Source organism: Budorcas taxicolor, chromosome 17 (assembly GCF_023091745.1).
Source record: "Budorcas taxicolor isolate Tak-1 chromosome 17, Takin1.1, whole genome shotgun sequence".
Lineage (NCBI taxonomy): Eukaryota > Metazoa > Chordata > Mammalia > Artiodactyla > Bovidae > Budorcas > Budorcas taxicolor.
This window is the reverse complement of record NC_068926.1, coordinates 72,922,399-73,056,591: the sequence shown is the minus strand read 5'-3', so window position 1 is coordinate 73,056,591 and position 134,193 is coordinate 72,922,399. Positions and strand designations below refer to the sequence as shown.

The 134,193-nt window shown below is 65.6% G+C and overlaps 8 protein-coding genes and 1 non-coding gene across 13 annotated transcripts; 3 read left to right on the top strand and 6 right to left on the bottom strand.

Moving 5' to 3' along the window:
• The first annotated feature begins 6,064 nt into the window (after nucleotides 1-6,064).
• RTN4R (reticulon 4 receptor) lies at nucleotides 6,065-9,432 on the top strand. Its single transcript, XM_052655102.1, has 2 exons — nucleotides 6,065-6,086; nucleotides 8,033-9,432. The coding sequence occupies exons 1-2, from the start codon at nucleotides 6,065-6,067 to the stop codon at nucleotides 9,430-9,432; spliced, it is 1,422 nt and encodes a 473-aa protein (XP_052511062.1).
• A 41,012-nt stretch (nucleotides 9,433-50,444) lies between these two features.
• On the bottom strand, nucleotides 50,445-51,602 carry LOC128062011 (basic proline-rich protein-like; the record flags this gene model as incomplete). Its single annotated transcript, XM_052654317.1, has 1 exon — nucleotides 50,445-51,602. A coding segment is annotated over one exon (1,158 nt), but the record flags the coding sequence as incomplete, so codon positions are not given.
• Nucleotides 51,603-58,641: 7,039 nt separating this feature from the next.
• Nucleotides 58,642-61,444, top strand: CCDC188 (coiled-coil domain containing 188). The gene is made up of 9 exons (XM_052655186.1): nucleotides 58,642-59,181; nucleotides 59,396-59,503; nucleotides 59,658-59,762; nucleotides 60,387-60,443; nucleotides 60,562-60,621; nucleotides 60,713-60,777; nucleotides 60,959-61,016; nucleotides 61,121-61,170; nucleotides 61,258-61,444. The coding sequence occupies exons 1-9, from the start codon at nucleotides 58,642-58,644 to the stop codon at nucleotides 61,442-61,444; spliced, it is 1,230 nt and encodes a 409-aa protein (XP_052511146.1).
• Nucleotides 61,445-62,075: 631 nt separating this feature from the next.
• On the bottom strand, nucleotides 62,076-75,586 carry ZDHHC8 (zinc finger DHHC-type palmitoyltransferase 8). The gene is given in 14 exon segments (XM_052654599.1): nucleotides 62,076-62,972; nucleotides 65,367-66,331; nucleotides 67,192-67,301; nucleotides 67,375-67,495; nucleotides 67,668-67,809; nucleotides 67,914-68,005; nucleotides 68,475-68,554; nucleotides 68,557-68,576; nucleotides 68,778-68,794; nucleotides 68,796-68,884; nucleotides 68,887-68,950; nucleotides 69,289-69,446; nucleotides 69,595-69,716; nucleotides 75,428-75,586. Coding segments are annotated over 14 exon segments (2,310 nt in total). The 5' UTR covers nucleotides 75,532-75,586; the 3' UTR covers nucleotides 62,076-62,746.
• A 1,629-nt stretch (nucleotides 75,587-77,215) lies between these two features.
• Nucleotides 77,216-82,149, bottom strand: RANBP1 (RAN binding protein 1). Its single transcript, XM_052654366.1, has 6 exons — nucleotides 82,034-82,149; nucleotides 80,955-81,091; nucleotides 79,557-79,714; nucleotides 78,273-78,401; nucleotides 77,914-77,979; nucleotides 77,216-77,617 (listed from the first exon to the last, which is right to left on the bottom strand). Exons 1-6 carry the CDS (start codon nucleotides 82,046-82,048, stop codon nucleotides 77,502-77,504), a joined length of 621 nt encoding a protein of 206 aa, XP_052510326.1. The 5' UTR covers nucleotides 82,049-82,149; the 3' UTR covers nucleotides 77,216-77,501.
• LOC128062702 (small nucleolar RNA SNORA77) lies at nucleotides 77,756-77,876 on the bottom strand. Its single transcript, XR_008200852.1, has one exon. It is a non-coding gene; the product is annotated as a small nucleolar RNA SNORA77 (small nucleolar RNA).
• A 493-nt stretch (nucleotides 82,150-82,642) lies between the features above and the next one.
• TRMT2A (tRNA methyltransferase 2 homolog A) lies at nucleotides 82,643-86,398 on the top strand. Its single transcript, XM_052654365.1, has 12 exons — nucleotides 82,643-82,754; nucleotides 82,872-83,407; nucleotides 83,605-83,713; nucleotides 83,907-84,088; nucleotides 84,232-84,346; nucleotides 84,436-84,551; nucleotides 84,623-84,734; nucleotides 85,028-85,150; nucleotides 85,284-85,359; nucleotides 85,578-85,694; nucleotides 85,812-85,908; nucleotides 86,001-86,398. Exons 1-12 carry the CDS (start codon nucleotides 82,731-82,733, stop codon nucleotides 86,227-86,229), a joined length of 1,836 nt encoding a protein of 611 aa, XP_052510325.1. The 5' UTR covers nucleotides 82,643-82,730; the 3' UTR covers nucleotides 86,230-86,398.
• Nucleotides 86,399-86,931: 533 nt separating this feature from the next.
• Nucleotides 86,932-104,241, bottom strand: DGCR8 (DGCR8 microprocessor complex subunit). 4 transcript variants are annotated; one of them, XM_052654724.1, is made up of 16 exons: nucleotides 104,200-104,241; nucleotides 102,693-102,943; nucleotides 101,431-101,512; nucleotides 99,044-100,039; nucleotides 98,467-98,626; nucleotides 96,849-96,991; nucleotides 96,476-96,719; nucleotides 95,302-95,499; nucleotides 95,107-95,208; nucleotides 94,495-94,593; nucleotides 93,687-93,769; nucleotides 90,109-90,209; nucleotides 89,863-89,969; nucleotides 89,011-89,138; nucleotides 88,170-88,283; nucleotides 86,932-87,985 (listed from the first exon to the last, which is right to left on the bottom strand). In XM_052654724.1, the coding sequence occupies exons 4-16, from the start codon at nucleotides 99,761-99,763 to the stop codon at nucleotides 87,902-87,904; spliced, it is 2,283 nt and encodes a 760-aa protein (XP_052510684.1). In that variant the 5' UTR covers nucleotides 99,764-100,039; nucleotides 101,431-101,512; nucleotides 102,693-102,943; nucleotides 104,200-104,241; the 3' UTR covers nucleotides 86,932-87,901. The 4 variants fall into 4 exon arrangements, with proteins under 4 accessions (XP_052510684.1, XP_052510681.1, XP_052510682.1 ...); XM_052654721.1 differs by lacking the exon at nucleotides 101,431-101,512; XM_052654722.1 differs by lacking the exons at nucleotides 101,431-101,512; nucleotides 104,200-104,241 and adding an exon at nucleotides 103,653-103,687.
• A 3,650-nt stretch (nucleotides 104,242-107,891) lies between these two features.
• On the bottom strand, nucleotides 107,892-125,658 carry TANGO2 (transport and golgi organization 2 homolog). 2 transcript variants are annotated; one of them, XM_052654559.1, is made up of 9 exons: nucleotides 125,632-125,658; nucleotides 118,475-118,565; nucleotides 115,562-115,650; nucleotides 112,437-112,556; nucleotides 111,970-112,084; nucleotides 111,426-111,496; nucleotides 109,399-109,552; nucleotides 109,002-109,106; nucleotides 107,892-108,687 (listed from the first exon to the last, which is right to left on the bottom strand). In XM_052654559.1, exons 2-9 carry the CDS (start codon nucleotides 118,528-118,530, stop codon nucleotides 108,567-108,569), a joined length of 831 nt encoding a protein of 276 aa, XP_052510519.1. In that variant the 5' UTR covers nucleotides 118,531-118,565; nucleotides 125,632-125,658; the 3' UTR covers nucleotides 107,892-108,566. The 2 variants fall into 2 exon arrangements, with proteins under 2 accessions (XP_052510519.1, XP_052510520.1); XM_052654560.1 differs by lacking the exon at nucleotides 125,632-125,658 and adding an exon at nucleotides 124,875-124,978.
• Nucleotides 125,659-134,193: the final 8,535 nt, after the last annotated feature.

Here is a 134,193-nt window from a genome sequence, read left to right as displayed (position 1 = left end):
GCGCCCCGTTCTTCCAGGTGGTTACCCCCACGTGTCCATGGCTCCGCCCCCAGCCCCCGTTCTCTAGCACACTCGCCAGCGAGGCTGCCAGTTGAATTCATAGCCAGTGTTTCCTAACCCAGGCCACGCGGCTGCTCATCACCGCGTGGCCACAGGGGGGTGACCCCTCGCTCTGGCATGGCCGTTGGTTTTTCCTGGAGTTTACAGCTGACTTTGCCTTTTGCCCTTGTCCCAGGTGCCACGGCAGGCACTCTGCTGGCGGTCTGGTTTCTCCCCGGGGTGGAGGGAGTATCTCCCTCCAGGCCTTCACCTGCCATCCCCTCCTGGGCCGGGCACGCGGCCGTCCCTTCACAACTGCCCCTGACTGCCCTTCACCGCCCAGTCTTTCTTGGGGTTTGTGTTTCTCTCTTTCTGGGTTCACGTCCAGTTTTAGCTGAAGCACGTTCCACTGTCTAAAAAAGGCCCCGTGAAGAACCAGCCTGTGAGCCCTCGAACGTCAGCAGGTGTAAGCCGCGTGGCCCACTCCAGAGTGAGTGTGCAGCCGTGTCGCGGTTCCTCTCCTGACCCTGAGGCCTGAGGTCGCGCCACGAATGTCCCACGTTGTGCCAGGCACTCGCCCAAGGGGGTCTTCAGCTCTGGGCAGTTCTCAGCGCCATTCCTCAGCAGCTCCCCTCTCATCATCGTCATCATCTGCTTTTCTTCCTGAAGTTTCCTGAGGCAGGTGTTGGCTCCGTGCTCGTCTGTTTCTCTTCTGTTTTTGTCTTTGTTGTTGTTGTTCTTTCTGGAAGGTTTCCTTGACCTTGGTTTCCAGACTTCCCATCGATTTCTGTGACTTCAGCAGGCCTATCTTTAGCTCCCAGGGCTCTTCTTGTTTCCTGCCGGCTCCTTTTTCATAGCACCCTGTTCTTGTTGTATGGCCCCCTCTGTCCCTGTGAGGACACTAGTTGGATTTCCCGTTTTCATCTACTCACCGCAGTTTCTGCTTCCTCTAGAATCATTTCCACTTTGTCAGCATTGGCACCTCTTCCAGACACCTGGTTTTCTGGCAGTGTTTACCGGGGAGGCATGGAGGCTGGTGGGGTGCTCTGTTGAGAGAGGGGCCGTCGACTGGTGGGTGTGGGTGATCAGGCAGGAGCCACTCTGCACGTCCCAGAGGCCATGGCAGAGACCGGGGCCGTCGCTCCTTGGGGTCCGCCTCGGGCAGCCCACGGAGTGGGACGCTTGGGCTGAGGCTCGGCGCTCGGGGGGTCGGGGAGCCCAGAGCCTGCGCTGCGCAGGGGGCTCGGCGGCTCATCCGCCGCAGGGGCTGCTTCCCCAACAAGCTCTCTGGGTCTCTTGGGGCTCGGGGCCTGCCCTGGTCACTTGGTTTGGCAGGCGGCGGTCTTGCACGCTGTGCCTGGTCACCTGGTAAGCCCCTGAGCGTCCTGCTGGCTCCCCGGGGTCACTGCCCCTCCATCAGGCTCTGCGCCCACGTCTGAGGCGTGGAGTTGATGGCCATCTCCTCGCTGCACTGGGGACATGTAGCTTAGCCCCCAGGAGTGAGGGGTGTCGGTGCCTTGGGTGTTCCCAGGAGGCCCACTGGCGCTGGGCGCATGTAAAGCTGGGTGCCAGGGTGGACAGAAAGGGCCTCCCGCGACAGCCCTGCACGACCCACGGCCCTGATGCGGGAGTGCTAGGGGCTGCCTCGCGTCCGCCCTGCGCTGGGGCAGGAGGGTCCCTCCCCCTCCGGGGCTCGGGGCCGGGTCACACGGGCAGCAGGGCGCTCGCTGGCCCGCCAGCACCACGCACCCACTTGGTGGGAGGAGGGGACAGAGAGCCAGGTTTGACGTACTTCCCCCAACGTCAGGATCCAGGCCGTGGCTGACAGCTCTTCCCATTTAAGGACAAATAATGAAAGTGGGGCACCTTGGTCAGGAAAGGGGAGAGGCCGTGGCACGCAGGACCTCCTTGCCAGCAGGCCTCCCCGGAGCCTCCCGTGGACACACGGTCACCCGGAGGTGGTAGCCTGGGCCAGTGGCAGCGTCTCGGGCTGAGGGTCCGGGCCCCCCGCTTGCCTCTGGCCGGGGTGCTCCTTGGGCCTTGCCGCTGCTCCCCACCGCCTCCCTTGCCGGTTGCTGCCCCACCCAAGCGCTGCCGCTCAAAGCCCCCAAGCACCCCGCCTGGGGTCAGCCCGTCTCGGAGCGCAAACCACCCCGGTCAGGAGCGTTTGGGAAGACTTGGCCCTCCTGGGACAGCAGGAGCAGGCTCCCAGTCCAGCGGCCCCTCAGGTCAGCGGTGACCGCAGCAGTCAAGAGCCAGGACAGGCTGATCCCCAGGGTGAGCGGTCCAGAGCCTCCAGAGCCCAGTGTTGTCTTCTCAGAGCTGAGTAAGTCCTGCTCTGCAGAGGCTGCCGCTGGCTTCCTTGCCGATGCCGAAAGGGCCGAGGGCTCAGGAGCCGCAGAGGTGACAGCCCATCAGCTTCCACCACAAAGACCGGCCGACCCCTCGGCCCGGCCCCGGGGCTCCCACGTCTGCCGGCGTCACCTCATCACAGCAGCCCCGGGGCTGTCCAGCGGGCTCACCTCTCAGCCCAGATCACCCAGGCCCCAGCAGCACACGTCCAGAGAGGGTGTGTGTACGTGTGTGTGCATGCCCACAGTGCACGCCCGAAGTGTGGGCCCCAGGCGTGGGCTCCCACACTGCAGTGGCCCTGCCGGAGGCGGCCAACAAGAGCCTCGCAAGGTCCCAGGAGGACGGGGGAGGGCGGGAGCCAGCTGTCTGCCCTGCCAGGCTCGGCATCTGGTCCAGGACAGTAGCGGACAGTGGATGGCGGCGGGGTAGGCTGGTGGGCCTGGTGGTAGCTGTGTGGCAGCAGGGCCCAGGCCCTGGCGTGGGGCACGCCCCGCCTCTGGGCCTCCCGGGGCAGGGGCGTGTTGGCCAGCAGCCAGTTCCTCATTAGCGTCCACTGGGGATGCGAGCCGACCGTGGCCGCTGCCCCACATTAGCACAGGACCCTGACGAGCCGGGCCGTGTGGACAGAGGCCCCCAGGTAATTAGGCAGCCGGTGTTTGCTGGTGTGCGTGGTGGGAGAAGGAAGTGCCTGCTGAGTCCCTGCTGGGTGTCGGGCGTGGCCTGCACCACGGTCCTGGGGCTGGACCAGGCTTCCGGTGTGGTGTCATCAGCGCCACCCCTCCCCGCCGCCGCCGGCCCAGTGGGGCCCCAGGGAGGTGGGCGCCGTGGAAGAGCAGGTGCCTGGACAGGGCGGGGTCCCAAGCCCTGCGTGCCAGCAGCCCAGGCTCGGCTCCGAGGCCTGCCGCCCGTGCACCCCGCGTCCCGCCTGTCAGAGGGTGCTCCTGGGTCCTCGCCTGCCGCGGCTCCAGCGCACTCCGCTCTATGTCTGTCTGCGGCCAGCTGGGTTCCATGGCCCCGGCAGCCCCCCGACACCACGTGGTGGGGCCTAGCGTGCACCTGGACCACAGGGTCCCAGCAGGGCCACACCCAAGCCACCCTCAGAGCACGCGGGTGGGTGCGCTCTGCACCCAGGCCTCCCGCTTCTGTGTGGCCAGGCCCCCTCCACCCACCCCACCCCCATCACCCTCTGTGTAACTGCCTCCCAGGTGCATGTTGGCTGGAAATCGGGGGCTTGAGGCAGGGCTGCTGGCTGAGGCAGCGGTAGGAGCTTTGGCTCTCTGCGGCTCAGGCAGGCCTTTCAGTGCCCGGACCCCCCGAGACTGGCACGCCTGCCAGTTCCTGGGCTGTGAGCGGGTGCCCCACCTGCCACCCCGAAACCGCACCCCCTCACCTGTAAAACAGACAACGCGCTAGTCCCCCGGAGGCCGCCGGGCCCGCTCACCCCGGGTCTGCCCGTCACGGGCTCTGCCCACAGCGGGCCTGTCTCCACCACTGCTCAACCCCGTGTCCCGCACCCTCCTGCCACAGGGGGTCACCTTGCCCGCTAGGGATCGGGTCAGCCCATGCCCCCCCGCCACCCACCCCCAAGCTGGGCAAGGGGCCCAAAACGGCCTGGCCACGTGTGCCGCACTGAGCGTGTCTGTGCCTGCCGGCCGGACGGAAGGTGGGCGGTGAGGATGAGAAACAGCGATGACCGAGGGGGACAGATGGACGTCGGGGGCGGGCGGTGAGCCTGTCGCGGGTGGGGCTGGCAGGGATGGGGCACGGGCGCAGCCACACTGGGGAGCCGTGACCCTCTGCGGTGCATGGACACCTCCCCCACCCGAGCTATTTCTGGCCTGGTTAAGCTGGCTGTGGCCTCCTGTTCTGCCTTGTAACCATGGTTGGCGATGTGACCCTCCGTGGGACATTCTTGGTGCTCGAGAGGGTCCTGGGCGGATGCTGCCCAAGCCCGCCACAGACCACCAACCCCAGGCTTCAGGACCCGCGGCCAGCTGCCCACACCTCCGAGCCTGGGCCCTGCTCCAGGAGTGGCCACGCCGGCTGCCCTTTGGGCCGGGACTGCTGGTGCCTCCTGCCCCTCCTGGCCGTTCTGTGGCTCCTTGTTTTGCACATGTTTCCCCAGGACCTGCTCTGAGTGGCAGCAGGTCCCAGCTTAGCCTCTCACTGCCTCAGCTTCCTAATCTGAAGGTGGGCTCACACACCGAAAAGAAAACGGGTTCTCGTGCGACTCCAACTCGGGCCTTTTGTACCAGCTGATGGGCCCTCGCGGCAGCCTGCGGAGTGGGTGTCACAGCCTCTCCGTTGCCGCAGGGAAGCTCTGGGCCTCAAGGCTGGCAGCCCTGCACCATCTCTTCGGTGCAGATGGCCTTGGAGGCCACGCCAGGCCCAACACCTCCCAGCCTCCCAGCCTCCCAGCCTCGTCAGCCAGCCAGGAAGAGAGACCCTGAACAGCGTCTGGTCCCCAAGCCCCCGCCCCCAAGGCCCCAGGGGCTGGTCCTCCCCTGAGTGCAGCCCTGAGCCACGGACCATGGCTCCAGAGCAGGCCTGGCCTGAGCTGGAGGCGCCCCTCTGCGGGCAGAGCACCAGAGGAGACCCCAGCCATTCTGTGCGGAGGCCCCGGGACAGGAGGGCTTGGCTTTGGGGGAAGCTGAGGGGGCCTTGGCCTGGATGGGACCCAGGTCGTGAGGCTTGCAGGGGCCTGAGGGGGCCTGCTGGCCTGGCTGAGACCCGGGTCGTGAGGCTTGCAGGGCCTGAGGGGGTCTGCTGGCCTGGCAGGGACCCGGGTCGTGAGGCTTGCAGGGCCTGAGGGGGCCTTGGCCTGGATGGGACCCAGGTCGTGAGGCTTGCAGGGCCTGAGGGGGCCTTGGCCTGGCTGAGACCCGGGTCGTGAGGCTTGCAGGGCCTGAGGGGGCCTGGCGTGCCGTACCGTGATCTCTGTGAACGAGGCCCGCGCACGGGGCAGTTTTCTCACCTTGTGTGCAGGAGGTCAGCTCCCACTGGGGTCCAGTGGGGCCAGGGCAGTGGGCGGCCAGCCGGTGCCTGGGGGGGGGGGTGTTGAGGGGAAAGAAAGGAGAGGCAGGTGAGCAGGGCGCAGCCTGAGGGCATCTGATGAGGGCAGACCTGGAGGCCCGGGAGGCCAGGACAGCGGAAGCCAGCAGGGAGGGGCAGCGGGACAAGGGGATGGGCTGGGAGACAGTCTGGGGACAGCTGAGGGGCAGGGGGTGGGGACGCCTTCTAAGGTGGGAGGGACTAGGTGAGTGGTGGGGTCCAGGCCCTGGGGCGTGGCCAGGGGCAGCCTCCCGCTACCTGGTGGGGCCCCCACGTTCCAGGGTGCCCGCCGTGAGTATGAACACATTACCCAAAGTTGGGCTTGACTATCTCATCAAGAGATGCCCCCTCTGCTTGCTCAGCAGAGGGGTTGCCATGGAGACCAGCGGGCAGGCCCCAAGGGGGCCAGGCCAGAGCCAATTACCGCGGCTGAGGCGAGGAGCGGGCCCACCGCCGGCCGCTGTGCTGACAGCAGGGCCCGTGCAGAGGGACTGACCCTCAGAAGTTGGTTTCCAAAAAGCCGCCGGCTGGGCGAGGGGAGCCATGTCTGTGTGCCTGATGCCTGCCTCCTGGCAGGGCCCAGACACGTGGCCCATGGCCTGTGGTCCTCTGGAGGCCCCTCATGGGGATGGCCAGTTCTGGTGGTGAGCCGACCTCAACCCAGACAACTTCACAGACCGTGGCTGCCGGCCTGGGAGCCCCGGGTCAGGGGGCGAGGGTAACAAATCTCAGTCGGCAGGCATGCGGCGGGTTGGTCACGCCGGCGGCCCAGCCGTGGTGGTGAGGTCCAGAGTCCGGCCTGATGAGGAGGACCTGCCCCCCGCCTGGCCCCCACCCCAGAGAGTCCTCTGCCACAAGGTTTTAGGAACAGGAAGTACCGTTTTTATAGCACAGGCACATTCTGCGGTAACAGCAGTGAGAGGCCCCAGAGCTGGCTTCACCGGGCCCTGCCTCCCAAAGGGGGCCTGGAAGGAGACAGTAGGGAGGGGATGCCAGCTGAGGTGCCACCCGGTGACCTCCTGTGTGCTGCCAGCCAGGGAGGGGCATCCAGGGCTTGCAGGGGGTGGGCCTGGGGCTTCCGTGTCCCCAGCAGCCAACAAACGGACCAGCCCCAGTGGACACACCCAGCCTGCTGGGCCTCTGGGCTTGGGGCAGGCGTCGGCACCTGCCCAGGCAGAGAGGACCCAGGAAGGGGTGGGAGCCCAAGGTCACAGTCCTGGGTGGGAGAAGCTGGCCCGTGGTCCTCTCCTTTCTCCTTCCCAGCTTCAACCCCAGCACTTTGCTGGCCCTGGGTCTGCAGAATCCTGCTCTTAGCTAGCTGCCAAGGAAGGTGTTAGCTGTCAACGAAGGTGTTAGCTGATAACTCAAGTGTTAGCTGATAAGCCGTAACCCTCCCAGGGGGATTCACATTTTAATAGACTCACTCCCGAGGCAGAAAGAACCTTTGCATTCAAAGCAGAGGCTCTAACGGTGGGGTGACAGGCAGGGAGCCCAGTGCTGGGCATGTGACCCTACCGGTGAGCCCAGCCTGGGGACAGCACCCAGGAGCACTCTCCCACCCATTCCAGGTCTTGGGTGAGGCCCCGTGATGGGGGAGGGAAGAGGGGAGCTGCACCCCCTTGGCTAGGGCGGAACCCCTGGGAGAGTGTCTGGGCGGGAGGGTTGGGGGCAGCTGGACTGGAGTTAGCTCCTCGCCTGGGAAGGAGACGGAGCAGAAAATGAGGCGGAGGGGAGGAGGCGGCCGGAGGTTCACCTGGAAGCATGCCTGCCTGGAGGGGCTCTCGGGAGGGGCTCTCGGGTGGGGCTGCAGCACCCCCAGTCCTGGACCTGCCTGCCCCCTGCCCCTGCCCTCGGGGCTCCTGATCCAGGGGCTGGTGGAGCAGGTTCCTGGGTCCGGCTGTGGGACCAGACCCCAGCTGAGGGCCGAGGGGCTGCAGCTCCCAGCTCCCTCGGTGGTGAGGCCCCCTTGGAATCCAGACAGGCCTTGGCTCCAGGGGCTCTGGGTCACAGCCCCACCCTTCCTGCAGCCCGTGAGGACCTTGTTGGGGTGGGTGGTGCTGCTGCAGAAGCTGTCAGAAGACAGGCCTGGACATGAGCGGTAGCCCCGGGCTCGCGGCGAGTGGGGCCCACCTGGTGCACCAGTGTTTGCCAGGGGCTTCTCTCCCCACCTGGCCTGTGAGCTGCTGGTGCTGGGACTGTGCACAGGCCCACGGGCTGTCTGGCATCTGCAGGTGTGAGTGTCCCTCCCAGGAGGCCTTCCCGTGAACCCCAAGTGGTGGCTGCGGCGTGGCAGCTCGTGTATTTGAGTCCCAGGCGGCAGTCAAGATTTCCCGCGGAGCTTGAGACCCCTAGCGGGTTTGGGGGTGCAGCAGCTTCCTCATGGCGGGTGGGGCAAGGATCCCCACACTAGAGGTCCCGGGGCGGAGCCCCTCCTGCAAGCCCAGACCCAACAGGGCCCCGCCCACTCACAGGGACAGCAGCCCCTTCCGCACAGCCCCGCCCTCGCCGGCCCCACCCACTCACAGGGGCGGAATCCCTGCAAACGCTGGCCCCTCCCCGCCCCCCTCACCGCCCTCCCCTCTGCCCACAGGAAGCCAGCTGCTGGCCTGGGTGCTGTGGCTGCAGGCGTGGAGGGTGGCGGCGCCCTGCCCAGGCGCCTGCGTGTGCTACAGCGAACCCAAGGTGACCACCAGCTGCCCGCAGCAGGGTCTGCAGGCTGTGCCCCCCGACATCCCGGCCGCCAGCCAGCGAGTCTTCCTGCACGGCAACCGCATTGCGTACGTGCCCGCCGCCGGCTTCCGCGCCTGCCGCAACCTCACCATCCTGTGGTTGCATTCAAACGCGCTGGCCCACATCGACGCGGCCGCCTTCTCCGGCCTGGCGCTCCTGGAGCAGCTGGACCTCAGCGACAACGCGCAGCTGCGGGCCGTGGACCCCGCCACGTTCCGGGGCCTGGGCCGGCTACACACGCTGCACCTGGACCGCTGCGGCCTGCGGGAGCTGGGCCCCGGCCTGTTCCGCGGCCTGGCCGCCCTGCAGTACCTCTACCTGCAGGACAACGGGCTTCAGGCACTTCCCGACGACGCCTTCAGCGACCTGGGCAACCTCACGCACCTCTTCCTGCACGGCAACCGCATCCCCAGCGTGCCCGAGCGCGCCTTCCGCGGCCTGCACAGCCTCGACCGCCTTCTGCTGCACCAGAACCGCGTGGCGCGCGTGCACCCGCACGCCTTCCGGGACCTCGGCCGCCTCATGACGCTTTACCTGTTTGCCAACAACCTCTCCGCGTTGCCCGCGGAGGCCCTGGCGCCCCTGAGGTCCCTGCAGTACCTGCGGCTCAACGACAACCCCTGGGTGTGCGATTGCCGGGCGCGCCCGCTCTGGGCCTGGCTGCAGCAGTTCCGCGGCTCTTCGTCAGAGCTGCCCTGCAGCCTGCCCGCGCGCCTGGCCGGCCGTGACCTCAAGCGCTTGGCCGCCACCGATCTGGAGGGTTGCGCCGTGGCCTCGCGGCCGGCCCCTCCCATCTGGACCGGCGGGCCTGCCGACGAGGAGCCTCTGGGGTTGCCCAAGTGCTGCCAGCCGGACGCCGTGGACAAGGCCTCGGTGCTGGAGGCTGGGAGGCCCGCCTCGGCCGGCAACGCTCTCAAGGGACGAGTCCCACCTGGCGACAGCGCACCGGGCAACCGCTCTGGCCCCCGGCACATCAACGACTCGCCCTTCGGGACCCTGCCGGGCTCGGCGGAGCCCCCCCTGACCGCGGTGCAGCCTGAGGGTTCTCAGCCCCCGGGCTCCCCCACCACGGGCCCGCGAAGGCGGCCGGGCTGTTCCCGCAAGAACCGCACGCGCAGCCAGTGCCGTCTGGGCCAGGCGGGCGGTGGGGGCGGCGGGAGCGGCGGGGTGGAGGGCTCAGGCGCCCCACCCAGCCTCGCCTGCGGCCTCGTCCCCCTGGCTCTGGCGCTGGTGCTGTGGACGGTGCTCGGGCGCTGTTGACTGGCCCCCGAGCGCAAGGCCTCACTCAGCAGCTGGGTGTGTGTACATACGGGGTTCCCTCGCACCACCAGCCAGCCGGCCGCCCGCCCTCCCTAGCAGCGCTGCCCACCGTCCGCCTGCCTGCCCTCCCCATCTCCACCCGTCATGTTTACAGGGCACGGCGGGGCGTTTGTTCCAGAACGCCGCCTCCCGCCCGGAACGCAGTATATAGAGATGTGCATTTTATTTTACTTGTGTAAAAATACTGGACGATGTGGAATAAAGAGCTCTTTTCGTAAGCTGTGGCCTCTTAGGCTAGGGGGTGCTGTGAGCCAGGGGAGAGGGGTGAGCCGGGAAGTGCCGCCCCACCCCCTTCACGGCACCCGGAGGCCCAGGAAGGTGGGGGGGGACCTGCTGCAGGTGCTGTGGCCTGGGTGGGCAGCAAGACCCCTTTCAGCCCAGCACTTGTGCCAGCAGGGACCTGGAGCGCTCCGGCTGCCGCCCCTCCCAGCCCCGCTGGCCTTAAGGCCGACCCCCATGTGCCTTGGCCCCCTCCCTCCCGGCTGCCCTGACAGCAGTGTCTCCAGCGCAGACCACGCCCAGCAAGACGAGGCTGCCTCTGTGGGGCCATCTGCTCTGGGGTTGCACGGAGTCCCTAGCGGTCCCGGCCTCCCAGCACCACTTGGCTGCCCCCACCAGCTCCCGTGTGGGTTGGGGGGCCCCAGAGGACCCTGCAGGTAGGCTCGGGTGGCCCTGACGGAGCCCTAGGCCGAGAGAGGCCCGCAGGGGCTGTGTGCCGCCCTCACCCCTGGGTCTGGGGGCTGATGGCAGAGCCGGAGCCGGGCCTGCATTCCACATGCCCACACCATTCTGTACACGCGTGCACTCACAGGCCGGGCAGGGACCACACGTGTGCACACATATGCACACGCACGTGTGCTCACACGCAGCACAGGCAAAAATATCAACACGCACGTTTTTCCAAAACCTGGATGTAAGGACTGGAACTGGAGAAGCCATGTGGCCACCCCACCCTCCCCCAGGGGCGGGGCCTGGGGAGCCGAGGAGGGAAGAACACACAGTCCGCTGGGGTGGGGGTGGGGGGTGGCGGGTGGCGAGCATTGCCGTGGAGCCAGCTGGTTGCCTGTGGGCACTGCTGGGGCTCCAGAGCCCAGGGGAGGGGCACCGAACCGGGTGTGCTCAGCAGCCAGCCCCCACTCCCCCTCCCAGGCCCTCCGCGCCCCTCATGGGGGCTCAGACCCCCACCCCTGCCCAGGCCCAGAGCAGAACTGGGCTGCTGTGGGGAGGGGATCTCTGTCTGTCGGGTCCGGCCCCTTCCCCTCCACGGCTGGGTCTTCCCACCACCTTCCTGGTGGCTAGGAAACTGCAGGTACCCACCTGCACAGAGCTTGGAGGCACACCTGAGCTCCTCGCCTCACACACCTCCTGGGATGGGGTGGACACTGCTTCTCACTGAGAGGCACCTGTCTGCCCTTGGGGCACTCCTAAGGCTGACTATGTCTGTTCCCACCAGCTGACCCTCAGGTGGGGGCTCCTCCCAGCCCCCAGGACAGAGAAACCCAGGCCACAGCGAGCAGGGAACCGGGACAGGGCTAGCCAGGCCTCCGAGGGTGAAGCTGGTGGACTGGGGGCGGGGGTGTGGTCTCGCGGACTTTGTCCCCGTTCTGATTTCCCGAAAAAGCCCATCTGGCCGCTGCGAGCACAGTGGAGACTAGTGGGTAGGCACACAGGTCTGGCCAGGCCCAGGTCAGATGGGGCCCAAGAGGGATGGGCATGTTTGAGCCGGACCCAGCAGAAGGCAGCGGTGGGCAGGGCTCCTGGCCCTGGTGCTGAGCAGCCTGCACCCGAGGCGGGGGTGCCCGGAGGAGCGGCCTCCGTTGTCAAGGCCTAGGAGACATCTGGGCGGGGGTGTCGCGTGGGCTGTGCAGGCTGAGCTCAGGAGAGGGGCCCGGGCTGGAGGACAATTTGGGAGTTGTGAGTTTGGGTGATATTTACAGCCCAGGAAGCAATGACATCACCAGCTGGCGCTGGGCCCGGGGCAGCAGGCTCAGCTCCTGCGTGTCCCACCCAGCCTGGACCCCCGCCCGTCACCGGGTCCCCGGGGGTCAGGCCCACTGGGCACTGGGAGCCAGGTAGGGAGCCGACTCAGGCCGCGAGAACAGCACGAAGTGTCCACCGCCCCAGGCTGGCTGCTGGTTTGCCAGGGCGCTCCTGGCCCTCGTCCAAGGGTGGCAGGCCAGCCACAGGGCAATGGCGCACGGGCCCCTCATGGCTCACAGCCCTTCCCGTCCCCACCCAGAGTGGTCAGGGCAGGGCGACCCCCGGGGCCTGGGCTGGCAGGGGCGGTGGGAGATGAGCAGCCCTCTCGGGTGCTGGGTTCAGGCTGGGCCGCTCCCGGGGGTCACTTCTCTGCCGGCCACGAGCTCGGGACCTGGGAAGGACAGGGTGGCCTGCCTGCGGGCCTTTGGGGGCTGAGGGGCCCCGGGACCGCCCCACACTGCCGCCAACCTGCAGGGCTGGCCCAGGTCCCCAGACACAAGCACCCGCCCCCATCTGTCTGGTGCCCGGGGCTCCGCGCAGTAATTGGAAGAAACATCAGGATAATCCTTGAATTAGTTCTGAAATAATAGAAGTAGTAGAATGTTCAGCAGCTGATGGGGGACCGATGTCCACGGAGACGGAGAACATGTCAGGAGCACCTCGACGGGAAAGAAGCGTCTGTTGGCAGGTAAGCTGGGCCCCGGGGCTGTGGGGCGGCTGCCCTCTACAGGCAGGGTAACCTGGTCCTGCCTTGGCCCCACAGAGCCTCTCTGCCCCCACACGCTGCCCTGAGGCTACCCTGGAGCCCTGCACGCCCGGCCCACCCTGTGCTTGTCCTGGGGGGGTGGCGACAACAGCATCCCAGACGCAGCCCTCCCCGCGTGGCCAAGCTGGAACCCTGGGGGGTGTAGCTCCCCACTGCTGCCCACCCAGTGCCCAGACAGCAGCACCGGGGGGGTCCTCCTCCCTGCACCCTCTGTTCATGTCAACACTCAATTCTGACATTACCCCCTCCTCCAGGAAGCCCTCTGCTGGGGAGGCTTATCCCTCCCCAGCCAGGTGGTCGTGGAGGTCCTGGAAGGCACCACAGGGTCCAGACCCAAGGGTCCAGGAGGTCCAGACGTGGGGCCTTGGCTGGGGCAGGTCAGCACACCTCACTGGCCCTCGGTTTCCCTCCTGTCACCAGGAATGAGTAAACCCCCCACAGCAGGGTCCCTGTGACTCATGGAACCTCTGTGAGGGTGGCCCAGGCTGAGCCAGCACCAGAAGGACTGACTCCTGGGCCGCTGAGACGGCTGCAGCCCCCAACAGAGGGTGGGCAGCCCATTCCGGCCACACCATCTGCGAGCTGTCCCCCCAGCAGACACCCCCCCCCCAACCCCACAGGCCTGTCTTCTGGGCCTTCAGAGCTCTCATTTGGATTCCCGGGCTGTGCAGGCCACAGTGGGGCTGCTGGGGCCGCGGCTGGAGCACCCACCAAGCGTCCCTTTCTTCCTGCAGCCAACGGCACCCCAGGCCGGGCAACAGGAAGTACATGGACACCCAGCCTACAGCCCCCGTGGGAGGCCTGGGGTCCTTCATGCTGGCGTTTCCCAGGCTGAGAGCTGGGGGCCAGCAGGGGTGCGACTGGACTTCGGGCGTCTGCCCCTTTGGCTGCCTGGGATGGGCGAGGGGAGGCCAGCTGTGCAGTCTGGCCTGCGGAAGCCCCCCAGGGCGAGCCCCGTGGCCCCCCCAGGAGAGGCCTGGGGCCCTGGCCCCTGCTCTGTGGAGATCGCTAATTAAACCCACCGCTAACAACTCAGGGGGCAGGAGGCTCTGATCTGTTGTCACAAAGGGCTGTGCAGAGATTTGTGGGCCGTAACGGAGCATCCATCTCGGGCAGGGAGGATGGGGAGGCAGACCCTCCCCTCTGGCGTGGGCCCAGGCTGCGAGGGCGCTCACCGGGGACAGAGGAACGGTGATGGGAACCACGTGGGGTGACCAAGGCTGGGCAGGGGAAACAAGGCCAGCCCCCCAAGAGTGTCTGGGGATGGGAGCCAGCGACCCCAGGTCAGGGGCCGCACGGCGCACACAATTATTTGTGAAAAATGATGAAACAGAGACGAACAGTGGGGTGGACGCAGGTCTGCCAGGGGCTTCCAGAACGCAGCTGTTGTGCTGAGTCGGAGGGGTCTCTGGGCCTCGGGAGCTTGGTGCGGGGGGGTCCACCTCGGGACCACCAAGGCCTCTGAGAACCAAGGGGGGCTTCATGGCTGAGCCCCCCGAGGGGCCCCTCTGCCCCCCAGGAGCAGCTGCAGCTGCAGCTGGCCACCTCCAGGCTCTCACCCACCCCCGTTCCTGACTCCTATCCTCCCACCCCAGGGACCCTGTCCTGTCTCCCCTCTGCCGGCTCCCCGGGCAGGGCCAAGGGCCCCTTCACACACCTGTCCACCTGCTAGCCATCCCCACACACCCTCCATTCTTCCCTAAACAGGCCCCGCTGCTGGGGCCAGGGAGGGGGCCCAAGGCTCTCCTCTCACCAGGCCAGTGCCACCAGGACACACACGGCCTCCAGCCCTAGACCCTCCAGCCCTGGACCCCCAGGCCAGCGGAGGCACAAAGCAGCCCCGAGGCCACGTCCTGGGCCAAGCCTGACTCAGAGTGACCACCCAGGCTGGGGCGGGGGTGCTGCTTTGCCCACCCCCATGCCCCCTGCTAGGTCCAGGCTGTTTGAGGGACCTGGCTGGGCACCCACCTGTTCTGCTGGGGACAGACACACCCAAGGGGCAAGATGGCTCCCACCTTGCTCTCCCCACGCAGGTGAACTGGGTCCAGTGACATCTGCGGGTCTCCCACCCATTAGGCGCAGTCTGTGAAAACCAACCCCAGTTAGCACCACCACACAGAAGCGCCCAGTGCTGCGCTCCAGAAATAGGGCGTGTGCCCAGGTGAGAGCTACAGGAAGTGAGGGGGCGCCTGGCACCCGCCGTCCCCACAGCAGCATCCCCGGGAGCTGCTGTGTCCTCACCGCTGTGCTGGGCACCGGGCAGTCAGTGCAGCGTCCGGCTCCCAACGGTCTCCACCCCACGAGTCCTACCGATGCTCCAAGACCCAGATCAGAGGCCACCTCCTCCTGGAGGCCGGCCCTGACTGCACCCACCAGCCCCGGAGTCTGAGCCCTCATCTGCCTGCGGACAGAGCCCTAGCCGTGTTAGGTCTGGACTCAGCCCAACCCTCCATAGCCGGGGGGGATCCTAGCCTCCTGCCTGTGTTGAGCCAGCACTGGGCCTCAGCTGCCTCGAGCCTCCCTGAGAAGGCCTTTCTTGGTCTGGAGAGGGGGTGTGGGAGCAGTCATGCCTGAGCAGCACCGCCTTCCTGGGACCGCGGGGCAGCCTGAGGCGGAGCTCCCAGAACGGACAGTGCCGTGCGGGGGGCCTCGGCCTCCACCAGCCACGCAACCTGCCGCCCTCCTGGTCATGGAGAGTCTGTCTCCTGCAGCCTGGCTGGGGCCCAGGCTCACCTGTCACCTGTAGCCCATGAGGGTGGGGCAGGGTCTCCCTGGGGAGCCTGGTGAGGGGTGCTGGGCAGAGGGAGGTGACTGGGCGTCCCTGGAAGGATGCGTCTGGAGGGTCTGCCCATCCCACAGCCTCTGGGGTCTCCAGGCCCCACGACAGGCAGCTATCTTTCCCGAGCCATCCCCTTTCCCGAGCTCGGCCCAGAAGCTAAAGACGCTGCAATGAAGCATCCAACTCGCAAAGTCGGCCAGACAGCACTGATGAGAGGGCGGGCTCATGTGGGGGTGCGGGGACCTGAATTCGGGGCACCAGGTCTGCCTCAGCTGTGGGTGAGAGCACAGGAAGTGGGGCTCAGGGGAAGCCCCGTTAGCCCAGCCCCTGCCCGCTCAGAGCCGAGGCTGTGGGACGCTGTGAGCAGGGAGGCAGCCGGAGAGAAAGGTACAGTGCCCCCTGCTGCAGGCCCAGAGCCCAAAGAAGGCCCAGCCCTTCCCTGGGCCCCTGTGGGGGGCCTGGGTGGGGGTCTTATTCTGGGGGCCTCACAGACTCCCCCGCCCCAGCTGGGACACCCCTCAACCCCATCCAGGAGCCCCCACCCCAGCCAGGACCCAGCATCCGTGCTCTGTGTGTGGGCCCTCAGTCCTGAGAACAGCAGCTCGTCTCCCCTTCCAGGTCCCCACAGGGACTCGGAGCTGGCAGGGTGGGTCCAAGTGGTCAGAGAGCTGGCACCTCGTCACAGCCGGAGCTGGGCACACAGGGGGTGGCCCGTGGGCAGCGTGGGGGGCTTTGGAGTCAGACGTCTCCTTGGAACACGCTGCAGGCACGTGGTTGGGGGCGGGCTGAGGACGGGCCTTGCCAGAACTGCGCCCACAGACCTCCGGGAGCCCTGGGCCCCTCCTGCTGGATGGCGATGGAGGGAAGAAGGGTTGGGGCAGGACCCTGCTGAGGCCATTGCCTCCCCAGAGTGTCCCCATCACAGCACGGCCATGCCCTCCAAGGTCCTGCCCCTGGCACCAGGGAGGGCCCAGGCCAGTCTGGAAGCTGTGGCCAGCTGTTCATTAACCAGGAGACTCGCCAGTGATGGCTGTTTCTGGCCGGCTGCCAAGTGCGCCACCCAGAGGGAGCTGAATGAGGACACCGCACCCATGAGCCCACCAGTGCTTTCCCAGCGACACCACATGGGCAGAGGGGGTCCCTGGGCCCAGAAGGCCCCGGTGCCTCTGTGTCCTGGTTGGGGGCACTGTGCCCAGCCCTCACCCTCTGTGCCCCTGGCTGGAGGCTGGGCCCCCAAACGGCACGCAGGCTGGGCAGGCGGGGTGGCATGTGGGCTCCCGGGGGACAGCTCGCACACCCCGCCCCCCAGCACGGTCACAGTGTGTGCTTTCCACCTGCCAGCCCAGAGCCCGGCGGGCGCCCCTGCCTTGGGTGGGCCCACCTGCCCTGCCCCGCCCCGCCCCGCCCCACTCTCCCCTCTGTTTGGGCCTTCTCCCTGACACGTCCACACGGGCACCTCGGTGCCCACTTTGTCTACGTCAGCGTGATCTTTGCTCACTGGAGCCTGGCACCACAGAGGCCTGTGCAGCCCGAATAGCTCCTGGTCTCTGGGCACCGGAGGAGCACAGGCTCCAGGGCGGGGGGCAGCCTGGGGCTGGGGGAGCTGCCCCGACCTTCCCTGCTCAGGCCGCTGGGCCAAGCTGGCATGGACGGTTATCACTGCGAGGCGGCAGGACACAAGAGCCCAGGTGCTCCGTCCAGCAGGAGCACAGCGGCAGGGAGGTGGCTGGGGTGGGGAGGGGCCAGCAGACTGCAGACCCAGGGGCCGCCCCGCCAGACCGGGCCTCGCTTTTCCCTTCTGTGAAATGGGGTGATAAGGAGACCTCCTCAGGGAGTCCCCAAAGGGCCTCCAGGCCGGTTCCTCCGCTCAGCAGTGGGTGCTCTCCAGGGACCTCGCGACGCGGGCTGGGTCTGCGAGGAGCCCCTCGACGTGCAGGCGGACTCTCAAGCACCCACAGCGTGCACAGCACCCACACATCCCCTGCCCACCGGCGCGCCACATTCTTGCACAGTTGCGTGTCTGGGGCTCCTCTCTTCCGTCCTAAGGCCCTGCCTGTCGCCCCGCAGCCCTTGGCTGCCCCTGGCACATGGGCTTCCCGGGCCTGACAGTGTGACCCTCAGTCTGCCGGGCATCATGGGCTCTGGACCCTCACTCGTGCTCAGCCCTGGGCTGTGGTGATGGTCATGAGGGCCCCCCTGGTAGCCTGGCCCCCATTTGCCTGGCGTTAACACTATAAGCTGCTGCAGAACCCAGGCAGATCCCTGCCCCCAAGGGCAGGCGCTGCAGTGACTGTGGGGCATGGTGGAGGGGGACCTGGGCTGGGAGGCCCACCAGCCTCCAGCATCCACAGCTGGAGCCTCCATAGGTCTCGGGGCTTCTCTGGAGGAGGAGGAGGAGGCAGGAGGAGACCCCGAGTGTGTGCGCACAGTCCTGCTTTCAAAGGCCCATGGTCCGCCACGGCCACACTCCAGACCCAGGGAGTGTGCTCCACATGCCTGCCCTGTGTCCACGCAGCTGAGGGAGGGGGGCACAGGCCTGTGGAGCTGGGCGAGCTTGGGTGCGGCCCGCGCGGGCTCCAGGCCTTGAACCCCCACTGCATGCCCTCTGGACACAAGCTCCCCGCTCATCTGGCCTGTGCTCACAGCCCATGGCCTCGAGGGGCCTCCCCACCTCCCCAGGACGGGGCCCAGAGGCCTCCGCCTACGGGACCTGGACCTGGGGGCTGAGACGCCGCAGGGTCATGGGCACAGCCTCCATCCATCCTGAGCCTCACACAAAGAGCCGCAGGGAGGCTGGATCCGCAAAATGGCCACCCCAGGGAGCCGCTCAGACACGCTGACTGTAAACAGCTGTTAGTTTCTTGGAGAGCAAAATAAATTGTTTTAACAGCAGAGCCGTTATTCTCTGTGCAACTTGGGGCCAAGGGCCCTGGGAATTCCACACCCTGCTCCAGCTCGCACCCTGGTCCCGCCCCTGACAGTGAGGCGGCTCAGCCGGCCCAGATTCTGGGTGAGCCCATCCAGCCTGGGCTGCTTCCTGAGGCCCTCCAGGGCCCAAGCCCGGCCTGGAGCCCGATTCCCCACCTGCTGCAGGGACACGGTCACTACCAGGAGCGCCCCCTCCGCCCCTCCACCTGCACCCCACCCACCACCGCGGTGCTGGGGCCTCTGAGCAGGCCCTGCCTTGGGGACCACCCCACTAGGCCCACACCCCAGGATGCTGTGGGCTGGGACCGCACCAGGCAGGCGAGCAGCTGCTGGGAGCTGGTGATCCCTGCTGCAGCCCTGACACCCGCCCGCGGCTCCTGCAGCCCTTGCTCAAGGTTCACGGCCAGTTCTGTGTGTGTCAGTGAACACGCCGCATGAGGAACATGCCGCATGAGACACACCTGTGTGCCCGCGCGGTCACGGGGTTGGCCCGCCTAGGAGGGAACCCTGCCTTAGTCTCGACCGGAGCTCCCCTTCCCCCCAGACCCTACATGGCACCCTGGCCTTCAGGCACTAGGAGCACTCCGCCAGGGCCTGGCCGTGAAATGCTGGCCAGCCAATGACCCCTCTCCAGGCCAGCCACCAATGCACAGTCCCCCACGGGAGGCTTGTGCCCTCGTCACCCCGCTCTGGAAAGCGCCCTGGTGTGGTGCCCTGGGCTGGGCAGAGGGTGCTGGCCGGGGATGGGTCTGTGCAGGGTGAGGCAATCTCGGAGCCACGGACAGAACAGCAGCTCAGCCCACCCACCGGCCCTCTGCGACTGAAAAACATCGTCGGGCCAGCCATGCACTCCTCAGTAAAGACGGGAAATCCATACTGGGTTGAGCGATGCTTCCAACGAGGTCAGGCCTGCTGTGGGGCAGGGAGGCAGACAGAGGCCAGGCCAGGCTCCCACCCTCACCGCTCAGAGGCTGAGCCCACACCCTCATGCCTCATGAGGCTGACCTGGGCCGTCCCAGGGCCAGGCCCCACCAGGCTCCACTGGCCCTTGGGGAACCCTGGGGTCAGGCCCTCGCAAGTGGACAGCAGGTCCTTTCCCCCGCCCTGCCCCCGCCCACTCCAGCATGGCAGAGTTTCAAAGGCTGCTGCTGGGTGCCCCCCACTGCTGCCCGCCCGAGGGCACAGCTCATGCCCGCAGCGAGCTGTCACCGTGGACACCGCCTGCACCGCCCGAGGCTGCCAGGGCAGCTCAAAGTGCTCCTCTGGCCCCGCACCCCTCGGCCTGGAGGGGGCGCCGGCAGGACTGGCATCCTGTGTCCCCCAGGACCCACCTGCCAGGTGTGAGGTCAGGCTGCATGGTGTTGGGGCTCAGCGGTGTTTCTGCATGAATTGAATGAGTCAGTGAATGAATGATTGAGTGAGTGAATGAGTGAGTGAGTGAGTGAGTGAATGAGTGAGTGAATGAGTGAATGAGTGAATGAATGAGTGAGTGAATGAGTGAATGAGTGAGTGAGTGAATGAGTGAATGACTGAGTGAGTGAATGAGTGAATGAGTGAGTGAATGAGTGAGTGAATGAATGAATGAGTGAGTGAATGAGTGAATGAGTGAGTGAATGAGTGAATGAGTGAATGAATGAGTGAGTGAATGAATGAATGAGTGAGTGAGTGAGTGAATGAGTGAGTGAATGAATGAATGAGTGAGTGAATGAGTGAATGAGTGAGTGAATGAATGAATGAGTGACTGAATGAGTGAGTGAGTGAGTGAGTGAATGAATGAGTGAGTGAGTGAATGAATGAGTGAGTGAATGAGTGACTGAATGAGTGAGTGAGTGAATGAGTGAATGAGTGAGTGAGTGAGTGAGTGAATGAGTGAGTGAATGAATGAATGAGTGACTGAATGAGTGAGTGAGTGAGTGAGTGAATGAGTGAATGAATGAGTGAATGAGTGAGTGAATGAATGAGTGAGTGAGTGAGTGAGTGAATGAATGAATGAGTGAGTGAATGAGTGAATGAGTGACTGAATGAGTGAGCGAGTGAGTGAATGAGTGAGTGAGTGAATGAATGAGTGAATGAGTGAGTGAGTGAATGAGTGAATGAGTGAGTGAGTGAGTGAATGAATGAATGAGTGAGTGAATGAATGAATGAGTGACTGAATGAGTGAGTGAGTGAGTGAGTGAATGAATGAATGAGTGAGTGAATGAGTGAATGAGTGAGTGAGTGAGTGAGTGAATGAGTGAATGAATGAATGAGTGAGTGAGTGAGTGGGTGAATGAGTGAGTGAATGAATGAATGAGTGACTGAATGAGTGAGTGAGTGAGTGAATGAGTGAATGAATGAGTGAATGAGTGAGTGAATGAATGAGTGAGTGAGTGAATGAATGAGTGAGTGAATGAGTGACTGAATGAGTGAGTGAGTGAATGAGTGAATGAGTGAGTGAGTGAGTGAGTGAATGAGTGAGTGAATGAATGAATGAGTGACTGAATGAGTGAGTGAGTGAGTGAATGAGTGAATGAATGAGTGAGTGAGTGAATGAGTGAGTGAGTGAGTGAATGATTGAATGAGTGACTGAATGAGTGAGTGAGTGAGTGAATGAGTGAATGAATGAGTGAGTGAATGAGTGAATGAGTGAGTGAATGAATGAATGAGTGAGTGAGTGAATGAGTGAGTCAGTGAATGAGTGAATGCATGAGTGAGTGAATGAATGAGTGAACAGGATGAAAGGACAAATCCCCAGGGGTCCTCCAGCCCCAGGTGGTGGCCAGAACTTGCGCTCCAGGCCCCACGCCCAGGGGCCCCATGGAGGGCTCTGGCTTCAGCTCTGTTTGGGGCTCCTGTGGTGCCTGCTGCCCGCTGCAGGGTGCCCAGGGCCTCCTGGGTCCACCCACTGCCCTGGGGGGCAGGATGTGTGGTGCGGCCTCTGCAGGGCAAAATCACGCTAGCCAAGCATTCCCATCAGTACCTTCCCCGCAGAAGAGTCCAGCCCTTCTGACGCAGTGGCAGTGGGCAGTTCTGGCCAACGGCCTGCGAACAGCGCGGCAGGGCACGTGGGGCTGGGCGCCAGGCCAGGGGCTCCCTCTCACCCTCAGCCAGGGTCCAGCGAGGTCCCAGCTGTCGGCTGCCCGTCGGCCTGGGTGGGCAAATGGTTTCGGCCCGGCTCCCCCGGTAACAGCAGGGTTCGTGTGAGCGGAGCAGTGGGAGCTGCTTGCTCTGGTGCCATCAGCCTGACACAGGGTCAAGCCCTGGACACAGAGACAGGAGACAAGCAGGGTCTGAGGCTGCCTGGGGAGGCGCGAACGAAACGCCCCCTCCTGGGCGAACGTCTGCAGGCTTGAAGCCCATGTGGCGGTATCTGATGGGCCGGCCAGCAGCATAGGTGTGCAGCTGACGCCTCTGGGCCTTTCCCGGCAGGGACGGGCCTTGGGCCACGTGTCAGTGAGGTCGGCCTCTCCCTCAAGAGCCAAGGCCCCGTGGTCCAGCCTGGCTGGTACCGTGGGCCGTGCACCCAGCTGTCCTGAGGCCTGAGTCATCTGGCCTCCGTCCCCCTTCCCTCCCGCCCCAGGTCAGGCCTCACCCCACTCCCCTGGCCAGGCTGCGGAGGGGTGGGGGGTCCTGGCAACCAGCGCCTGCCGGTCACTCCTCCAGGCCAGGCCGTCCCTCATCCCCTGCTGGGTCCTCAGCGCTCGAGCGGCCTGCCTGACACACAGCAGGTGCTCACCTAGCAGCCTTGAGGGGGTACCTGGTCCCCCATTTTACTCAAGGGGACAGCAAGGCTCAGGCCCCGTGCCCCAGCCCTCGGGCCAGGCTTATCAGGGAGCCCCAAGACCCCATGGAGGGCATGTCGCCTGCAAACGCATGTTTTCATTAGCAAGAAATGAATAATTAATACCACGGCGCCTTTGAAAGTGTTTTGGTTTTTATTTTAAATCTTTTTTCTTCTATGTATAGAAACAACACTTCCATTAGATACCAAATTTATCCTTTCATAAGCACTATTTGATAGTTACTTACTCCTCCCTAGGCTCCCTGGGGTGGCCTGACAGGCCGGTCAGCCCCCACCCGCTGCCCAGCCTCCTGCGCACACAGTAGGGCTGAGTGCAGAGGGCACGGGCAATGGTGCACCCTTCTTGGAGCACGCCCCCCACCCCGGGTCCTCTCTCGTTGCCCCCCCAGGCCTGGGCTGGGGTAATGGGTGGGTGGAGCCCAGGGCCAGGTGGCCTCGCAGAGTTCCAGGCACAAGCAGGTGCCCCTGGCAGAACAGCACGTGGCGGGCGGGCCCAGCAAGCCTTGAGAACGTGCGCCCCTGCTCCCTCCACCATGGTGAAGCCGCCCTCCTCCACGCACTGAGCTCTCGACAAAGCTGGTGGCCTGGACCATCAGCTCAATGAGCGGGGAGTCAACGGGCAATGATTTCTCGGCTCTGGGAGCCCATCTTCGGATGCTGTTACGAGACGATTTCTTCAACTACAAGCCAGGGAGCGTGCAATCAGTAGCACAGCCTCCGAAAGCACCTCCGCCGACCTGAGGCTCCACTGGCCCAGGGCACGATGCCCCGTGTGCCCAATGAGGGGTCAGGGGCGGGCGTCACGGCCCCATACCTCCGTCCCGCCGTCTGTGGCTAGAGCGCAATGCTGAACAAAAGAATTGGGGCATAGACATTTTTCTTCTTGCAAAACATGGTCATTAATTTTTTAGAGTGTGCAATCTTGTCCTCAAGAAAACAGGAAAAATGAGTCGTCTGCTCCTAATAAACATTTTCTAGATTAAGTATCTGTAACCCTATCAATTATTTATCTCCATATATGGAGAATACATAATTTGTAATAAAACGCAGAAAGGGTTTAATTTTTCTGCACAATATATGAAATTGAGTTTTTGACTAATACACAAATAAATTGACTCTAATCCCTCCCTGTCACAGTGTACGGTATTGTTTCAGGTGTAAATCTCTTAACTTTATACATGTTTTCAAAAAATTAATCTCCGATATTTAAGGACCAGCATAAATCTCCATAATGGGGCATTTCAGCAGATTCCCATTTGTAAAGCCTGTCATTTCCCATGCCCCGCGGTCATCACCAGCACACGCCAAAGTCACACCAGGGCTCCCCAAACACTCGCAGAAGCTCACCATCTATGGAACACATGCCGAGCTGGCTGCAGAAGGCGCAGGCCAGCCCCACGCTGGCGGCCGAGGGCTCAGCGAGAGTCCAGGCACCGGCCCGGCCCCCGACGGGCAAGCGGGAGGCCGGGCCACCCCTGCAGGCCCTGCACACGTGAGCAGGCGGCAGACGGAGAAACAGGACCAACACCTGCGGCCCCGAGGAGACGTGGCCCCAGAGCGCCTGCGGGGGTCGGCGGCGGGGGAGGGGCTTGCCTGGCCACTTCACAGTGTCGGGGTGCAGGCGGGCCCTCTGACCCCTGCCGGGCTGGAGGGGGAGTACAGACTGGACCAAGGAGCAGAGCACAACCCCCCTTCGGACGCTTCCGTGGGGTTTCTCACCCTGAAGCAGAGTCGGGTCCACCCGGTCAGAGGGTACAAGCCCAACAGTACTGGGGCCTGGGGTCCGGCGTGGGGACCCCCCCGTCGGGAAGGTTCACCAAGGGGAGGCATGGTACCGGGGGCCCAGGCACTCAGTCCTGGGCCCACCTGGAGCCCGGCGGTTCTGGAAGGCGTCCCCGGGCCTGGGGGTTCACAGCAGAGCCTGTGCTCCCAGCCCGCGGGACTCAGCGTGGCGGTCCTGCTGGCCCCGGGAATGGGCTGCGGGCCCCCAGGGCTCAGGCTCCGTCCAGGCGCCGTCCACAGCCTGCTCCGCGGGAGGTCGCAGGAACCCCTTCCTCACAAGTGCCCAATCCTTGCAGAACCAGAGAGGCTGCCGCGTGTTTGAAGACTGAGACTCAGCCCTCGAAATCAAGAGCAGGACATCCGCCCACCCGTCGCTGCAGGACACAGAAAGCCCAGGTGCCAGGCGGCAAAAGGCATGCCGCAGACACAGGCCAGACACGGACGGAGCGAGGCTGCGTGGCTCCAGTCCCAGGAGGTCCCTGGGGCCGCCAGGGTCGCAGAAGCAGGAAGCAGGCTTGCCAGGCTGCAGCGGGGCTTCATATGTAACGGGCGCAGGGTTTGGAGGTGACTGCTGATGGCCGCAGGACAGCCTGAGCATCTGTGCTGCTGAGCCACATGCCTGAAAATGGTTCAAATGGCAAGCTTTGTGTTACATCTTACCACGTGAAGGGGCTCCCCTGCTGGCTCAGACAGTAAAGAATCTGCCTGCCGTGCAGGAGACCCAGGTTCGGTCCCGGGGCCGGAAAGATCCCCAGGAAGCGGTCAGAACTATCCACCCCAGCGTTCTCCCCTGGAGAGCTCCATGGACAGGAGAGCCTGGCGGGCTGCAGTCCACAGGGTCTCAGAGTGTCGGACGTGACTGAGTGGCTCACACACTTTACCACGCTAAAGATAAAAGAGCCGTCTTCCCTCCAGACACCGCCCTTCACCTTGGAAGTCTATGTGCCGCCAACGTGTTTAAAGTTCGTAAAAATAGTCCGGGCCTCCATCCTAGGTTGAGGGGCCGGGTCATCTGCTGAGAGGGCGTCCCGGTTACACAACCTCTGTCTTTGCATGCGGGTCATCGTGGCCACAGGACGGAGGCCCAGGTGGGCCGGCGCCAGCTCTCCCGCAGCTGCTGGAAGGCGGGCGCCCCTGTGGGAAGGGCCCCACGTGGTCCTGTCAGGGAGGGGTCGTGCCAGGGTCCCGGCTGGTTGGGGGTGGCGGTCAGCAGCCCCTGACCCAGGGCTCCCCACGCCTTCTATTTTCTATGTTCTGATGTTTTGTCACGCTCCTCACTGCCCCTGGAGCGACCGCCCCCCACCCCAGGCTAGCCAGCTCCCAACATTTCATCTACAGCCAGCCAGTCCAGAGCCCTGCCGTGGGGTTCCCACGCTGCGGGCCACGTCCCCACTCCCTGGTCGCCGGGGGAGGGGCCAGACAAGCAGGGATGCCCTGGCCTCCCGAGGCCGCTCTCCCAGCCTCCCTGCCCTTCCCGCAGGAACGACAGAGCCTCCCCACGTGGCCCCTCCTCTCGGGACCCGGGAGGAACAGCCCTCTTCCCGTCGATGGCAGTCTCCCGACCTGCTGGCTTTGCCCATCACTACTGTTCAGCCACACGGTCATGCCCGACCCCTGCGGACTGCAGCACGCCAGGCCTCTCTGTCCTTCACCATCTCCGGACTTTGCTCAGACTCATGTCCACTGAGTCGGTGAGTAATAATACCTGAGTAATATTAGTAACAAGACCTACATTTAAAACAGGCAACCCGCCGAGATGTGTGGGCCATGGAGGGGGTGTCATCTGCAGGGGTGAGCAGGGGTGCGGGGCCCTCATCCCTCTGGGCCAGCCCCCCTCAGGTGGGGGCCCCCCAGGGACCACTGGCTCCCCAGGACGGTGTGTACAGTGGGCACAGGGCCCTGGGCACTGGGGGTGGGAGGACAGCCCTGGGCACTGGGGGGCATGGGGCCCTGGGCGCTGGGGGCACGGGGCCCTGGGCGCTGGGGGGTGGGAGGACAGCCCAGGGACCAGTGGGAGCTGGGCTTTCTGTGGTCAGCCCCTGCCAGGGGAAGGGGCGGGGGAGGGGCGGGGGAGAGCGGGGGAGGGCGGGGGAGGGCGGGGGAGGGTGGGGAGGGGTCCCCCGCTGCACAGCGGGCACAGCTCAGGAAGGCCACCAGGAGGCTGGGCTGCCAGCTGGACCTCAGGGGCCTGGGCGTGTCCTCCGGCCTGGTGGCCTCTCACCTCAGGGGCAGCCCTTGAGTCTGTCCAGTGGCTCAGACCTCAGGGCCCTGGCCTCACTGGACACAGGCCAGGTCCACTTCCCGACGTCACCTCTCCCGGGCTCGGGATCCACCACCAGGCCTGAGGCGCCTCCGAGACTCCTGCATCTGGGTGTGGGGTCCAGCTGGGCAGGGGGACAGAGGCTGGGCCAGGCCCAGGCTTGAGGTGACAGGCGAGGGCAGACTCAGCTGGGCCCCCGGAAGGTGTCATGCTACGGACCAGTCACTCGGGGAAGGACAGGCACATCCAGCATGTGAGAGTGAGGTCCCACCTCGGAGGACAGCAGCCTCGCCCACCAGGGGTCCCCGACTCCTAGATGGGCGTCCGGACTGCCAGGTGTGGTGACGCGGGACAGGCAGCAGCTGGAAGCCTGCAGAGGACGGAGACGCCGCCCCATCCAGGGAGGGAAACTGAGGTTCCAGGGACACGGGTCTTGACCGAGGAAGAGCCAGGACCTGCTGTGGAGCCTCAGAGGGGACCCAGCTCTCAGAGCAGGCTCCCTCCACAGGGAGACGAGGTGGGCTGTGAGGGAACCCAGAAACGGCACAGTCACCCCAGCAGTGTCCCAGGGGCAGAGGGCTGCTGAGGCCAGGGAACTGAGAGCCCCAGAGGGCCCGGTTGCACGGGAGGTGGGGTTGGCGGGCAACTCCCCCCAGGCTCAGATCCACGCCACCGAGGACAGCCAGGTGACCCGGGTCACTGCAAGGCCTGCAAGAAGGTGGGCATCGCCAAGTCCAGGCTGAACACACCTCCCCGTGCCAGGCCACCCGCCCCAAGCCTCAAGCTACCCAGTCCTCCTTGTCTGGAACCTGGGGACGCATCCAGACGGCAGCCACGGGCAGGGTGGAGCGCAGCCCAGCACCCACCCTGCGTGCTGGGACCCAGCCTCCCCCACGGCCGCCTTGGCTGGACTCCCAGCCTGTGCCCGCCAATGCTGGCAGGACCCTGGGGCTGCAGGGTCAGCAGTGCCCTGGACAGCAGCCTAATGAGCCCAGCAGCGCCCTGAGTGCCCGGGCGCACAGCTCTGGGGAGGGTGAGGCTGAGGCTGAGTCGCCCTCCACCGCCTGAGGCGTCTCATCGCTTGACTTGGGAATCACAAAGAGCTCTGCTTCCAGCCTCTTCAGCTGCGCCTCAGGAACTGGGGAGCAGGCATGCTGGCCAGCGAGGGCCTTGGACGCCAGACTCCTGGGTCTTCCCAAGCACGCCCGTGCTCGCACAGTCTTGCATCCTGGGAGAGCAGCCCCAAGCAAGGTTGGAAGGTGACGGGGGACGGCCTGTGTCTCCCCACCCGGAGATGCAGCTAGAGGCTGCAGGCAACACCTGGCAACAAGGTGGAGTCTGGGAGTGGCGATGGCAGGGTGGCTGCAACCCGAGGACAGGGTACAGGGGCCTGAGCCAGGCCAGGCCAGGCCCATGCGGGGCCAGGGGTCCAGCCCAGCTCCCAGCCCAGCCACCAGGCACCCACCAGATACCCGCTGCGCAAGCAGAGCCCGGCCCCGTGTCCCCCGGCCCCGTCCGCCAGCCCGGCCATCCGTCACTTTGCGCCCCCCACCCCCCAGCTGGAGCCGGCTCCCTGAATGACAGCAATTAGGGCCGAGGCGGCAGAGCGGCCCGCGGCCCCCCAGCCTCTGATGCGGGCGGCAGCAGCTCCCCCGGGGGCCGCGCTTGGGTCTGCTGTGAAAATGGAGACATCCCCTACGTGAGACACAAGCTGCCGGCGAGGAGCCTCCACTGCGAAATCTCGCGCGCCGAGAAGGGCGGCGGTGGCCAGGGGTGTGCCAGGCAGGGAGGCAGCCTGGGAGCCGAGAGCCCCAGGAGGCGGGGTTCAGGGGCGAGGCTGGGACCCCCAGCCAGACAGGGGTGTGCCAGGCAGGGAGGCAGCCTGGGGAGCCGAGAGCCCCAGGAGGCGGGGTGCAGGGGCGAGGCTGAGACCCCCAGCCAGACAGCCCCGCCTCGAACAGCCGTTTCCCCAAAACGCCAATGGAGCCAGCTCCGGGCTTTCCACGCCTGCCTGGAGCTGCTGGAATAGTTGTGGTGGAGATAGGCGTGCTGGCACGGAGGGGTGGGGGGCATCCAAGCCTCAGAGGGGTGCTCCCCACCCCCCTAGCCCCAGAGGCACAGTGTCCCCAGTCCAGCCCTGCTTCCCAGTGGGGACAGAGCTCAGCCACAGCGTCTAGGGCCCAGGGTGGGCTGAAAGCTGGCCAGGCTGTCCAAGAGCCGGGGGACTCGGAGGAAATACACACAAGCCAAGCACACAGGACCTGGGCCTGAGGCCCCCGGCCACTGTCAGGTTGGCCCAGGGCGCCCTGGGGCCCCCGCCTGGTAGCACAGCCCTGGGGCAGAGTCAGCCCTCTCCCGGCCAGGGTCCTCTGTGTCGCACCCCCTCCTCCGAGCTCAGCCCCTGGCTCAGCGGCTCTGAGCTCCCTGACGGCTGAGTCGGTGCCAGTGAGCTCCCGCTGGCTGATGGAGCCGTGTTGTGTGTGCAAAACTCCCCCCAGCAGGCTGTTCTCACCCGCTCAGGATTCACAGCTCAGCCCAGCGCCTGCTTGCTCTATAGACGGTGGGCTGCAGGCCCTGGGTGGTGTCCCTGGGGGGCCGGCTGTGAAGGGCCTCCATCTGCCTTCCTTGGGGCATGGGCAGGGGCTCACAGCAGGCCTGCCCTTTAGGCACTTTCCACGTGAGACACCGGTTTTCACAAGACCCAGTGGAGGGGAGGGCTGTGTCCCCCGCACCCTGCGGCCCATGTCCAGCTCCAGGCTGGTGAGGACTGCTCGTCTGAAGGCCCCTGGCCTCTGGGCACATCCCCACCCACGGCCAGGAGCCGGGCATTCCAGCCTCAAGACAGACCAGGGGTTCGGCCGCCCGTCCCGTGGGCTCAGCCAGCTTCTGGAGCCCACTCCTAGAGGCAGAAGCCATGGGGATGCTGAGGATCAGAGGTCAGGAGGAGGCCGCAGACAGGATAGGGCCCCTCCCCCTCAGATCTCGGCCCCCAGACCCCCAAGGCCTGGAGACACCTGATCCGTGGGTGACTGGGGCTGGGAGGAGACAGGCAGGGATCACGACCCACCCGCAGGATCCAATGCTGGGGGCAGACGGAGGGGCGGGAGCTGTCCACAGGGCCCCTGCTAGGGGGGCACAGCCAGGGGCAGCAGGCCCCTCGCCAGCAGTCTGGGGACCAGGCGGGCCCTGCCCAGGGGTCCCCCTCGGGGCTCTGAAGGCTTCTGTGCCTTTCCAGCCAGTCTGACAAAACCCTGAGGGTGAGAGCACCTGGGAACCCCTCAGGGCTGGACACTGTGGTGGAGCGATGGACCTGGTGGGCCTCCCCTTGGGCAGGGGCCGCCAGCCCCTCCAGGCTCCAGGCAAGGCACCAGGCCGGGGGCAGCGGGGAGGCTGGGGGCCACGCTGGGCTTGGCTGTCTCTGGCAGGGCCCTCAGGGCAGCTGCGTCCACAGGGGACACTCGGGAGCCTGAACTTCAGGGGCCCATCCGGGAGCATGCAGCGGTGTCTGCTTGGGCCGGGGCTCGCTCCGCGCCCTCCCCTGGTCGCAGACGGTCGGCCAGCCACCTGGGGGCAGCCCCTGTCCAGGCCTGCGCTTCCGACCACCTCTCACCCCCGAGCCCTCGGTGCCGAACAAACAGGGTTGTTGATTTGCGCTGGGGCTGATCTGGGTCTGGGGCCCCCACAGCCGCCCACCTGCATGTGTGTCCATCTGTCTGTCCGTCCTGGACACCAGCTCAGGTAGGCAGTGGGCTGTTGCCCCTGGTGCCCCATCCCAGAGGGCCTGGCCTCAGGGTGCCCACTGCCCTCTCTGTGACCCATGGGGCCCACGGGGAACATTGGGGACCGCAGTCCTGTGGGCCCCCCTGAGGACAGCGGGGGGAAGGGGCTGCCAGAGACCACTGGGTGGGTTGGTGTTGTCTCACCCAGGGGGTTAGCAGCCTGGATGTTAATCAGGGGTCAGAGGGCTTCTGTGCTTCATCACTCCCCTACGTTTGCTCTGCTGGTCTGCTTGCCAAACGTGGGGGAACCAGGCCCGGGCACGCCCCACAGGCACCTGTCCCCAGGCCTCACCCCGGCCAGCTGGGTCACCGCAGCAGGGTTTTACTTGGGGGGCAGTGGTGGAGGGGTGTCTGTGATGAGTTCAAACCTCAGAAGCCCCAAGGTCAGTGCTGCTGACACCACCCAGCAGCCCCCCAGGCCACAGGGCCTTGGAGCGCCTGCCCCCCGGACGGCCCCTGCCAGGCTTCCTGGGCCCTTCACGGCCTCCTGAGCTCAGCCCAGTGAGGTCACGCCCAGCTCTGGCTCATGTGCCTGTCCTAAGCCCATCAGTGAGGCTGGGCACAGTGATGACAACACCCTGGCCACTCAGGGGCCGTCCTGAGCCCCAGCCTGGGTGCTGTGCCGCCCAGGGCTGCCTGAAGGGCCCACAGGGCCACTACCGCATGCTCAGGCCCAGAGACGGGTGCGAGGGGGGGGCCAGCCTGAGTGGATCCTTGCCGGGCCCCTGCCGCAGAGGGCGGCAGGCGGGAGCCATGGGCTCCGCGGAGAGGAAGACGTGGGTCCTGAGCCAGCCAAGGGCACGTGCTGGGCTCCACACACCCGGCCCAGACTGTCAGCGCCGGCCACGAGGACTGCCAGCCCCTGCCGCAGGGCCGGTCAAACGCGAGTCAGTGCGTGAGCAGACGCAGAGTCCCCCGCCACATAAGCACGGCCACCGCTCAAGGCTGGGGCCGGCCCAGGGTCCTCACCCAGCCAGAGGAGGGGGCCGTCACACGGCCGCAGGGCTGGAACCAGCCTCTCGGTCCCCAGGGCCGCCCGGCCCAGGAGACAATCAGCTGATGGAGAGCAGCGTTTAAGTGCCCAAGGGAAAAAAAATCAATTCTCCCGGTTCCACTTTAATCCATCAGTTCCATTCCTGATGAATTTCCTGGTGCCCAGCAGACACAGGGGCCCAGGCTGTGGAGGCCTCAGCCACCCCCTCACACGGGGGTCCAGGCTCACAGCCGCCCTCCAGCGGGGAACCCTCCAGCTGCCCACCCCAGCCTCAGCTGGGAGGGTGGGGGCCTGAGAAGCAGGAGGGTGCCCCTCCCTGACACCCTCCCTCCAGCCCAGGCCTGGACACCACACAGAGCATCCAGGTCCTGGACAGAAAGCCGGGCCCACCCTGCCTGGCCTGAGCCCCTGCCTCCCCAGGCACGGCTGTCGGGCTCCAACTCGGGGTGAGAGTCAGACCCCAGCTCCAGCCCCCCCGCCCGGCCGCGGGCCCCTCACTGTGACCCAGCAACACTGCGACCTCGACGGGGCCCGGATTAAGCGTGTTGATTCAGCCGTCACGCCCGGCACCTCAGAGGAGGACGCTGGCACCGGGGCAGGGGATTAGACAGCAGTCAATATTTGCGCAGTCAAACTGAGTCTCACCCGCGGGCTGTGTGTGCTCTGGTTAGCTTTGCGGTTTCTGCTGAGGGCGGACAGCCCAGCGAGGAAGCCCTTGAGGGGCCCACCTGGAGCCTGACCCAGGCAAGGGCAGCTGGGCTGGGCTGGGGGAGGGGAGCGGACCCCAGGGTGGGGTGTCAGGCTGAGGGGCCCGCCCCATCCACCCTGCGTCCTGCTGGTCCTTCAGGAGCGGGGTGCGCTGGTCTCCCAGCAGGGAAGGGGCTCCGGAAGACCCAGGCTGGCCTCCTCCCGGGTGGTATGCTGGCCAGCGCCGCCCACCTCCAATCCCCAAAACCCAAACGGGATTAGCTGTATTTGGACAGCAGCAAAGCTGCTCACATCTGAGCCAAGAGGGTGCCAGGCTGCGTGAGGGGGACCTGACAGGATGCAGCACGGAAACGGTGCTAAGTGGCAGCAACGTCGCCGGCACAGTCTGCCTGGCTCGGCTCGGCCCCAGAGACCCCAGCGAGCAGACACCATCTCTCCGGGCCGCCGGTGCCCAGGGCTACATGTGGGGCTGGGATGCCCGGGAGAGGGCAAGGTGGCTAGGGTGAGGTCCCCTACTGCACCCAGGACCCAGCAGGTGGGGGCGGGACGCGTGCTATCTTATGACGTCCCTCCAGCATCTGGGGAGGCGGAGGCCCTGCGGACCAGACCTGGTCCCTGGCCCTGAGCGCAGGCCTGGGCCTGGAGGGGACACTGGCAGGGCAGGGGGAGCGCAGCCTGTGGGCGAGGCTGACCCTGCAGTAGCGCTCGGGGGACCGTTCACCTCACCCTCCCGGCCCCCGTCCCGGGCGCCACAGAAACCCACCATGAAACGCTCCAGACACGTGGTCCCCAACAGCAGGCTCAGCAGGAAAGAGGGCGGGGCACGCAAGGACCTCGGTGCGGCCTGGGCTCCTAGAGGCCCCCATCCCCACCCGGTGGCTGCTTGGGGGTGCTCCGCCCTTAGGCAGGGGAGTGGCCCCCAGGCTGCAGGATACGGTGGGGGAGGGGCAGGAGAGCGTGGGGATGAGGGCAGGGGTGCCCGGGGGGGGGTCTCCTCGGGGTGGGGAGGCGGAGGCCAAGACTGCCACCAAGGGGAGCTGGGGGCCCCACAACCCATCCCCACGGCTCACGCGGCCTAGAGCAGAGCCCAGGGCGGGCAGAGACCACGTCCAGGCCCAGTGGTCAGGGTGGGGATCACCAGGCTGCCGGAGCTGCGAGGTTGCTGGGTGGTGGACGGGCGCCAGACGGAAGGGGCAGCCGGCTCCAGCGCTCTGGACTCTGCCCCAGGGGCCCCAAGTCGGTCCCCAGCCCTCTAGGGTCCTCTGAGCTCTGCCCGGGGCCCCAAGCCCGGTCCCAGCCCTCTGGCTGGCCTCCCCACTTTCCATGGCAGGCGCACGGCCACTCGCTCCCGCCCGGCCGGCCTCCCTTCAGATCCCAAGGCACCAGGTCGTCAATTATTCAGCTCCTGCCTCCCGGCCTCCCTCTGCCAGCGCCTCGTAAAGTCGGGAAGATAAATCTCCCCTCCGCTGCTGGGGAGGCTGGTGAGACCCAGGGCCCCCTCTGCTGTTAGACCCATCCTTCAGGGCGGGAAGCGCTGGGGGCCGAGGAGGGGTGTCCCTGCGGTCAGGACTGAGCCTGCCTCCCGCGAGGGTGACTTCTCCAAGCATCTAGGATCCGAGAGCGCAGGGTGAAGGCAGGCGCCTGGGCCATGCCCGGGCCACACCAGGCTGAGCGCAGGAACAGGCCATGCCCTTCCAAAGGCAGAACCACGGCCGCCACGGCCACGACCACCGCCCAGGGTCAGGGTGCGGCGGGACACTCACAGCCCCAGAGCCCCGGAGAGCCGTGTGTCCCAGGGAAAGCAGACAGACTATGCTGACAGGGGGCTTCCATCGGCCCCATCCCTGCAGAGCCAAGGCCCGCTCCCCACAAACATCACTCATAGGCCTTGGGGTAGCCCAGCGGGGCGCTCCCGGACCCCACGCCCTGGGCGGGGCGGGGTCTGTGCCTGGGGGCGGTGCCTGGTGGGGGTGAGGGGAGTGTCCCGGGGTGGGTGGGGGCGGTCCCAGTGTAGGTGGCCGGGGAGCAGCGGGGCCCACTCTCAGAGCCCCTCCCTGTGGACCGCCTACCTCTGGGGCTCAGGGCAAGACTGAGCTCCAAGTCATGGAGCTTCCTGGACAGCGGGCCCTGTGCCTGCCGAGCGGAGCTGCCTGGCCACCCAGAACAGGGGTAGCCCCCACAAGAGTCCCCCGACCCACCCAGAACAGGGGCCGGGGGGGCCGCCCCATCCCCACAGTTAGCAGCAGTGAGTGACGAGCCCCCACGACTGCCCAGCTTGCTCACTGGCCCCCACCCCGGAGACGGGGGACCCAGCCAGCCGTCCCAGGAACGTGTCACAGCCAGTCAGACATCGGACAGCCTGGCCCTCCCCCCAGGGCTGACCCCAGCCGCCGGCCACTGCCCAGGGCAGCTCCCTGCATCCCACGCTCAGGCGCACATCCAGCTTCGGGCGCCCACCCCTGAGTCCCTGCCTTTTCCTGGGCCTCGGACCCCATGCTCCCAGCAGACCGGCCCCCTGCCTCCCTCTGGGCCCTGGCCTGAACGCTGGGAGCATGCCCAGTGCTGGCATCCGAGTCAGCATTGTGCCACCCTGCAGACTCGTGGACTCGGTGGCCTCATTCTGGCCTCTGTCCTCATGACCTGCCAAGCCTGCTTCTCCTCCCGACCCTGAATCATCGGGATTTGGGGCAAAGATGGGCCAGTCCACCACGCTCAGCCCCATCTTGTCCAGACCACGCACCGGCCCGGCCTCGTGCCCGGCGCCACCCCCGGTCCCCTCCTCGTGGGCCGCAGCCACTCTGCACATCGCTGCCCTGAGGATGCCCCCAGCACTGCCACCTTCCCCACTCCTGGCTCCTAAACGCCTGACCCGGGGACAAAGCGGGCCTCCACAGAGCACCACCCACCCTCCACCACCCAACCGGATGAGGCCCAGCAGGGGCAGTCGTGGCTCTGAGAGTGTGCAGGGGTCCCCGGCCCGCTCCACGCCCCCCCACCCACTCCGACCGCAGCTGTCCCCTCAGTAGCCGCAACTCAGGCCGTGGGAGGCAGTTTCCTCTGAGACAAGGGGTCCCGAATCCTGGGGGCCCACAAACAAGGAGCCAGAGCCAACAGGCAACCCTGACCGTGGGCCGAAGGGGAGGGGCTTCCTGAGGACAAAAGCAGGGACGCTGGGCGCTGGATTCAGGGGCTCAACTGGAACCACGCGCTGGAAGGCCAGCGATGAACCCGGCAAAGTCCCAACACTAACACGACGGGAAGGGAACACCTTGACGGTAGGTGCGCCAGGCGTGAGCAGACCCGGGGGGCAGGGCCTGCAGCCGGCAAACACCCACTGCCCACCCGGGAGCCCCAGCTGCCCTCTCCCGCCGCCCGCCCTCCAGGGGGCCCCATCCACAGCCTCCAGGGCTCAGCAGGCCGGACATCTGCCTCCCAGGTGGTCAGGGGCTGAGGCTTCACCCGAGGTTGGGGGGCCTTTCCCCTGGAGGGGTGGCCAGGCCAGTGCCTGACTGGGGGGCACGGATGGAAGGATGGAGGGACAGACGGCATGTGGAGGGGCGGCTGGTGGATGAATGGGGGTCGGTGCAGCCACTGGCCCCTCCCCCAGCCTGTCCCGTGGCCCCTCCGGGAGCTCTGAGGGGCCCCTCTTTCTGGGAGGCACACACTCCCTTTGCCGCGGCCACATGCCCGGTGGCTCCGACAGTGAAGCGTCTGCCTGCAACGCAGGAGACCTGGGCTCGGTCCTGGGTCGGGAAGATCCCCTGGAGGAGATGGCTACCCTCTCCAGCTATTCTTGCTTGGAGAACCCCATGGATGGAGGAGCCTGGCGGGCTACAGTCCCTGAGCTGCACAGAGTCGGACACGACTGAGCGACTCCACTTTCCTGCTTGCCTCTCCTACCGCAGCGCCCTGCCCGGCCTCCGGTTCACTGTGTGGACGGACAGGGCCCAGCGCGGCCTCCACGAGTCTTACCCCTGCCCTGCCGCTGGTCAGTCCCCACCCGACTCCCCAGCCCCTGCACATCTCAGCCCCTGCCCGTGTCAGCACTCCACCGCCTGGTCTGGCTGGGGGCTACAGCCCCACTAGCTCAGGATGCCTCTGGCTACATATATTGAACCTAAAGCATCGGCTTACATGTCTGTTCAATAGCCATAAACTCCCAACGTTTTATGGGGTCGTAAAACCGCTGCCTCGCTCCCACTGTGGCAGAGGAAGTGTGGTGCACACAGGCTGGCTTCCCTGCTAATGGGGCTGTGCAAGTGATTTGGGCGTGTTGGCTGGAAATATCACGTTTGCATTTCCCAAACTGTCGTAAATAAAGCCACCCGTCAGAGCGCCCCAGACCTAGCCTCAAAGTTCTGGGAGAAGAGGGGAGGCCGAGAGCGCTGGAGGCCCCCCCCCAGAAGCCTGGAGGGGGGTGAGGAGGGTGGGAGACAGGCAGGGACACCATACCCCCATCAGGTGGCCTGGAGTGGTCCTGCCCACCTGCGTCCCACCCTCCAGGATCGACTCTGAGTGCACCCTCTGAGGTCTGGCTCCAGGAAGGTGTGAACTCAGAGGCCCAGCTCTCAGCTGGGGAACATGTGCACCACGGGGCCTGGGGCCAGCTGGGGGGTCAGACTCCTTGGGGGAGGAAGGGGCTGGGCTGGAGGGGCTAGGGCAGGCAGAGGCTGCCAGGAGGGTGCAGGCATTCGGGAGGGCGCCACATCCACGCCACATCCAGGGCTGGGCTGGGTGAGTGTGGAGGGGAGGAGATGGAAGCCCCCTGTCCTGGGGGTGCCCTGTCCCAGGGGTCCCTGTCTCAGGGGCTCACTGTCCCGGGGGGCTCACTGTCAGGGGTTCCCTGTCTCGGGGGCTCCCTGTCTCCGGGGGCTCCCTGTCTCGAGGGGCTCCCTGTCTCGAGGGGCTCCCTGTCACACGGGCTGCAGAGATGGCCCCAAGGAGGGGTCCTGCACTGTGGCCTAGACCCTCACCCACCAAGCCCACTGCCCACAGGAGACACCTAGACGCAGCTGGCCTGAGGCAGGTCACTCAGCCTCGGCCAGGAGAGGGCTGCAGGTTGCCCAGATCTCCCGCTCTGCAGGCAGATTCTCCACCGTCTGAGCCGCCGGGGAAGCCCCTGCCCCCGCTCACAGAGGCACGGCCCCCGCACTGGCCCCTGGGTGGGCACACAGCTCCGGCTCAGTGGGGGTGCCCAGCGAGTGGGTGACTTTGCCCTGATCCTTGTAACTCTGCTATCGAGCTGGTCCTCAGAAACACATCGATTTGCCCGAATCAATATTTATTGCAGCTTCAAAGGCTGGGGTAGGGGAGCTGCGGGCTGATGAATGGACAGCTAAGCAGCCCACCGGAGGCCACCCTGCCCTGCGGCCCTTGGGCCCTGCTCACCCCATCCAGGGATGGAGCAGGGTCGCTGTGCCTTAGACACCCCGGGGTCCCGGACCCTGGGGCCGTTTGCTTGCTTCTGAGAGCACCTGGGGAGCCAAGGCCTCTCTTGGCCTCGGCCCACGCGTGTGCGAGGCCCTAGAGGCTCGGGGCGGCATGCACTGGCCAGGCCCGCGCGGTCGGTGCCCTCCCTGTCCTCCCCAGGCTGCTGTGTGGGCGGAAAGGAAAGGCACAGCAGGTGCTGCCGCAAGAGCCACAGGGGAGGTGAGTGCGGGCGGGTGGAATCTGATGTCTTGAGCCCAGAATGCCTGCCAGAGACTCAAGGCGCTTTACTGGACACTCAGCCTAAAACAGCTCGCGACAGCCGCCCATGAAGACACGCGCTCCTTTCTCATGTCTAGCGCGAGAGGCTTCTGCCTTTACAAGCCCCTCTCTTCCCCAGAGAGCTCTGTTTCACCCCGATCTCTGTCCTCAGAGTAAACTCTAGTGTTTTGCGTCTTGGAAGCCCAGGTGTGGCGACATCTCTGGGAGGCTTCTTGGAGGAGGAGACCCATTCCTGGCCACTCCCGGGATCCGACAGGTCAATCTTCAAAGAAGGATGAAAGCTGGGAGAAGGCCAGGGCCTGGCAGACCGTGACCATGTCCTGGGGTTCAGTCTCAGTGGCTCCCACCTCCTTCCGGACCGTGCCAGTCCCCAGTCCTGTGCGGTCCTTAGGGCAGGTCTCCGGCTCCTGCCTGCTGACCCATCAGCGCTAACACTGCACCCCAGCATCTCGGTCTTCCGGATTAAATGAAGCTGTGCCCAGGGCCTCCTTCCAGGAAGCCGGGAATTCTGACTCCTCCTTGGCGGGGGCTGGGAGCAGGGCCTGAGAGGCGGTGGTCCTGGGCTTCAGGGCAGCGAGACCCCAAGAGCCCAGCGTAGCCTCAGGCAGAGCGCCTGCCCCGGGAGAGGGGTCAGGCAGGCCCTGGCCCTCGAGGGGCGCACGTGCGGCGGGATGCAAGTGACCCTCTGGTCCAAATACGCCGCAGGCCCTCATGCCAGCCCCTCCACCTGTGTGGGCCGTAGGCTCCGGGAGCAGCCGCCTTCCAGCTCAGGGCGCCCCAGACACCCCAAACACTCCTTTCCTAGACGCCCTCTGGATGAATATATGTGCGAAGGTTAGCAGGCACATAACCAGCACACCTGGACACGGCTGAGGGTATAAGCAGACGTGAAGCCTGGGGGAGCCCAGGGCTGGACAGGCAAGGCCACGGCCACTTTCTCGAGCAGGAGCCAACGGGCCTCCACCTCCCGACAGTGGCCACGGAGGCCCATGTGCCGGGGCAGCAGGGGGTTCCTCAGCCCGCTCCTCCCCTTCCCCGCCCCCTCCCACCCCTCCCGCCCCTGCCACCCCTCCCGCCCCTGCCACCCCTCCCCGCCCCTCCCACCCCTCCCGCCCCTCCCGCCCCTTCCCTCCTCGCCCCTCCCTGCCCCTCTCCACTCTCTCCCCGCCCTCTCCCCGCCCCTTCCCCGCCCCCTCCCCACCTCTCCTATCCATCTCCCCACACCACCCGCTGCCTCACCGTGCCCACCACCAAGGCTCACTCCACTCCATCCTGCATCCGCCCACCCGCTTCACTATTGTTTACTGGAGGGTTTTCTTCAAATGGACTTTTCTCACTTAAATGATTGTATTTTGAAAGGAGATCTCACAGCACCACTGGAGACGGAAAACAAGCCTTGCAGGCGGCGAGTAAAGGGTGTCCGTGCAAACAGAATGAAAACACGCTTGTCAGGAAACTCCACGAGGCACAGACCAGCAGGTCTGCAGCCCTGGTTGGAGCTGGGGGTGACAGTGGTCCCAGCACGGGGGTCCCCACCTGAGGTTCAGAGGGCCCTTCCTTCACCCAGTGGGCATTAATGGGGCACCTCCTGTGAACACTGTCTAGTGGGCCCCAGTTCAGAGGAGGCATCTGGGGATTGGAGACCTGCAGCCGGCTCTTTCCTGGGCAGCTCTGGCCTCACCCCGAGCCCACACACAAGGCCCAGGACAGAGCTGGAAGACAGCAGGCCGCACCTGGCAGCACCCGCCACAGACTGGGGCAGAGCCAGGAAGGGGGGTGGGCTCCAGGTTAGACACAGTTAGAAGTCCCCTGTGCTGGGGGGGATTGGGGGCAGGAGGAGAAGGGGACGACAGAGGGTGAGATGGCTGGATGGCATCACGGACTAGATGGACGTGAGTCTGGGTAAACTTCGGGAGTTGGTAATGGACAGGGAGGCCTGGCATGCTGCGATTCATGGGGTCGCAGATTCGGACACGACTGAGCGACCGAACTGAACTGAACTGAGTCTGCACCCAGAGGTGGCCCCACCCAGCTCCAGCCATTGGCCATGCGCTCCCTCCAGGCCTTAGCAGCACCTTGACAGAAGCCCCTCTCAGTTCAGTTCAGTTCAGTTCAGTCGCTCAGTCGTGTCCGAATCTGCGACCCCATGAATCGCAGCATGCCAGGCCTCCCTGTCCATCACCAACTCCTGGAGTTCACTCATACTCACATCCATCGAGTCAGCAATGCCATCCAGCCATCTCATCCTCTGTCGTCCCCTTCTCCTCCTGCCCCCAATTCCTCCCACCATCAGAGTCTTTTCCAATGAGCCAACTCTTCGCATGAGGTGGCCACAGTACTGGAGCTTCAGCTTTAGGATCATTCCTTCCAAAGAAATCCCACGGCTGATCTCCTTCAGAATGGACTGGTTGGATCTCCTTGCAGTCCAAGGGACTCTCAAGAGTCTTCTCCAACACCACAGTTCAAAAGCATCAATTCTTCGGTGCTCAGCTTCCTTCACAGTCCAACTCACATCCATACATGCCCTCTACCTGAACCCAAAAGAGGAGAGAGGAGATGTCCCCCTCCTACATGGAGTCACTTCCTGGGTGGCAGGCTCTGTCCTTGGTGTCAACAGCCAGAGGCACGATTAGGGGGGCAGCACCAGGGCCAACCCTCCCTGTTCCAGCCCTGAGCCCACAGAGGCCCCTTGCCTGAGGGGCTCACTGGCCTCACCCGCTGTGTGCCGCTCCAAACACTGGCAACCTGTCACTGTGCGTTGTGCAGTTTCCAAGGTGTTCCCTGGATTGGTGAGGTCGGAGGCGGACCCAGAGTGCAATAGAGCTGCCACACCGGGAGCCAGGTGGGCCTTTGCGGTGCCATTCTGCAACCACGCGAACTCTCACCCCTCGCGTCCAGCCCCAGACCCCTGGGTTCCCTGCTGAGTCTTTCCGCTTGTAACAGGCCCCACAGGGGACGCTCCAGGTGACGGCGAGGCCAGGCTGCCGACAGCCCCAGGCGCACCTGTGGGGGCCCCACCTTAGGGGAGACGGCACAGAGGCAGCGAAGCTCTCACTTCCCAGAGGCGGTGTTGGCAGGGTTGTGAGCGCGGCCAGGTCCACGAGACCTGTGACCTGCCGGGAACCAACCGCAGGAAGGAATGGGCGTGCTCGTGTGGCCCTTCACTCCTGGGCCCATGCCCCCCCGTGCTCCCCAAACCCCCAGTGCTCACCCCGAGTCTCCCGGGGACCCTGCCACCTCCGGATCTCCCCTCCGGGTTTGCTGGAAGCTGTGCTCCACGCCAGCTGGGAGCAGCCAGTCATGCTGAAAGCCATCTGTCCCCCTCTGCACCGGACGCCCCAGGCGGGATTCTGTGCCAGGCACTCAGAGCAGCCACCTGTCTCCGTGCCCAACCTGAGCCCCCGAGGCCCTGCACCCGGGGCTCGGAGGCGCGCACTGCCCTGGGGACCCTCGAGTCTGCTCAGGGGAGGGCAGGGCCAGACACGGGGGTGGAGCCCAGCGCCTCTCTGAATGGCTAAATCCAAGGGACACCGCCACCGGACCTCGGTGGGCTGCCTGACCGCCTCAGACAGGGCAGCTGTCCACAGCCATGGGACAGGCGGGCAGACCAGGGCAGGGACCGCCGGGTGCTCAGGAGGCGTCCTGGCCCAAGCCCAGCCAGGTCACGGGGGTGCAGCGTCCACGCGCCTGGATGAGCTCACGCGGCCCGAGGGCTGGGCGGACACAGACCCGCCTCTAGGGTGGACACGCGAGCTCAAGAAGGAAGGACTTTGTCACCCAGAGGAGCGAGAGGCGGAGGCTCGGAGCAGAGAGAAAGGGCTGGGGCAGCGCAGCAGTGGGGAGCAGCCTAGGGGACCAAGGCTCATGGCCCACCGCTCGGAAGAGGGGCCTGTGGGCACAGGCCGGCTGAGCCCCGCCTCTCCGGGGCACAGGCCGCGCAGAGGTCGTCTGGGAAGGTGCTTTACGCTGAGCCTCTGGGAAGCCCTGCCCTCGCCCCGCCCCGCAGCCCTCCCCCTCGCCCCGCCCCGCAGCCCTCCCCCTCGCCCCGCCCCACAGCCCTCCCCCTCGCCCCGCCTCTACTCCACCCCTCGCCTCATGATCCTCCCCTCGCCCCGCCCTCACTCTCCTCGCCCCGCCCACATCCCCGCCCCCTCATTCTCCCTCGCCCCTCCCCTCACTCCTCCCATCGCCCGCCCCCAGTCTCCCCTCGCCCCGCCCCTCGCCCCGACTCCTTGCCGCCCGCTCCAGGTCTAACTGGCCGGGGCATCTGCCCAGCCGGTCTCACGACCCCACCCTGGGCACCTCAACACACCGGAGCTCAGGGAGGGACGCCGAGGCCCAGAGACTCCGCAGGCCGCGCGCGTGAAGCTGAGCTGGGGCCCCGCCCGCTCCAGGGGCTCCGTCCAGGAGGCGGGCCCTCAGCGGGAGGATCCTCCTGCCTTTTGGACACCTCCCTTCCTGGGAGTGGGGTGAGCAGCGCCCAGGACACCCCCACATGCGCGAAGTCCCCGTGCAGAGTGCGGGCTCCTCCAGGCCTGCTCCCCCTGCTGCCTCCTGGGGGACTGTGCGCCTGCCCCTCTGGAGCGCGCTGCACCCGCCAGCCGGCGGGGCTGATTGATGGGCGACCTCTTCGTGCAGCCCGAGCCCGAGGACATAGCCCAGCCGCATAGATCTCAGCCCCGGGGCCTGGCTGGCAGGGGGCGACGCCGGAGTTAAACGGTGGCGTCACGACGAACAGCCTGTCAGAGGGTCCAGAGTGGAGCCCAGCCCAGCGGACACGGGGCTCTCTCCCCTCTGGGGGTCCTCGCCGGCCGCAGCAGGACCCCAGGTGCCCTGGGGGTGTCTCCCAGAAGGTGCGGGGTCTGCCTGCCCCCTCTCTGTCCCCCACCTGCCCCACCCTCCCGCGCTTCACCCCCCAAACCAGCCCCCACCAGCGTGGGGTCAGGGTCGCTCGGAGGACCTGCAGCGAGATGGGGGAGTGTGCGGCCTGCATCTGCAAGGGCTCATATGTCCCGGTGTCGCCCCTGAGGCCATGCTCCCCATGTTTCCACGTGCCCACCCCTTCCAGGCGACCTCAGTCACCCTGCCCCCCTCCCACCCCCCGGCCAGAGCATCCTCCACCCTTCAGGGCACCCAGACCCTGGGCTGATAGGATGAGGAGCAAAGCCCACCCAGTGCCCGCAGTGTGACTTGAGCTGACCGGTGGGGGGGGGGGGGCACCCATGAGCCCCAAACCTGGAGGCCAAGCTCCACAGCTTATGCTTTGAATGACAAGACCTTCTCCTGGGGGACACAGCTGAGCCTCCACCCCCGACATGGTCTGAAGATGAAGACCACAGGGCCCATGGGAGGCCTACTGGCCTGCAGACAGACACCTCCAGGGCCCCACAGAGGTTGCATGGGGACCCAGGCGCCTGGCCACGGGCTTAACACGCAAACCTCTTACTGGGGCAAAACAGAGCCCGGGTGGACTCCACTGGACCAAAAGCCCGGACCTTGCACCGGGAACAGTCAAACGGCTAGCCCCAGCGTTAGTCGCTCCGCCATGTCTGATTCTTAGCAGCCCATGGCCTGTAGCCCACCAGGCTCCTCTGTCCATGGAGTTTCCCCACCATTACTGGAGTGGGTAGCCATTTCCTTCTCCAGGGGATCTTCCCGACCCAGGGATCGAAGCTGGATCACCTCCATCGCAGGCAGATTCTTGACTGTGAGCCGCCAGGGAAGCCCAAATGGCTGCTGTCTCTTAATTGCCCTGGAGCTCCCTGTTTTGTAACTCAGTAATTGTGACTTTGCTTTCTTATTAATGTCATTGTTTTAAACCTCCTTCCACGCTCTCTGCTGGGCCTCAGGGTGCAGAGCGGAGGAGGCAGGGCTAAGGGCGGGGGGACACGGGAGCGGGGTCTCAGGGGCGGGAGAAGCCTGGGTGGATGAGGGCTGGGGTGCTCAAGGCATGGGGACCGCTTGGACGAGGGCGGGAGGTGTGGGCTGGGTCTTTCCTGAGAAAGGGTTTGGGTGCTGAGGGGTTGCGGGGCACAGAGTCAATGTTGCCAGTGGCAGGGACAGGGGGGTGTGGAGGAGCATGAACTTGACCTTGGATGTGTCACCGTGAGCTGAGGGGAGGAGTGCCCAGTGGCCCAGGGAGGGGGCAGGGGAAGAACTCAGCCAGAACAGGGGCGGCGGCTGCCTGTGGGGGTTGGCGAGCCTTGGGCCCGCAACGCTCCAGCGCCGCCCCCCACCCCCCACCCCCCGCCCCAGGCCCCAGGGAGCTGCCTGCATTGGGAATTCGGGGCAGGTCCGGCCTGCTGCTGTGTCGGAGAAATGCAACACGATTAATTAGCCCCTAAAAAAAGCGTTTGAAGTGTTTATTGCAGGACGGAGCTCCTGGTTTTATAAGCAGATGGGGAAATAAAGTGGTGGGGATGACAAGCCGGGAACAGCTGCACAGGGACCCGGAACCTAATTCATAATTCAGCGGACTAATCAGAGAACATCTTCTGCCAGCACCGTAAGGAAGGGACGTGAGGCTGCAACTCATGAGCCTCCCGCGCCCAGCCCGCGCCTGCCCTGCCCCGGCGCTGTCCCAGGTACCCACATCACTGGGCCAGAGTTTTCTCTGCAACCCAGTTACTCGTTCACTCTTTCCGGGAAGGGGAGCTGAGCCCCAGGGCGCCTGAGCCTGGGGACTGGGTCCTGGCAGGCATGCAGCCCCTCACCCAGGGCCAGGGTCCCCCAGCCCTGGCTGCAGCGACCACTGAGTTTGCCTGGCTAGCAGCTGGGGAGGGGATGGGAGTCGGGGTGGAGCGCTCAGAGCGCCCCAGGGCCCGGGTAGGGGGGCCCAGGGTGGGGAGAGGGCTGAGGCGGCGTCAGGGGTCTTGGGGTACAAGGGGCAGTTCCCGGGCCCCCACAGGGAACGGGACCATTGAGCATCAAAGGCCAGCTCACTCTGCATCTGCCCCTCCAGCAGAAGGCAGTGTTCGCGGCAGGCGAGGCTGTGAAGCACGCAGGGGGGAGTGTGCCAGCCTGTTCACTCCATGGCTGCTGTCGCAACAGCGTGAGGTGGGGGGTGGGAGCTGGGTGCCCCCGCCCCGCTGGCCCCGCCCCTTCCAGGGCTTTGCTGAGCACCGCCCCCTGGACCTTCACCAGCAGGCCCTGCATCATGGTCCATGTGCCCCTTGTGTGCCTGGCACGCGCCCTGAGCAGCTCATGGCCTCCCAGGAAGACAGACCGGCTCAAGCGAACGTTGCACGAGCCTTCTCCTGAACACAAAGCCACAAAGTGCCGATGCTGTAGCAGAGGAAGGCCCACTCGGGGGTCCTGGGGGCCTGTGGGCTGGGCTTGGCGGTGTCCGTAGGAGCTCACTGGTGAGAGGGGCCCCAGTCACCATCCTGTGTGCCAGCGGCCCTGGATCAGATCTGGATTCGGGTTAGAAAGTGAGCCGAGTCAGACCCGGGCCCCACCACTCGGGCCCTCCGGCCAGCCCAGCTGGGTCTCTCTCAGAAAGCCAGGCCCCTGGGCACCATCTCTCAGCCCATGGACCGGTCACCTCCCCTCATGCTTGAAGGGAGAGCAGGGGAAAGACAGGTACCCAGGTACCTGCCACAGGGACAGACAGGCCCAGAGACCACAGGCTCTAGGGCTATGTTTTAGCCCCAGGCTGGCCCTGCCCCTCCTTGCAGCCAGGCCCCCAAAGCCCACATCTGGGGTCCAAGCTGGCCACCTCCCATTCTTCCTGTGCCTGCCAGGGGGTTGGGCTCCCTCCCGCAGGGAAGGGGGTGACTCCTCCGGCCTCGAGCTCAGGGCTGGGACCGTCCCAGGGCAGCTCAGAGCCCTGGTGTCTGGGCGGAGGGTGGGCAGCGATGGCCACTGGCTGGACACCAGCTCTGGCCCCACAGTGGGGCCCACCCTGCCCCCACCCCGAACTCTGCCCTCTGCCCAGGGCTGCCCGGCCCCCACCTGGCCGTTGTGGGAGCCCAGCCCCAAGGCAGCCTGTGCCCACGAGGTGGCCTTCCCACTGGTTCACTCCTCTGCCACCCAATTCCTCCTGGAATGGAACCAAGACTCAGGGGTGACAGGCCCACCAGGCAGGGCCCCCTTGGCCCCTGGCAGAATGCCCGTGAGGACTGCCGTGGTCAGTGGGCCATCAGGGCAGGAATGCCTCGAGCTGGCTGCCAGCCCTGCCATCCCTGCCCGGGGTCCTGCTTGGAATAGCTGGGTCCTAGGGTTCAGCGCTCCCCACCATTGGCCTCCGTGCCTACTGCCTGCCCCCGGGACCCCCACTTCCAGGACCTTGTCCCAGTGATGGCTGCGGGAGTCCAAGACAGCGGAGGGGCACCTGTTTCTGTGATTTTGCTCTTCTAATTTTTTTGCATTTCCTGTTCTTCTTTCTTACAGAGGCACGAACTTCTCAGGCAATCAGAACAGGCAGTGTCAGCAGGGAGAAAACAACTCCCCTCAGGAGGGGGGAAGCTGGCAGGTGCCCTCCAGGGCCCAAGGGTGCCAGGCTCCCTTGTGCTGGGCCCTCCAGCACGTGGGCCTGTGAAGGGCCACTTCCTGGGCCCAGGTTGGGTGCCGTCCCTGGGCGCGGCCACCCACCCATTCATCCCGCCTCCTGGTGTGGTCCGGGCCTGTCCCCAGGGACACGCCAGCCTCATTTCACAGCCACTGCGACGATCGCATTAACTTGTATCTAACAGGACACAGACGTGGAACAATTCCAGTTCAATTAGGCATCAGGAAGCTGGGCATTAATTAAAGTAACAGAGTCAGCACAACACGGGCTGGACCAGCCGTGAAGGCTGCAGGCAGCGCGCAGGGTGGCGGGCTCAGCACAGAGAGCATGAGCCCCCGACCCCTCAGCCCTGCGTCCTCCACCCTTGGCCGCCAGCCAGCCTGCGCTGCGCACTGAAGGCCAGCAAGTCCTTGCGTCCCGCACGCCAGGCCCCGCAGCCCTGGGGCCCACCCTGGAGGAGCCTGACCCCCGCCCTGGGCACCGACCATGCTCAGCACTCCCGCCTCCCACTGCCAGTGGGCACAGGGGTACAGGCGCGGGGATGGGGGCCCAGGACTGCAGACAGAGATGGGGCCCAGGCAGCCAAGGCCCCCTCCCGCTCTGCCCAGCCCCTCACCTCCCGCCCCCTCACCCCTGCCCTAGTCGACAGTCTCAGCACGGCAAAGTGTTTGCTGCACGTATGGGGAGTGCGTTACTCGACTTTTTATTTTAAGGACAGGAGAAGTGAGGGCTGATACTTTTTTCTCTAAGAACAAACAGAAACCAGATCAGGTGGTTTCCTCCCTGGAACCTGGCTGTCTCCCAGGGTCCCTCTTCACCGTGGGCTTCCCTTGAACAGGCCCAGGGGTCGCTGACGGCTTCTCCCACCCAGCACAGGGCCACCTGCTCCCTCCTGGACGTCGTGGATCTGTGGAAGTGCCCTGATCTCCATCCTCACTCCCCAGGGGAGGCTGAACCTGGCGGTTTGACCCAAAGGGCCCAGAGGCCCGAGTGTCCCAGCAGGTCACTGGCCAGCGGCCGTCCAATGAGCTCCAGGCCCCCAAACCTGCTTGAGTGAGCACCACGGGGATGCCAGCCAGGGAGCGGCAGGGCCACCCATCCCAGGAGAGCTGGACAGGGCTTCCGAGCCGGCAATGGGTGGCCCTGGGCTAGAGCACAGGAGGGCCCCGGCCGGCTCTGTGCGGAGACGAACGGTGAATGCCCCCGTATCTACGTTTCCCATAATGATGACCGTATTTTCCCCATCGGTCGAGCCCCGAGTCGATGGCATTTGAGTAATCAGAGATTAATTTTAATTAAGTCTTAGAAGTTTTGTGACTGTGCCTGACAGAGGATGCCTGTCCATGGCTGCAGAGGGGACGGCAGGAGCCTGCCCGGGAAGGGGGCATCCGTGGGCCCTGGCCTCCCCGGGGCCTGCCGTATCCTCTGCCCTGGTCTGCAGAATGAGCCTGGGAAAGAGCCTGGAGGTGGGTCGTGGCCAGTGCTGGGGCCTCCCCTTCCAGCGCAAGTCCTCAACTGTGAAAGAAGGTGATAACGCCCCTGCTCCGTGTCCCAGGCCCACCCTGCAAGAACGGACGCCATTACTTCTCCACATAACCTTGTGGGATCGCCCTGAAAATGAGCTCCAAGCCTCCTTCTCCCCAGACCTCCTCTTCTGGGTTTGCCACGGTCCACAGGGTGGGCCAGCCTGGCCGCAGACCACGCCCACAGCTGCTGACCACAGGACACAGACCCCTCACCTGGGTCCCCTGCCGGGTCCCGCCCACCCTCCAGAGCATCTCACGTCAAGGTCAGGAGCCGGGGACCCTGCACAGGGCTCCACACCAGCCCCTCAGGGCAGCGCCCCCCAACCCCGGGGACTCCCGATGCCTCCCACCACCCACCAGCCTACTGACAGTTTCAATGCCTCAGAGGCGGGAAGGTCATTAGTAGGAATGAATTATGAATGAGGAGGCCTCGTTAGAGAGACCAGTGAATCAGCTCTCTCACCCTGAGTCCCTAAGCACGAACAGGGAAGCTCTCAGGGGGAGGATCTGCCAGGCTGCAAGGTGGGGGGGGCCCTGGGCACTGAGGACCCCACGGGTGTCTGAGCCCTGGGGCAGAGCCCCAGGACTGTCCACTTCAGGGCCCTGGGGACCCCAGTGCCACTGACTGGCTGACACAGGTCCTACCTGCTGAGACTGTGCAGCTGGCCGTGGGCCACAACTCCCCACCCCAGACCCTGACCCCAGCCTGGGAGCAATCCCCCCGCAAGACTGACCCCCAGCCAGGGAGCCAAACGAGTCTCAGAGTTGCCGACACCTCCGGACAGAACCACGACAGGCTAACGGTGGGGCGCTGGCCAGGGGTCGTTCAGAGCAGTGACCCTGGGCCAGAGGTCAGGAGAGTCTGGACCTGAGAGCTTGGGCTGTGGACAGGACATGGGTGGGGCAGCGGCCAGGGGCCAAGCTCCTGCCTTTGGGCCTTGGGCAGCCCCAACCCTCTCAGGGCCTCAGTTTGCCAGTCCAGGGAGCCCTTGGGGCAAGGCTGACAGACCAACAGGCTAGATAGACCGAGAGCCTTCAGAGCCTGCAGCAAGCATGATTGGCTTAATTCCTGATGAGGGTTTTCTCAAGACTCTTTCTTACACCAATTGAATGCAAACCAGCCACTTTAATTAAACTAGATCCTCCCTAGATTGGTGGAGGGAGGTGGAGCCCCCCACGGCGGGAGACCAGCATCGGGGCCGGGGGTGGGGGGTGGGGGGGTGGCCAGGCCATGGCGCACCTGCTCACCCCGCCTGTGGCCAACTGTCCGTGCTGAGCAACAGGGGTCCCCGCCCAGCCCTGCCTGTGGGCTGCAGTCTTCTCTCTGTCTCTCTACCTGCTCTTAGCTTGTGCTTTGAAAACTGCGAACTCTCAGCAGGGCCTTAGGAGAAGGCCTGAGCGGCCATCCGCCCGCCCGGAGCAGGGCCAGGGGCCTCCCTCTCCCACCACTGCCTTGGGGCTGGCTAAGTGGGAACCACTGGCTCTGGATGGGGGACTGGGTGCCTCTGAGGGCTCGGAAGAGGGGAGTGGCTCAGGTGAGCCTGCCTTGAGGCCAGGGTGACAGGGCCACATGGCAGCATCAGCTGGGAGTCTCACCAGGTGGGGCCAGAAACCAAGGTCGGGAAACACCGCCAGTGTGAAGGGCAGCAGGCCCCCCAGGGCTGTGGGCTTCCTGGCTCTCCAGGGCTGGCAGGGTCCAGAGACGCAGGCGACCAGTGCCAGGGCTCTGTCGCCTGGAGCTGCCCTCCTCCTCACCCTCAGGTGAAGGCTTCCGGAGACTGCAGGCCTGTTGTGTTACGGCAGCACTGAGCAACCACTCACACTTTAGTGAGAATCGGTGGGCTGATCCAGGAGACTGAGCATCAGCCTAACGGCAGAGGGGTGCTCACAGGGCCCAGAGTGGGAAGAGGCCCAGAGGCCGCTCCCACGGGGGCAGAGAGCGCCCCTGTCTACCGGCCCTGAGACCCGGGACACCCACAGGTACTGGGCGGAGATTCCTGGGCTCACTGAACAGACCCGACAGCCCCTCCAAAAGCCCCAAAGGGAGGGAGACAGGCTCCAGTCACCTGGCCTAGTGACTGGGCAAGACCCCCCCCCCAACTTTCTGCAGGCAAGCATGGGACCCTCACCCTATGTATGTGGGCAGCACACATACCTGGGGCGCAGGCCAGGAAGCGGGCAGCAGAGGGTCCAGGGAGCCACGCCCGTGTGTCGTTCCAGGATGACTCGCCCACCCCCCACCAGCACCGAGGTTCCTGCAGTGTGCAGGCAACTCTGATGGGCTTTCGTTTAACTTTTTCTTTACCACAGTCACTTCGGAAACTATTAAGTGCAGCTGTTCATCACTGGGTAATTATTATCTGCTCCTATATTAAGCTTCTGGCCACCAAGAGTGTCACAAAGATTTAAGATCTTTATTTGTTAATAGTGTTTCCCAAACACAAGCGAGGTTTAATACCCCTCATGACCCAACCCTCCCCAGGTCCACTCAGCGCCCCAGAACCCTGAGCCGGGAGTGGGGCCCCCTCCCAGGCTCCACACCCACCACACCTGCCGACATCTCGGAGGCCTGCCACCAAGGTCGACTGCATAGTGGCTGCGCGAGGGCCCGGCTCTCCCCAGGTCAACTTCAGCCCTGTGACCAGCAGACCAGGAGGAGCCGTGATGGTGGAGGTGGTGATGGTGAAGGTGATGGTGGTGATGGTGATCGTGGTGATGGTGATGGTGGAGGTGGAGGTGATGGTGATGGTGTTGGTAGAGCTGGTGATGGTGGAGGTGATGGTGGTGATGGTGGTAATGGTGATGGAGCTGGTGATGGTGGTGATGGTGATGGTGGTGGTGGTGGTGGAGCTGGTGATAGTGGAGGTGATGGTGGTGATGGTGGAGGTGGTGACGGAGGAGGGTACAATGGGGGATGAGGTGGTGAAGGTGGTGACAGTGATGGTGATGGTGATGGTGGTGATGGTGGAGCTGGTGATGGTGGAGGTGATGGTGATGGTGGTGGTGGTGATGGTGGTGGTGATGGTGGAGGTGATGGTGATGGAGGTGATGGAGGTGGAGGTGATGGTGGTGGTAATGGTGATGGAGGTGATGGTGATGGTGGAGGTGATGGTGATGGAGGTGATGGAGGTGGAGGTGATGGTGGTGACGGTGGTCGTGGTGGTGATGGTGGAGGTGATGGTGATGGTGGTGATGGTGATGGAGGTGATGGTGATGGTGGTGGTGAAGCTGGTGATGGTGGTGATGGTGATGGTGATGATGGTGATGGTGGTGGTGGAGCTGGTGATGGTGGAGGTGATGGTGGTGATGGTGATGGTGGAGGTGATGGTGATGGAGGTGATGGAGGTGGAGGTGATGGTGGTGACGGTGGTGGTGGTGGTGATGGTGGAGGTGATGGTGATGGAGGTGATGGAGGTGGAGGTGATGGTGGTGGTAATGGTGATGGAGGTGATGGTGATGGTGGAGGTGATGGTGATGGAGGTGATGGAGGTGGAGGTGATGGTGGTGACGGTGGTGGTGGTGGTGATGGTGGAGGTGATGGTGATGGTGGTGATGGTGATGGAGGTGATGGTGATGGTGGTGGTGAAGCTGGTGATGGTGGTGATGGTGATGGTGATGATGGTGATGGTGGTGGTGGAGCTGGTGATGGTGGAGGTGATGGTGGTGATGGTGATGGTGGAGGTGGAAGTGATGGAGGTGATGGTGATGGTGGAGGTGATGGTGGAGGTGGTGACAGTGATGGTGGAGGTGATGGTGGTGGAGGTGATGGTGGTGATGGTGGAGGTGATGATGGTGATGGTGGTGGTGGAGCTGGTGATGGTGGAGGTGATGGTGGTGATGGTGATGGTGGAGGTGGAAGTGATGGAGGTGATGGTGATGGTGGAGGTGATGGTGGTGGAGGTGATGGTGGTGATGGTGGAGGTGGTGACGGAGGAGGGTACAATGGGGGATGAGGTGGTGAAGGTGGTGACAGTGATGGTGGTGGTGATGGTGATGGTGATGGTGGTGATGGTGGAGCTGGTGATGGTGGAGGTGATGGTGATGGTGGTGGTGGTGATGGTGGAGGTGATGGTGATGGAGGTGATGCAGGTGGAGGTGATGGTGGTGGTAATGGTGATGGAGGTGATGGTGATGGTGGAGGTGATGGTGATGGAGGTGATGGAGGTGGAGGTGATGGTGGTGGTAATGGTGATGGAGGTGATGGTGATGGAGGTGGAGGTGATGGTGGTGATGGTGGAGGTGATGGTGATGGAGGTGATGGAGGTGGAGGTGATGGTGGTGGTAATGGTGATGGAGGTGATGGTGATGGTGGAGGTGATGGTGATGGAGGTGATGCAGGTGGAGGTGATGGTGGTGGTAATGGTGATGGAGGTGATGGTGATGGTGGAGGTGATGGTGATGGAGATGATGGAGGTGGAGGTGATGGTGGTGATGGTGATGGTGGTGATGGTGATGGTGGTGGTGATGGTGATGGTGGTGGTGGTGGTGGTGGAGCTGGTGATGGTGGACGTGATGGTGGTGATGGTGATGGTGGAGGTGATGGTGGAGGTGGTGACAGTGAAGGTGGAGGTGATGGTGGTGGAGGTGATGGTGGTGGTGGTGATGGTGATGGTGGTGGAGCTGGTGATGGTGGTGGTGGAGGTGATGTAGGTGATGGTGGAGGGGATGGTGGAGGTGGTGACAGGGATGGTGGAGGTGATGGTGGTGATGGAGGAGGGTACAATGGGGGATGAGGTGGTGAAGGTGGTGACAGTGATGGTGGTGGTGATGGTGATGGTGATGGTGGTGGTGGAGGTGATGGTGGAGGTGGTGACAGTGATGGTGGAGGTGATGGTGGTGGAGGTGATGGTGGTGGAGGTGATGGTGGAGGTGGAGGTGATGGTGGTGGTGGTGGTGATGGTGGTGGAGGTGATGGTGATGGCGGTGGTGATGGTGGAGGTGATGGTGATGAAGGCGATGGTGATGGTTGTGGTAGTGGTGATGGTGGTGGTGATGGTGGAGCTGGTGATGGTGGAGGTGATGGTGGTGATGGTGATGGTGGAGGTGGAGGTGATGGAGGTGATGGTGATAGTGGAGGTGATGGTGGAGGTGGTGACAGTGATGGTGGACGTGGTGACAGTGATGGTGGAGGTGATGGTGGTGGTGGTGATGGTGATGGTGGTGGAGCTGGTGATGGTGGTGGTGGAGGTGATGTAGGTGATGGTGGAGGGGATGGTGGAGGTGGTGACAGGGATGGTGGAGGTGATGGTGGTGGAGGTGATGGTGGTGATGGAGGAGGGTACAATGGGGGATGAGATGGTGAAGGTGGTGGCAATGATGGTCACGCCCATGGTGTCAGCAGTGATCATGGAAACGGACCCTCCGGGACTCAAGTTTCCCAGACAAATGAGGTTTGGCCGCTGTCCTTGCCCCAGCCACTGGCCGGGTGCCTGCCTGAGAGCTGCCCTCGGAGGCAGCAGGAGAGAGAGCCTTGACAAGCCCTGACAGGGCAGTGGGCTATCCTGAGCTGACAGAGAACATTTAATCTTAGTTAAAAATAAATAAGTTCAACTATTGGAAAGGGACGTACAGCCTAGTGTTTCCTGCAAGTGAAAGGAAGGTGATCACTCTGGGAGAAGTCCACTGGGCACCAGCCCCTGCTGTCAGGGGCCCTGTGGGCCGGTGGGGCCACCTCACCTCACGGGCCTGGCGGGAGGGGGCCAGGCCCCCCGCCTCTGACCTAGGGCCTCCCTCCACCCCTCCCACCCCTGGCTGGTGAGGTCACCTCCCCAAAACCAGCACCAGGGAGTGCCAAGACCCCGGGCAGCATGGCTGATGAGCAGCAGAGAGCCCCTGCTCATGGTAATTAAGTGAAACGTGACGCCTTCGCCAGGGAGGAAAATCTCATCTTGGAAACACAAGTCCAGAGCAGGTTCAATTTCACCCGAGGGGCCATAAAACCCTTTTCCAATCACCTGGAGCCGTGGGCTGCCAGCGCCGTTAATCCTGGGGATGTTATTTAAAGCCGAGACGTCACTCGGGGAGAATCAGGCCCAAGCCCCACAAGGAGCCCCTTCGGTTTCCACAGGGGCCCTGGGAGCCAGACACAGCTGCCCGGGGGCATCCTCAGCTGCTCCGGGTTCCCCCAGCAGCCACCAGGCTGGCAGGGCCCCACATGGGCCCACCGTGGGTGCAGCTCCGCCCCGCCCGCCCCCCCAGACTTCCATCATCCCAGACTCTCTTTAAAAGTCGTTTCCTTGATTACCAAGGGTAACAATGAAAACATGTAATTGAATCTCCAAGAAATTACCATTTCTATAACTTGTGCCCAGTTCCTGGGGTAAATGAATGGCTCCCTGTACACAGCAGGGGCCCCACGGAGCCTCTGCCAGGGGTGAGCCTGCCCCCTGTCACTGACGCGGGCCCCGTGCTATCTCCGGGTTGGAAAGCCCTCGGTGGTTGGAGGGAGCAGGGTCAGGGTGGGTCAGGGAGGGCCGCAGAGAGCCGGCCTGGCCAGGGGGAATGGGGGCTCCCTACCTGCCCCCTCCTGCTGACCACCTGCCCCCAGGAGCCAACTGCCCAGCAGGCCAGGTTGGGCACCCAAGGGTCCTGGGGCATCTCAGGTTGGTGTCAGCAGGGAGGCTGGAGAGGTGACCAGTGCTGGAATGGTCATAAGCTGCTGGCTGGTGGGTTTGGTGGGTAAGGTAAGGGCCTCTTGTGGCTGCATGGCTGCTAAGTGGGTGACTGGGTGGGTGGGTGGCTGGCTGGCTGGCTGAGTGTTGGTCCCTGCTCCCTGGGGAGGGAGACACCCCCAAATCAGCACGGAGCCTTAGCCATCCCCAGCCTGCCCACTTCTCTGACTTATGAGGCCCGCCCCAGAGCCACGATGGCCCACATCACCCCCCACCAGCGGTCGGTGCTGCGCCTCAAAACCCCGCCTCATCAGGACACAGCCTGGCTCCACGGAGCAAGGGCTGGGCCCCCAGGGCTGAGAGGTGCAGGCCTTGGGGCCTGGTCCCACATCCAGAGAGCCTGCCCTGAGCAGCCCCAGGCTCCGTGTCCAGCACACACGCCAACACCGGATGTGTCTGCCTGACCGGCTCTGAGAAGGATGAGGCTCTGAGAAGGATGAGCCCGCGTGTGGGCTACAGGTGGTTCCAGGCTTGTTTCTGTGGCAGCACCGCAAGGTCACCCAAAAGCGGTGGCTCTGCCCGCGGCCCGGCCGGCCCCCGCCCCAGGCCCAGGGCGGTGGGCACTCAGCGCAGAGCACCCCCCACACGCACCCCACGGCCGCCTCAGGGGCTCCTGGCCGCCTGGCCAGCTTCCCAGGCACCATGGAGACGCTGCAGGCGACTACCTCCTGCCCACCCTGGCCCCCGGGAAGTCCTGGACACCGGCCTGCCCTGCCCCGAGACAGGCTCTCGCATCCCCGTGCCTGGGCCTCACAGGCTGGAACTGGGCCCCCCGCCAGCTGAGTGCCCACTGACAAACACGCAGCCCGGGGCCACCAGAGGGTCCACACCCCGCGGAGTGGGGCGCGGAGCCCCACCCCAGGCACCCACACCCCGGGCAGGGAGCAGGCAAGGGGCTGAAGGAGGGGGTGAGCCCCAGGGCGAAGCCCGGGGAGGTGCTGGCAGGACGCGGTCAGACCCCCACGGGAGCGCAGGTCCAGCTGCGGAGGGCTTTGTCCCCTGCACTGGCAGACGCGAGCAGGGGTCGCCCGCCGGGCCTCAGGGTCCCCGAGCCTGCAGCCCTTCTGTCGGCCTGTGCGGCCATCTGGTGGTGGATTCCGGGACCTGCACCTGGCCGCCCTAGAGAGGGTGGACCGGCCTCCAGAGCCAAGGAGCCTTGGCCACGCGGTCTCCGCCCCCCACCTGACTCCGGGCCTCACTCACCCCTCCACGTCCACTCCCCAGGGGCAGGGGTGGAGAGCATGGTGCCCATGCGTCCTGGAATCTGGCCCCAGGAAGGGTTTCGGGAGGTGACCCCAGCTTCAGCTGGCTGGGCTGGCTTTCCGGGTTCACTGTGGGCTAGCTCACCATGGGCACGGGTGAGCCCAGCTGTCAGGGACCCTGGCAGCTCGGGGGTCTCTGGGCAGGTTCTGCCCACCCTCCTGGGTGGGGCCTCAGCATGGCTGCCCCCAGCCTGCAGCCCTCAGCACCCTGCTGACAGTGCCCTGCGGCGAGGGTTTCCCTTGACACTTGTATTCTCTCTCTGATTCTAAAATAAAAAATGTGCAGTGGCTGTCCAGAGGGCTCCAAGGGAGGGAAGAGGAGTGGGCTGCCCACTGCACGCCCGGGGAGCCGCTCGGTCACCCGGGGTGGGCAGGCACGCCCGACCCCCAGCCACGGCCTCTGAGACGGACCAGCTGCAGGAGGACCCCACGGGCACCTGCTCGCCCTTCAGCTGCGCCCCACTCCCAGGGCCCGGCCCAGCCTGCTCCCTCCCTCAGGCTGGGGCGGGACGGGGCAGGGCCCCCCAGCAGGCAGTGGCCGGTGTCCACTCCCCTGCCACGCGCTGGCCCTGGTTTGGGCCGGTCAGTCCACAGGCCGCCCCCCTCACTCAGCCACTCCTTGTGGACCCGTCTTCCTGCGGGTCTGGCCACTCCCTTGCGCCCCAGGAGGGCACCAGACCAGCCTTGGAGCCCACGAGGCCCAGCGTTGGGCCAGCGGTGTCCATCACAGACTCGGACCCCCAGGCCCTGGGAGTGGCCTGAAGGGCCAGAGATGGGGGGTCCGCAGCCTGGGGCTGCCCCAGGAAGCCTGCAGGCCCAAGGGTCTGATGAGGGGGCGGGTCTGTGTCAAGGGCCTGCCCTGGGGGTGCGAAGAGGGGGTTGCCCCTGAAGGCTGTGGCTGGCCCAGGGGCCCCGAGCCCCACGTGCCCCAGGCCTGTTGACCCACTTGGGAAGCAAGCCTGGGGCCCTGGACATTGGGGCCACAGAGAGGCCAGGCCAGGCAGGAGGTGTGCAGCCTCTAGGCCTCTCCCTCGCGGCCCAGCTCTGTTCACAGCACCAGGCTCCCCGAGGCCCCCGAGCATCACAGCACCTTGGGCAGGGAGCAGCCGCCATGGCAACTGGCGTCCAGGGAGGCGCGCTGCCTGGTAACGAGGGCCGCGGCTCCCCGTGACGCTCGAGCCAGCCCAGCTTCCCGCTGCGGCACGGAACTCGGCCACAGGGACTCACCCCGAGCCCCTAGTGAGCCCCCTGGGGCATGGACTCGATCCGGGTGTGTGGGGGCATCCACACACTAGTGAGATCTGCAGGGCGCTCTGCCGTGGGCATGTGTGTGTGTGCACACACGTGCTCAGCCATGTCCAAACTCTGCGACCCCGTGGCCTGTCTGTGGAAATGCCATCATAGCTGGGGTTCTCTCTGAGAGCCCCCTGCCCCCTGGGCCACACCCAAGCTCAGGGCCGCACTGCAAGGACCACAGGGACGGGGCGAGCAAGGTTTCAGGGTGTGGGGTCTTCGGGGCTGGGTTCCGAGGCACTAGCAAGCTTCCCAGGCAGGGCACAGAGAGGCACAGGCTGCGTCCAGGAGCAGGTTCCAGGCGGCTGGGGGAGGCTCTGGTGCCATTGGGCGTCCCAGGCACCCCCTCCTGCAGACCAGCCTGGTGGCCCAGGTGAGACGCGAGGCCGCTGCCAACAGTTCCCGGGGTGTCTTTGCTGTCAGTACAGGGGCCCCCGTCTCCACGAGGAGCTCCTCTCCCCCACGTTGAACATTCCCCAGCACCTGCTGGCTCCTGACGGGACGGTGCCCCCACCTCACCCCGGGGGTGCCATCTTCTCCAGTGGGGTGTGGGCTCAGGAGGCCATGGGGGCCTGAGTCGGGGTCCGGGCCCGTCTTTCCCGGGCCCGTCTTTCCTGGCCCCTCCCAGCAGAGCCTGTTGCTAGTGCCCAGATGCACCCCCAGAAACACAGAGCAGCCTGCTGGGCCCAGGCCACGTGCGTCCAGCTGGGCACAGCCTGTGGACGGTGCGTGCCCCTCCTCTGCGGGTGTTCCGCACTCAGCGGGGGCGCCAGACCACCAGCAGACGAGGGGTATTGATGGACTTCTTCAGACAGGAAGCGGGGGCTGACCACACCTGGGTGTGGACGAGGCAGGGCTGCTGACCCGGGCTGGCCCCCTGAGCCGCCCAGCTCGTGCGAGAGTCAGCAGGTGGCACGGGACCCACAGGCAACTCCCCAGGCTGCCCCCTCCAGACGTCTGCCCTGAGGACTCCCTGGCTGCTAATGGGGAGTAGCAAAGCCGTTAACCATTCCTAGCAGGAAGGCCCTCCAAACAGAAGACCCTCAAGGAGAAGCAGCAGGAAGTGAAAGCTCCCCTCCTCCCCCAAAATCCACTTTGTCCCTAAAGGAGGACAGGAAGCTCTAAGAAAAGAATGGGAAGAGGCAGAGAACAATGGAGGCGTCCTGGAACGTTACAGCAGGGTCTCCCACGGGGAAGGGCCTGAGTCTGACCGGCCCAGCCTCACAGGCCAACAGCCTGAGGTCAGAGTGAGCTGCCGGCTGATCCCCAGGGCTCTCCCAATCTAGCTCCCCACACCAGAGGCTAAAGCAAACACCCGTCAGCCGGGCCTGGTCCACTTGACTGGCCCCACCGGGTGGGTCTCTGGTCTCACTGGGCTTGTCAATCCCCTCCCGGGAGCTGGGGACCCACCGGACGACCAGAGACCCCCCTTCCCCGCGACCTGGAATCCGAGAGCAAGGTCACAGAGGATCCAGAGAGCAGCAAGAAAGTCATCGCCCGACACACAAGCGTTGTTCAGACCTCCTGGTAAGAGCCCACAGGCCCAAGCAGGCCCCCTGGGTTCAAGCTAGCCCGGAGCCCAGGGTCACGTTGCTGAGGGTCAAGGACGCAGGGACAGCCGGGGTCTGCAGCTGTGTCCCCCGCATGGGCACTCAGGCTTCCACCAGCCCTCCTTTCTGAGGAAGCTGCTTGCGGACGCACTTCTGTGAAGCGAGGGAGGAAACCGAAAGTGCGGGCTGTGAGCTGGGGGCACCAGGAGTGGGGGCACCATGGAGGGCGGGGGTGCATCCATGAGGCTGTTAGGAGGGGAGGGGAATCCGGGGGGAGGGTGGGGTGCCGGATCTGGCCGGCGCTCTGCAGTCCCTGAAAAGACCCCTGAAGTGGCGAAAAGCTGGACCAGAGTCCAGCCACTGAACAGGCCGTGGCTGCGAGTGGGTGACTCAGCTTTGGATAACAGTCCTTGTGGGACCACGGAATGTTCAATAAATGACTTAAAAACAGAACGAAACAAAACAAACCTTGGAGATTCACAGGTGAAAAGGTCAGGCTGCGGGATGATCTCTTCTGGGTGGAGAGAGGCATGGGCACTGCCTGCAGGAAGGCCTCGGCCTGGGGCTCTCGGGTGGGGCAGGGCCACACTGGCCTCCTGCTGCTGTCTGACTTTGCTTTTAGCTCCTGTCTGCAGGACCTGCCGTGCAGCCTAGGACAGTAGCTGATGGGATGTGGCGGGAGGGGCCTGGTCAGCCCCGCTCCAGCCACCGCCCCGGCCCATTATGACCTCCCTGGTCCTGCCCAGGCCTTTGTGACAGCTGCCCCTGAGGTGCCTGGGAGCCGTGACACCCAGAGCTCCCTTAGTAAGCGGGTGGCAGGACCGGCCAGGCCACAGCCTGGACCTGGGGTCAGGAAGGGGTCACAGGGAGGAATGGAGGGGCCGAAAACCCTGGGGCCCTGGGGCCACACCCGCCCCCAGTGCCTCCAGCCCCCAGCTCCGGGCAGTCGTGGGGGGTGCCTAGACCCACCCTGCCCGGGGTTCGCCAGGTGGCCCTGCGTGGCGCCTCTCAGCCCCACCCACTCAATGGAGACTGCCAGGCCTTTCTCAGCCCTGGGGACAGGGGGTGGGGGACCCAGGGTCGGGGGCGAGGTACCCGGGAACTTCATCACGAGCGAGGACGGCGAGCTGCAGGGACAGAGGCCGCCAGACCCGGCGAGGATGAGACAAGGACAGACGGACACCAGGCTGGGGTGGGGCTGGGCCCTGCACTCCAGCCACGAGCAAGAGCAGAGGGCTCCCCGGCAGGCGGCAGGGCCCACCTCAGGGCCCCGGCCCTGCCCGTGCCCACCCCTGATCCCGGGCACAGGGGCCTCAGCCTCACCCAGGGCAGACCCCCCCCAGCTCCAGGGCATTCCCCTGGGGCCCGCAGAGCCGTCCTTCCTTCAGCTGGAGCAGGAGAACCAGAGTCTGGTGAGCACTGGGCCCCAGCCCTGCCAGACCCCACGCCCCGGATCCAATGCCCCAGCCCTGCCAGACCCCTCTCTCCAGCCCTGCCAGACCCCGAGCCCCACACCCGGGCCCCACCAGACCCTGTGCCCCGGCCCCGTCAGGCCCACACCCCTCTGCCCAGGCCCCTCCCCAGACATGGCCGTCTCCATCTCCCCATCTCTGTGCCCCACCCCAGAAGAGGCAGAACCAGGATCTGCGGCAGCAGCTGGGGGCCCTCCTGGGGCCGGGGCAGCAGTTCCTGCCCTTGTGCCCCGAGCACTCGAGCTGCACGGCCCTGGCCTGGGTGAGTGCAGGGCGGGGCACGGCCCCGGCAGGACCGTGGGTGGCACTGTGGAGCGCCCTGTGGCTCCATGCGCTCCCCCCACCCCACTCCCAAGCAGTCCATGACCACGGACGCTGCCGATAGCCTTGGGGCTGAGCCGGGGGCTCCTCCGCAGCCCCCTGAGCAGGCCTGCGCCCGGCCCCTGGAGGACAGGGCCCCTCTGCAACTGCTGCGGCAGGAGCTGTGCAGGGGCGAAGAGTCCTTCGTGCAGCAGTCCCAGGTGGGCCGGGGGGGCCGGGGAGGGGAGGGGACAGGATAAGGCGGGGCCAGGGCTGGAAGGGGAGGGGACGGGGCGGTGGGGGGAGCGAGGAGTCCGTGATGCAGCCCCGGGTGGGCCCGGAGGCGGGGCCTGAGTGGGGCCGATGTGCGGAGGGGCGGGGCCGGGGTGAGGGGAGGAGTCGGTGCCTCAGTCCCTGGTGGGGCCGGGGGCGGGGCCGGGGCAGGGCCTAGATGGGGCGGGGCCAGGGAGTAGTTTCTGCAGAAGTCCCACGAGGGCCCGGGGGCGGGGCCTTGGAGGGGCGGGGCCGGGAAGGGGGCGGAGTTTGTGCTGCAGTCCGCGGTGGGCCGTGGGCCCAGGGGGCAGCGGCGGGGCGGGGCCCGCATGGGGCGGGGCCGGGATGGGGCGGGGCCAGGCACTCGTTCCTGTGGCAGTCCCGGGTGGTCCAGGGGGCGTGTCCAGGAGCGGCGGGGCCGGGGCGGGGCGGGGGGGCGGCACCGGGGCCGGGGAGGGGGAGGAGTCCGTGCCGCAGTCCCCGGTGGGCCCAGGGGGTGGGGCGGGGCGCGGTGGAGCGGGAGCCGACCACCCTCCAGCCCTACCTCGGCCCACACTGCGCCCCCTCCCCAGAACGAGCTGCAGAGGATCCGACTGTCCTTTGAGAGGAAGAAAATGGCTATCACCGAGGTGCCACCTGCAGGGGTGGGTGGGGGCGCCGGGCGGGGGCTCCACCTGTGGAGAGAGGCGTCCAGCACGGGTCCTGCTCCATCCTGAGGGCGTGACCCAGCCTCGCCCCTCCCACCAGGTGTGGGACGGCGTGGCTGAAGTGCACATGGCCCTGAACAACCAGGCCACTGGGCTCCTGGTAGGTCCCCGGAGGCTCGAGGCCCAGAGGATGAGCGGGCGGGGAAGGCGCGGGCGAGCAGGACCCCCACTTTACCCTCTCTGGCCCCCAGAACCTCAAGAAGGACATCAGGGGCGTGCTGGACCAGATGGAGGACATCCAGCTGGAGATCCTGGGGTGATGTGGGGCGGGAGGCCCGGGGGCGGGGGCTGGCTGAGCTGCGATGGTGTCTGGGTCAGGGTGCGGTGGACCCGTCCCTGGCCGGTCCTCAGTTCCCCAGCGCCAGGGCAGTGGTGCGGGCTGAGGAGGGGGTATATCTATGGTGCTGACTGCAGCACCCCCGCCCCCCCCCCCCTAGGGAACGGGCCCAGTGTCGGACCCAGGCCAGGAAGGACCAGAAGATGGCATGCAGAGGGGTAAGCCCCCACCCCCACCCCTACCCTCCCAGAAGCCGCGCTTGGGGGAGGAGCCGGGTGAGCAGGCCTGCCCTGACCTCACCGGCTCGGCCCCTCCTCCGCAGAAGGCACGGCTGCAGCTGGGATGCTCCGAGGGCCTCAGAGGCCAGTTCTGGTAGGTGGCGCAGCCGGCATAGGGACCGAGCCCAGTGCCCAGGGCCCATCCCCGGGCGCCCCGCCCCCTGACCACCGCCGCCCGCAGGCTGCTGGCCCTGAGGCTGCTGCTGGGCGCCCTGCTGGCCTGCACCGCCGCCTACGTGTACGTGGTCGACCCCGCGCCCTTCGAGGGGCTGGTGCCACCCCTGCTGAGCCGCGCCGCCGTCTGGAAGCTGCGGGCCCTGCTGGGCCCGTTCCTGCGCCTCGAGGTGGACGGCTTCCTGCCCTTCTAGGCCGGAGGCCCAGCGGCCCCAGCGAGGAGGAAGCCAGCAGGCCGGCGCGGCCCCCAGCGCCCAGAGGCCGCGCCGGCCCCCGCCCACGGCACTGCGGCGCACCGTCCCCGCCCGGAGGCTTGGAGAAGGGAGGGGGCGGGGGCTGTCCTGAGGGCCAGGCCTGCGGCCGAACATATAGACGTGACTCTGGGCCTGTGTGCTTGTTTCCATGGACACCGGGGCTGGCGCCGGTGGCTGTGAGGCCTTCCCGGGCTGATCTTGCTGCGAGGGTCCCTGGGGAGGCACCCCTCTCTGGCACCCCTCGCCCACCTGCGGCGGGGGCAGCCTCTCTGCAGCCCCCTTTCCACCAGGAGAGGGGAGGGAGCCCCAGTGAAAGTGAGCTCCCCAGGCCTCATCCCCAGGTGGGTGGACCTCGGGGAGCAGGTTCTCTGCCCCACAGGTGCTGCTGAACTCAAGCACAACCCGTGTCCCTGTCTGACCTACCACCCACTTCCCACACCTGCCCAGCCACCACCCAGCGCCCTCCCCCCCATTCCCGTTTACTTCCCCAACCCAGGGCCCCTGTCCAGTCCAGGCTTGAAGGACAGGGGACCACGGTGGTGGACAGAGCCACGGGGGTAAAACACAAAGGTTTTATTTTCTGCATTAAACTGGGGCGAGGGGATCCTTTCAGAACAAGAGACCAGATTTGTGGCTGCTCGTCCCCACGTGGGAGAAACAGCTCTGCTGGCGAGAGATGGGGGCTGGCCAAGGCCCTGCCCCGCCCCTGGGGGCATCAGGGGGGCCCAGCTGGCTGGGGGCTGCAGGGCTGGGGATGGCGGGGCCCTCTGAGTACCCCAGGTGTGCAGAGAAGGAAGGAAGACCGTCGGGGCAGGGCTGGCGGGCTGGGGTCTCCTCTGGCTGGCTGCTGCAGGAGCTTAAGGCATCCGCTCATGTGCAGGGTGCAAGGGGAGGGGGCAGTGCAGAGGCCTGCAGGGGCTGCTTGAGACCCCCACCCGGCCTGGCCCAGCCCACAGAGGCCGGGCTCCCTGGGAAGGAAGGGACGCGTAAAGTGCTTGGTCAGGCAGGGGGTCAGGTGCGGGGGCAGAGACAGCCCAGAAGGCTGTGGTGGCCCCAGCAGCTCTGGGGCCCCCGCCTGGGGGGTCTGACCCTCTGCGGCGGGCGGGGGCCTCCTGAGCCGGGAGGGCGCAGGGTCATGGGCCCTGGCAGGCTGGGGGTCAAGTCTAGCTGTGGCTGGTGGAACGGAGGCCCCAGGGCCCCTAGGGTCCACAGCAGCCCAGCCCTCCGGGGCCCCAAAGTGGCCTACTTGGTGTCCCGCTCGGGCCCCGAGAGGCTGGGGAAGAGGCTAGAGGCAGCCAAGTGCAGCCGGCACACAGCCCCCCGGGGAGGCGCCCCTGGGGCTGGGCTCCAGGGGGCCCGCAGCGGCGGGTGGTCCTCTGGGAGGCCGAAGTGGCACAGGTGCAGGCCGGGGGGCGCCCAGGGCTGGCCGCGCCGCCCCCATCCACGGCTGCAGGTGCCGATCCAGCCCCTGCGGGTCGCAGCGTCCAGTGAGAGAGAAGCAGAAAGGCGGAGGTCAGCAGACCAGGCTCTACCCCAGGCCTCCCTAAAGTCCCCTAAAGGCTGTGGATTCCCCCCACCCTGCCCAACGCGTGTCTGAGGAGGGGTGTAGGGACCAGTCCAGCTGCCCAACATCCCAGCCCACGGGCACTCCCTGCTCAGGGGCCCCGGGGCGGCTCAGCCCAGCTGCCCCAACACCCTGTTACTTCCGGGGTGACACAGACACGGGAGGCCACACACCCCTGCCCGGCCTCCAGCCTGGCATCAGTTCAGGAGCGCCCACACAGAGCATCCAGGCCCAGACAGGCTGCCACCCCTTCTCCCGCGGCCTGACCCCTATGCCCTGCCAGAAGCCTTGGTCTTGCTCAAGGAAAGGACCCAAGTGACTCTTTTTCTTTTTTTAATAAAATTATAGATATATAGATGTTGATACAAAAACATAGAACAGACACAACGCAAGCGGGCGCTGCCGTGTGCTCACTCTCGGGTCCCTGGCACCAGGTGAAACTCCGAACCCTCCCGATGTGCTTCCCACGTGGGCCCCAGGCTCCAGCGGGGCCTGGGCTTTGCGTGCCTTGGGTGGGGGTCTCCAGTTTGCAGGGAGGGGGCTCGGGGTGGCCTGGGCCCCCAGGGGCAGCATCAGGCCTCCTGTCTGCTCCCCCAGCCCCCATCGCCTCCCACAAGAGCATAAAGCAGAGGTTAAGGCTTCAGTTAAAGCGCGTTTCCAGGCGGGGCGGGGGAGGGGGACGGCAGGGGCCTGAGCGTTGACACATGGGACGCAGCATGGCAGCTCAGAGCACAGACGTGGGGATGCGCCCACCAGCAGGGGCGAGACGAGACACACGGAGCCAGGACCCCACCCACAGCTGGCTGGCTGTCCGTCTGTCCACCTGTCTGTCAGAATAGCTGGGTGCCTGCGGGCTGGGCCCATGCTCCCTGTGGGAGAGCTGGCCATGCCAAGCTACAAGCTTGCAGCAGGTCCCTGAAAGGCAAGGGGTCAGGGCAGCCGGGCGGCGGGGCCCTCGGCCAGGGGCTCAGGCCTCTCTGTCCGTCTCTGGGCCACGGGAACCCACACAGAAGGGAAGCGGGTGGGGCCGGCTGGGTGACAACCTCAGGGGCACAGGCGCGCTCTGTGCTCCTCGCCGCCCCAGCTCACAGGAACAGGACCACCAACACGCAGGCCCTGCAGCCCCTCGGCCCGCGGCCCCACGGCGCCTGGTGAGCAGGTGCGGACGGGCAGCTGAGGACGAGGGACGGGCCGCGGAGGCGTGGCTTTCCTCACGAGGCATCCGCGCCAGGCCTGGGCCTCCTCTCCAGGGGCAGAGAAGCTGGGAGGGGTGGCCGCGGGGGGTCGTGGTTCCCATGGTGCTCGGCGACGGGGGCAGTCGGTCCTCACACCGAGATCTCGTATGTGGTCCCACCCACGCCGGACACCTTCTTAACCAGCGTGTGCCGGGCGGGGCTGGCGGAGGGCCCCGGGGGGCCGGGGGCCGGCCCCAAGCGGGTCAGACCCGGGGACTGCCCATTAAGCTTACTTGGGGGGGTCTTCAGCTGAGGGTGGTCCCTGCATCGAAACAAGCAGACACACACACACGGTGAGCACGGAAACGCGGCAGAACACAGCCAGCGGAGGCAGTGGACAGAGGACACGGACAGACGGAGCCCTGGGCAGCCCTGCCTCAGCCTGGACAGTCCCACACAGAAATGGGGGGCGGGGGGCGGAGGGCAGACATCTGTCGGAACAGCCACCATCCCTTCCCAGGCCGCTCAGCACAGACCAAGAGCGCAGGGAGGCCAGGTGGACCCCGGCCAGTGCATCCATGTCCTGGCACCCTGAGCTGGGGAACCCAGTCACCCTCTGACCTCCTCCTTGCTCCCTCTGAGGAAAGCAAGGGGCTGCCCTTCGGCCCTGCAGCTGCTGGGCACTAACCAATAGCGTGGACCTTGCTGCCCACTGGGCCTGTCACCCAGCCTGTCTCCGCCCCCTGCCCGAGCCTCCCTTTGCCCGTCTCTGAGCAGGGAAGGCCCTGGGGGGCCAGGACCGTGGTGCCCGCTGCAGGATGACATCACCCTGACTTGGCCTTCTGAACATGGGCAGTTGACCGTCTCTAGGAGCCGGGATGCCCCACGCACTGGGTCTGTCAGCCCGGGAAGAGTGCGGGTTGTTGGCAAAATCACCTGCCCCCACCCCAGGGTGTCCAGGGCATCCTTGGAGCCGGCAACCCTCACGCTGGCCAGCAGGAGCCTGCAGGCTGGGTGAGGCCCACGCCCCAGGGTAGCCTCAGGCCTCCTGGGCAGCCTCCCAGCCAAGAGCCCCACAGACCCCTACCCCGTGCCCAGTGGCCAGCCACACCCCAGCACCCACCTCTGCACAGCCAGCGAGGGCGGCGGTTCCGGGAGGTCCGCGTGGATGAAGGCGACGGCCTTGGGGCCGGCATAGGAGGGTGAGCAGGGGGTGCCAGGTGGAGACGGGGGCACCTGGTGCGCCGGCGACCTGTGCGGGCCGCTGGTGGGCCGGGCCCCTGGGCCGCCGCTACTGGCCAGGTCTGTCTGCAGGGAGGAGGAGGAGGTCCGTGGCGCCCGGCTCACCGCGCTGGACAGCGAGGACAGCGAGGTCTGCAGCGCGGGGTTGCGGGCACCCCCGAAGCCAGGCCCAGCCACCAGGTCATCCCGGGAGCCGCAGCGCAGCCCGGGGCCACGTGGGCCCTCGGACAGCACGCCGGCCTGCTGCAGGCTGTAGGAGCTGGGCGTGTCGTAGACGCCCGAGTCGCCGAGGAGAGAGTCGGCCTGAGAGCGCAGCAGCCGCTCCCGCTCCTCTCTGTCCTTGCGCTCCTGGATGGAGGCCATGATGGTCCGGGAGAGGTTGTCGTAGCGCACGGGCGAGGGCTCCCGCGGCCGCGGGCCCAGCGCCGGGCTGAAGCTGCGGGGCGGCGGCCGCGGCGGGTCGCCTGGTGCCCCCGCGTGCAGGTAGGGTGAGCGGTAGCCGGGGGCGCCGGCTGCGGGGTGGGCCGGGCAGGCGTGGCCCCCCGGGGAGCTGGGGTTCAGCAGGCTATCGTAGGACAGGCTGCCGTTGCGGTTGGGCAGCACGTGGGGGGCAAAGAGGCTGCGGTGGGGCGTGGGGGGCCCACCCTCAGAGCGCAGGGGCTGCAGGGCCACGTGGTCCCCGCCCCGCCGACTGGCCGCCTTGAGGCTAAGGGAGCGCAGGGCGCCTGAGAAGGTGTCGGCCGCGCTGAGGGGTGGGTAGTCAGGCAGGTCCAAGCTGGGCTCGGATGCAAAGTCCAGGCTGTGGATGCTGTCCTCCCCCAGCGTCAGGGAGTCGGTGCCTGTGACCTGCAGGGAGAGAAGGCCCGTCCACGTCTGCCCACCCCAGGCCGCCAGATGCCCTGTGCCCTCTGGGAAGCTGCCATCAAGTGGCGGCAGGTGCAGCGACGAGCTGTTTCCAGAAGCCCGCAGTTCCCTTGCACCCAGAGGGAAGAGGCCCAGGGTGGGCACGGCAGTGTGGGTGGCCTCAGGGCACATGGACAACCAGCCAGACCCTCCATGGGATCCAGGACAACCCCAGGGAGGAGGTGACCATTCTAAGGGCCACCAGACCCTGGCCAGGTATGCCATCAGTCCTGGGGGAGCTCCCTGGGGAGCCAGGCGTGCTGGCCTATCACAGGCCCGCCCCCCAGTGGCCATGAAGGAAGCATGCAGCCCGGGGACCTCAGGGCTCTGGTCCTCTGGCTCAGGCCGCCCACTGCCCCACGTGAACGCAGAGAATAAATGTGCTTCCTCAAGCAATTTCAAATTCCTCTGAAGTCTTCGCGGGGGGCCCTGAAGGCCTCAGGCAGTGACTAACGTGGAATTCCAGGCGCCCGCACACAGTGCTGCCGGGGGCAGCGCCCACAGTGGCCCGGGGAACAGCGCCGAGCCAGCAGGCAGGCAAGGCCAAGGGCCAGAAGGACCAGGACACCCTGCCCCAGCTGGCACGCTCACCCTCGGTGACTCAGAAGGGGTCTTCAGGAGTGCCTCATGGGGGCGGGGCCTCCAGGGGCGGGCCTCCTCGGGTAGGAGCTCCTGGGGCGGGGCTTTCTCAGGCAGGAACTCCTTGGGCGGGGTCTCCTGGGGGCGGGGCCCCTGGGCGGGGTCTCCTGGGGGCGGGGCCACCTCGGGTAGGAACTCCTGGGGGCGGGGCCAGGCTTCCTCACCTGCCCTGCCGGCCCGCAGAATGGCGCCTTGGGACCCGTGGGAAAGGCGGGCCGGAACTTGTACATGGCGGGTGTCGGGGGGCTGGTCCTCTGTGCCGACAGGGCGCTCTCTGGAGGAGACGGGCCGCGGTCAGGCTGGGATCGCTCGGCGCCCCTCCCTCCGCTCGGGCGCTCCCACCTCACCAGCACTGCCCGGGCGTGGGGTCTGCAGGTCGCTGCCAAACGTGCCGGCCTCCACCTTTGGGGGCAGTGGCGGGCCCAGGTCCAGGGGCTTCTCATCCAGCCGGTCCAGGCTGCCCTTGGACTGGAAGGGGACATGGTACAGGCCAGGGGCGGGGCTTTACTGGGGAACCCATCCTGGTGCCCAGGACCCTGACCCTTCCTTTGTTCCGCTTGGTCCTCTTCCTTCTACGTGGTCCCGCCAACCTGGCGGCTTCCCGCCGCTCCCCATCCCCCGCCCTCCCCTGGGCGCCCACCTTGCTGCGGCCCAGGCCAGCCTTCAGCCCATTGTCACTAAGCTTGACCTTGAGCGGAGGCGCTCGCTCCAGGAGCTCCGGCCGAAGGAAGGGCGGCTTCAGGCGAGCAGCCAGCGGCAGCCGGGGCGGCTCCACCACATACCTGCGCCAGGGCAGAGGGTCAGTGGCCAGGGCGGCCCCGCTTGAATGCGCGCCGAGGGGAGGGCCCGCCAGGCGAGAGCAGATTGGACGGGCTGAGAGCCTCACCGGGGCGCCAGAGGGCTGCACAGCACGTGCTCCACGTTCCCGTAGCAGCCGCGGGTGAAGGGGTTCACGCCCCCACGGAACTTCCCCGTCACCTGTGGATATGGAACCCCTCAGCCAGCCTGGCCACCCAGGGTCCAGCCAAGGAGGGAAGACAAGCAGGGATAGCAGGGTTCCTCATAGGTCAGTTGAGCAGGGTCAGCCCAGGGGTGTTCAGGACCTGCCCATGTATGCAGTGGGACTTCTAAGTTGATTCACTGGTGGCCACAGTGGCCACCGATGGGGGTGTGGAGGGGTACAGGGCAGGCGCGACCCTATGTGCCAAACCCCACTGGGGCTCCAGGGCCGGAGCCCTAACGTGCCAAACCCCACTGGGGGCTCCAGAGCCGGGCTCCAGGGCTGGAGCCTCCCCCAGCACTGCTGCGCATCAGCCAAGGGCCTCCAGGCCCCTGCTCCGACCACGCTCCTGCACGTCATCGTGTGGCCCGGGCTCCTCGCTCAGCCGGTTAAGGACCCGCCCACACCCCATCCCCGTCAAGAACGCGCGGCCCCCCAGGTCTGCACCTGCTCGTTGGTGGTGCGGCCCCGAGTGACCAGCACCACATGGAAGCCCGTGAGGCCGACGACGGGGATGAAGAAGAGGCGGCCACACACATGACGGCCATGCTGGCCCGTTAAGGCCAACGGCCAAGGACGAGGACGGAGCAGCTGCCTGTGGATAGAGGCTCAGGCCCTCCCCACCACCCACTCAGGGAAGGGGACCCACTCCCCGGGGGCTTCCGGGCTCCGCCCCAGCCCTCCGGGCCTCGACTTCCCCGCGAGATGTGTCCCCGGCCCACACCGCCTTTGTGGTCAGGCCAAGGATACGTAATGGTGGTGTGGGCGGGCGCCCAGCCCCTCCGCATGGTTCAGCACGTAGACCAGCCCGAAGGCGACGACGCCCACCATGTGCGCGCTGAGCGACAGCAGGAACAGAAGAAATAGCGGTAGTTGCGGCGCCCGATGCAGTTGTTGACCCAGGGGCAGTGGTGGTCGAAGTCCTGGGTGGGAACAGCAGGTCAGCACGCGGGGGGGGGGGGGGGGGGGGGGCGGGACGGGGGGGGGGGGCGGGGCGGGGGGGGCGGGGCGGGGGGGCGGGGCGGAGGCCGGACCGCAGGCGGAGCAGAGGCGGGGCGGAGTCAGGGGTAGGGCGGGGCCGGAGGCGGGGCGGAACTGCAGGCAGAGCAGAGGAGGGGCGGGGCCAGGGGTGGAGCAGAGCTGAGGGCGGGGTCATGGGCGGGGCCGGGCCAGAAAGGGCGGGGTGATGCGCGGGGGCGGGGCCAGGGAAGGGCGGGGCCGGGGCGGGGCCGGGGCGGGGCCGGGGCGGGGCGGGCGTCACCTCCACGCAGTTGTCGCAGACGCTGCAGTGAGAGCACCGCGGCGGGCGGTAGAAGTGGCAGGTGGCGCACCACTTCATGCGGACCTGGATGCCCCGCACATCCACGTTCTTGTACAGCGGGGCCCGGAAGTCGTCCTCCTTGTCCTCGTCCTCATCCGCTGTGGGCCGGGGGCGGCAGGAAATTGACCGCCCTGGCAGGAGAGGCCAGCCCTTCCCCAGCCAGTCCGCTCCCGGCCCGGCTTGCCCCCGTCAGCCACCCACACTCGAGCGAGAGCGAGTGGGGAGCCGCCCCACACAGGGCCCTACCTCGGGGGAAGACGCCAGGGTCCATGAAGGTGGCCATGCTGAAGTTGGCCAGGACGAAGAGGAAGAGGACGCCATTGTAGACGGGGACGGCTGGGGACACGGCGCGCGTCAGCCACGGGCACCTGTGTGGGGCAGCAGGGGGCGCTCGGTCTGGGGTGTGGCAGGTGTGTGGGGAGGGGGCGTGGGGCAGCGGCTTTAGGCCACACACATGCGGCGCTGAGGGTGGCCACCGGAGCCAGCTCCGACCCAGCCACCCCCAAGCGCCTGCCAGCAACTCAACTCCCAGCTGAGAAAACTGAGGCTCAGAGGAAGGGCAGGAGGGGTTGCCCAGAGGCAAGCCTTGTCCTCCCACCCACGTTGGGCATCCTTCCTGGCTGGGTCCCTTTCCCCAGGAGGGGTGGACACAGACGGGGTGAGAGCCCGTCTCTGCCCATGCACTCTGATGGGCAGAGGCCAGTGACCCGCTGGGCAGCTCAGGCCAGCCCTGGGCCTCACCCAGACCTGTCCCCAGCCTGGCAGGCCCCTGCTTCCAGGGAGGTTCTCGGGTGTGATGTGGGGAGCTGCCTTCCTCGGTCTGTGAATGCATGGTGCAGAGGGCGCGTGCCGTCCCCTGTGGGGTGCGGGCTCAGCGCCTGGGCCTAGGTGCATCTGCAGCCAGATAGCCTTGCCTCATTGTTTCATGTATTTGTCTGTGGCCGTCAGGCCTCAGTTGCGGCACGCAGGATCCAGGCGTACCGGCTTCTCCCTTGTCGAGGCGCACAGGCTCAGTAGCTGCGACCCACAGGCTGAGCTGCTCCGCGGCAGGTGGGACTCAGCTCCCCAAGCAGGCGTCCAACCTGCATCGGATTGGCAGGCAGATCCTCAGCCACTGGACCCCCAGGGGCCCCAGCCCCTTCTTAGCTTGTCACCTTTCTCTCCGCAGGGCAGTACAGAATCCCTGTGGACTCTCTCATCACCCCTCTGCACTGGGCTCCAGGGCTGTCCCCTCCTCCAGTAAGCCTTCCCAGACTGCTGGCTCGCTGTGCGGGTCTCGAACATGTCCCCGGTGGACACCCTGGCACCAGAGTGTCTCCCCAGCTCTCACAGGACCCACCCGCAGCCCTCTCTGAGGATGTGCCTGGCCTCAGGCAGTGGCTCAGGGCCCCCTGCCCCCACCCTTGGGGGTTCCTTGAGTTTGCCCACCAGGCTACCCCGAAGCGCCTCTGGCTCCAGGCTCCCTGTCCCTCCTGTGCTGAGCAGGGGCCGCCCAGTGGGTCCGCTCCACACACCCAGGCCCTGCATGGAGGCCAGGAGCCCCTGGGATCCCCGACACCGGCCTCGGGGACAGGCCCTACGGCCACGCGTGAGCGAGTCGTGCGGGTGGCCCTGGCCAGCCCACACTGGGCACACTGGCACCCAAGCCTGCCTTGGCCAGCCGCCAGCCCCACCACCCCAGCAACCACCTCCGTGCGGGTGGAACTTCTCTATTTTTAGTGGAAAGCGAGAGGCTATTTAAAGACTCCGCTCCCACGGCAGCACGCTGGGCGGGCTGGGAGCCGCGCGTCACCCCTTCCTCTTCTCCGGGACCTGCCGTGGAGGCGACACTCAGCCCGAGGACACAGCGTCTGCGTGCTGGGCGGGCGGCCCGCCTCCACCGTGCCTGCCCATGGACAGGAGCAGACGCCTTCCCCACGCCCGTCCCTGCGCGCTGGCCGGGCACGCAGGCAGCACTCGGTGCACACTCGTGGCCTCTGGTCCAGCGCCACTTGGAGGGTCGGTGGTGGGCCCCGGAGGCGTGCTCCGCCCAGCGGGGTGGGAGGAACTAACAGCCCAGATGCCAGTGGAGACAGGTGGGTGCAACAGAGCCGGGACCGGCCGGGACCGGGGACAGGTGGATGCGGCAGACCCGCGCTGGTGCGGAGAGCTGGCTCCCCACGCGCCTTCTGGAGACGGCTGGCCGCAGCCTCCACGTGGAAGGATGTGCTCTCCTGCACTGGTGCCGGACGCAAGCTGCAGCGGGGCAGCGCGCCTGTCAGCCCCGCCTCACTGTCGGGGCGGGTATCAGGGCCGTTGCCCCGCCCCCCGCAGCCGTGTCCTCCCTGAGGCTCTGTGGCCCTGAGCGGCAGCGGGCCCGGCAGCGGGCCCGGAGCAAGAGCTGCAAGGCGGCGGAGCCACCCTTGCCGGATGGCCTCTGCCCCGGATGGGCACCACCTGCCCCCCAGTGCCCCTGGGCAGCACGTCCCAGGGAGGGCAGGGTGCGGCTTCAGCGAGGGCAGGGCAAGCCTGGGGGCACACGGGTTTTCTGACAGGGGCCTGAGCCCCCTCCATTCACTATCTCTAGCCCCCTAGGCTTGACTTGAACACGGGGTCAGGGGCTGCCCTGCACCCTGGCCCCTGTCCTTCCGCTCACAACCTCCACCCCAGGCGTGCTAAAAGGGGTCTCAGGCCTGGGTCCCCCACGGAGACCGGCTCAGTCACCAGTGCTGCCAGGGCCCAAGGACAGCTAAGCAGGGGAGAGAACAAAAGAGCACACGTCCCTGTGAGCACGCACACACGCACACGTGTGGACACTGCATAAGCGTGCCCACATACAGGGCAAGTGCAACGGAACGGCCGGGTGTGCGCTGACGTGTGTATGGACAAGCACACTTGTGCCCACAGTGACGCATCCATACCCACAGACACGGACGCAGACACGTCCCCTTCTGGACTCTCACCCCCGGCCCTCTGTGGACCCCTGTCTGTTCCATGTGGGCAGGGCAAGCGTGAGGAGGGAGTGAGGAAGCATGCGCTCAGTGGGCAAGGCCTGGTGGGCACTGCCCGGGCATCTGAGCCTGAGCCGGGCTCCAGGGGACCTCTTGGTCCTCGGGACAACCCCCCAACCCCCCAGGGAACAGCGTGCTCCAGGCCCCCCCTGCCAGCTGGGGGTTGGACACTGATCACCAGGGCAGCCGTGCTGTGGGCCCCGGCAGGCCCCCTCCCCCCAAGCCTCCCATGACCCCACCTGGGCCTACAGGAGGCCCCACCCAGCAGGATGGGGGTTCCACAGAGTAGCAAGCAGCCACAGCTAAATGCGGAATGGAAAATTTTTTTAGCTCAGACGTTTTCATTTAAATCGGATTCTTCATTAACAGTGGCTAATGAAGCTCAGGCACAGGGCAGCCGGGACCAGAAGTTGGGCGGCCACTCTGCCCTGGTCCAGCCAGGAGGGCCGCTGGCTTCCTGCACCCACCCCACGGACCCCCGAGCAGAGGAGGAAGGTGCCTCAGGGCACCAGGGCTCCTAAGGCTACAGGTGGCAGGTCGTGGCAGGGGGCTCACCTCTCCCTGTAGCCCCTGCCAGCAGGCTTGTCCATGTCGGCCCACTGCAAGCTGGCTTGGTCCTAGGCCGGGCCTCATGGTCCAACTGGGCATAGGGACCACTCAGGTCCATTGTGCCTACCCCTCTGTGCGACATCCAGAGGGGAACCCAGTGGGTCCAGAGAGACAAGACAGCCCAGCCCCCACGTGGGTCCCGGCCCCACAGCCCTGGCCCTCTGATGCTCACAGGGTCCCCGTCACCCTGCAGGGTGGCTCCAGGAGTTGGAAGGGGCGGGTCAGGGACCTGGCCTGGGGCTCTCAGACCCCCCAACCCAGCCGGGGGGCACTGAGCCTTCTGGTGCCCAGGGGGACAGGACTGTTCTGAGAACCCAGGAAAGCTTCCTGGAGGAGGAGGGCTGCCAGGCAGCTCCCCTGTGGCATGCTACCCTTCCTCAGTGGGGGGACCCCACCTCTGGGCATGCTCGCCACGCCCCAGCCTCTCCTGGTGACAGGTCTGAATGTCCTCCCAGCCAAGCCGCTCAGCAAGCTGGCCCAAGGCAGGGGTCCCTGGTCCCCTCAGCCTGGGCTCCCACTCCGAGCCTGCCTCAAACAGTCAGCTCATATTTCCTGAGCACAGAGAGGGCCAAGGGCCCCAGTCAGTGTCCAGCAAAGCCCAAAAAGCAGAGAAGACAGAGTCCCATTCCTGCGGGGGCCCAAGGCGGGGTGGGGAGCGCCCCGGAGGGTGGTCTGGCTCCGCGCAGGGCCTGGGACCAGAGCTAGGGGGACACAAGGCCTGTCCAAGGAGGGCACTGCCCGGCCCCCTGCCCACCTGGAACGGCACACTGCAGGCAGCATCACTGGGCCTGGGTGGCCTGGCAAAACCCCCGCAGAACCACACGGCCTTGGTGGAGCCCAGCAGGACTGGGCTGAGAGCAGGCCGGGGTCCCTGATGGTCACTCAGCCAAGGAGCATGGCCCGGGGGCACAGGGAGGGTCCCCGGGCAAGAGGACTGCTGCGCCTGGGCACGGCCCGTGCCCCCGTGCCCCTATCTTCCCCACCGAGCTGCCCTGGGGTGCTGAGCACAGAGGCAGGCCAGGGACCCTGCATGCTCGCCCCCGGGGGTGGGGCCATCGGGACCCTCTGAAATCAAGGGAAGCCACAGGACAAGAACCCTTCCTTGAGGGGGTCAGGGTGCTCTGAGCAGGAGAGGGGATGATGCTGAGCTCAGCTTCTTATTAAACTTTTCCCTTGCATCTCACAAGTTCTCACCAAGAACACGAATTCCTTTTAAAGTTAACGAAGGACTAACGCTGAATTGCACTTGGGGGTGAGGAACCAGGACCGGCGAGCGGCTCCCCCGGGGACCCCCACCAGGGCCCAGAGGCCAGAGCAGGGAGCCCGCCCCCCAGAAGCCCCCGCGGGACGCGTCCTCCCTCGGCCCGCACCCGCTGCCCACAGCCAGCAGCATCTCAGCGACAAGAACACGTCTGCTCGCCAAAGCCAGAAATAAGCCCGTCCACACAGCCTTTTTTAAACACGCTCCTGGCAGCCTGTGGTGCCCACCCAGCCCAGCAGGGCCCACTCGCCTGCGGGCGTCCAGTGCAGCCTGGTCAGCCTCGGGCCGCTGCCCACGTCCCTGCCAAGGGGAAAGGGTGCCCAGCTGGCCACAGTCACCCCAAGCCTCAGGTCCCCAGGAAGGCCGGAGCAGTAGTTACTCTGGTCACCTGGCCGTGTCCCAGTCTGGAAACCACGGCAGGAGGTGGCTGCAGACCTGCATGGCTGAAGCCGGGGTCCCCAACCGCTCCCTGTGCCTGGGGTTGGGGGCAGGGGGCAGGGTCACGACAACGCAGAGGGAACCTTGTCATCAGCACCCGCCTGGTCTGCACCAGCCCAGGACCGGCCGGACCGGCTGGCCCCCTGCCTCAAAGGTTCCAGTGCCCCCTGGAGCCAGAGTCCCTGGGTGTGGCCTGGTTGGGCCCTTTGGCTGTGACCACTGGGCCTTCCTGAGGAGGTCAAGGGAAAGAGGAGGGCACTGCCAGACCAGCGTCGGCAGTGGCCGTGGGGCAGGCACGTGGCAGCCAGGCCAGGCCACACCTACACGGGAACAACTTGGCTGTGGCCTGGGGCCGGACGGCCGGGAAGGCACCCGGGAGCCACCGTCCACTGCTTGCAAGGGGGGCTGGTGGCCCTGGGAGGCCGGCGTCCCCTCCTGGGCCCACAGGGAGGGCAGGGCTGCAGCCTCAGCCTGTGCAGACCCACACGCACTCCGCTGCCCCGGGGCGGGCGCCTCACACCCCGGGGGACCTGCCTGGGCACTCCGGGGGGGGCCTGCCAGATACCAGGGTCCTCACACCCAGGACTCACCTGGCTCTGCCTGGCTCCCGGCATCAGCCTTGGCCCAGGGTGGGGGCTCGCGGCGCCCACAGCCTTGTGCCCCCCACCCAGCCCAGCCCACTGTCCAGTCCCCGGTGGGGTCCAGTCCCACCGGGCCGCGTCCAGCGCCCTGCGCGCAGCCCTGCCCCTTCTGGCCCCGGCGCCCGCCGCGGCCGACTCACGTGAACACGAAGAACAGGGTGCTGGAGCCGACCAGCAGCGCGGCCGCCGTGGCCACCGGGATGTACTTGGCGGGTTTGAGGCGCGTCCCGGGGCTGCGGGGCATCCTGGGTGCCGCGCCGCCGCATCCCTCCCCGGGGCCGGGCGGGCGGGGCCGGCAGGACGGGCAGGACCCGGCGGCGGCGGCGGCCCGGGAGGAAATCCCACCCCGCGGGCGCGGCGGCGCGGCGGCGTGCTGATGTCAGCGCGCCCCTTAAGGTGGACCGGCGCGGGGCCGGGGGCCAGGCGGGGCCCCTCGCGACCACCGCCCCGCGCGCCCTCCCCGCCCTGCGCTGGGGGCGGGGCCGGGCTCCGACCCTCCCGCCGGGGGGCCCCTCCCGGCCCCTCCAGCCAGGAACCGCGACCCTGGGGGGCTGCTGCGGGCCCGCGCGCCTGGGGTCTGGTTCACTAGGGTTCGCGCTGCCGCCAGGCCCCACGTCCGGCCCACAGGCCCTGCGCGGGGCCTTTCTGGGGCAGACCTTTCCCTCAACACCTCTGAGCTCCTGCAGGGCAGGGCCAGGCCCCTCCCGCCCCAGGACATGTCCAAGGGTGGCGGATGGTGACAAGGTAGGGCGCCTTGATGGTTTATCCCCTGCCCACTTCACAGCCCCTGAGCTGGACGAGAGGGCAGCAGCCGGCAGGGTAAGGAGGGCGGGGCGCTGGCCCTCTCCTGTCCCAGGCTGCAGACCTCGCGGGACAGAGTGGGGTGCCCTGCCCCTGCCAGGACAGGCTGCCTGGGCAGGCTCACCCTCTGCAGGAAACCCCACCTCCGGACCCCGCAGCTGCCACTTAAGGTGGAGCTGACTACAGTGAGGTCGGGCCAGCCCAGGGCCCCTGCTCTGAAGCCAAGACCTTCAGCCCCTCCCCAGGTGGGAATCTCCCCAGACAGCGGGGCTGGACCCCGGCAGGAATCCATGGGCGTTGTCTGCTGCTCTGTGTCCAGAACCCTGTGCAGCCGTGTGCCTGAGCCCCTCAGGCTGGGAGACCCCGCCTGACCCCAGGGCCCCAGGCAGCTGCCAGACCGAAGAGATTGTGTGGGTGTCCTCCCACCACCCGTGGCCACCACCTCTGCCTGGCGGGGAGCAGCCCCCAGGCCGCAGGCAGGCAGGAAGCGGACACCTCCTGGCTCTACCCAGCTGCCTCTGCCTCCGGTGGCCCGAGGTCCTGCGGGCACACTGCGGTCCTAGCCCTGCCCCTCAGGGTCTCTGGGTCTGTAGCGGGTGGGTGCAGGGCCTGGGCAGAGGGTCCCAGGGAGCTGTGGCCCAGGGATCACCTCCCAAGGGCAGCAGGGAGCAGGCCTGACCTGCAGGCCAGGGGCCGACATGGACGCGGCAGCCACTTCCCTTCCCCACCCCACCCTCTCGCCCTGCCCCACGCAGCCTGGCTCAGGGCCAAGCACAGGCATCCTCTGGCCGGGTCCTGCCGTGTTCCCCAAACCCCCACCCCCACAGGACTCCCTCGGAGGCAGTGGTCTGCAGAAGACACAGGGCCTCACCGGACTCGCCCCCCGAGGACGCCCCACCTCCACCCAGACAAGACGGCCCGGAGCCGCGCAGGACAGTCTTCTCTGAGGACGGTCACAGGGCTGCGCCCGGCTCCAGGTCCGACAGGCAGCTCCGCCAGGGCAGAGGGCCACCCAAAGATGCCCGGTCAAAGCCCGGGGGACACCGAGGACTCCTGGTGGGCGTCCTCACCCCAAGGCAGGGGCAGAGCGAGGGGGCGGCGCACACACGTCCTGCCTCCATGCAGGTTTCAAACGTGTTGTTTATTCGCTATTTTGATGACTATAAATAAGTGTTTCCACTATGGAAAAGAAAGTTAGCACGGTACATTCTCGTGACCAGGGAATGGATTTTCTGAAGTTGTCTTCATGAGGGCAAAAACTTGGAAAAAAAAAAACAACCTGGATGTTGGAAGTCAGTTCTTTATATAAAGTCCCTTGTAAAAACAAAACAGAATAAAAACAAACCGAAAAGAAGGCGCAGGGCAAAATTAAAAAAGAAACGGGGGAGACAGGGGCAAGCTGCCCGGGGCGCCTCACTGCTCCTCCTCGGCAGGCGCCAGGGCCGCGTCCTGGGGCTGCTCGCCCTCCTGCACCGATAGCGCCTCGAGCTTCTCCACCACCTTCTCGGCGCTGTCATTCTTGCCAGACCCTGGGGGACACGGGCGCGCGGTCAGAGGGAGGCGCAGCGGCCGGCCGTGTCCCAGCATCTCCAGGTGAGCGTGTGCCCGGGACTCCAGCGGCGGCACAAGCCCCTCCCCAAGCCCCGGCGGCCCCACCCCCAGAAAGCACCCCTGTCCGGGGTAGCTGTGCTGCCCTTCACAGGGCAGAGGTCACAGCCCCCGCAAGTTCCTGTGGCAGACGGAAAAAGCACCCGCCCGGGGCTGCGGCTGGGTGCAGAGTGAGTCTGCAGAGCCCCCCCCCCCGCCCCGCCCCACCCCCCAGCACCTTTTTTTTCTTTCTCTTCAATCTCTTTCCGGCACTCTTCAAACTTTGTCTTGAATTTCTGTGCGTCTGCAAAGAGAGAGACGGCGCCCCAAAGAGCCCTGAGCAGCAAGGAGGACGCGGTCCCGGAGGGTCCCACAGACACCCCACTCCCATCTGGGCAGCCCATCCTGCCAGGCACTGCACTGGAGCGGGCCCCACAGAGAGAGGCGAGGCCTCCTTGGCACCAGACGGCCGGCGACGGGGTGCCGCTCTCCACAACGCCAGCGGAAGGACACCGCCGCCCGGGGGGCAGGCGGGGCACAGCCCTGTGAGCGCAGGCCTCCCCGGAGGGCCCCCCGTACACATCCAGGCCTGCTTACTCTCGGCATTGAGGAAGCGGATGGCCAGCAGCTCCTGCTTGGGGCACTCATCAGCGAAGTCGGCATGGGTGTTCCAGACCCAGGCGCGGTCGCTGCCTGCGTTCGGCTTCAGCTCCATCATCGGCGTGACTGGAGGGAGAAGCCCCATGAGGACCGCACGGCTGCCAGGCCGGCCCCCACCCCAACCCCTAAAGCCCTGACTGGAGCAAAAGCCTGGTTGGGGGTTCGCCAAGCCAGGCCCAGACAAAGGCTTGTGGGTCTGGATCTTACCCAAACCCCTGCAAACTCCCCGTGCCCACTTAAAAGCAGGACTGTCCTGAATCTGGGAAGAAAGCAGCCATTCCCCGACCATGAGGACACCTCAGCAGGAGTCTCCAATGCCACCAGACCCATTCACCACCAGCCGCCCCAGCCCTGGCCCTGTCCGAGCAGACCCAGGGCAGATGTGGGCCGCAGCTGGGCAGGCCCAGCCTTTCTGAACAGGGTGCCCACCACGTGGCAGAGTCCATACCTGGCCACACATCAGGACCCAGCCCACAGCAGGCAGGGCTATAGCCGAGACGCATAAGCCACAAGTGGGGTGAAGGAGACCCACCACTCTCGGCCTTGCACTGCCCAAGCACATCCCAGGGAAAGAGGCCACTGGAAGTGGACACCGAAGGCCCGTGACCAGCTTGTACGCCACGGAGATCGAGCCGCACCCAGGAATCTGCATGGCCACCCATCCCTCAGGCCACGCAGGGACTCAAGGAGGCCAGCTTCCCAAGAAACGAGTGCCCCACGGCCACACTCGTCCCACGTGCCTGACAGAAATCTCCCAGGACCAGTCCCAGGAACACATCACACTCAGCACCGAGACCACTCATCCCAGCCCAGAACCCCGCTGAGCCCACGTGCCTCCTGGGCACTCAAGGCCCCTCTCTGCCACCGCCCACCCACCTGCACACCAGGCCGGAAACCCGGTGACCAGCCAGGCTCTGAGAGAAGCAAGGTCAGGGAAAACCTCTGGGAAACACCTCAAACGGGGCTGGAGAACAAGGACCAGGCCAGAAGCGACAGGGTGGGCTGAGCGGGGCGTGGTGGGAGGACCTCGGAGCGGGGGCACAGGAGCTGGCCCAAGAGTGTCGACGGGACCGTGGTACTGGGAGGCCGGTCCCTGCCTGTCCAGCCACATCAGCCTCCCGGGCCCTCTGGTTCTTGCCGGGTCACCTGTGCGCCCCCTCGCCCCGCCCACTGCAGTGATTGGTGCAGATCTTGCGCGTCCCCGCCCCTCGCCCCGCCTACTGTAGTGGTTGGCGCAGATCTTGAGGGTCTTGTCCCTGCGCATGAGCAGGCGAATGGTCCCCTTCTCCTTGTGCTTCAGCAGCTTGACGTCCCCCGTGCCCCGCTCCTTCCACTCCGGAAGGTCGTTCTCTGAAGCAAACCGGAACAGCTTGGCCCGCCTGCAAGGAAAGCCGTGGGGAAAGGCGTTAGGCAGGCGTAGGAGGGACGAGGCCGGGTCTACACCCGAGGCCTTGCCAGACATCCCTGCCTTTTACTCCAGAACTGCAGATCAGGACATCACCAGAAAAGCGAGGAGGCCCAACAAACCCCAAGTCTTACAGGAAAGCCTGACCTTTCAGAGGGCGCACTGCACTGCCGGCCAAGGCGGCCGTCACGGTGCGGGGGCTCCCTGGCGCCACGGATGAAGGCAAGGGACGAGGAGCCTTTCCTCCGCTGGGAAGACAGGCTGCAGGCCTCCACTCGGGCCACAGGTTCTGGGCCGAGTCGGCCTTCCCACCCACAGCAGCTCGGCCGTCTGCCTCGCCAACAATCCCAGCTCTGCCGGCCCCTTTCCTGCGGAGACTGCTCTCTGCGCCACACGCAACCATCAAGGGAGCAGTGGACCCACGAGGAGGCCCCTCCCGCTGGCCCGGCCTCCCTGGGGAGGCTGGGAGGCGCCCAGGACTGGTCTCCAGCCTCCCGGTCTTAGAGGAGTGATCCCCTCTGCTTCCCTCCTCTGACCCACAGTGGAGCACTCAAACCGTACTCTGGTGTTTCCGAGGGAACTTGAAGCAGTGGAGAGTCGGCCCCTCCTTCCCTCGCGCCTCCCAGCGATTCCCACTAACTTGCAGCTGTGTCTCCCCGGCCCCCGTGCCGCGTGGTGCCGGCACTGGCACACTCGTGACCTGGCCACACGGCTTCTGCGAGCGCTGCTTCAAGGTGACCTGGCCACCGCAACCTCTTGTTGACGGCACCAAGATCACAATGATTTTTTTTTTAATATAACTTCGATGACTAACCACCCACCTTTTATCTGTAATTCCAAGCATCATTTCGTACGTTAAAACTAAATCTGAAATTCAGGAGCTTCAAAGGATGCCAGTGTTGAAGAAAAAAAGACAGTGCTGGTAAAGACCCAATGCTCAACCAGACACGGGGCTGTGGGAGTCTTAAAGCGAGGAGGCAAAGACAGGGGTCTGTGCAGATGTCACTTGTGGGCACAGTGGGACAGGCCTCAGGGCAGTGTGCGTCCCAGGGGCCAGGAAGGAGTGTATTCGAGAGCAGCTTAGTTTCAACATGGGAGGAACCATCACAAAATCCTGTGGTTAAAGGTCAAGCCAAGATCTTAACACCTGTATAAAAAAACACACTTTGGACCTCAAAGTGAACATGCCTACTTCTGAAAAGATGCCAACTTACATTTTAAAAAGTTCCTCTTCATCTTCTTCCAGCGTTTTAATTTCTTGCTCGGGAAGAGAAACTATTGGCTCAAACTGGGGGTCGTGGTTGGACTCATCAGCATTCTCGGTGGAGGTGTCATGGTCCTCGTGGGTGTCCTGCAGTGGTGGGTGGAGACGTGAGTGACCCTTCCGGCTGCGCCAGACTCCACCAGTGCCCAGAGCGAGGCATTCCCACTAGTGAAGGGCCTATCACCCCCAAAGCCTTTCTCCAACCTGCAGTGAGACACTAGACTCCGATATCCTCTTTCAGATGCAAGACACCATCTCACAGACTCCCCGAACTCCCCCGTGCCCCCGCACTTCATTTGTAAGATGGGAACGCAGATACTGCCACGTGCAGATTAAGGGTGGAGGGTGGGAGGGAAGGGCCTCGAGTCGAGCACTCCTCTTACAAAGCCTTTTGAGTTTTTACTGGGTGAGAAAAATCTGTGCTCTTGCTTAAAAGTTGCGGCGGCGTGCTACTATGTATGCAGAATTCAGTTCTGCCAACAACTTGATCTCGGTGGGGGAAATGACGCGTGTAAATCAAGAGGATTCACGCAAATAAATGCCACAGCGTTCGATCCAGCGCGGAGGACTAAATACAGGGCACGAAAAGGCAGGTTTTGGGTTGCCTCAGGGAGCACGTGGCTTGGAGATCCATAGCCCCGGAGGTAAGACGCCAGGACTGAGCTCCCCGGCTCGGCCCAGGAACGCAGGCCTCCGCCGGCCACTCGGCCGGACGGCACCTCCCTCCCCCAGCCCAGGTGGCCACGGGCCGCCCGCCAGGCCGCGCGGGCGCGGAGGCGGGTAGCGGCTCGCGGACCGGCACCGGATGAATGGGGAGCCGAGTGGACCGGCCGCGTCCGCGCGCGGGGGGCCGGCGGCGGCCAGGGGCGGGCGCGAGGCCCGGCCGCCCCAAGGTCACGCGGCGCGGCGCCCGGGCCCGCGGGCCGGCGGGGGTTGGAGACGGCGCGGCCCGCCCACGTGGCCGGCGGCGGCGGCGGCCGCGGCGCCCCTCGGCGCCCGCCCCTGGCCCGCTCGCCCGGCCCGGCCCACCTTGGCGGCCGCCATGGGCGCGGCGGCGGCGGCGGCTCGGCGGGCTCGGTCGTCGCGGGCTCCGCGGCCTCTCGGCGGCTGCTCGCAGCTCCTTCCTCCGCGTCTGGCGCCGGCGCCTCCCGCCCGCCCGCTCGCTCTCTCTTCCCTCCGCCCCGCGACCCGAACCCCGACCCCTGACCCCGGCGGCGGGAAACGCGCCGCGATTCAAAACCGGCGCAGCTTTATTGGGCTCGTGCGGCGGACACTCGCATTGTCCGGCCCGCCCCGCGCTTCCCGCCAAAACGCCCGCGGCGCATGCCCGGCCAGCCAGGCCGACTGGGAGAGGGACGGGGTGGGGGGGGCGGGGAGCACGCACTCCCGGCGGCCCTCGCGCGCACTTCCGCCCCGCGGCCGCGCGCGCGCGCCCCTGGAGCTAGAGGACTGGGCTGCGGGAGAGGGGCTCGAACGGCGCGTGGTGATGACGTCACAGGAAGCGGGGACGATAGAGACGCCCCTCTTGCGCTGCGCACGCCGGCGGCCTGGCGGGAGAGCGGCGGGCCGGAGCAGTAGGCGGGCGCGGGCCCCTGGCGGGCGGGCGGCGCCGCGCGTGGCCGAGGCCCGGCCCGGAGCACCGCGGGTTCGAGTCCCGGCCCCTCCCAGGCCGCAGCTGGACGGTGTGCGCTCCAGGCTCCAGGCGAGGCGACGGACGCTGCAGACGATGGGAGACGAGCTGGACAGCGAAGTATGGTGCGGGGGAGCCGGCGGATTGGGGGCTGGGGCGGCAATGGGCTGGGGAGGCCGGGGCGGGGCTCCGGGCGCGCGGGCCGTCGCCAGCTCCGCGCCTGCCGTCTGCACGCAGGGCCGGGCGCATGTCGGGGACCCGGGTCAGGACGGTACCGAGGTGCCGGGCCCGCGGCGGGAGGAGGAGCCGGCAGCGGCGGCCGGGCCCGCGGGGCCGGGGCCCTACGGCTACATCCGAGCCGGCCTGTTCACCTCGGAGGTCTTCAAGTTGGAGCTGCAGAACGTGCCGCGCCACGCCAGCTTCAGCGATGTGCGGCGTTTCCTGGGCCGCTTCGGGCTGCAGCCCCACAAGACGAAGCTCTTCGGGCAGCCGCCCTGCGCCTTCGTGACTTTCCGCAGCGCCGCCGAGCGCGACAAGGCTCTGTGCGTGCTGCACGGGGCGGTTTGGAAGGGCCGCCCGCTCAGCGCGCGCCTGGCCAGGCCCAAGGCTGACCCCTTGGCCAGGAAGAGGCGGCAGGAGGACCGTGGGGAGCTCCCCGCTGGTCCGGCGGCTTGCGTCGCCGACGTGGTGACCCCTCTCTGGGCCGTACCCTACGAGGAGCAGCTGGAGCGGAAGCGGCAGGAGTGTGAGCAAGTGCTGCAGAAGCTGGCCAGGTGAGGTTGGGCGCGGGCATCCCGGGCTGGGCGCTGCGTTCGCTCAGCCCGTTCCCTGCACCTCGCACACAGGCTCTTAGGGGGCTAACCCGGTAAGAGCCATGTGTTCCTGGCTCGAGACAGCAGGGTCCTGGGCGCCCCCAGGGCTGGGGGGTGGGGTGTTGGGAGCCCCACCACCGCCCTCCCTCTGCCCACAGGGAGATCGGGAGCACCAACCGCGCCCTGCTGCCCTGGCTGTTGTCACAGAGACACAAGCACAACAAGGCCTGCTGCCCACTGGAGGGCGTCCGGCCCTCCCCCCAGCAGGTTAGGCCTCGGGGTCCCCCTTGGTCCTCCTGCGCTCTTAGAGCTGCTCCTGGTTCTCACCAAGCACCCATCAGCGTGGTGCCCTTGGCTGCCAGGCCCGTGGGGGAGCCTGGGCCTCGCGTCACCTCTACGCTGCCAGTGTTGGACGGTCAGAGAGAGAGCCGGCGTCTGTCCCTGTTGGCCCCTCCCACAGACCGAGTACCGGAACAAGTGCGAGTTCCTGGTCGGCGTCGGCGTGGACGGGGAGGACAACACGGTGGGCTGCCGGCTCAGCAAGTACAGGAGCGGGACGTGCGCCGTGGCAGCCCCCTTCGACACCGTGCACATCCCTGGGGCCACCAAGCAGGTGGTGAAGGCGTTCCAGGAGTTCATCCGGTGAGGTTGCTGGCAGCCTGGGACGTCCGAGGCCGAGAGCAGAGGATGGGGTCCCGCCCAGGAGGGGGCTCTGGTGAGGGGGCTGGAGGACGCAGACTTGGGGGCCGACGCAGGCACTCAGGGCCCCCCTGTGGCTCCCTCAGGTCCACTCCCTACTCGGCATACGATCCGGAGACGTACTCGGGCCACTGGAAGCAGCTGACTGTGCGCACCAGCCGCCGCGGCCAAGCCATGGCTATCGCCTACTTCCACCCACAGGTCTCCGGCGGGCAGGGTGTGGAAGGGGCGTCTGGGCCAGAGTGAGCCTGGACGCAGTCTCACCGGCCCTTTTCTACCATCTGCTCCAGAACCTGAGCCCGGAGGAGCTGGCGGGGCTGAAGGCATCTCTGGCCCAGTACTTCATGGAGGGGCCGGGCAAGGCCAGTGGGGTGACCTGCCTCTACTTCGTGGAGGAGGGACAGCGGTCAGTAGTCGGGATAGCTGGGGCGGGGGTCCACATGAGGGCTGTGACTGAGCGCTCTCTCGCGCCCACAGAAAGACCCCCAGCCAGGAGGGCCTGCCTCTGGAGCACGTGGCCGGGGACCGGTGCATCCGTGAGGACGTGCTGGGGCTAACCTTCCGCATCTCCCCCCACGCCTTCTTCCAGGTGTCTGGAGCCCGGGCTCAGGAGGGCACTTGGGGTGGCGGCCCAGGGCGGCCGTGGGGCGGAGTATCTGGGGGGAGCCCAGGGCCACAGGTGGGGTCTGTGGTGCTTGCTGCTTCGGGGCCCGCAGGGCCGGTGCTCGGGAGGAAGCAGGTTGCCGCGGCACGGACTGTTCGAGCCGGGAGGCTGGGAGTGGTCGGAGGGGCCCTGGGGCGCCCAGGGAGTCAAAGGCGAGGAAGCAGTTAGGGAGCCAGGCGCAGGGTGGGGGCTGCTCTGACGGCCCAGCCCGCACGCAGGTGAACACCGCTGCGGCCGAGGTGCTCTACACGCTCATCCAGGACTGGGCCCAGCTGGACGCAGGCAGCACGGTGCTCGACGTGTGCTGCGGCACGGGCACCATCGGCCTGGCTCTGGCCCGGGTGAGCCCCCCACCCTGCTCCTGTCGTCCCCCTTTCTATCTGTTGTGAGACCCCCACCCCGTACCAGCCCCTCCTGTGCTGCCCCAGGAGGCCCGGGCTGGGCAGTCATCAGCCCCTCCTGTCCCCGCTCCAGAAGGTGAAGAGAGTTGTTGGGGTTGAGCTGTCCCAGGAGGCCGTGGAAGATGCTCGGGTGAACGCCCTGGACAACGGTGAGGGCCCGCGGTGGAGGGGGTGGCCCTGAGCCGATCATGCCCGCAGGGCGTGGGCCCCACTGCAGACCCACGGTGCACCACGCCGCCTGGGGCTGCCCCGCAGGGAAGGGCTTTCCTGAGGCATCTTGGTCTTGGGGCTCTGGGACACAGGGTGGCCCAGCAGGCCTGTAGGAGGGGTCACAGGCCCCCTGACACAGCTGACCTGCCCCTTGCAGAGCTGAGCAACGTGGAGTTCCACTGTGGCAGGGCTGAGGAGCTGGTGCCCGCCCTGGTGAGCAGACTGGCCTCCCAGCAGCTCGTGGCCATTCTGGACCCACCCCGCGCCGGCCTGCGTGAGTGGCCGCCTCCCCAGGGGCTGCTGGGAGGCAGAAGGCTGCCCAGGGGCTGGCTGGGCCTTTCCCTCGGGGGGGCGCCTTGGGGACCCCCTGTGAGGCTCTGTGTCTCCCCAGACTCCAAGGCGGTCCTGGCCGTGCGCCGGGCGGAAAATGTCCGGAGACTGCTGTACGTCTCCTGCAACCCGCGGGCAGCCATGGGCAACTTCGTGGAGTAAGTGTGGGGTTGGGTGGGCGGCTGGAAGCCAGGTTTACCCCTGCAGGGTGAACTGACCCCCCACACTGACCGTGCTCCGTCCTGTACAGCCTCTGCAGGGCCCCATCCAACCGCGTCAAGGGTACTCCCTTCCGGCCAGTCAAGGCTGTGGCCGTGGACCTGTTCCCTCAGACCCCGCACTGTGAGATGCTCATTCTGTTTGAGAGGGTGGAGTACCCCAATGGTGCGGGGGCCCTGGAGCCCAAGTCTCTGGTCCAGACCCCACCAGCACCCCCAGGTGACACCCCACTGGAAGCCAGGGTCTCCCCTCCTTCTTAAGGGCAACGGAAACCAACCCTTTCTGGAACAACGCCTGGATGGCCACAGGCGGAGCCTGGGGTCCTCAGGCCTGCCCGGGGACAGCCAGGCAGCAGCCAGAGGCCACCGAGCCCATCCCTCACGCCCAAACAGGCCACAAGGGCCAGAATAAACAAGTGCTGAACTGCCAGTGTTTGTGATGTGAACCTGGGGGGCAGGCCCTGGAAGGCACCTCAGAACTGGAAGTGGCCCTCCCAGCGCCCCAGGAGTCCCAACAGAGCCTGCGCTGCTCAGAGGGGCAGGGCCTGGGGGCCCGCCACACCTTGTGGAGCACACAGGGCACAGTGCCAACCCCCCACCCATCTGCCTCTGCCCCAGGGGAGGCCCCTCCTAGTGGAGGGGAGCGGGGGACCCCCGCCCTCTGGGAGGCTGCAGCCCGTGGAGGACCCGCAGCCGCAGGACCAAAAGCAGGCCATTCCCTTGGGACAGCTCTGCTTCCTGCCCGTCGAGGCTCACGCCTGTGGCCGTGACCCAGCTGCCCCCACAGGCCCTCCCTGCCCTCTGCCCCTGCAGCAGAGCCGTGCCCACACCCGGGGAGGGGGACAGAGGGAGGCTGGACCACGGCAAGGGCACCAGCTCCAGTCTGCGTGAGGCACTGCTTTAAGGGCAAGAACAGTCCAGTTATGATTCACCACCATAGACGGGACAGGACAGAAGCAAGCGTATAATTACAGCGACTTGATTCGTGGATCGTTTTACAAAGGTCTGTAGGGGCTGACCTCAGTCACGTGGAGGGGCGTTCTGAAGGCTCCACGGCTGAGGCTGGGACAGACCCGCCCCATTCCCGGGACCACCCAGACACCGCATGGCCGCAGGTAAAGGCGAGGGCCACCCGTGCCAGCATGAGCATCTTCAGTTCCTTTTTTTTAAGTCCACGAGCTAAAATGCATCAACCGGTCACATCCGCTACGTGATTCCACACCTATCTTCTACCCTCACTGTAAAAGCTTCTTTCCAAACGCTAAAATATCATAAAAGCTTTAAAAATTGATGGACTGACAGACTGGACTGTGCAAAAACTTAGTAAAAAATTACCAGAGGCCAGCAAAGGTGAGGGGCCTCTATCTACGAAGGCGTGTTCAGGGCACTAAGAACGGACGCCAGGCTGGCAGGCAGGCAGGGCAGCGCCTCTCTGGGTGAAGAAAGATCACCGTGGTGGTTTGCCTGCAACCTCTGAGAAACAGCTGTGACACTAAGTCCTGTTCATTCTAAATAGTCCTTCCTACTGTTAACTCTCAGAAAAAAGAAGGAAAGCCCAGGAGGCTGGGAGGTGAGGGTACCGGCCTGCGCCTTCTGGCTGGGTCCCTACATGCCTGTGGGGGCCAGGGGTGCGTGGCCTTCGCATTTCACGTCATCAACTATCACTTCCAGTCAGTGCACGTTACATAGAGAGTTCATGAAAACCTTCAGAGCCCGTCCACACGACCAGAGCCTCACGGCGATCTCCCAGCTGTCTGTGGTCGCCTGTGAGGCAGGTGGGCAGAGGCCAGGACACAGCCGCCCGGACTGTAGGTGGCCTCCGGGGGAGCTGCATGGCCTGCCGTCAGGCGTGCGGCGGGGGCGTGGGCCAGAGGCCTGGGCAGCAGGGTTCGTGGGGAGGTCCCCAGTGCGCTGGCAGCCCTGCCGGCCGCCCTCACACGTCCACGGTGCAGAGGGGCTCGCCACCAGGCTGCGCAGATGCCACGATGGACATCTTGGGCTTCCTGCGTGTCTCCTCCTGGAAGGACACTGACGTCAGGTGGGGCCACAGGGACCGCAGCTTGAGGTCAGGGGTGGGGCCACGGGCACTGCGACCTGGGCACGGCGGGGCCCCGGGGAAGGGGTGAGCCCAGCACGCACACCCAGCAGAGGAGGGTCGAGGTCGCAGCCCCCGGGGCCCCGGGCCCGGGGCCGCCGCCTACCCGCTCCTCCGCCAGCCGCCGCATCTCCTCTTGCAGCTTGCTTAGGATGTGCAGGTTGGGCTTGTTCTTGCGAGCGAACTGCTGGAGCTCAATCACGCTCTTGTCCGAGGTCTCCTGGGGAGCAGAGCCTGCTGGCAGCACCAGCCGGGGCCTCCCCTCCCACAGCCCAGCTGCCATCTGCCCGCTCCCGCCGCCTTAGGCGCAGGGGGTCTGCTGGCCCCCACAGCTGCCAGCCGCCAGCCAGGCACGCACCGTGCCCAGAGGCATCCAGCAAGGGTGGCCGGGACCCAACGTGGTCAGGGGGATGGCATGCCGGCGCAGGCTCGCCCTGCCCCGCGGCCGCCGGAGGGCCCACACCTCGCTCCCCACACGTCCGTGGGGTGAGCACCACGTGAGGCGGCCTGCAGGCTGCACCCCACCCGATGGCTCTGGGGCCTCCGGGCAGGGCCGAGCAAGCTTCTCCCCAGCTCCCGGCCCAGCAGGACGCTCTCCACGCACAGACAGGAAGGCAGTGGCTCAGCCACACAAGGCCCAGCGCCTCAGGGACCCCCACACCCCCCAGCCCAGAGCCAGGAACTCTCCAGGAACAGCTGGGGTGTCCTCCACAGTCCTCACCCTCCACACCCACCACTCACTGGGGACTGTTCCTGAAGTCGGGGAAAAAAATCAAAAACCAGATGTCACTTCCCTTCAGTTTCCCCTAAATGCACAAAAATTTAACGGTTGCGAAATCTCAACATCTTGGCCAAAACAGAGGACACACACGGGCTGTTGTGAGGCGCGTGGTGCTGGTGCCCGGGGCAGCGCCCACCTGCCCGCTGCGCCCCTCCAACCCCGCTACCTGCTTGACCATCTTGCTGCTCTCGCGGCCGTACATGCGCAGCAAGGACCCCCAGTTCTTGACGTGCGGGTGCAGCAGCTGCAGGATCTTCTGAGACGCTAACTGCTTCCCGACGCGCTTGTTCTTGCCTAGGCGGAGACGTGGACACAGAGTCAAGACACCCATGTCCACAGGGCACCGTATCCAGACGGGCACACTCCACACAGCCCCGCCCGCCAGGGGCTCAGGGAGGGCAGGAAGCCCCCCAGGCTGCGGCTCTCAAGGGCCCCTGCCCACAGCTGCAGACACACAGATGATGCGTTCTGCAAGGCAGGCTGGGGCCCGGGGGGAGTCCTGTGCGGCGGATGTCCCTAGATGGAGAAAGGAGAGGCTGGGGTGCAGAGCAGGCTGGAGGGGCGCAGGGCCTCTACCCTGGGTGGGTCTGTTCCCACCCTGCCCCCTGCTCAGGGCTGGACTTGGCAAGCACTGGCGTCCGTGGGGGACGGCCTGGTCTGCACGGGCATGACCTCCCTTACCCGGTGCTGGGCTGTGCTTAGACAGTCCCACAGTCTCTGTGTGAGGCCACCTCCAGCCCTGGGCGAGGCGACGAGCAGCGGGCCTGCTCCCCTCCCAGGGACCCAGGGCTGAGCAGGCCGTGCTGGCAGCAGGGCCACGGCCCAGCCAGCTGAGCAGCTCAAGCCTGGGACGCTGGCCGCCACAGCGGCATGCAGGCTGGCTGGGTCTCAGGGTGACGTGCGGTGCGGCAGGCACACCTGGGAGCCATCAGCATGTGGCTGAGGCCCAGGTGAGCCCAGGCAGCGGACCCCATGGTCACGGAAAGCAGGTGTGCGGGGGCCAGGGTGGGAGGCTTACACCAGCCTCGCACTGTGTGCTTGCCGCACGCCATGACGTATTCGCTCTTCTGGTTTTTACCAGGAACCACTTCAAACTTGATGGAGGTGTCTCCCATCCCGTGGTTTCTGGGGGACAAAGCAGACAGTAGGCAACATCGCCCTGAGATGGCCCTCACCGTCCTCCCCAGACCGCGGCTCCCAGCCCAGAAGGGTTCTCCCAGGCCCTGCGGGTCCCCTGGGGAGGCCCCAGGAAGGGACACCCCACCTTTTAAGGCACTCGTGGAGGATCTGGTAGGGGGAGAGCAGCCCGGCCTTGCTGGTCAGCTCGTAGACCCGCGAGTCCTCGATACTGATGTGGTTGAAATACTACAAAGGGAAGTGGCCAGTGAGTGCCAGCCACGCCCAGGGCCCATCCAGCCGCCCCCGCCCTTGTCACAGCCTCTCAGCGACACTAACCACACCTCAGGCCGGGCCACCCGAGACACGCCTGCCTGCTGGCCTCGGAGCCTGTCCTGAACCAGAGTCTGATCGGACGACTGGGCCAGAAAGCTAAAGACACACGACCTTTGGAAAAACCTTGAAAACCATCGTAAGTGAGTTCAGGATAAAGTGATCGGACACAACAGAACAGAAGCTCAGCCATGGTGACGGAGAGGCGCCCGGCCAGTTCACAGAGAAGGAGGCTGGCAACAGAGGCCTCGCCAGCCCGGAGCCGGCTGGGACCCTCGGGAGCACAGCCCCTCCCTGGCTGTGACCCAGAACCACACGCTCTGTCAGAGCTTCTCAGGGAGGCCCCTTCCCCTACTGCCCAGCCCCTGGGGGCCCCAGCCCCACCGTCTTCATATGGAACTCCAGGAACCTGCTCCTCCAGGAGCGAGGGAGCTCCCTGCCCCACAGCGTCAGGAGCTGGCCCTGATCTCAGCAAGCGGAAAAGCACCCTGAGTGTGCCTCCCTCCCAGCACCTCTGGGTGTTGGCCAGCCAGGGCACCCTGAGCCCCGCAGTCAGGGTGCTGCTCAGACTGCCGGCCACAAGGGAAGAACCCACCCCCGGGCACAGGGGGCGGAAGATGGGGCTGCAGGTCCCGTCCGCCTGACTGCACAGGGGTGCTCCCGGCAACCAGCCCCCTGCCTCGAGCCACCTCGACGTGAACTCAGGCGGAGGGAAGGGGTCAGAATAAAGGGTTCCCTTCACTTAACCTGTCTGTACTTTCTGGTTGCACCTCCTGGCACGCAGGATCCCAATTCCCCAGCATCAGAAGTATGGAGTCCCAACCACAGGCCTGCCAGGGAAGTCCCAAACATCCCCTTCACTCTTCTCGAAGGGAGCTGCTTCAGGGACTGGGGGGGGCAAGAGCCAAGTGGCAGTTTCCCTACCTCAGTAGCTCTGTGCAGGGACCAAGGACAGAGGGCAAACGTCTGTGTGTCTCTTTATCACACGATCACAAAGACACATGCGCCTAACAGCCCCAAATGCAGGGAGAAAACCTGAGGGCTGTGAAGGGGCAGCTCGGCAGCAACTGGGGACTCAGGCCACTCGCTCCAGGACAGACCCCCGGCAGGGGAGCACGCCCCTCACCAGCTCGGGCTGTTCACTCCGCCGGCAAGCACACACGCCTAGCCTCTCAGGCAGGCAGAGCACAGCCTCGACATACGGTAAACGACCGACTGGAATCACACAAGCTGTGGTTCTGAATCACAATAGAATTAGGTTAGGAATCAGTAACTGGAGACCTCCCTGGTGGTCCAGTGGCTTAGACTCCATGCTCCTAACGCTGAGGAGCAGGGTTCGGTTCCTGGTCAGGGAACTAGATCCCACATGCTGCAACTAAGACCTGGGTCAGCCAAATAAAGATTTTTAAAAAAATCAATAACTGAAGGAAACTGGGGAGACACACAAATATATGAAAAGTAAACGGTCCTAAAATAACCACTGGCTCAAAGGAAAAAATCACAAGGGAAACCAGGAAAACACCGAGCCGCAGGTCAGACCACAACACACCTATATCAGAGTAGGAGTGCGGGTGTAAGGGAGTACAGAGGGAAGGGGCAAGAAGGTGGGTGCAGGGCAGCTCAGAGGAAGCTGACAGCTGTAAGCGCCACACCTAAGGAGACCTCAAGCCAACACCCTAACCCCTAGGAAACTAGAAAAAAGGACAAGCCAAACACAAGCCTGGCAGAAAGGAAAAATAAGGCTGGAGCTGAAACAGAGAAGAAGGACGAGAACTCCCAGACAAGCAGCAGCTCGTGTGTGAGAGGACCAGCAACACGGGTCGCACACTGAGATCGGCCGAGAGCAAACAAAGGCTCAACCTGCTAAAACGCAGGCACAGAAGCAAGGACGCACAGCCCCGCTGAAGCACACAGGGCCACAAGAGGGCGCTGCGAGCTGCCAGGCCCCTGGAGGGCCTGGCCACCTGGGAAAACTCCTGCAGACCCAGAATCCCACAGCCAGCTCGAGCAGCGGCAGAAAACCGGAAAACGCCTAATGAGTAAACACTTCGAGAGCAAGGGGAAGCCCAGGCCCAGATGGTCTCACTGGTGAATTCCACCAAGCATGAAAAAAATTAGCACCAATCTTTTGCAAACTATTCCACACGATGAAACAGGAAGGAACACTTTCCCACTCATTCTATGAGGCAAGTACTGCCCTGGTTCCAACACCAAAGACATCATACGGAAAAAAATGCAGACCAGCACCCCTTGAAAACACAGCTGCCGAAATCCTTAACAAAACAGCAGCGAGCCAAGCCCGTCCACACAAAGGAGGCTGCAGCACGGCCGAGGGGGACTCACCTCAGGAAGGCGAGGTTCGTTTTACATCCAAAAGCAAAGCAGCACAACCCCACACCAGTAAAACCAAAGATAAAAACCATGTGATCATCTCAAAGAAGCAGAAAGTTCAAAACCCAACACCCACTGCAGACAGTCAGCAAACCAGGAGTGGAAGGAAACGTCCTCACACCGATAAAGCCCCAGCTCAGCAGCAAGAGCACGTGGGTCTGGCCCCACCGACTGCAGAGGTCAGAGGCGGTGGGCCCAGCACAGAAAGCAGCCAGCGCTGCAGGGCCGGCGGGCGGGTCGAGCCTGGGCTCAGATGGCGGGCCAGGGCTTCCTTCCGGAGTGATGCACACAAGCTGCGCACACAGAACCCACTGTGCTGCGTAGCTTCAAAGGGAAAAACCATGGTGTATCTAAGGTAAACTTCAATAAAGGTGTTATAAAGAAAGAGCGCAGGGGCCTCCCTGGTGGGCCAGTGGTCGACAGCATGCTTCCAACGCGAGGGGCCTGGGTTCTGTCCCTGGCCAGGGAACTAGAGCCCGTGTGACGGAACTAAGCCCGGCACGGAGGGAACAAAGACAGCCTGGTGTTTTAAAAAAAGGGCAGGGAACTTCCCTGGTGTTCCACTGGTTAAGAACTTTGCCTTCCAGTGCACGGGGTAAGGGTTTGATGCCTGGTCCAGGAGCAGAGATCCCACATGCCTTGCGGCCAAAAACACCAAATTAATACAGAAGCAATATTGTAACAAATTCAATAAAGACTTTAAAAAATAAATAAATAAATAAAAAATTAAAAAAAGGGCACATCCTTCAGTGTGAGCAGCCCTTGCTGCAAAAACCCACGGAAGCAATCTACCCAAAGCAGCTCACCAACAGTTCCAAGCGGTTCTCAACACAAAGAACAGTCCAGCTTTCGCAGCCTCTGCCTCAAAGGCTCGTCCACCGCACGCCTGTCAGTGCAGAGCGACTTCCTCGCAATACGGCAAACGCAGCCTCTCACACCCACAGCAAGACGGGGACAGAGACCCAGCAGGAGACAGCCCCCGCCCGGCGGGCCCGTGCTCACCTCCAGCTCCTCACTGTCTCTGGGCTTCTCCTCCGATGTCTGCTTGACGAAGTCGGGGATGAGGATCTCCAGCGTGGCGCGGGCTGTGGGGAGGAGCACCAGGTGAGGGGCCAAACTCAGACAGGAGGCGGGCCCCAGGGGCGGAGCGGCACTCGAGGCTCTGCAGGCCAAGCATGGGTGCCCTGGGCACAGCCCCGGGCATAGGAGCGCGCCTGCAGGGGCCGGCCTCACCGGGGTGGGCTGGGGGTGTCGAGGACGGCTGCACCTCGCAGCTTTCTGCCCTGAGAGCCCGCGAACAGCCCACTGGTGGGTGGAGCCGAAGACCCTCTGGAGCCTCTCTAAAGTGGAGGGGCCTCCTGGAGGGGGGAGAGATCACGTGACGCCGGCAGAGGCTGGCTCAGTGCCTCCCCAGGAGAGGGGCTAGCCGGCTCCCAGAAGCACGCTGACGCGCCAGCGGGGGTGCAGCCAGCAGCAGGAGCCCCCCTAGAGCCTGCCCGGCTGTGCTCCAGACCGGCAGCCCCAAGCCTCACTGGAAGCACACGTCAGGACCCCCGAGGAGCACGCCCGCTGTGCGGGGTCTACACAGATGGCGCCCAGGCTCAGGCAGCGCAGAGCACTGTGCGTGTGGCGGTAGGGGGGTGCATGGAGGGCCGGGGCAGGAGGCGCAGGCCCACCCGACCGAGCGGACGAAGGTCCTCTACGTTCGCTTCTCCCATTCTGCCTCTTGGTGAGCCCTTCCCAGTGAGTGCATAAGTGGCCCACCCCACCTCCGGCCGGGGCGGCCGCATGCCCCCAGCAGGCGCCTTACCGGCTCTATTCTTGGCCAGCTTCTTGCTGCTCGCCGTCCCAGAGCCATAGGTCACACCGTCAATGGTCACCGAGGCCCCGAAAGGCTCGCTCGGGTTCTCTTAAATCAGAACGACCCCTTTAAAACACACGTGGCCAGGACGCTCACAGCACACACATACACTCCGCTCACTGAGGAGAGTGGGGCAGGGCTGCTGCAGGAAGGCAGGGTGGGGGTCCCCGGGGCACTGGGCAGCCACTGAGGGAGACAGGCCAGAGGCAGAGCCTCCAGGAACGGAGAGCGAGGTCTGAGAGAGGAGGGCGGGCGCGGGGTGCACACAGAACGCGAGGGGCAGGAACACAGACACGGAAAGCCGAGAGAAAAGGGAGGCCACGGCGGACCTGAGCTTCCAGCCTTCACTCAGGAGGCTGAGGGCGGCCCAGAGGGAGCCGGCAGCCCTGCGGCTCCTCCACCCCGAGGCCTGGTGGGCTGTGGGGAGAGGACGGCAGGCGAGGATGACCCCCTCCGTTTCCTGTCTCATCCAAGGCGGAGAAGGCAGGCCGGGACAGGGAGGCCTGGCCGGGACGGGAGTTGGGGACGGGGGACGGGCGGGCGGGGCGGGGGGGCGCTCACCGCACTCGAAGAAGCCGTAGACGGGCCGGACCTTGAGCACGCGCTGCATGTACTCGTGCAGGATGCACACCTCGGACTTGCCGTTGGGGTTGATGACGAACTCTGCGCGGGGCGACAGGGCCCGTCTCAGAGCAGCCGGCACCCCCGCCTGCGGGGGCAGACTCGGAGCCGCAGGGCGGGTGGGGCCCGGCTCACCTTTCTTCGTGGGCGCGTCCTGCACAGACAGCGTGATGAGCTTCTGGTTGGCGGGCAGGATGGGCCTCTCGGACTCGGCCTGTTTTCGCTTCATTTCTCGATTGAACTGCCGACGCTCAGCCCACGTCCTGAACTTCTTCACGGTCACTTGCTCAAAGTCGAAGCGCTTCTCCAGGTAATTCCGAAACTCCTCAAGGTCTGCACAGATTGACCAGACACCCGAGTGACGGACCCCCAACCAGAGTCACTCCCTCGGTGGCAGGACGGGTCCAGCCACACAACGCCCCTCCCGCTTCCCCTCAAGGATGAGGGGCCAAGCAATCAGGCTCCTTAGCTCTGCCAGGTCCCCCAGGGAGAAACTTCTGGGCTATCCTTTTAGTTTATTTAGAACAGAAAAACAAAAAATTAAGAAAAAGGAATGTTTAAAAAACACACCACCATCAGCCTCCAGGACCTTCTCCCCATCCGGAACCAGGTGCCAATGGCCCGCATCGGAGGCATCGAGCCCAGCACAGCCTCCTGCCCCCGCCTCTCCCCCAGGACCCCAGGCCTCCCGTCAGCCCCACCCTGCTGTGTCCCCCAGAGGCCTGGACGCCACGCACACGCTTGCACACTTAGGGACGGAGCAAAACCACAGAGCTCCCCACACAGGAGTGTATACCAGTGGGCACACGCTGAGGATGGCGCCATGGGGACACCATCAGGCAGACGGGGGGCCCTCCAGCTGTGTCTCGAGAATACCCCCGTGCCCGCAGAGCACCAGTGCACTCCCCGGAGGCTTCCCCGCCAGCCCCAGACACGGCCCCTTCTTGGGAGCAGCCCCCAGCCCCTCACGGGCAGGAGCATGCAGACAGCTGGGGATCAAACACGCACCGCCCTCTAACAGGGACTGGGCAGGGGCTAAGAGAGCCGCCCCCACAGAACAGATGCGGGCGGGCCAGGGAGAGGTTACCCAGGACCAAGGGCGCCCGCGGGGCTGAGGCAGTGGCTGCGCCCACCCCAGCAGGGGGACCCAGGACCAACAGGCACACACCCCGCGCCAAGAGGCCCCATGGTCGTGAGCAAAGGCCGTCTGGACAGCGGCGCCGGCCAGCAGGCGGGTCTCCCGAGCGCAGGGGCGGGGAGGCGCAGACGGGGCCCTCCTCCTTAGGGGCCAAGTTCACCCGAAGCTTACCGACCGACTCGTCCTTGCACACCTCCACCTTGGCCTTCACCTGCCCCAGGGCCCCGGGCGCCGCCTCGGCCCCCAGGGGGTCCTTCTCGTCTGGGGGCCCCGCGTCGGCACCCAGGGGGTCGGGCTCATCCGGGGGCAGCTCCGGCTCCGGGGGCGCAAGCCCCGCGCCCCGCTCCCGCTCCTCGCTGTCCTTCATCTTCCGGTAGTGCAGGCAGGGGATGCTGGTCAGGGGAGGGCCGTGTTTCTGCAGGTGGGGAGACCACAGAGGTCACCAGGCCGGACGCACGGGCCTCTGATACCCGCACCGGCCTGCCTGGCGACCACCTCCCTCTGCAGCCTGCGAGACCACACGCGGGACGGACGCGGCCCCTACCCGGATGCTCCCCGTGCCCAGGAAGTAGGGCCTGGACCAGGTGACCACCCGTGACTCCCGGTGCAGGTACACGGGCACTCCGGAGTTGTGGAACGTCATGATCCAGCCGTCGGGCAGCGGCTCCGTCGGCGGGCGGCCCCGGCCTGCGCGGGGCAAGAACAGCTACGGTCACGGCCGCGCGGGTGCCATCAGGACAGTCACAGTCTGCCCCCGGGCGGAAACAGCAGCACGCTGGAGCCCACCTTACAGAAAAGCTCTGAGCAGGGTGAGGATGGCCCACCCCCACCAGGAGAGCCCAGCCCCGCCTGCAAGCCCGCTCCTCTGAGTGCTGGGCCCGAGCCTCTGGGGCCCAAGGGCGCCAACACCCTCCTCACCTGCTCTAGTCCCCGGACACACCGCAGAGCCCCGAGCAGCGCTCCGCAAGACACGGGGCCTCGCTGCAGCTCTGCCGCCCTGACACTGCCTCTCTGCCCGCCTCCCGCGGGCACAGCCACAGGGGCTGGGCAGGCTCCGCTAGGAACCGCAGACTGTGGGTCACTGCTCCCTGTGACCAGGTGGCAAGCCCGCACTGTCCCGAGCTGCCACAGACAGGCCTGGCTGCTGGGAGACGCACAGGACAAAGACTCAAGGACAGCTTGCTTTTCTTACCAGTATTGGGAGCAAGTGAAAAGCTCAGAAACAAAAGTGAAATGCCACGTGGAATCTAAAAAAACACACGGACGAGATGAAAACAACCCCACCAGCTCTTGTGGAAACGGAACGACTCCCTCGTGCCAGGCCTGACACCCGCACGCAGCTGACGCCAAGCGACCACCAGCGTCAGGACAGCCCTGGGACGGCAGGCAAGGCTGGGCACGCACAGGCCCCCTCGGGCACCCCTGCCCCGCAGGCTGGGCCAGGAGCTGCCTGCAACCAGCCCCGGGTAACCGAGGAGGAGGAGGCGAGTTGTGACCCTGAGCAGACCAGCGCGCATGCAGCAGACACGCGCCCGGCCCTGCCGACGGGCCCGCTCTGTGGCCGGGAAATGGCGCACCGGCCACGCCTCGGTTCCTCCTGTCATGTGGGCCACCTGCATGGTGCTCAGCAGAAGGCATCACCTGTGTGCCCGAGTCCCTCCAGCCCCTTCCCGCCGCCCACCCGACACCAAGAGGCACCCCCAGGCCAAGACAGAAAAAGGGGGCCCGAGACGTCCCCGTGTCAGCAGGTGGCTGCACGGGGCGGCTCTGGGCACCCCAACCACTCTTCCCAGTATGCCCGTGACCCCTCCGTCTCTGTCCACACGCGGCCACGGGTCGTGCTTTCACAGCAGACTGTGGACTGAGTCCTGCCTGCTTCCAGTGGTTTCCCCAGCACTCGGCACAGAACCCAGAACTCAGACGGGGGCCACGAGCAGCCCCTGCGCTCAGCACCGCCCCGTCCGTGGCCTCCACACCCCGGCGCCCCCTCCCCACACCCCGGCAGTGCACAGGCTGTGTCCTCACGCTCCAAGCTGCCGGCCCTGATGGGACCCTCCTGCCTGCAGACGCACACAGCCGCCCAGACCGCCTCCCGGCAGCCTGAGCGCTCTCCCAGCGTGCGCGCGCGCCCAGGCGCCTCGCTGCTTCCCGGCCCGACTCACTTTTGAGAACGGTCTTAATCTTGGTCATCATCGGCTGCACACTTGTCTCCCCGTCCGACGGGTGGTCGCTGTCTCCTCCGTATCTCTCCTCCGTGCGCCTCTTCTTGGGGGCACAGAGGCCCTCTTCCAGAAGAGCGTCGACATCGTTGTCAAAATCATCCTGCAAGACACGCCGTTCAGAGGCCGCGGCCCCTGGCACCGCACTCCCGCCCGTGGGCAGGTACCAGCGGCAACGCAGAGAGGAGGCGGTCTCAGGGGCCTAGGTGCGCCTCTGGGTGCGCTAGCACCTGAAAAGCAAAGAGGGTGAAACGGCCAGCCGAAGCACACGCTCGTGACCAGCAGATCCTTCCAAGTCGGCTGAGACAAGGGTACAAGGCAGACCTGTCACCCAAACTGTGTTAGCAGAGCTGGGACCCCGGGACGCCTAACGGCTCTCTCTCCGCGTGGACCTTTCCGCCTCCTGTGGGTTTTTTCCTCGGCTACGTTGCAGCACGGGCTTCCCAGAGATGCTGCAGCTCCCAAACACCTCTCTCTGGGTTTTGCTAAGAGTGCTCCAAAGGAGGGGACGCCGACATACCTCGTAGGAGAAATTCAAGGCCTCTTCGTCCACTCTGTCTCTCTGCACGATCGCTTTAGCCGTGAACCCGCCTGCGCCTTCTTCATCTAGCTCCGCATTGTCAGTAAAGTCTTCTAACTCATCGAGCACTGCGTACTCCACTCTCCTTTCCTGATCCAGCTCATGCTCCTCGTCCCTCTTACCCGCGCTCTCACCCCCTGCGCCTACCCCGTTCCCCACGCTCCCGCCAAAGGGGCCAGCATGCACGTCCCCACTGACAGGGCTGAGGGCCAGGCCACACTCTGCCCGCACGTCGCGCTCCGCTCCCGTGTACAGCACCTTCCTGTCCTCACTCCTGCAGCTCTCCGTAAAGCTCACGCTAATCTTTACATCCTTAAGCAACTTAAGGTCAGGGGAGAACTTCCGGACCGCAGGTGCGTGCCGCGCTGTGCGCGGGCTGTGGCCACTACAGTTCGGGTCTACGAGGAGGCGGGCCTTAGAGGAGGATCCTTTGGAGAGAAGAGAAGCTCCGTAGAAGTTGAGCGGGTCCTCGGCAGGGGGTTCGGCCTGTCCATCACCACCAGAGCCAACGTCCATTACGTCTGCATCACTGGACGTTTGCAGGGGAGGTGGTGGAGACTGTCCATGGGGCAGCGCACGGAGGGGGCGAGCTCGGTCCTCCATCGCCACTCCTCCTGCGGGCTCGCGCGGGAGAGGAGAGGGGCTCCCACATGTCTCCATAGTACAGTGGTTAGGACTACTTTAAAAGACCAGCGCTTTTAAGAACCTGACATAACTCTAGACAGCTAGCATGCACAAGTCCGCCGAGACCCGGGTGCGTCTGCCCGCGCTGCGCGCGCTGGCGGCTTAGCCCAGCTGGCCACATTGCTCTTTTCATTAATGTAGACAGCTTTCAGAACCACTGCCTCAATTATTGGAAATCACAATGCACTCAGCTTAGTGACCGGCGGCCGCGCGCGTCTGTCCTCGAGCCGAGGGGCACCCGTCCTCCTCCACCTGCAAGAGACGCAAAGGCGCCGTCACACAGCGGCCGAGGCCCCCGCCTCCCGGCACCCAGAGTCCAGTGACACTGCCTGAGGAGGGCGCCTTCCACGCTTCAGAACAGGCAAACTTGACTCCCTTCTTCAGAGCCTAAATTATAACTTAAGTCCTGAGTCAAGTATTTTACTAGCTGTCCACTGTATTTCCAACTTCAGAAACACAAAAACCATATTATACTTAGGTTCAAAAAGGATTAAAAAAACCGAAACTCCTGCACTACGCTGCACCGCGGCGCTCCCCTGGCTCGGCTCACGCGGCCAACCTCCCACAGCACACGGGGGCGTGTGGCTTCCATCTAGCACCAGTGACGGGGGTCCACTCACCTGCTCGGGCCGGTCAGTCAGAGGGCAAGCAGGCGGCCCTCCGCTCAGCTCTGCGGCACTACGGCCTCAGAGGTGCGCCCGGGGCTCCGCCCCCTGGGACCCCAGGGCACGGGGGCAGGGGCAATGATGCGGCAGGCTGAGCATGGCTCTGCTCCCAGGAGGAGCGCTGGGAGCCACGGGGACGAAGCCCGGCCGGGCGGGCAGGGAGGGGCCACGGGGGCCAGCTGAGCCCAGGCACGGGGGTCCTGGCAGCCGCTTGGAGCCTGGCTCCATGCTGGGGCAGCAGGGAGGCCCAGGAGGAAGGGACCCTCAGGCCACAGTTCAGTCCCTACGCAGAAGGGAGGCCCACACCCACGAGAAGAGCGGACACAGAACTGACCACACTGCCGAGCGGATGGAGGCGGAGAGCGGGACGAGGCAGCCCCGAAGACCCGCGGGGCCTCTCCCCGGGGGACGCTCAGGCAGGGCCCACAGAGAAGGGTGCCCGGAGCCTCTGGGCAGGCCCGGCCAACAGGGCCAAGGCCACCAGGACGCATCGGCCAGGCAGTCACCCAATCCACAGGAGAGGCCACCCAGAGAGCGAGGGCAGAGCAAGAAAAGGGCTGGGGACGCAACCCTGGGGAGTTCACGCCAGAGGGAAGACACCAGGCTGAGAAGGCAGGGCGGGACGTCCAAACACAGGGCCGCGGCAGGGAGGTCCCAGCACAGCAGAACACGTGCACACACACACACACACACACACACACACACATGCACACACACACCCCACACCGTGCAGACACACACACGAACATGCCATGCACATGGATGCAGACACACATGCGTGCCCACACCCCTCGGGGCGGCTTGCGGGCTGCAGACAGACAGGAGACAGCAGACACCATGTGTTTGAGAGGCTGCAGTGGGGGGACAGGACACAAAAGACAGAGGCTTGTCCAGGGGCGACCGACCCACCGACAACTGTTCACTGACCACCTACTCTGACGGGGCGTCGGCATGAGCGAGAGGGCAGCAGCCACTGACCTGTCTTCTACTTCCCGGGTCCCAAGGTGTCCTCATGTTTCTGAACACAATACCTCCCCCGCAGGCACGTCTGCCAAAAGTGCTAAGGACCAAGGAAACAGGGCACACAGGTGGTGACGGACGCGGAGCCGGGAGGCCACTGAGGCGGCACCGGACGCGCACGAGGACCGCCGAGCGGGGCGAGGCCAGTCTCCTGGCTCCAAGAAAGCTCATTTCAGACAGGCAGGCCGGCACACCCAGCACTACAGGACACAGACACGACCAGGACCGAAGCCCTGGGCGCCAGGCAGGTTTGCAGAGACCCCAGCAAGAGCCCACCCGCGATCCTGGAGGCCGCAAAGGCTAAAACGAAGAGACGTGCAGAGACGGGGACACCTCCGGCCACGTTCAGAGCCTGAGAAGCTCAGTGTAGAAGCACAGAACTAAGATGATAACAATGAAACCTGAAGGGAGGCCTTGAAGAGGTGCCCAGAGTGCAGACTGGGAGCCGCAGCGAGGGATCCTTGGAGCTTGGGGAGCCGCCGGGCCCCGGGGGCGGCAGTGCGCTGAGGGCTCCGCTGCAGGCTGTCCCGAGCACGCTCCTGACCTTCCCCGTTTGCTATCTGCACCCGTCAACGCCTTCCACGTGGCGCACACAGAACACTGCAGATGCCGAGGACCGGAGGCAGACGAAATCCCCGGCCCCAGAGCTCACACATTAGCAGAGAGACGGACAAGTAACCACTAAGAAAAACTGAGACGCGCTCAAGAGAAAGCAAAGCAAGGAGCTGAGGAAAGGGTGGGCAGCAAAGGCCTCACAGCCAACACCCCCGAAGGTGGAGGAGGGGATATTCCAGGCAACACCGAGAAGAGCAAAGGCCCCGGGGTGGGAGCACGGGGTGGCAGATGGCAGCAGTGTGCCCGCGGGAAGAGGCCAGGGCACTGAAGGCAAGCGGAGACAGACCCCTGGATGGGAGGGTCTGAGCGGCGAGGCCACACGGCCCAAGGTCAGCGGTCGCCCCAGCCCTCGGGCAGGCCCTGCTCTAAGCACCTCACACACTGTCACACCAGTGCCCACACAGCACCGTGGGAAACAGGTTAGGGACAGAGACGGCAAGCAACTTGGTCAAGGCCACACAGCGAGAAGGCGGTGGAGCGCTTTACCACCCAGGCAAGGTAGCTCCAGTCTGTACTGCCTACAGCTCTGGGTCCTGAAAATCCCTAAGTGAGTAGATAATAGGAGGCACGAGGGTGAGAGCAAAGAAACAGATAAAGAGGCTCACCAGGCAGCCTGGACCAGCATGTCAAGGTGGAGGCGGCGAGAAACTGCCCTGAGGAGTGCATGGAGGCCGAGGAGACTCCACACTCAGGGACAGAGGTGTCGCGCGCAGAGGTGGTGAAGGCAGCGTGGGGAGTGTTCGGGCGGGTGAAGATCATAGCCTAGGTTTAGACACGGCTACTTGGCACCAAAGTAACACGTGGAGGTGTGGAAGAGGCAGCCGGAAGCGTGCAGCTGTCAGAAGGGAGGCCGGGGCTGGAGACGGACATGCAGGCGTCAGGAGAGACAGAGTTAAAATCAGGGACTGGACGAGATCGCCAAGGAAGGGAGTGCAGATCCTACAAGAAGCCAAGACTCACTTCCCTACCCTGAGGTCACAGTCAGATTATAAAAGCCCGGAGACATGCCCCACATGGTGGCCGGGGCCACAGCAGGCTCAGAGGCTGGCCCTCCTGCCATCGCTACTGCTCCAGCTGACGGCACACACGGATGCAGACCCGGCTCGCCAAGTGGACAGTGAGCCAGCAGCGGACTTGCAGCAGGCAGCCCAGGGTCCCGGCACAGTGTAAAACCAAGACACTCCGACAGCGCCCTTCGCTTGGGTCCACTTGCTGGGCTGGCGTGGAGGCGCTGTCTCCAACGGTCCAGTGCTGTGGCTGCAGCCTCCCGCCCAACCCAGCGGCAGAATGACCTCACCCCGTCCTTTTGTCATCTTCCGTCCGCCTCGCATCCCACATTCACAGGCGCCACTGCTGACTGGCCATTCCCCCGCTCCGCTGGGTGACCACCTGCGGCAGGGTTTCTGGCCCACTCTACCCGCCGCCCAGGACTGGAGTCCAGTCTGCGGCCAGAACACAGGACACCCGCCTAGCATTCGGGGCCTGGCAGTCCCCGGCCCTAGGCAGGAAGGCTGGGCGCCGGGGAACCGAGGCACATGCAGCAGGCAAGCCAGTCAAGTTCCTACCCTGAGCAACCCAGGTCCATCGGAGGGCACCTGGCGAGGACCACTGTCAACAGGTGGTCCCCTTCCACTTGTTTCTACCCCCGGGTCATTGTTACGACAAAACCACATCCCGATCGTCTACGCGACCCTGGGTCCGCGAGCGTGTGGTGGAAAACACGGGAGGCTTCTCACGTTTCCCAGGCTCTCGCGCCCGGCAGGGTCCCGGGCCGGCACCGCCGCGGTCGGGACCTTGCCCGCCCGAAAGCCCTTTACGGCTCTGGGCCCACCGGACGAGGGGGTCTCCTCACACCCCGGGGCCGGCCCGCGCGGAGAGCGAGCGGCGCGGCGGGCCCCGGCCCCGGCCCAGACCGCGGCGGGCCCCGCGCCCGCGCCCTCGGCGCCTCACAAAGGCGGACGGGGACTCGGCGTGGCCGGGCCCGCCCCGCCGCCCGCCCCGCCGCCCGCCGGCCCCGCGGCCTCGGCCCGGGAGCGGAAGGGCGCGCCTCACGCAGGCCACAGCGCCGCCCACCCGCCCGGCCGCGGGGCGCCCCTCGCGCCCCGCACCTACCTCCGGCGCCCGCGGCCCGCCCGCAGCGCAGAGCCCCGCGGCCCGGCCGCCGCCGCCACCGCCGCCCTCCAGAGGGGCCGCGCGGGCGCTCTTCGCTCGGCGGGACCCGCCTGCCGCGCGCGGCGAGCGGAGGGCGGGCCTTGGCGCGCGCAGCCAATCCTGCGCGCGGCCTGCCCGCATTGGGGGAGCCGCCGGGCGGGCTGCGGAGGCCGCCAATCGGCGGCGCGCGGCGCTCGCGGCCGCGGAGCGCGGCCCAATGAACGGCGCGGCTGCGCGGGCGCGACCGGGCGCTGAGGCCGCCGCCGCGCTAACGGTCGCCGCCGGGGCGGGGCTCGGCGCGCGGAGGGCGCCGGGAACGGGGGGAGCCCGCGGGACGCCGGGAGCGGGGGCGCGCGGGGGACGCCGGGAGCGGGGGCGCGCGGGGGACGCCGGGAGCGGGGCCGCGCGGGGGACGCCGGGAGCGGGGGGGCGCGGGAGCCCTGGGCGCGCCTCGGGTCTGGGCGAGGCCGCAGGCACGCCGACCTCCACGCTTTCCGTGTGAAAGCGGTGAGCGTAAGGATAAGGGGGGCAAAGACAGGAGGGCGCTGCTGTCCGGCCCTTCTCGGCTCGCTGGTCCTGCGCGGAGCCAGGACTGCCCCTGCCGAGGCGGGAGCTCCCCCGGCACGGAGACGGCTGCAAACCAAAGCCGGCGGCGCGGAGCGAGGGCCGGGCGGGGCCCGTCGGTTTGACGGTGTTACAGAGCACCCCCCCCCCACCCCCCAACACTCCCTGGCTGCAAGGCCAAGGCGGTGACTTTGCAGGAGACAATTGGGAAGACCGCTCCGCCAGGCGCCCCAGCAAAGGTGCGCACGTCCACCATCAGAGCGGATAAAGACGTGTTGCTTTGTGTCTTCAAGATGCCTCGATTTAAAAAAAAAAAGAGGGAAAAACGCCAGTAAAGGGACATACGGAGGGCCTCCCGAGAAGGACATACTAAAGCCGCAAAGGCAAAACCCGTGTGTAATCACAAAGACCCGGCAAACCCACAGGAGGGTCCTTCTACCCCCAAAATGGCCAGTGCTTTTCAAAAAATGTCAAGATCATTCAAGTCAGAGAGAGACTGGGGAGCCCTCTAGGGCTGGAGGAGCCACAACCAAGTGTGATGAGGGGGTCAGGCAAGGGTTATTAGTGGGACAAAGGTCAGCAGATTAGTTAACAATATTGTATCAATGCTAATTTCATGGTTGTAAATGTTTACTGTGGTTAGGTAAGGTGTTGAGATTTGATCTTGGTGAAGGATACTGGATTCTTTGTTCCATTTTTCAAGTTTGTAGCAAGTTGAAATCATTTCCTAAAAAGAGCCAGGGGAGGGGTGCTGCAGGTCACTAAGCGGGAGGCCCACCTATGCCTTCCCTCCCTGCCTGCCCTCTGCTTGCCAAGCTGTGCCATGGGGTTGGCACCAGGCACCCCACAGCGGGCACTGAGCCCTGTGAGGGTCTGGCTCTTGGACTCAGCCAGCTACTGTCCTTGCCCAGTGCACTCAGAGCCCATGGGAACCCCCAGCCCACCACCCTCCATCTAGCCGCCTCACCACACTTCATTGCCTCGTGAGGTAGGGACCCCACCTACCCAGTCAAGCCTGAAACCTCAGCCGTGCACACTGCAGCCACCTTCCCACTTGGCCTGGCACCAGGCAGCTGACAGACAAGGACCTCACCACGGGGCTGCCCCGCTGTCCTCAGCTGGCTCCAGCATCGGAGTCACAGAGATCAATGCCTGGAAGCTGGAACTCCAGCACAGGCTGGGGGAGGAAACCTTTCCCTCTGGGCTTCTGGGTTTCCACCTCAGCCTTGCTCACTTGAGGGGGTCTCTGCCAGCACAGGAGATCAAAAGACCCGGTGGGGGTGGGGGGGTGTCTCTGCAGACAGGAGCCAGGTGCCCAGGCCCAACAGGACTAGACCCGAGGTCTCTGAGGTTCCTAGCTGGCTGTGTGCTCACAGACGTGTCTCTGTGCCTGCACACCTCCGCTCGGCCATCCTGGGGCTGGAGGACAAGCAGCTCATCGGGGAAGGGGCACGAGAGACCCCAGCAGGGACTCAGGGCTCAGATGCATCTGGCAGCAAGCACAGAGGCCTCTTCTGGGCATGTCAAAGGCCCTTCCAGGAGACAGCTAACCCGGGTCCTGAACCCTCCAAACAACAGAGACCTTGCTTCCAGACACTGGCCTGAGTCAAGAGGGCGTGCAAAGGGCCAGCACGGCCATCCTTGGCTCTCCTATCTACCTGGCTGGGGCATCAGGACACAGGGGTGGGACAGATGAAAGGTCTTCATGCTCTTGTTCCGATCGGAGCCACACTCAGTGCACAGCCTGCCTGTCAAGACAAGGGCTTTCTGTTGTGCGGCAGAGACCAAGACGGGGAGGCTGCCTCAGACAGGGTGACGGTCAGGACTTGAGCAGAGACCGGCAGGGCGGGGAGGGGGAGCCCTTCAGGCAGAGCAAAGGCCCTGGGGCAGAAGCAGCAGTGAGCGCTGGGGCAAGCCAGTGAGCCCAGCATGGCTGGACCCCGAGGGCCACCTGGCCTCACCTGCCCCCTCCTGGCCTGCAGGCTGCAGGGATGTCCCTGCATCTCCCCAGGCCTGTCTCCTGGTGTGTAAAACAAGGTCACAATTTTTTATTTTGCTTGGCTGCCAAGACAAAGTATGCCAGTGAGGGGCTTATTCTGGTTCGAGGCTGGCCGTCTTGAGGTCGGGTTATCCATCACAGGCCCTGCTCCCTCTGAGGGCTCCAGGGGACAGCAAGCCCACCTCCCTGCTTCTGGGGCTCCTTGGCAGGAAGCAGCTTGGCCCCAGCCTTCGCAGGCGTCTGTGTGCCTGCCTGTCCCTGTGCCCACGTGGCCCTTTTTATAAGGACACCGCTCCTACCAATTCTCTTCTGATTATCTCTGGAAATACCTGACGAGGTCACCTGAGGGGCCAGAGCCCAGCGCCATCTCCCAGGGGGCACCCAGGTCAGCCTAGATCCACAGAACCAAGTCTGGGGCTGCTTCCTCGGGCCCGGGCTACCAGGAGCACAGGGCAAAGGGCACATGGGGAGCGTGGGCAGCAGACATCTGAAAGCCTCTCCGGATGGCCCTGCACCAGCACAGCGGCGCCCCCAAGGGCGGCATGGCTGGCCGGGGGGCCTGTGACGCAGGCAGAGGGCACTGGCCGTGCCGGAGCCGGGGGCTTGGCCAATGGCAGCTCCGTAGGACGCGGTGGGCAGGGAGCGGCACAGGCTGCCTCACATGGGGCCACTTCCCGCTGGGCCATGAGGGGTGAAGAGGGGACAGAGGAGGGCCAGGGAGGCAGGGAGGGCCCAGGGTGTGCCCAGCCCACCCGAGCCGTCAGCACACTGAGGAAGCCAGGTCAGGGGTCGGCCGCCGAGGCGGAGGGAAGCTGGGTGCCCATGCTGGACGCAGGACTCCGGGTGCCCAGCCCCAGCTGGGGAGAGGAGCGCCAGGGTGCTCGCCCAAAACCAGGGCCCAGGGCTGCGCGGAGGACGGACACCACTGCCCCCTTGGCTGGTGCACAGCCCCCCAAGCACCCGCGGGCCTCCGGAGGCCTGACCCCACGGCCCCCGGGGTGCAGGGCGCCCACCTGCACCGGAGTCTGCAGACCAGAAGGGCAGCGCCCCAGCCCACACAGGCACTGTCTCACAGCCAAGGCGTGGAATGCACCGGCCTCTGTTTTATTGTCAGCATCCCCCATTCACTCACAGAGTCCTACGCCGTGCAGTTTCTCGGGAGGAGGAGAACAGCAGGGGCCTCTGTGTGCCCTCCCTGAGACGGGCCTGCCTGGAGCCCGGGAGCCCCGGGCAGCGCAGTGCGCACGGGCACCCCTCATGGACGGCCCCAGGCTGCGTCTCTCTAGGGAGAGGCTTCCATCCCTCCAGACGCCCTGTCCCCTTCCAGGAGCAGGGCTGGGGGCAGCGAGGGCCACGGCCAGGACAGGAGGGGCTGCTCCGAAGCGGACGTCCACTCTTGTGTCTGGATCGCGGCGAGACTCACAGGACGTAGCGCAGGAGGGCGAGAGGCACTCGCCGCGGGGCCGGCTCTTGCGGGTGGCATGCCTGGAGCATGTATGCGTCTGAGCACGTGTGCATGCCTATGGCCTGCAGTGTGTGCATGCCTGCATGACGTGTGTCACATGGGGCTCTGCACACGGGCAGGGGAGGCCCGGCACCCTGACTGCAGGCAGCTGTCATTTCCAGGGCCTAAGGCTGGACCCCGAGCTAGACCCAGGGACGCAGACGGCTCACACAGAGGGCTCTGCCCTGGGGGACGCTGGCTGGGTCACGGGCAGTACCTGTGGCAGGGCCTCCCGGGAGCCCCAGCCACGGCAGCTGCGGGCTAGCTCTGCAGCCGGAACTCATGGGTAACGGCCTCCCAGAGGGTGGGGTCCGAGCCCAGCATGCTGCGCTCCGTGAAGGTCACGTGCCCATCGGCATCCACGAGGATGACCGTGTTGGTCCTGAAAGAGTGCAGGGCCCATGTTCAGCCCCGAAAGGTGCAGATCCGAGGTGGGAGGGGCCTCGCTGGGCCCCGGCCTGGCTCCAGTCTCGGGGCGCTCAGGCCCAGTGCCTCTGGGCCTGGGGGTGGGGGTGGGCACTGAGCTGGGGGACCCCCAGGTTTCTGCCCAGCGGGATCACCCCACCACCACTCGGCAGGTGGGCCCTGGGCTGACGAGGCAGAACACCCAGGGCTCCCAGCCAGGGAGGTGGCGGGAGGGGCTGGAGAGGCGGGCCCCCCAGGGGCGGCGGCGGCACCTGTGCCTGCCTGTCCTACCTGGTGCCGTAGTCCGGGCAGCGCACACACACGGCCGCGTACTTGCTGAGGATGGGCCGCACGTACTCCCTGCCCTGGGCCTCGATGGCCGGGTCTGGCAGCTGCCTGAAGGACAGAGGCGGTGTTCTTGCTACCAGCTCGGAGCCCTGCAGTGCCCAGGAGTCCACCAGACTGGGTGGGGGAACCACGCGAGCTGCTCCCTGCACGTCCCAGGTCAGGGCCCAGAACCCCCACTCAACCTGCGACTCGGGGCTCCTCCGTAGGGGCCACGAGACAGCGACTGCCAGCCTGTCCCTGTGCCAGGGACCCCAGGGCTGCCCAGGGCCCGACCACGCAGGCCCCACGGGCAGAAGCGGCCGGCTCACAGAGCCTCGGTGTGTGTGCAGGGGGCACTCACGCCTCGTCGTTGCTGAGCACATCTAGGAGCTGGGCCACCAGTGCCTCCCTGGGGAGCTCCCGGCCCCGCTCCACGGCCTCCAGGAAGAGCTGCTTCCCGAAGCACAGCTTTCTCCAGGGCGTCTCCAGCAGCGCGTTACTCAGCCCATAGGTCCCTGCAGGAGGCCAGGCATTCTGCCAGCATGGGGGTGGGGGACTGAGACCCACCCTCCACCCACCCACCCCTTCTCTGCACGCCTCCGTCTCCAGGAACTTTTCAGGCCTGGCTGTGGGGAGGGCTCGGGTGATCGGAATCAACACCAGGGTAAGGTCTGTCCCTAAGTCGGGGGAGCCCAAGGTGGGGTACACCTGAGAAGGTTCAGGCTGAGAACCCCACAGCCTCAGGCCAGGAGGCTGGCCACCAGGGTCAGCTGGGGTCAGGGAGCCCGACCCTGGGAAGCCCCAGGTGCCAACACGTAAATAGGACATCATCAAAATTTAAAATGACGCGCCTCAGAAGACACCAACAAGAAGGCAGGAAGACAGAATGGAAGAAAACATTAGAAAAATCAAGTATCTGATGGGAGACTTGTATTCAGAACACATAAAATGACTCTTGCAATTCAGTAACAGAAAAATGGCCCCACTGAAAAATAGGGAGACGACTTGAGTAGACATTTCTCCGAATAAGACCCAAGAATGACCAACAAGCAGGTGAGAAGTTGCTCAGTATCATTAACTACCAGGGAAACGCAAACCAAGGCCACAGTGCAACCACATCACGCCGGGGACAGCTGCGATGAGAAGTCGGCCAGTGACAAGCCCTAACCAGACTCGTAAAGTTGCTGCTGGCAATGTAAAATGGTGCAGCTACTTTGGGAAACAGCCTGGCAATTCATCAAACGTCCAGGTACTTTACAATCTGCCAACTCCACTCGAAGTACCCACACAACAGAGATGAAGGTACCCACGCTAAAACGTGGAATCAACATTCACAGCAGCCAATAGCAGGGACAACCAAGTGTCCTTCAGCGGGCAAGGGATACACGAGGCAGAAAACCCACAGGACGGAACACTGTCAGTCACAAAGAGGAACGGAACCCGGACACCACGGAAGGATGAGCCTTGAGAGCGTTCCTCAAAGGGAAAGGCCAGACACAAAAGGCTGGTACTATCTGCGCCTGTCTACGTAAGTTGTGCAGGGTGGGCAAACCCACAGCAATAGAAAGCAGACGGTGGTCTCCAGGGCTGGGGGTAACTGCCAGCCCCGGGGGGTGAGCGTCCCTTCTGGAGCTGGAGTTTGGTGACGACTGCACCACTCTGGAGACAGTGAAAACGACTGAAGACGTGCTCCAGCGGGTGGGCCGGATGCCGCGTGGCCACGGCTCGATGGGGCAGCTCCTTTCTCTCTTTTAAAGGAACACGGGGGGCTTCCCTGGTGGCTCAGGGGTAAAGAATCCACCTGCCAGCGCAGGAGACAGGTTCGATCCCTGACCCGGGAAGACCCCACGTGCTGTGGAGCATCTCTGCCCCTGCGCCACGACCACGGGGCCTGCCCTAGAGCCCCTGCTCCGCGAGGGAAGCCGCCGCAGGGAGCAGCCCCGCTCGCCACAACTAGGGCAAGCCCAAGCAGCAAGGGAGACCCAGCACAGCCAGAAATGAGTAAATAGATAGATACAATTTTTTAAAGAAACAGAAAGAGACAGGGATCGGGGGGGGTAGGCTCTGGGCGACACAGCAGTGGAGAGGTGACAAGAATTTTGTCCCAGCAGCGATTCACAGACGAGCAGCCTCTCCGGGCTTGGCTGAGGGCAGCGTGGGGGTCCCGGCGCTGCCACAGAGGTCACAGAACTGGGAGCACCAGGGGCTCTGCACGGGCAGAAGCAGCCCGCCTGTGCGCCAGGTGAGGCCACAGCCACCACTGGCCATAGGGGCATGAATGCTGAGAACAGCCGCAGGAGAGGCACTGGCAGAGCCCCGGGCCCGGAGAGCGGCAAGGGGCCCCCAGGGGAGTGGCCCACCCTGCGCCACCCGCCGGGGCGGCCTCACCTGGCGCCAGGACGACAGGCTCCCGCTCCCCCCGGTTTCCATAGTAGCAAATGACGTCTCCCTTCTCTGCGCTGCAGCCAAAGGCAGAGAGGGTCAGCTGGGGCCACGGGGGCCACACCCGTCTGCACAGGCGCCCCCGTCATGAGCTACCTGTGCTCAACCAGCCCAACACCTCTCTGCGCGTCAACACAGGCCTGCCCGCAACCCAACCACCTTGCTCCCAGGGCCCCTGCAGGGCCCAGCAGCCCGGCTCCTGAACCTCACAGCCAGGGCGGCCGCCCAGGGCTCCAGGGACTCAGCCTCCCTGGGGGAACCGCTCCTCCCGCCTTGGGGACAGGCCCCCACCCCTGCCCCTCGCTGCCCACTCCACCCGGGGCAGGGAATGCCCCTCGCCCACAGGGCCCACAGCTGGCTTGGCTGGCATCACGGCCCCTTGGCAGCTCCGGACAGGCCAACAGACAGCTCCCGAGCCCTCAGAGGACCTGGGGTCGCCTCGCTTGGCCGGCCCCGGAAGGTGGTGGGGCGTCCCCGCCTGAAGACCCACCTCAGGTCGCCCGCGATGAGGTTGAAGCCATTGTACAGATGGCCCTCGGCCGAGACCTTCTTCAGGTAGGACAAGCTGTCCATGTCCGAGGTCAGGAACTGGGCCACGAGCTCACCTGTGGCAGGGGACACACGCCCACGGAAGGGCGGCAGGACTGAGCCCCTCCCGGGAGACAACGGCCCCCCCGGGCCTGCACCCCCTTCACCGACCGGCAGCCTAGGAGGTGAGCGTGGAGACTTCCGACTGTGAACATCCTCCTGCTGAGCCCCCACGGGGAGGCCCAGCACAAGGGGACGTCGCAGGCAGCGTGTGTCCACAGGGTGGGGGGGTGACCACACAGTGGTCGGGGGCCAGGCCGCGGCCAGGCCAAGGTGGCTCCCGGCGTCACCAGCCAGGGGGCTGCAGGGGCCCCGCTCCTCGCCCCACCTCCCACCCCTGCAGGCGTCCGCGAGCCCCCAGCCCTGTACCTCGGCCCCGGGCATCATGGTTCAGCCGCGGCTGCAAGTAGTTGGTGAGCGCGGCCAGCTTGCCCCGCGTGCTGATGCCCAGCCATGTGCCGCCCTCCTTGCCTTCCTCCATGTCCAGCCCTGCAACACACAGCAGGGTCACCAGCAGCCCTGGGGCTGGCCGGGGCTCAAACTCCATGGGACGAGGCAGCCTGCAGGCCCACTGATCTGTGGGGGGACCTCCATCCGGGACAACACCTGCTGTCCCCGGGACCCCCGGCCCGCGCACACATGCCGGCACCTGGGTGGGCGTCAGGCCGGGGCGCACACAGCACCAGCTCTGCCGCGGAAACCGCGCCGGGCCCCAGTCAGGTGCAGGGACGCTGGCTGCCACCCCTGGGCAGGACCAGGCTGCACTAGGAGCCCTCCTGCACAGCCCTCCACGGCCACGGGCCCACCCTGGGCTGGCAAGGTGGCCACAGCCACCAGCAGTGACTTCCTAGGCCGGCGGGGTCACTTTGCTTGAAGACTGGGGTGAAAACAACTACGTCATTAACACGTTACTCTTACAACAATAATAAGTTGCTAGAGTACAGGCTACATCGCTCAGTCATGTCCAACTCTTTGCGACCCCATGGACTGTAGCCTGCCAGGCTCTTCTGCCCATGGAACTCACCAGGCAGGAACACTGGAGTGGGCTGCCTCATCCTCCCCCAGGGAAATTACAAAGGTGAAAAATAACTGAGGGAGAGATCTGAAAAAAGGGCTGAAATAAAACTGCCCGTATTTGTATGTGAAGAAGATCCAAAGAGCATCTACAAAGAAAAGGAAAAGCCTTCCACAACTAAGGAGTACATACTAGTAAGAACTGGAAAATGAAAATTTAATTAATCATTTACAACAGCAGCAAACAATTTTCAAAACACATAGAAAAACGTGACAGGAAAGACGTTACTGAGGACGCATGTCAGGCAGACCTGGCTGAAGGAGGAGCCCCGCTCGGCGCTCGGACGCTCACAGGGTCAAGAGGGGCCCTGCCAGAGTGTGGACCAAAGGGAGCCTTCCAACACCGCTGGGGGGGTGCACGCTGGTGCAGCCACTACGAAGACCAGTACGGAGGCTCTTCAGAACACTAACACAGAACTTCCATACGGTCCCACAAGCCCACTCCTGGGGTGCGTATCTGGACAAACAACAAGGAAAGATCCACACACCCCAGTGTTCACCTCAGCACTATTTACAGCAGTCACCATGCACAAGCAAAGTAAACGCTCATCCCCAGATGAACGGACGAAGGGGCGGTGCATTTATACAGCAGAATACTCTCCAGCCCCAAGAAGAAGAAAACAGTGCCCCTTGCAGCAACATGGGTGAACGCAGGGACTGTCATGTTGCGTGAACTGAGTCACACAAAGACAGACACCACACGGTATGGCTTGCACGCGGAAGCTAAAACATGACCCAGTGCCCAAGACTCCGGGTCCCAGTGTAGAGGGACCAGGTTCGATCCCTGGTCAGGGAGCTAGAACCCGCATGTGGCAACTAAAGCTTCCCGATGCCACGACTAAGACCCAGCAGAGCCAAACAAACCCTCTAAAAATAAAACGTGTCACAAACGGACGTGTCTCCAAAACAAGCAGACTCACAGACACAGAGCGCAGACCTGTGGTGGCCAAGGGGGAGGGAGAGGGAGTTTGGGGTCAGCAGAGGCAAACTCGTGTACATAGTGCGGATACACAAGACGCTACCACACAGCACAAAACACTATGCTCGACGTCTTGCGATAAACCGTGACAGAAAACATGACGAAGAAGAACATACGTGCACACGTAAACCGGAGTCACTGTGCTCAGGAGAAACTGACCCAACTCCGTAAGTAAACTGTAACAAAAAGGGTGACGGTTCTCTGCAAGCTACCGAGCGACCACAATCAAATGAAGACCTGGCAGGCTGGCACTTTATAGAAACCACAGACCTGAGCATAACCAAAACCAGAAGGCTTCCAGAACCACACAGAGGAAGGTAGCTTTGCAATCTCACGATAGGCAAAGCCTTCGGGTAAGATGCAAAAAAACCTATGACAAACCTAGACAGCATATTAAAAAGCAGAGACTTCACTTTGCCAACACAAGTCTGTATTATCAAAGCTGTGGTTTTCCCAGTAGCCATGCGTGGATGTGAGAGTTGGACCACAAAGAAGGCTGAGCACCATAGAATTGATGCTTTTGAACTGTGGTGTTGGAGAAGACTCTTGAGAGTTCGTTGGACTGCAAGGAGATTCAACCAGTCCATCCTAAAAGAAATCAGTCCTGAATATTCATTGGAAGGACTGATGTTGAAGCTGAAATTCAAATACTTTGGCCACCTGACGCAAAGAACTGACTCATTTAGAAAGACCCTGATGCTGGGAAAGACTGAAGGCAGGAGAACGGGACGACAGAGGATGACAGAGCAGAGCTGGAGGGCATCACCTATTCAACGGACATGAGTCTGAGCAAGCTCTGGGAGTTGGTCGTGGACAGGGAGGCCTGGCGTGCAGGAGTCCACGGGGTCGCAGAGAGCTGGTGACGACAGCAACAGCGAGCCCAGGACGGTCCTTGGCCACGCCCACGGGCTCCCCTCAGTCCCCCTCCAGCGGCGCCCAGGCCTCTGGGAAGCCAGGCGAGCCCGGGCAAAGACCCCACACAGGACCGCCATGCCCAGAGCTCAGGGCGCAGGGGCCAGCCCACCCCACTCCGCCCCCAGTGCTCTCCCCGCCTCCCGCAGGACCTGCTCCTTCTTCCTGCGCCCAGCCTCCTCGGCCCGACTCTGCACATGGGAAGCCTTTGTGGATGTCTGAGGGCCCCGGCCCGCGCACGCGCACATGCCCTCTGGGTGGGCCTGCCCGCAGTGCCAGGCATTACGCAGTGCCAGGTGCTGCTCGCAAGGGGCCCATCTGCTCCACAGGCCCCCCATCGGCCCCCAAACTCCGGCAGCCCTGCCTGGGGCCAGGGGTGCGCGAGGGCACCATAAGCACGTGCAGCTGCACACACAGGCACGTGCTCCAGGCGCAAGACCAGCCCCAGCGGAGGGTGGATCCGGGTACAGCCCCCACCCTCCGGCGCTTCCCCAGGGCACCTGGGCGCACGGAGGGCAGGGACACTCACCGCTGAGGACCTCGTTGTTGCTCCCCCAGAAGTCCGCGGCCCTGGCGGGCCGGTGGTAGAACTCGTCCCTGTTGGCGGCCAGGATGAGCCTGAGGAGAGAGCAAGGAGAAGGGGCTCGGGGGCACTGGAGCGTCCCGCGTGGGCCGCCGGTCGCGGTTTTCCTCTCGTTATCAAGACGGCGCCTCAGCAGTCAGGATGCACCCCCACCCACCCCCGAGGGAGAAAGCGGACTCGGCCCAGCCCTGGTCCCTGCTCACCAGGCCCCTGCTCTGCCCGTGGGCCCCTTCCCTGAGGACGCCCCGCGAAGCCCCAGCAGCGCTGAGGGTGTCCCAGGGCTGCTCCCTCCTGCCCTTCGGGGCGTCTCTGGGAGGGGGCAGCTGAGGACTTCTCTGTGTTTCCTTCCTGTTTAGCATTATGAATCAAACAAGTATTTATTTGGCAACTAGAAAACATGGTGATGTTTTCAGAGCACTGGTTTTGAGGTACAAAATGGTTTTGCCATTTAAAATAACTGCACGGGAAGAGCCCCTGGAGAGGGGCATGGCAACCCGCTCCAGTACTCGTCTGGGAAACCCCGACACGCCACGCAGTTCCAAGAGAGTCCCACGTGACTTATGACTGGAAAACGACACGCTGCTCCTCTGCCTCCAGTTTCTCGGCTTTCGATCTAGGAAGTCTATGCAGACACGACCTCCCCAATAGGTCTAAACATTCAGACCTACCCCGAGCTCCAGCGGGACCTCCCCGGCCGCCCAGCGGTGCCAACTCCGCGCCTCTGCTGTGGGGGGTGTGGTGGGACCCCTGATCAGGGGGCTAAAGTCCTGAGTGAGGCTTGGCAGGGCCCAAATACCCCAAAAACCGACGGCAGGAGCAACTACACACACAGGCGGTGATCAAGTGGGCAGGCCGCCCTGAAGGCTCCCAGAGACCAGTGTCTGTCTCTGATGAGGGGCCCTCCCAGCAGCACGGCATGGGCTGGCGTGGGGCCAGGGTCCAGCCCGCACTCGGTGGTCAGATCCTCAAAACTCTCCAAGCATACCATTCACACGGACGCCTGACACCATGAACACTGGCTTGTGGGGAACGCTGGCTTGTGCAGCCCAACACCCACCCGTCGTCTCAGCCAGATGCTCAGCTCGGGGCCCCGGGGGCGATGCCACTGCTGCAGGGGTCAGTCCCCTGAAGCCACAGGACCGGGCCGCCTGGTCTCCCCTGTCGTGGGCCAGGGCCACTCTCCTCCCGGAGGCCGCCCACAAGCTCTGGCCATGGGCCCCTCCAAGAGCAGCAGGGGTCAGACACCCCCCCAGGACACACCCCCTGTGAACTCGGGGTCACCTGATTCAAGGCTTCCATCATTTGTCAAACTATGGAGGTTCCGAGAGCTGGACAACAAAAGGCAGGGGGCACAGAGGCCGGGGCCTCCCAGGGGGGTCATACCCAGGCAGGGCATGGGGGGTGGGGTGGGCGTGTCGAGCCAAGGACGGCCCCAGGAGGGTCCGACACCAGCGCACGTGGCCGAGTGCACAGCCTGGGAGGCAGACCCCACCTGAGGGGTCACGCCAGGGGTGATGGCAATGGGAGGCGACGTGAGGAGGGGTGGGTGCCCCAAAACAGAGCTGTGGGGCGGCAACCAGGGGTGCAGTGCAGGGCGCAGACGAGGGGCCCAGGCGGCCTCAGCCTGGAGCTACTCAGCTGAGCCACTCACACCCCAGGACCCCGCATGCACCTCAGCTCCCCCACCAGGCACCTGTCTCCCTCCCCCCACACCTCCAAGGGCGCTCCACCCAACAGCCCACAGGACACGCACTCTCGTTCGGCGGGCCCGGATCATAGGAGAGCTTGGCAGTGCAGCACCGGTGCCCAGCACCACCCTACCCAGAGCTCCGCAGCGGCTGCGGGCCCAGTTTTGTCAGCAAAGGGCACCAGAGGGATGCTGCTGGGGAGAGGTTTTCGCTCCCTGGCTCGGGGCACGGCCCAGACAGTGGCCAGTGCAAGCGGGCAGACTTCCAACAAGTGCCCAGAGAGCTCTGGCCACCCAGTGTGCCAGCCCGGGCTGGGGCTCAGCCCAGGGTGGAGGGCGGGCTCTGCCCCTGGGCACCCTGGCCTCACAGTGGCTAACCATCCCACACTAGAGCTCCCTGCTATAATCACAGCCCTGGGGCTCTGTCCACTGGCTGGACCCCGACTCCCAGCTCGCTCTGCTGGGGGCTGTCAACGGCCAGCTCCCAGCCCTCAGCCAGGCCCTGCGGCCCACTCCCCTGCAGGAAGGAGACGCTGGGCACCGCTCACTCCCTGGCCTGGAGCAAGTGACCTCAGCCACATGTCAGGCATCCGAGAAACAGCTGAAATGACTCAGGTCCTGGGACAATAACAACTTCACAGCAACTGCACAGGTGACTCGTCTGGTTGGGGGTCACAACCCAGCCTCCCTCTCCGTGTGTATCAGTGCTGGGGGGGGTCTCCACCACGGACCTGGAGGACGGAGGGGTGCCCCCCAGAGCCGGCAGCCCTTCCCTGGCCTCAGCCTCCTGCCTGCTCCGGTGGGTCCCCCAGATCCCCCGACACCCGCACAGGCGGCCCTCAACACGCAGGCCACTTGCTCACCCAGGGCTCCAGCCCCAGGCCAGCCTCCCATGCGGCCACTCCGTCCTGCTGCCACCGGGCCCCAGCTGGGAGCACCCGGCTGTGCGCACGCCCACTCCACCCTCTGTCTTGCCCACGCGGCCATCTCCAGCGTCTGAGTCTGAGGACCTCTGCACATCGACTCGCGGTCCCCGCCCCCAGAGGAACCCCATGCGGGGCCCACCTGAGCAGCTGCTGTCGGGGGACCTGGGCCTGGGCCCCACCCTCAACGCGGCGCCCACGTGGGCTCCCGAGGCCGAGTGGGACAGCGGGTGCAGCCCGGGGGGTTACCTGTACGCATTTTTGGAAGCAGGGCGAGGGTCGAACTTGAAGAAGACGATGCACATGAGTCCCGAGGGGCTAGGCTCCGGGGCCACAGGCTCTGCAGGAGGAGGAGAGGGGCCGAGTGAGCGGCGGCGGCAGGCCCGCCTTCCGCCCCAGCACAGCCCCCTGCCCTCTCTGGACGGGGGCCTGCGCGGCCCATGCTGCAGTGCTGCCGTCTTCGTAAACGTGCTCTGGCGCAGGGGCCAGACACACCTCCGAGGCCGGTGACCTCGCTGGCCCTGGTGGCCGGCGATCACTGCCTGGTCTGGGGCCTGAAACACAGCATCTCCCGTCTCAGGACTCACAGGAGGACGTTCCCAGCACACCGACCCGCCTACAAAGCAGGCAAGCAATGAGGGAGCCCTGGCCGCCCCGCACGGAGATGCCGAGGGAGGCTGGAGCCCACGGACAGCATCACGGCCACGACCGCGACGCAGAGCCACGCGGCAGCCACCCGGCTTGCGGCCTTCTGCGCCCCCTCCCCTCACTCTGCTCCCGGGTCTGGCCGGGGTGGTCGCCAGGCTCTGGGTGCACCCGGAACTCCCCCCGGCGGTGCCCACAGGCCCGGCGGGACCTCCAGGACTCAGCCTCGTGCTTGTCCAGGCACAGGTGCGTTGACGGCCCAGCCCACCAACCACCGTGGCCGTGCAGGGGAGGCGGGGCCGTGGTGACCAGTGCCGTGTGCAGGAGCCCAGGGCACTGCACCACATGCAGCGCCCACACAGAGAGGCCTGGGGGTCGTGTGGACGGGCCAGGTCCCCGCCCATCAGGGGCACTGGTGCCCATCATCCCGGGAGCGCTTGGCAATCCCCATTCTGTGGGCAGACCACTGGGACCAACCTCCTTGGTAAAAGTGACTCAAAGCGCTTGAAAACACATGGAAAATCCTCAAAGCCAAGAGCTGACAAGGTCATGCAGGATTTAGCTGACATCTGAGAGAACAGAGAAACCCAGAGAAGAGAGCAGGGAACAGTGCCCATGGTGCAACCTGGGCTCTGGCGGCCTCGGGGGTTTGTGGGAACAGGGACCCAGTGTGTCTGCATGGCCACACGGTGGCTCGGCAGGGAAGGTGCACAGAAGTGGGGGGTGGTCTCTAAGGAGCTCCATGTGCAGAGCCAGGGCCACCTGGGGTGCCCAGGGACTGGGTCGGAGGGGCATCTGCACTGGCAGTGCCCCTGGGCAGTGGGCACACTGAAGTTTCCGTCTTTGTCCCAGACTTCCGAGAGTCTCTGGAATGATTTCCAGGACAGAGAGCAGCGCGGCGGAAAGACCCCTATAACGAAACGGAGCAACGCGAGCAACAAGCGGCAGGGTTCCCCGCACCCCATGACCCCTCCCGTCTGAGCGCAGGAAAGGGGCTCAGGAGCACTTGTGCAGAGAGGACACCGGGGGCCTCCCAGCGCCGGAAAGACCCTCCAGAAGCAGCAGCCTCAGGGGCCTCCCTGCACGCCCAACACAGGGGCGCGGGCTTGATCCCTGGTCGGGGAACTAAGGTACGGTGAGACCCGCAGCAAGGGCAGGTCAGACACGGAACATGGGACAGTCAGCGAGATCACCCACGAGGCAGGGCAGGGTGACGGGCAGCCACTGGGTGCCTCAGGACCCTGGCATCCCACCTGCCCCGTGACCAGCGTGCAGCACCCAAGACACAGACCCCCGCCCCCCCGGGGGCTTCTCACCCCTAGACACACGGACGCCCCAGGCGGGTCAGCCAGGGCCATCTGCAGCGGCCAGGCTGGCCGCGGGCTGCGGGAGGAGCCCCTCCAGGACCGAGGACCGCCTTGCCAGGAACACGCCATGCTGAATGTGCACCCCCTGGCCTGCCCTTGCCCACCACGCCCAGCCCAGGCTGTGTGCCGGGGCCCAGGGGCCCACCAGCCACTGCTGAGCACGGGCCGGACGCAGAGCCCCTTTGCTACAGGGCCCCCACGTCCGAGCCGCCCGGGGCGTGGGTAAACCAGCCCCCAGGATGTGGCGGTGAGCAGGGCTCCCGGTCCCAGGAAGGCCGCAGCGGGTCTCCGGGCAGGTGTGGGCGCGGGCCCAGGGCTGCGGCCTCAGTGCAGACGCAGTCATCGGGAAGGAGGGGCCAGAGGAAAGCCAGCCCCTGGGGAGGGGACCATCAGGAACTGCCTTTCTCTCCAGCCCCTCACCCCCCACTCAGCAGGCCTGCTACCCCGGCCCCTCCCCGCCCCGCATCGCCCCGCCCCGCATCGCCCCGCCCCGCATCGCCCCGCCCCGCATCGCCCCGCCCCGCATCGCCCCGCCCCGCATCGCCCCGCCCCGCATCGCCCCGCCCCGCATCGCCCCGCCCCGCATCGCCCCGCCCCGCATCGCCCCGCCCCGCATCGCCCCGCCCCCGCGCCCTCCTCCAGGGCCTCCTCCCAGCCTGCCCCGCCCAGGCCCAGCGAGGGGCTCCACACCCGATCCGGGGTCTGAGTCCTCCCTGACGGCCCAGGGCAAGCCCTGAACGCTGCACTGGCGTCCCCACACAGTCCCGCGGCGGGGCACCCAGGCGCTCCCCTCCGCTTGCTTCCTGAGACTTGTGAGGTCGGGGCCGGGCAGCGAGCTGAGGGCTCAAGGTCCTGGTGCTCCAGGTGAGCCGGGGCTCCTCCTCGCCAAGCGACACCAAGGCCAGAGTCAGGACAAGGTCATCCCGAAGGGCGCCGGGCCGGGGGCGCTGGGGGATGCTGTTCCTGGCCCTCTCGGGGGGGCCCCACCCCGCCCGGCCCAGCTCCACCTGCGGCCCAGGGTGCCCACAGGCCCAGGGCAGTCTGAGAAGTCGGAACTCTGCAGTCCTTGCACAGCCCTGAGGGCCGGGTAGGCAGGAAGGTCCCAGGCTGGAGTGGACGCATGGAGGTGGGTGAAGCTGGGGGCACCGGGCGCTGGAGGAAGCCGCCCAGCCCGGCGGGCAGGGGCGGGCCACGGTGCTGACAGCCCCCTGACAGGGGTGCCAGCCGCAGTCGGACGCCAGCTGCCTACCCTCTGTGGGCGAGGGGGCTTGGCCCGTGGCAAGCAGGGTGGCTTGGGGGACCCAGGCCGGGGGGCAGGGTCCCCGCTGATGGGGTGGCCGCCACAGAACTCAGCTCTCTGGGCTCGGGGACACGTGGGCCTGGAGCAGCAAGGGCCCCAAGGCCGCAGGCGGGGCAAGGACAGCAGCAGTGCGTTCCTGGGCGGGCTCCTCCCACATCAAGTGCTCAGTGGCGTCATTGCTGAGGCCACACGCATCCCGCTGGGGGTGCAGCCAGGCCCCAGAGCGGTCCCCGGGGAAGGAAGCCCCCAGACAGCAGCCTGGGCTGAAGAGGGGAGGTCGCCCAGGACCACAGCTTGGAGACTGAGAGATGGCTGAACACCCGGGGGAGGATGGGGAGGCCTCCCCAGGTCACCCAGGGGTTTCCGGTTGGTTGTGTGCTTCCAGACCTTTCTTGGCAAAAGGTGCGGGCGCACACCGGGGCCATCACGCACACAGGACCCCGCCAGCCCGTCTCCCTGCCCGCTGGCCGCCAGCCCACGCTCCCCGCGGCAGGAGGCACTCTGTGCATCTGCTGGCTGCTGTCCCCTGGCGCGGTGGCCGGGGCGGGGCCCTGCCCGCTGCCCGAGCTGCCCCCGTGCGAACCTGCCTGTCCTCCCAGAGCATGTCTCTCCATCCAAGCTGCACGGGGCGTGCCCCCTCGTCCCAGAGCAACACCCCTTTCTCCTGAGCTCCACGCACGGCTGCCTTTGGGCTCCATTCTTGGACGTGTCTGCCCGGGTGGAGGCGTGAGCCAGGGACCCCCGCACTCCCCAAGGGAAGGCATCCCATATGTACCACCGGGCCTCCCCGGACACCCACCATGCAACCCTTTGGGCCCCGAGCTTCAGCACACGCTGAGCCGTCTCGAGCAGGGGTCTCCTGCTCAGCGTTCCACAGAAGCCCCCGGCACTGACGGATCGGGCACACCAGGCGCCCATGTTCGTGAAGTCACACGGGCGAGGAAGTCCGCTGCCAGAGCCGGAGGCCAGCCTGCCTGTCCGGGGACCCACAGGCGTTCCCCGTCTCGTGCTGGGGCGGGTCCACACCCTGATCTGGGCAGTGGCCGCGGGGCTTGCTCTGCGCCATCCGCATGCTGGCCGCTTGGAACGGGCGCCCTTCCAGGGGGAGCCGGAGCACCCTCCCGGAAAGCTGCCCACAAGAAGACCACGACAGACCCCACTCTCTTCCCCACGGGCTCTGAGCTGTTCCGGGGGCAGGCAAGAAGAGGGGTTCTCAGCAGACCAGGGAGGCCAGATCCAGCCCCAGCTCATAGCAGCCAGCAGCCAAGAGTTTGGCACAAGGTCCTATGTGCTCAGGTGGCCGATGGCTGGGGTGGGGGCCTGCACTCTCAGCTGAAGAGGCAAAGAGGCTCTGGGTCAAGGGGGAACACCCAAATAAGGGGGCACACCCAGACATGGGGAAACACCTGGACTCGGGGAAACACCTGGACACGGGGGACACACCCGGACACAAGGGGGGCACGCCCGGACACAAGGGGGGCATGCCCGGACAAGGGGGCACGCCTGGGCACAAGGGGGCACACCCAGACACAAGGGGAAACACCCAGACAAGAGGGCACACCCGGACACAAGGGGGCACAAGGGGGCGCACCCGGACACAGGGGAAACACCCAGACAAGAGGCACACCCGGACACAAGGGGGCACACTCGGACACAAGGGGGGCACAAGGGGGCACACCCGGACACAAGGGGGCGCACTGGCCAGAGGAGCCAGGAGTGGGGGACTCAGGTCTGCAAGTGGCGGGGTTGGTGGGGGGGGTGCGGGGGAGGGACCCAGGGCCTGGCAGTCAGCCTCCTCCAGCTGCTCCGCAGGGCTCTGGGCAGGGGTGACCGAGCCCTGGGGTCGGCAGGTCCACTCCTTCTGTTCGGCACCGCACACTCTCGGCGGAAGGCGGTCAAGGCCAGCCAGCCAGCCTGTCTGGCCTGGAGCCGAGGCGCCCAGCATCCCGCCCACCGCGCGGGGCGGAGCTCGGAGCTCCAGGCAGGAGCTGCTCGCAAGTGACAAGTGGCGCGTGACTCCGCGGCGGCTGCCAGCACAGGACATAAACACACAGGGCCACGAGCCCTGCCAGCCCAAACTAATCACTCAGACCAGCCGGCTGCCCACCCCGCCCCCGCCCACCGCGCCCCTCCCCACCCAGGACTCCGCAGCCCAGCTCTGCGGCTCTGGCTGATAAGTAGCATTTCACGACGACGCGTTTTCTAGGACGACAATGTTTCCTGAGATCTTAGAACCGTTTGAGGGGCATTCATGCAGCCTCACGGCGAGTGCCGTTGTCCCTTCAGGGTTCAGAAGAGCAACACCGACAAGGGGCACGGGGAGTCACCACGCTCTGCACTCTGGTCCCCATCCCCCCCAGGAACAGGCTTCCCCACAAGCCAGGGGCTAGCCCTGCGGCTCGAGGGGTCAACAGGGGAGGAAGGGGGCACTCCCACCAGCCCCTGAAAGGAGTGTGGAAGCAAGGACTTCTACTGCACATGGTCTTGAGGACCCGGCAGACACACCAGGTGGTGGGGCCTGGGCCTCTTCACTGTGAAGCGGGTATCCATCACTCTGCAGCCCAGAAAGAAAGTCAAGAAGGAGGGAACAGAGCTGCACCAATACCCGGAAAAGGGAAGTCAGTGGCCCAGGGGCGACCTTGTTCTCAGAGCCCATCACCCCAAGGTCCAGACCAACCAACTGTCCTCACACACCCGGGGCGTCAGTGACGAGTGTGGCCCCACTTGCAGTGGCCTCCCTGCCCGGGGCCACAGACAGACACCCTCAGAAGCAGCACGCAGGGCACCAAGCGGCCAGGAGGGGCCTTCTAGAGCCGCAGCCGACACAGGACTAAGTTCCCAGGACGCCACACGTGACTGTACCACGGTGAAACACAACCTAAGTGACCGCCCAGGAACGCACACACAAAGGGCGCACAAGGCCGTCCTGACAGCTCAGGGACAGGGCAGTGGGCCAGAGCAGACGGCTGGAGGCCTGGTCCGAGGGGCCCGCATCCTGCCGACAGACCAGTGACACGAAGCCGCAGCACCGCGGCACGCGCGCCTCTGCAGCCAGCGGTCAGGGGTCCCAGCAGGCGGGGGCGCCAGGACAGCACGCTCTGCCCACCAGGAGCCCTGGGCCCCAGGGAGCAGGAGCGGAGGCTCTGCTGTGTCCACCTGCCAACGCCCACCCTCTCACCCCCACCCCACCGGACAGGCCACCCAAGGCAGGAAGGCTTCTGGGAGAGGGGCTCAGGAGGACAGGCCAGCCTGGCTCTGAGTGACCTTGGGGACACCACTGGCCTTCAGCCTGAGTTCTCTTCACTGTGAATGCTGTCATCTGGCCTCAGACACTTGCCCTGAAAGGCTGCCCAGAGCACAAGAAGCAGGCAGCAGAAAGCAGTTCCCACAAGCTCCCGGCTGTAGGCACCCCTCACAGCTCCATCCCTTGTCCACCGAGACCTAAACAGCAACACACGGGTGGACAGGCCCGCAGCAGGACAGCAGGGCAGGCCTGGCTGACCACGTGACTGCCCCAGCAGAGGCCGGCTGGGCCTCAGGAGCTGTCCAAGGGCAGAAGGCCCACGGCAGATCTGTGGCCCAGAGGCGCGCGGGGCAGCTGCTGGGGCAGGAGTGTCTTCAAAACCAGTGGCTACAGGGCCTTACCCAGGGTGCAGCCCTGCCCAGCTCCTTGCCCTGAACTCCCGTGAGGAGGTCCTGACGACCGAGCCAGCCCAGGAAAGCCGTGTCCAGGCGCGCTTATGACCTGGCCCCGGCTGCCTCTCCGGACAGCCATCAGCTATCCCCTGCAGCGGGGCGCAGGGAGGGAGCAGCGTGACTCAGGGCTCCCCGGCCCACAGCCGCGTAGCCCACCCACCCTGGCAGGGACACCCGCCGGGCCTGCGAGGCCCGCGCCCCGTCCAGGCGGGGACACTGGAAACGTGGTTTCAGGAACGCGAGGGACGCTACGTCGGCCGAGGTCCGCTCGGTCTCCGACCAGATCAGGCGCTGGACGGGCAATCACCGCTTCGAGAAGGGGAAATCGGGACGGGCGCGGTGGCCACTGCTGAGTCCGAGTCCCGAGCCCCGCGCCCCGCATCCCGGCTCGCACTCACCGCCTCCGCCGCGGCCGCCGACTTCCGGGTGCCGCGCCCGCGCGCCGCAGCCGCCACCGCCCAGGCCCCGCCCCCTGCCGTCCGCGCGCTCGCCATTGGGCAGCCAGGCCAGGGGGCGGGGCGGCAAGGCGCGAGCCCGGGCACCAGTGGCTGCCCACGCCGTCGCTCCGGGCTGCAACTCCCCGCGCCCCGCCCCCGGGGCTGCGCCAAGCGCCCGGAGGCGCCTCGTGACCCCCGCGGGCAGGAAGGTGCCGGCCCCCAGCCCTACCCTCGTGGACACGTCCCTGGCCAGCGCTGCACGGGGCCCTGCAGGAGGGTCCGCAGGGTGCGCACCTGGGGGCTGCCTCCCCGCCTCCCCAGTCCATGCCTCTGGACTGGCCATCTTTCCCCATTGCAGCTCTGACCGCGGACATCCCTGCTACGGTCAGGACAGACGTCGGACCGGTCACCTCAGCCGTTAACCCGCCTCGAAGCTGTTCGGCAGGGCCGACCTCAGGATGCAGGGCTGCCGGCCTGATCTCCACACCATCGCAACTGAGCAAAAGCCACTGACTAGGTCCCTTACCGGAGGACAGAGGCGTTCGCTGCGGCTCCCTGCCCACAGTGGCCTCTGGGCTGTGTCTGGGGTCTGAGTGGAGATTCAGAGGCCCAGGGCTTGCTCCAAATGGGCCCTCAGCAAACTATGACGAGGATGACGATTATATCAAGGTTGCTAATAATGGCTCTTCCCAGGTGGCACAGTGGTACAGAATCCGCCTGCCAACGCAGGAGATGCAAGAGATGCTGGTTCGATCCCCGAATCCGGAAGATCCCTTGGAGGAGGGAATGACAACTCACTCTGCTCCTGTATTCTGGCCTGGGAAATCCCATGAGCAGAGGAGCCTGGCAGGCTATGTATAGTCCTTGGGGTCAAAAAGAGGCAGATGGGCCTGAGCACACAGCCAACAAGGTGCTTTGTTGTTGTTCAGGGATTAAGTTCTGTCCGACTCTTTGAGACCCCATGGACTGCAGCACACTAGGCTTCCCTGTCCCTCACTATCTTCCAGAGTTTGCTCAGATTCATGTCCTTTGAGTCGGTGATGCCATCCAACCATCTCATCCTCTGCTGCCCCCTTCTCTTCCTGCCTGCGATCTCTCCCAGCATCAGGGTCTTTTCCAATGAGTTGGCTCTTCACTTCAGTGTGCTAAATGCTCTAACCCAGCATTCCAGGACACAGCTCTCATTTTTCCACTTTAGAGATGCAAACATTGATGCTTAGAGCAATTGTGTGTCACTTGCTTGAAGTCAGAATCAAGTGGCCAGTGGCAGTGGCTGGATTAATTCCACAACCCCGCAGTGAGGATGTAGGTGCCTGATCCTTTCTTGGAGAGCTGATGCCCTGTGAAAACTGGGACTCAGAGAGGGCAAAGGCCTGACTGGTATTAACCCCAGGCAAGAGTCCAACTCAAAGCTGCATGACACCCCTAAAGCCCATTCCACTCCACTGCTGTGCTGTCTCATCTGTGCTGCTCCACAGAAGCCCTTTGCAGGCAAGGAAAGCAACAACTCCCTGTGTCCCGGGGCTCTCCCTGTCCCGGGGTTCCCCGGGTCCAAGGACTCCATGTCCAGGGACTCCCCAGGCCCCCCGTGCCCAGGGCTCCGCCTGTCCTTGGGCCCCCCGTGTCCGAGGACTCCTGGCCATCAGGTGGCAGACCCAGCAAGAGACACTCAGTCCTCCTCCCGCCACCTGGCAAGAGAGTCAAGCTGGGTGGTGCTGGTGATTCCCCTCCGGGCAGCTGGATTCTGCAGTCCAGCTGAGAGGTGGTAGTGTTGGATAAGCAGAATCCCGGGCTTGGAGGCAAGTGGCAATGCCCGGGGGACAACAGGCAGCAGCTGCAGAGTGATCTGCCCCAAGCCACTGGGCCCAGAGGTGCGGGACCCCTAGTGGCAAAGCCCTCCTGACCAGCACCTTCCCATTTTCTGCAAAGGGGACGCAGCAGCCATGCCTGGGTTAGGGAGGTGGAAAACCCACTCCGCTGTCGGCCAATGAGTGGGTCAGGGTGGGGTCTCAGGGCCACCGCAGGTTCCGTCACCCTACCTCTGAACACACACATTCTTAGATGGGAGCTCATGACCTCGTGTGGTCACCCTTTTGACCTCAAGCATCTGCAGCTGTTGGGAGCTTCTAACATCTAGCTGACACCTGGGTGTCCCTGCAGCATGTCACACGTGCCCCAGGGATGGCCCTACAGAACTGGCCAGAAGCCAGGTAGAGGGTGGGTGAGAGTGGGGGACGGGGCTCCTGGGCCCTGTGGCCATGGGCCAGGGGCGGAGGCCCCCTTCCCTGAACTCTGACTCCTTCCAGCCCCCATCTGCAGCCTGCGTCAGGGAGGGAGGCCAGTCCCGCGGGCCCTGCTGGGTGGGCGGAGCCCACGGTGTGGTAAATTCACCCCTGAAGGAGGAGAAAAGCCACCGTTCCCGAGGGGTCCCACCCATCGGGCCTCCACAGTGGGAACGCTGGGGCGATAAGGGTGGGAGACCGCCCAGATGGACTGGGTTGGAGCCCCACCGCCTCCTCCCAGTGACCTAAAGCTGGCGAGAACCTCTCAACGCCTCGGTGGGTTTCCCGTCTGTAAAACGGGAGGGCAGCAGAACGCTCCCTCGCGGACTGTGGGAAATACAACTGGTGCCGTTGGGCGGGCGCGGCGTGCAGCCAACAGCAGGCGCTGGAGGAGGATACCCGGGAACTTGGGGGTGGCGATAGAGCCGACCGGCCCAAGTCCGGGGATGGGGCGCCAGGCCTGCCCCGCTTCCCGTGCGAGCCGCATGGCCTGGGCACGTCCTCGGAGGCGGCCGGGAGAGGGCGGCCAGCAGCCCGGGCCACAGCCGCATAGGTCCCGGCAGGTGCCCTGGCCTCCGTCGCTCCACGAGGGGCCGTGATCGGCAGAGACGGACACCCCCAGTGGCCAATGGCAAGCCGGCGTCTCCCCGCGCTCGTCCAATCGGCGCCGGTTGCCGGGCCTCCCGACCAATGGGAACAGTGGCGGCGGCGGGGAGGGGCGAGGGTCGCGGCGCCGGCAGGCTGGCTTTGCGCACGGGCCGCGCAAGGGGCGGAGGGCTGGCCCGGGTTGCGCGGGGCGCTGAGGGTGCGCCCCGCACCGGCGCGATCGGAGGCCCCCGGACGGTCACCCGCGCCCGCCCGGGGACGCCGCGCGCCGAGGGGCCGGCGGACGCCCGTCTGGGGCGGGGGCCGTTCTGCGGCGCCGCCCACAACCGCGCTCCAGGTAAGCTCCGGCCGGGAACCCGGGTCGGGGTCGGCCGGCCCCCGGGCTGCGGGCCGGGCAAGGGCCGGAATCGAGGTCTGGGCAGGGGTCAGTGCCGGGGGTCCAGGCCGGCCCCGCTCCACCCGCACCGCGCCGCGGTGCGCGAGATCCCGGACCGGCGGGGGCGGGTCCCTTTGTGCGCGGCCTGGGGTCCTGCCCGGCCGGCCGTGCGCCTCGCTCCGCGCACCCCTCCGGTCGCGGCGCAACCTGAGCCGTGTCCGCCCTACTCGACCGGGCGCCTTGGGCCGGCGCCACGCAGCCACGGAAACTTTCCATCGGCCGAGCGGATCAGGGGCTGGGGAACTTTCCTGGGGCGGCTAGCCGCCGGGAAGCACCCGCACGGCGGGGACGGGGAATGCCCCGGCGCCGGCGCCGCGCCCGCCGCCCAGAGGACGAGGGAGGGAATGCTGCCCGGGGTCCCTGCCCGGAGCCCCAACCTGGCTCCCCATCCTCGCCTCCCCTGCGCCCCGCTGGTGGGTCCCCAAACCGCGGGTGTGAGTCGCGTTCCCCTCGGGACTCGGACCAGATTGGCTGTTAACCTGAGCACGCAGCAGGAGATCCCCAGCCTGCCTCTTTTGATCTTAAATAATTAAATATTGGGTTATTACAACATGTCACCATTTCTAACCTCTGCACAACGTGTCACAGTGAAAACAGGAGTTGGAGGCTCCCGTGCCCCTTTAACCCAAACCCAAAGGTGTTTAGGAACAAGGAGAAAAGCTGCTCCAAGGGTCTCATTCTGTGTGTGACCCCCTCTCCCTCGCCGTGCAGGGCACGCGCCAGGTGAGGGTCTGTGAGCCCAGGGGCGTCCTTCCGATGAGGGCATGCCCAGCCCCGCACTGGGAGCCTCGGGATCCAGGCTTCCGGAGGTCCTGCCGGCCCAAGCAGGTCCTACCTGCCCTGTCTCAGTGTATCTGGACCCGCAGCAGTCAGTTCCCGAGCAGGTGGTCTGGGTCTGGGGTTCCGCCACAGCGTGTGGAGCTGTGAACCTGGCACTCGTGTCTTCCCGCAGCCTCGCCTGTCCCTTCCACAGCACCCTGTCTCTCCCCCATCGCCCACACCCCCTAGTCTGAGGTCCACCGGCACCCAGCCCAGAGCTGGGCATAGAGCACGCACTGCACTCAGGACTCTGGTCTGGCCCTGGCCTGGGGAGGAGGTCCTGCAACCACAGTCCGGCTAGCCCCCACCCCGCTCTCCACGTGGGCACGATGCCTGCTACCCACGTGCCTCCTGGGGGAGCAGGGCCCACCCTCAGTCCTGCCAGGCTAGAGCTGCCCCGCCCCGGCCTGGGCCACATGCCTCCCCCCAGGGTGGCCCCTCAGGTCGCTTCTTGGTGCCAGGGGTCCCTCTGCGTCTCCCAGTTTCCCCGGGGGCTGCACCACCAGCCCCATCTGTGCTGCGCAGGATTCAGACGGGTTCTCTCTCCTCCACCCCCGGGCCACCAGTGAGATCCTCCACCTCCGAGAGGACCAAGGGGTGGATGGAGACACCAGCCCACCTGAACCAGCAGGAGGGAAGGAGGGGGCAGCTGGGGCGGAGGTCCTGGGGAAAGTGCTGTGGGGTGCCAGGGAGGCGGCCCGGGTTCCTGGGGCTTGCCCCAGCAGCGGCTCGGTTGGGCACATGCTCCTCTGCTGCCTCATCCGACAAGACTCAAATGAGGTGTCAGCCACTCCACAGGAACCCCAGAGTGAGAGCGTAAGTGGGAACTCGGGGTCAGAGAGTTACGGGGGGGACTCGGGGTCAGAGAGGAACTGAGGGGACTCAGGGTCAGAGAGTAACCAGCGGGACTGGGGTCCAAGAAGAATAAGCAGGGGAACTCGGGGTCAGGAGCCCCTTCCTGGGGCTTCGCCTGGAGGCCGGCACAGCCGACCTGCCCGGAGCTGCGGGGCATCTGCATTACTCGCCGGGTGCCTCCGCCTTGCCCCTCCCCGGGTGGTGGGGGGCGGTGGGTGTGAGGCACAGCCCTCACCCGGGCCCGACCCAGAGCGCCGGCGCCCTCCAGCAGAGCAGGCACAAGCTGAGTGCGGCCACCAGAGGGCGCCCGGGGCCGCCACAGCCAGCAAGAGCGACTCCACCCAGCCCCCCAGTGCGGGGCGGGGGCGGGGGCGGGGGCGGGGGCGGGCGGGGGGGGGGGGGCCGGGGGGGTGCGGGGGGGTGGTGGTGGTGAGGATGACCCCTTCCCCAGGCGCCCAGAGGCACTCACTGGAGCTTTGCTCTGTCCGGGCCCCCTGCCCAGGGCGGGGAGCTGGAGACGGCACGGCCCCTGGGTGCTGGACACAGCAGGAGAGCAGGCTGGGGCCGGGCTCCCAGTGGCCATCCTGTCATGTACGGCCCCAGGGCCCAGGCCAGGCCTCAGCACCAGCCACTCAACACCAGGCTGTGCCTCTCTGCCTCAGTGTCCTGGGTGGCACAGAGGGCACAGACAAAGGAGGGGCCTTTCAAGATGCACAGAGTGACCAGTGGCCAGCCAGGATTCCAGGCTAAGCACAGGGCAAGCTTGGGCTCCTCACCACCCTTCATGGCCCAGAGCTGCTGGCCCATGCCCCCAGCCCCCAGCCTGGGCCCCATCCCCCTGGCCCCCCAGCCTGGGCCCCATCCCCCCGGCCCCCCAGCCTGGGCCCCACACCCCTCCAGACTGGGGTTGGGCCGTGGGGGCTCCCTCACGCTGCCAGGTGTCTCTGATCTGTGCTTGCTATTGTGGCTCTTGGCCGGCCCCTGCAGAGGGTTGCTGCCCAGCTGGGGACATCGCAGGCCTTTCCGGGGCAGGAGCAGCCCTCTCAGAGCCTGGGCTCTTGGTGCAGGGTCCTTGTTCAGCTGGGACCCCTGAGCCCGCCCACCGGCTCTGAGGGTTGCTGAGGAGGGCCCCCTGAGCCAGGCACCCTCAGCCTCACGGCACAAGCCCTGCCGCTGCTGCTGCCTTCATGCCTCAGGCCTGCCCGTCTGTCTGTCCATCCACGGCCCCGGGGCTCTTAAGAGGCTCTGCCCCCAGCACCCAGGGTACAGTGCTGCCGAGGCGAGGCGCCCTGGGCATGCAGACCCTGCCCAGGTCCACGCCCACCACGTGCCATCCAGACCCTCCCAGTTCTCAGTCCTTCTCGCCCTGACGATGCCCCCCACTCCCATACTGGCCTGGACCCTGGGTCGCCTCTTGGCCCACTGGAGCCCACTGGAGCCCCCGAAGTGGGAGCCGTGTTCTTCCTGCGGTTGGGTCGTTATCAGGACTGACAATAAAGGCACGTTGTTCTCGTGGGACGAGGTCTTTGTCAACGCTTAAGCCAGAGGCAGATGTGCCCCAGACATATCACATTCGGAGCAAACACTGATTCCTGACCTCGGTGGGGGCCACAGGTCCCGCCACAAGCGGGCAGACTCCCAACCATGCCTCCCTCCCAGGCACACACATGTACATGCGTGCACACATGCCTGGCTTGAGCCCTTTCCCCCCCACCCCACCCCCCACCTTCTTTCTTAGCTCTGGCCCTAGCCTCCTGCTCTCCCATCACGATCCTGCCCCAACTGGAAGCCCTTCCCCTTGTTGAAGGGGCTGCCAGGAGGCAGAAGGCCGCACCCTCGGGCCCCAGAATGAGCCATGTCCACAAGGAAAGTTTGGATGGAGGTTTGAGACCACTTGGGTGGCACTGCAGAGCGGGGGGGAGATCTTCCATCACTGTGGTCCCCGGGGGGGCTAGCGCCTGTCGAACCACCCTGCTTTTCGTTTCTCAGCAGTATCGCCAGGCCTAGCTGCAAGCAGAGGGGAGGCATCCCCAGGCCTAGCTGCAAGCAGAGGGGAGGCATCCCCAGGCCTGACACAGGTGGAGGGGAGGCGTCCCCAGCACCCTGACTGAGACAGGCAGCTGCAAGGTCCTCGGTCTGGGCCTGGGAGGCTCACTGCCTCCCTAGGAGGCATGCGGACGGGGCCAGCCTCAGGGGACTTGGGGAAGGTGGGTCGAGGACCCCTGCTCTGGCCCTGGTATGGGAGCATAGCACAGCAGCCTTGGGAAGCCAGAGCGGTTATCTGCTTACAACTCTTACGCTCCAGGTTTTGAAGGATAGTCAGAAAGAAGCGTAAGAAACACCCAGGCAGCCAATGCTAAGTGTGGACGCGACAGACCCAGTGCGAGAGGGCACAAGAATGTGCTCAGGGTCCTGTGGGGCGGGCCCCTGTCGGCGCGCCATAGGATGCCCCTGGGCTGGGATGACCAGGGATGACCAGCCGGGGTCTGACCCTGTCCAGTAGGGACTCAGCCCCACAGATGGGCCTCAGCAGGTGCCCTCTGGACAAAGAGCCCACCGATGGGTGTCTGGATGTCCTGACCTCCCCGGGGACGTTCCGTCCTCACACGGGTAGAAGGCAGGGCGGCTTGTGGTTAACAGAAGGACGGACTGTGGCCTGAGTGTGTGTGTGTGCGCGCCTCTGGTCAGCCTCAGCCCAGGTGGGCACAGTGCCCCAAGCTGGACAGGGCTGGACGTGAGGCCTCCTGCCAGCCCTGCTTGAATTCACCAACGGGCTGGACGTGGACCACAGATACTGGCTTGTGGGACGCCCCTGCATTGGGGACAACCCACCAGGACATCAGCCGGGCAGGTCTGTGCTGCCCTGACGTGGACGTCCGGCCGGTCGGTGCCCACGTGTTGCACAGGCCGCCAGCTCTGATCCTGCTTGGGGCCGCTCCCGCAGAACCAGAGAGGCTGGAGCCACCAGGAGTGACGGGCCACAGGCCCAGGCGCCGTGGGAGGCTTTGGCCAGTGGGGCCACGGTCAGAGGGGGAGGAGCTGTGCGCGGCGTGCGCCAGCCCTGCTCTGTGGTGACAGCTCCAGGGGCACAGGGCGCGGCGTCGGGGGAGGGAGGTGGGGACGGAAGCGGAGGGGGCCCCGGGCCCGCGTGGCCGGGCAGTCCATTTGCCGTGCCGATGGACTCGCGAAGGGTGGCGGACTCTGAGAACACCAGCCCAGGGTCTCAGTGGCCAGCCTGCGGGGCCATGCGGGGCCTGCTGAGTCGGGATGAGGAGGCTCGACCCGCATCCAGGCTGTGGGGACTCTCGGGGTCAGGGCCGTGCGCATTGGCCACTGAGGGCTTTTTACAGCCTTTCAATGTTTGCCTGTGGTTGGTGACTTCCTGTCTGAGAAAGTTTCAAACTTTGCACGTTCTACGCGGAAGCTATGGAAGTCTTCTTCTTCCGACGGTTCCATGTCCCACATGTGTCCTCTGAGCATGGCCAGGCGAGCACACGTTCATCCACCCCACCGGTGTTTCCAGGT

Excerpts from the sequence above, each read along its gene's own strand:
- TANGO2 (XM_052654559.1), bottom strand. The coding sequence starts at position 118,530 with ATGTGCATCGTCTTCTTCAAGTTCGACCCTCGCCCTGCTTCCAAAAAT. Across the intron at positions 112,085-112,436 it reads CCATGATGCCCGGGGCCGAG|GTGAGCTCGTGGCCCAGTTC; the intron begins GTACAGGGCTGG and ends CCCCTGCCACAG. Across the intron at positions 109,107-109,398 it reads GTGCTCAGCAACGACGAGGC|GCAGCTGCCAGACCCGGCCA; the intron begins GTGAGTGCCCCC and ends TCTGTCCTTCAG.
- RANBP1 (XM_052654366.1), bottom strand. Across the intron at positions 79,715-80,954 it reads GAAGAGGAACTTTTTAAAAT|GCGGGCCAAGCTGTTCCGGT; the intron begins GTAAGTTGGCAT and ends CTTTCCTTGCAG. Across the intron at positions 77,618-77,913 it reads TGAAGAGAAAGAAAAAAAAG|GGTCTGGCAAGAATGACAGC; the intron begins GTGCTGGGGGGT and ends CGTGTCCCCCAG.
- TRMT2A (XM_052654365.1), top strand. The coding sequence starts at position 82,731 with ATGGGAGACGAGCTGGACAGCGAA. Across the intron at positions 83,408-83,604 it reads GTGCTGCAGAAGCTGGCCAG|GGAGATCGGGAGCACCAACC; the intron begins GTGAGGTTGGGC and ends CTCTGCCCACAG. Across the intron at positions 84,089-84,231 it reads GCGTTCCAGGAGTTCATCCG|GTCCACTCCCTACTCGGCAT; the intron begins GTGAGGTTGCTG and ends TGGCTCCCTCAG.
- DGCR8 (XM_052654724.1), bottom strand. The coding sequence starts at position 99,763 with ATGGAGACATGTGGGAGCCCCTCTCCTCTCCCGCGCGAGCCCGCAGGA. Across the intron at positions 96,720-96,848 it reads TGGGCACGGGGAGCATCCGG|AAACACGGCCCTCCCCTGAC; the intron begins GTAGGGGCCGCG and ends CCCCACCTGCAG. Across the intron at positions 87,986-88,169 it reads GGCGGCTGGCGGAGGAGCGG|GAGGAGACACGCAGGAAGCC; the intron begins GTAGGCGGCGGC and ends GTGTCCTTCCAG.
- CCDC188 (XM_052655186.1), top strand. The coding sequence starts at position 58,642 with ATGGAGGGGCCGAAAACCCTGGGGCCCTGGGGCCACACCCGCCCCCAG. Across the intron at positions 59,182-59,395 it reads AGCAGGAGAACCAGAGTCTG|AAGAGGCAGAACCAGGATCT; the intron begins GTGAGCACTGGG and ends GCCCCACCCCAG. Across the intron at positions 61,171-61,257 it reads GGCCTCAGAGGCCAGTTCTG|GCTGCTGGCCCTGAGGCTGC; the intron begins GTAGGTGGCGCA and ends CGCCGCCCGCAG.
- RTN4R (XM_052655102.1), top strand. The coding sequence starts at position 6,065 with ATGGGGATGGCCAGTTCTGGTG. Across the intron at positions 6,087-8,032 it reads GGGGATGGCCAGTTCTGGTG|GAAGCCAGCTGCTGGCCTGG; the intron begins GTGAGCCGACCT and ends CTCTGCCCACAG.